This window comes from Sciurus vulgaris (genome assembly GCF_902686455.1).
Source record: "Sciurus vulgaris genome assembly, chromosome: 17".
Lineage (NCBI taxonomy): Eukaryota > Metazoa > Chordata > Mammalia > Rodentia > Sciuridae > Sciurus > Sciurus vulgaris.
The window spans coordinates 1,295,641-1,433,980 of record NC_136478.1 but is presented as its reverse complement, the minus strand read 5'-3'; the positions used below and the strand labels follow the sequence as shown (position 1 = coordinate 1,433,980).

Here is a 138,340-nt window from a genome sequence, read left to right as displayed (position 1 = left end):
AGAAGAAAAGATTTTCTTTGGCTCACAGTTTTAGAAGCCTCAGCCCACAGTCATTTGGCTCTGCTGTTTCTGGGCCCTGGGGGATGGAGGGCATTGTGGTGGGAGGGCATGGACGGTGGGGATGAGATGCCCTCCCAGGGCACACCCAGTGATCTGCTCCTCCAACAAGGCCCCAGCCCTGTGGTGGCCAGCACCCGCAGCACCACCTCTGGGGATCAAGCCCTCAGCACCTGAGCCTCGGGTGTTCCAGGTCCAGCAGTGGCTGAGGTGTGAGGGAAACACCAAGGAAGCCAAGGAGGGCGGAGAAGTCCTGGTGGCTGCCAGCGCCCAGTGCTGGCGACGGGCACACCAGGTCGGGCACGCGCTCGAGCCGACTGCCACTCTCATGGGAATCTGATGTGAGTTCATTTAAAACCTGAAGGACTTCATCCACACGCTGCCCGAGCTGGTCTCCATGGATTGGGAGTCACTTGAGCCACATGGATGGCAGGTCCAGTGAGGAGGGCAGACTGGGCCCGGGTCAGGCCCTGTACTGGCTCTGCCCCACTGCTGTGTGCCCTCAAGCGCTGCCCTCTCTGGGCCTGTGAGCACAGCTGTGAGAGACAGGAGACCAAGTCTCACAGGCCATGAGGGCCCAGGATGCAGCCCGAGGCCCACAAGGCATCTGAGGAGGGGCCCACATGGACGTGCCCTGCTCCCGGAGGTGAGGCTGGGCGGAGCTGGGCCTTCCTCCCGAGCCTCTCCTTGCCCGGCGCCAGGCCAAAGCCCACGGCCTCGCGCCCCGAGCAGAGGTCAGGTCAGGGTCATGTGCTCCTGCACGGCCCATCCACAGCACCTGGACCTCCTGGGGCCAGGCAGGAGCTGAGCACGCAGCCCCGCGTCTGCCGAGACGCCTGCCTTCAGCCCAGCTGGCTCTGCAGAGTCCCGCGCCAGCTCCAGAGGGGCTCTTCTGCCCACCCCGGAGACACGGCAGAGGTGGGGTCCAGGGCACCAAGGCCGCGGGGCAGGCGGTGGCCAACCCTGACCTGGGCAGTATCTCCCCAACGAAAGAATTGCCGTCACAGACCAGCCGCTGCGCCTCCCCACTGGTGACGCGCTCAGGTCCTTGCCAGCCAGCCAGCCCCGAGGGGCCGTTCAGCCTCAGATGAGGCCGAGCAACCAAGGAGCAGAGTCTCATTGCAGCCACTTAACATAGGCAGCCACACGCGGCCCTGCGGCCCCCACACCGGACGGCACAGACACGGTGCCCAATGTGTGCACTCCAGAGACATGAAGACAAGCATCCAGACCCGCCCTGCTCGCCAAGCCCTGGCCACGTGGTCTTGGGCACGTCACTCCCCAGTCTGAGCCCTGTCCTTGCCTCGGCCCAGAGGCTAGGGTTCCAGCCCACAGCTCTGCTGACGGGATAGCCCACAGTCCCTGGGAGCCTCCACTCAGCCTCTGTCTGCAGCCTCCCTTGCCCAGTCCTGAGAGCCTCCACTCAGCCTCTGTCTGCAGCCTCCCTTGCCCAGTCCTGAGAGACTCCACTCAGCCTCTGTCTGCAGCCTCCCTCACCCAGTCCTGAGAGCCTCCGCTCAGCCTCTGTCTGCAGCCTCCCTCGCCCAGTCCTGAGAGCCTCCGCTCAGCCTCTGTCTGCAGCCTCCCTCGCCCAGTCCTGAGAGCCTCCGCTCAGCCTCTGTCTGCAGCCTCCCTCGCCCAGTCCTGAGAGCCTCCGCTCAGCCTCCTGTCTGCAGCCTCCCTCACCCAGTCCTGAGAGCCTCCGCTCAGCCTCTGTCTGCAGCCTCCTCACCCAGTTCTGACTGCAGTCAAGAGCCGTCCAAAACATTAAACAGAAAATTCTGGAAGTAAAGTACTTGTCAGCTTTAAACCACACCCCGTTCTGAGCAGCAGGATGAGACTCTCACTGTCCAGCTCTGTCCTGCTGGGGATGCAAGCCACCCCTTGTCCGAGATGTCCACATGGCAGCTGCCGCCGCCTGCCAATCACCTGGTGGCCTCTCGGTCTCCGGGTTAGCTGTGGGCAGCATGGTGCAGCGGGCAGGGCCTCATCCGCTCAGCCACAGCCTTGGGGCGCAGAGCAGCGATGGGCCACCCAGTCGTGCAGGCCCCACTTCCTCAGTGACAGACGAGGGTCCTCAGCTGGGCAGGGAAGAGCACCTCACAAGGTCATGCCAGAGGCCGGCTGCGTGGCGGGAGTGAGACTTCTGTGGTGGACCGTGAAGAGGGAGCAAGAAACCCTGCTCAGTGTGTCACTGTCTGGAACTGCAGGGGCCACAGAGCCACCAGCACCTCGCTGAGGAGGAACCGGCGTTAGTCTGCACAAGTGTAGGAGCCAGCAGGTGCACCCCTGGGGTCTTGGGATGTCCCGGGGATAGGGATTCACTTACACAGAAGCCCTCCGTGAGCTCCACGGCCCGCTCTCCCCTTATCCACTCCCGTCCTCCTCTCCAGCATCACCAGATTTCAGGCTGCATCAGTCAGCTCCACTGCATGACAAACAGCCCAGAGCCTCCAAGGTGTGTGGCCACAGTGTCTGCCTCTCTCTCAGCAGCAGGCCGTCGGCTCCCAGCTGAGCCAGTGGCAGGCCGCAGGCTCCCCCCGCGCCCACCGACCCCCATGGCCTCATGCTCCTCGGTCCAGGGGATCCCTGGGCTTGCTCTTCTCCAGCAGGCCAGGTGCTCCCAGGGACACACGGAAGCACAACTGCTGGGAGCGCTGGCTCAGACCACAGCACGTCCACCACACTGTCCTCGCCCGCCAACCTCCACCTGCAGGGAAGGCTAGTCCTTGCACAGAGCTTGGGGAGGGAAGAGGGAATCCTTCCCGGGAAAACAAGTCTTCTTGACAGGTTGTGCTGGTGGAGGGCACAGGGTGTCCCCTGTGGGGAGTGGACGGAGCTGGGAGAGAGGGACTGAGCTAAGGCATGGTCACTCACGTGTGATGGACACACCATCCACCCGAGCTCGGTCCCAGGGGAAAGCAGGAGCCGTCCTGGGGGCTGACATCTCAGAACCCCAATCCTGGGTGGGCTGGCCCTGTCCTCCCCGCCCGTGGGGACATTGGCCTTTCACACAATCCCCAGAGCCTCACTGACCCCAGCCGTCGAGGTTCTCTTCCAAAACCCTCTCCCTCTGCTAAACACTGGCCCAGCTTCCTGTGCTGACGAAGCTCCCAAGTCCTGGCAGGCCGGTAGGCTGCAGCAGCATCTGCCAGCCGGTGGGAGGGTGTCCAGCGGCAGGCCTCGGGGCCCCGGTCAGCCCCGCAGACCCCAGCTCCACGGGCTCCCGAGGGGGCCTACGCCACTCCCCTTCCACTGGCCCTCGTCTCCCTGGCCCTTGCCCTGTGCATGACCATCTCCATCGACCTAGTGTCACCAAGGACTCCAAGACAGCAGGCCTGGGAGGAGCCGAGGAAAATGGCGCCACCTGCTCCCGACGCCTGGCAGAGGCCGTGCAGGGGTGGAGCTTTGGCGTGGTGGCCCTGTGAGCTCGCCGCTCAGATTTCTGGCCGAAGTGCTGATCTTAGCAGCCGAAAGCATTAAAAAGGAATTTTTATTCCATTTCTACTCTTTCTTTGTTGGTGCCCACTGACATCCCTGGGGAGGGGAATTCTTGGCCCCATTCCAGGCCCATTTCTCCAGCTGGCCTCGGAGACAGGGAGGGGACTTCTGGAGGTGCGGGATGGAGGCGGCCGCAGGGCGGCAGGAGGCCACGTTGAGGAAGGACCCCGCCACGCTGGCCCACCGGCCTCCATCCCATGCAGGGCTCTGGCGGGGCCCTCGGGGACACCCTGCATCAGCCCTCAGGGCTCTCCCTGTGCCCCTGGCCTGGTCCTCACATAGGGTCACCTCGACACCATGAAGCAGACCCTACACGTGGGGCGTCACCCAGCCCGGAGCCGGCCCTGGACCAGGCCCAGCTAGGCTCTCCTGGCCTCCATCTTGTCTACGAAGCCTAGGCTGCTGTCAAATCACCTGCTGGATGCAGGGTGGACCAGTGGCCCGAGGCACACTCTGAGCGGCTCTGAGAACATCCCGGTGCCTCGAGAGTCCAGGAAGAAATGTTCTGATTCCTGCTGGTTCTGGAAAAAAAGCAAAATATGTTCATAGGGATAAGGCGGAAACACATCGTCCCAAGCAGAGCGAGGCCCAGGGCCTCGGCTAAGGGTCCGTCTTCACAGAGCAGAGCCCTGTCTCTGCCCTCCACAGCCCTGCACCCACTCACAGGGCCAGCCCCCAAAACAGCACCCAGAAGCTGCTGACCCTTCAGCCACAGGGCAGCACCCCAGCCCCATTCCTGTGGGGGGCCCGCTGCAGAAATAGGACCGCACAGATGACGCAGGTGACACGTGGCCATGACCCTCGTCCAGTGACAGGTGTCCTTTAAAAGGGGGAAATTGAACTGAGGCATATGACCATAAGGAGAGAAGCCCATGAAGACGCGATCAAGACCAAGATGGCCGTCCACATGCCCAGAGCTGACTGCCCGGCCCTCAGGGCCCGGGCTGGGTCTGACCTCCAGCTTCCAGAGATGTGGGGGCTCAGTTCCTGCCTCCACCACCAGACTGTGATGCTTTGTTACCACAATCAACAGGAAACCCAATATGCAGAATCCCCGAAAGGCCTGCCCAGCATCAGGTCACAGAGGAAGGACCCAAGGTCACCTGAGGTCACCTCCTCACTCCACAGCCCACTGTGGGCCTTTCAGGTCTTGACTTAGGAGTCCCTCCACAAGGAGGACCCCTGGGACTGAGGCCATGTGACCACCTGCGACTTCTCAGGACCACTGGTTTCTGGGTCCTCCAGGACCAGGCCAGACCAACCCGTGGGAGGATTGCAGGCCAGTGAGCAGGAGCCAGGAGCCTCTCTCGGGGTCTGGCCCTGGGACAGGGGTGGGGAAGGTGGCCTCTGAGACTGGGCAGGGAGCAGGTCTTCCCAGAGGGCTCCAGGGATACAGGTCCTGCCGGCAGCCCAGCCCCAGCCACACATCTGCCCTGACTGCTATGCCTCGGGCACCATGTCCTCAGGGGGGTCTTCCCCAGAGAGCACCGGCAGGCCAGCGCCTGTCTCCTCGGCTGAGCGTGTCCAGAGCCGCCCCAACAGGACCACGACTATGGTGCTCAAAGCAGTAGAGACATATTCTCTCCCCACCGGGGGGCCAGGAAGCCGGGAGACGGAGACCAAGCTTGGCCGGGCGGCTCCTGGGCAGCCCGAGGGGTCTGCACCCGCCCCTGCTGCTCCCTTGGCCCTGGCAGTCCTTGGCAGCCCCCGCGTGGCCACAGCACCACCTCCACCTTCACACGGCCTTCTGCCTGCACCTGGCTCCACCTCTGCCTCCTCTCCTCATGAGGACCCAGTCGCACAGGACCTGGGGCCACCAAAGTCCAGCACAACCTTAGCTTGCCTGGACCTGTTTTGAGATGGGGCTGCACAACCCGTCCTGGAGACAGGATTGGGCACGTCCGTGGGGCCACCATTCCACCCCCACATGATCCTGCCCCTTCACCCCCAGCGCTGGGACAACTGGATGATTTCCCACAGGGTGAGGATCCAGCTGCCTCACTCTGAGAAGAGGGTGGGGGACAAGGCCAGACAGCTGAGGGACAGTGGCCAGGTGCTGGCCATCCCAGCCCTCCCCATACCTGGTCCCTCTCACATGCCTAAGTGGGAGGCACCTGGCAGGCGTCCTGGTGGTGCCGTCTGGGGCCCGGGCTTTGGGATGGAACCGAGTAGACTTCTCCAGCCCTGGGGCTGTCGGGGAAGGCCACACAGGACCCACAGGCGGGGACAGTTTGCACGTTCGCATGCAATCATCTCTGAGCACTCTGCAGAGCTCATCACAGCCCCAGGGACAGCCCTGACCAGAGGACTCGGGAGTCTCCAGCCTTGCCTCCAGTCACCAACCCCAGCAAACTGTGGCCTCTCTGACCCCAGTTTCCATCACTTCACTCGGAAAGATCTGCAGGCCAGCACGACTCTGGCCAGGAGGTGGAGGACGCCAGCGCGTGGAAAGGGAGAGCCGCCCCAGAGTTGCACGGGCCAACGGCTCCAGCCCGGATGCCAGGCCAGCAGGCAGCACCCGCCACCTAGGGCAGGAGTGCAGGAGGCCCGCCCAGCACCCTCCAGGAGCAGACAGCGCACACCACAAGCACACACACGCACTGCTCACAGTGCACACCACACACGTGCACATGCACGCACACACATGTGCATCACTCATGGTGCACACCACACGAGTACACACACTTACCCTGGTCCTGGTGCACACCACACATGCACACACGTGTGCTGCTCATGGTGCACACCACACACAGATGTGCACATGCACACATGGACACATACACACACATGCACTGCTCATGGTGCACATCACACACACGTGCACACACACACAATCACCCACGGTGCACACCACACATGCACACACATACACACACGCACTGCTCATGGGGCATAGCACACATGAAGACACACACATGTACCGCTCATGATGTGCACCACACCCATGTGCATGGACACATGCACACACATACACATGCACTGCTCATGGTGCACACTACACACACATGTGCTCACACACATGCACCACCCACAGTGCATACCACACACACACATGCACACACACGTGTACCACCCACTGTGCACACCACACACAGCATGCATGGACATGAGCACATGCATGCACCACACAGGGTTCACACCACACCGTGCACCACAGGCACATACTACTCATGCCATGCACGATATGTGCCACAATGCTACATGTGTACACATGCTGCACACACATGCCACACACACACCGTTAGCAGCACGCTCCACGTGCTCCGTCCACCTGGGCGGGGCCCACTCAGCCCAGGCGTAGCAGGAGCTCTCTGCGGCCTCGCCACAGCGCACTGCAGAGTGCTCCTCCCCGTCCTCCCCTCAGAGCTGAAGGAAAGACCTCTCCCACATGTAAAGAAGGGAGAGGCAGCAAGCACCTCTCCAGATCTGACTGCCAATTACCTTGCAACCCAGTGGCCTCCCTGCCGGGCCTCTCGCCTGGTCCCAAGGGCAGCATGGCCCCACCCGCCCCATAGTTCCTCCCTGCCTCCCCTACCTTGCCCCAGCACGACATGCAGCTCCAGTCACACAAGGACCTGGACAGGACCCACACTCAACTCCAGTGCCTGCACTCCTGTCCCCACACAGGCCCACGGGCACCTCCCAGGGGCATGAGCCACCCTCTGCCAGGAGCGGTCAGGCATTCCAGCTACCTGCTCAAGCTCCAGCCAAGCCCCCAGCAGCCAGGGCTGGGCAGCTCACTTAGCCTCTGAGCCTGTCTCCTCTTCTGTGAGGTGGCCAGGACCTACCAGCTAGGGAGGCTGAGCTGCCTGCTGAATGCAGAACGGCAACCCCAAAGACCAGGTCCCAATCGCAAGCCCGTGACCTGTCCCCGTCCCTGGCAGAGGGGCCTTGCAGACGGGTCACAGCCAGGATGTTGAGACAGAACAGCTCAGATTGTCCAGGAGCCCAAAGTCATCGCACATCCTTCAAGCTGTCCCCTCAGGTCAGAGAGAGATGTGGGGACAGAAGGAAGTTCCCAGACGCTCGGCTGCCGGCTCGAAGGAGGGAGGAGCCTGAGCCCAGGAGCACATCGGCTGCCAGAAGCCAGGAGCGAGCCCAGAATGCACCGGCCCTGCCCAGCACGGACAGTGGTCACCAGTGGTCACCAGTGGTGAGCGTGACTGGGATGTTGGCTTCAGAACCAAGGAGCGCATCTGTGTGCCCTGAGCGTGTGGCCTCCTGCAGCAGACGGCACACAGCCTTGCAGGGGTGTGTCCTCGTCATCAGCTGGTGGGGGTGGGTGTTCCATGAGGCACTTGCTCTGGGACCTGGGGGCAGGGGACAGGCCCCATGGAGCCCAGCTTGCCCCTGACCTTGGCACACACTGGGGCCACTGGGCGGGCAGCTGAAGCCCTAGGTGACCGCCCCACACTGGCTGCCTGGCAACCACGGGAAGTCCCTGTGTGCCTGGTGCTCCATCCAGGCATCGCAGGGCTTTGGGTGAGGTGGTCCTGAGACCGTCCCCCACCCGCAGGCTTCACGTGGCCCCTCCTGATCTTTGGGGATGGTTGTCTGAGAAAACTTAGCGCACAGGCCTCGGGCAGGCTCTGGCAGGCCCTCGATGCCCCAGTGTCCCCTGAGAATGCTCCCACATGGGAGCCGACTCCGCTCCTGCCTACAGGGCTCAGCGGCTGCCCACAGTGGCCAGTCCAGCTGTGGACTGCAGGCCCAGCGGCCCCTGGGCACACCACCCACTGCACAGAGCAGCCTGGCCAGCAGCGCTCAGCACCGTGGGCCTAGGGCCAGCCTGCCCTGTCCCTCACATGCCACCCACTGCCTCAGCCACTGTGACGTCCAACGTCACGCCCACAGGTGGCTTTCAGAACTGCTGGCCGCAGGTGCCGGCAGGAGCACGATGTGCCCCTGTGCAGTGGTGGGCTCATCCTCCGGTGCAGGTGGAGCCCAGCCCCACGGAGACCCAGCAGGGCCCGAGAACGTGCCGAGTGGAGCAGGCCAGGCGGAGCCCAGCTGGTGGTCCGTCCACCAGAGCAGGAAGGTCAGCAGAGACGGGGGCAGACCTGGGGTTGCCAGGGCCAGGAGCAGCGGAGGCTGTTGCTTGCTGCAAACAGCCTTGGGAGGAGGCGTGCGTGGCAACTGCTCTGAAAACCGACAGGAGGACATCCACCGCCCCGGCCGGCTCCTCTGGGCCGCGGCAGGGGACACCAGGCGCGAACCCCTCACGGTGTGCAGGCTGGAAAGCCAGCCGCGGTCCAGCCAGGCGGCCAGGCTGCAGGGAGCCCCCCGGCCAGCCAGCCCCACTTCCTGAGCATTCAGTGATAATGAGCATAGGCCCATTTTGCGGAGCTGACAGGAGGTATGGTGGCCGGCGGCCACTGAGGAGGTTGCTGTGCGGGAGGTGCCTGAGCATAGCCACTGTGTGGGACAGGCCCGTCACCTCCCCGGCTCGGCAGCCCTGGGGCACAGGAGAGCCAAGGGCCTTCTGGCCCCTTTCCCCCAGGCAACGCCACACCAGGGAGACACCACACCTGATGGCTGCCCCTCCCCGCTGCATGGCCTAGGCCCCTGGGCAATGCCCTCTGCGGTAGAAAGCCCTGGGCACGGGGCCTGAGGGCCAGGCCCAGTTCGAGCAGAGGCTCAGCAGAGGCCCGTCCCCAGGTGTCAGGATCTGCAGCTGCCAAGGCCCCGCAGGCTCACTGAGCCCGGCTGCCTGAGGGAGGGCAGAAGCAGAGCGAAACCAGCCTTGTCCCACAGCCCCAGGGACAGCAGAGCAGAGGGCTCCGCCGGGCGCCAGGGAGAGGGCTGAAACAGGCAGAGGACCCCAGTCCAGCCGACAGCAGGTGCACTGCAGGCCCCAGCCCCACCATAGAGCCTCCCCGGCCCTGCTGTCCCTCAGGGCTGCGGGTCCCAGCAGCACCTCCGGCAGCTAGCGGGACCCTGACCAGAGCATAGGGTAGATATGTCCCTCGGCTCAAAAGCCACCGACACCTCTCCCTCCACACAGGGTGCAGGCCAGCTCCCTCCCTCCTGCGACATGGCAGGAGGTCTGGAGCCCACCTCCTCTCTGAGCTGAGCACCCTGCCCTGCCTTCTTCATGGCACTCACAGCCTTCAGCAGCTCCTGCCTCAGGGCCTTTGCACCACATGCCCTCCTCCTGGCTCACCCTTCATTGCTCAGGCCTTGGTCACTGCACCTTCTTGGATAGGCGTCATCTCTGTTTTTGGAGCACTTCCCCATGTGGTAGACGATAGCATCCTCCAGAGTCTTAAGTCCACCCAGAACTTAGAATGTGACCTTATTTGGGAATCTTTCCAGCTCAAAATGAGATCACACTGGATCAGGGTGGGGCCCAAATCCAATGGCTGGTGTCCTCATAGGAAAAGGAGAAGATGCAGAGACACAGGCAGAAGAGCAGGAAGGAGGCGGGGACTGCAGAGGGGGCCACAGCCGAGGGACACCTACAGCCCCTGGAGCTGGAAGCCTCAGGAGGCAGCAGGGCTGCCGCACTTGACCTCAGAGCCCCAACTTCGGGCGGATTCCCGTCCAGCTGAGCCCGGGGCGTGGGTGGCCCCAGCACCCTGGAGCCCTGCTGGGAGGTGTGCCGCTCACGCTGTTGGGACACAGGCTACAGGTCAGGCCACCATCAGTGATTGGCGCACCGCCCAGCACACAGTGGGCCCTCAGCCAACGTTCAAGCTCGGGTGTCGAATGAATGACCTGGACGCGTCAGGCAAACGCCAGGGCAGCTGCTGAGGTTCCCACCCTCTGTGGGGTGGGCAGGCAGGTCCCTCTGCAAGGAAGGCCAGCATGGCAGCTGCCCACTCGACTCCCCCACGATGCCCATGGGCTGCCCCACAAGAGGCCAGTCTGTGGCAGACACTGATGCCGTGGCCTCCTGGCAGCCAGCAGTCCTGGATGTCCAGGGAAGCTCTGCTGCTGGTCGGAGCAGCCGCAGAGGGTCAGGCTCAGGGTCAGAGCCAGCCGCCTCCTTCCGTCTTACCTCAGGCACACCCCCCAAGCCAGCCCCCTCCGTCTCCCAGCTGTCCAGGGGGCTCACGGAGCTGACCTCAGAGAAGGCCCTGTGGCTCGGGTCAGGGGTTGGGAGCTGGCCTGGCTCCTTGGTACAGGCCAGGAGCGTCTGTCGACCCTGAGTAAAGTCCACAAAATCCTCCTCAGGCCTGACCATCTGCTCAGCCGGTCTCCCCAGGGGACCGTGGGAGACGCGTCCTTGATGCTGGGTATGAACAGGGCCTCCCTTGCCCTCCCTAGAACAACTGGTCAGCTTCAAAGTTGCTGCCGTGTCCTAGGAAGACCCGAGGTGGCCAAGTCTGGGTCTTCCACATGGAGGGCACCAGAGAGGTGCCCAGCTGATCTCGGGGCTCTTATCCCGTCTGGATACAGCGCATGGTGCTCTGCCAGCTGAATACGGGGAACGTGGACCCAGCTGTCAGGTCTACGAGGGCAGGTGGGTACAGAACCAGGCAGAGCAGGGGGCCCTGAGCTGAGCCGCTAGCCTCCTCCGTCCTGCCTAACATTCTCCACTCCAAACAAGACGTGGCGCCGCCCTCAGGGTCCCCAGGCAAACTCCAGGGCTCGGGGCTTCCGGGGACCCACAGAATGGCTTCCCACCCACCTGCAGCAGGGTGATCTTGTGAACCCCTGACCCACCTGGACCTCGGACTCCTTTCTACAAAACAAAGTCATGAAACAAGGACCCTCCTGCACCTCTGCTGGGACCTGCCTGGCCAGGCTTTCTGGAGGACAAAGCTGCCCTGGATCCTTGCCTGGCCAGGAACCGTGAGAAACAGGCCTGGCAACTCCACAGACCCACAAGTAAGGGCCCCCAGCCTGTGGCGGGTCCACCACAAAACTCACCTGGCTGCTGAGGATTCCAGGTGGGGCCCAGACACAGGGGGGCATCGTCCACAAGTGGACAGCATCTCCAGAACCCATGAGAACCTGGCCACCCAGACAGGCCTGCTCTCGGTGCCCAGCACACAGACAGCCCTCAGGTCACCCTGACCCTGCGCGGCGATGACTCACAGCCCGTGGCAGCTGGAGATGCCTGGGAGAGTGTGAGCTGGGCTGACCCAAGGACGTGTGGACAGCCCCAAGTGCAGCACAGCGGGCTCTGGCTGCAAGTGCCCTCCAGCTGCTTCTTGGAGGTCCACCTCAGGGCTGGACACGGCCAGCACAGGCCACATGTCCCATGCAATTCTGTCCCATTAGCTCAGAGTGGCCTTGACCCTGGGGTCTTCCAGGCATGGCCACGTCACATGAGTCCCTCCAAGGAGAGGCCCAAAGCTGGGCCCAGGGTCCTCTCAGTCTCCAAACGGCCCCACAGCCACGTGCCTCACCTCTCCTTCCGGGTCCCTGTGTGCATTTCTGCAAGAAGCAGGTCCGTAAGCCCAGCCCCTGCAGGCCTGTCTTTGCAGGGTGCCAGGGTAGCTGCTTCTGGGAGACTGGGTCTCCAGAGCACTGGGACCTCCACCCTACCCACCCTGCAAGCCTCACGTGGGAGCTGGAGAGCTTGGGGTCCAGCCTCCAGGGTCAACTCCGGCCCCTGCCACTCTCTGCCCCAGCTGCCCTCCTATGGCTGCTGTGTCTGCCCTCAGCCCCACTGGCCCTCTCAGGGTGGTGGGGGCAGCACCATGCCCGTTCCACAGGGCCACGCGGGCCTCAGTGCCTGGCCTCCACCCTTGGCAGGGCTGCTTCTCATTACGTACGTTCAGCGTGTGTGCCTGTGCCCGTGGGAGCATGCCAACCTGTACCTGTGCCCATGTGGGGGCATGCCAGCCTGTACCTGGACAGTGGGGAGTGCATGCACATACAGTCATGCCACCCAATGACGAGACCCCCCAAGAAGCACAATCTTAGGTGCCTATCATAGTGTGCCTACAAGGCCCAAGCTGGCTGCAATATCTCCAGTGCCATCTTGCAGGACCATCACTGTGCCTGTGTCTGTCATTGACCCCTGCATCCCAAATGACCATGCACAGAGCTACCTACATCATCACCTGCCAGCTGCCAGCGATTGAGTTCGGAGCGTGGGCCAGTCTGGCAGGGGTAGGTAGAGAAGGGAGTGTACAGGAAGCACCCCACCACGCAGTCACGTGCAGAGGGCCACCCTGTCCCTGCCGTGAGCTGGGAACCCCTCCAGGCAGGAGCTGCTTCCAGCTCAGGAAGATGGCGGGGAGGTGCCGGCCGGGGTCAGAGAGACTGTGCTGAACCCAGCTCCTGCCGACAGCTGGGCAACCTCGGGGTGGCTCCGGAAGCTGGACTTGCTGAGGTGAGGGCAGACATGGCTGCCCTCAGCAGCACACTGCTTACAGATGCCTCACAACCCCTGCTCTGGGGGAACAGGAAGGGACTCAAAGACCTGGGTTTACACATCATCGCTGTCCCCTCAGGCAGACTGTCCTGGCCTTGGTTTTCTTGCCTGTACATTGGTAACAAAGGCCCCGCATGCAGGTTATGAGGACAGACATCGTAAGGGCTTCAGAGTCCCTGGAGCAGGGCCAGCTGACCCGGCATGAGCACCACCCTCCCGCAGGCCAGGCACAGCCTATGCCTCCTCTGCAGATGGACACGCAGCCCCTGACCCCCAAGCCCTGGGAAGGCTCCTAACAGCCACGGGAAGTTAGGCTCCAGACCTGGGGAACTTCCCTGCTGACCCTGGACCTGGGCGTCCTCAGCAGGGAAGCATCAGCCCCGTGGCCCTTTGCAAACCAGAATCATGGTGCAGGACCACCCTGGCAGTGCAGGGAGGGCTGGCACGGGGGTGCTGGCTGAGGTGGCACAGACACTTGGGGCTTTGGTTTGAGCCGGAGGCCATCCGGCTTCCCTTCCGGCTTCCCATTCAGTTTCCGAGCGGCCCGGTCTATTCTGGGGCTGTGGGAAGTCTTTCACCTCCCATCCGTGCTTGTGGGAGATCCTGATTCAATTTATTCTTTTGTTGCCTTGCAATGAAAAAAAATGTGCAGCATACTTTAAATGCTTCCCAAACTGTGTTAGTTATTAAGAGTGACTCAGGCAGGAGGTGTGGACAGGGTGGCAGAGGGGACAGGAGTGCAGACGTGGAGTCCACGGAGCAGATGAGGCGGAAGCAGGGAGGCTTCTCCCCGGGCCCTCTCCACACTTTGCCGGACGCTCTCCTGGGCCCAGGAGGAGACCAAGGCCTGGGGGTCGGGCCGGCCAGGCCTGGTCATGAGCTGGATCCTTGCAGGGTGCACTCCACTCACTGGGCTGCCCAGCGGGCCACCCGCTCTGTGCCCATAGGTCTGCCCTGTGTTTCCTGGCTGGTGACCTCAGACCCAGGAAGGACAGAGGCAGCATTGTGAGGCCAGCTAAGCAAACAGATGGCCAGAGGCTTGGACTCCCCCGCTCACAGGGGCTCCAGCCTCTGGCCCCCTGAGACCCCCAGCTGGAAGGCGCATACCCTGGCTGGACTAGTCTTCCGCCCAACCTCCGGGGCGACCCAGGCAGGGTCGTGGAGTGAGAACTCTGGGGCTCAGTTTCTCCAACACAAACTTGTGCATTGCGAACCCACCCATCCCGGGAGACGCCGGGGCCAGCAGCAGGGCCGGCCTTCTCCCCGCAAGCCCCGAGGCACCCATTACTCTGCCTGCCCACTCGGCTCAGGTCAGGCTCGTGGTTTTGGATTTTATCTCCATGAAACAGCATTGGATGTGCCTCTGTGTCTGCAGGGTCTTTAACTGACATGCTGCCTGAGCCCCACCCAGTCCTGGAGCGTCCAGTGTCCCCTTGCTAGAATGTCCACCTTCGCTGCTTCCCTCTGCCAGTGCCGCGGGCATTGCGGTGCATCCAGCCCCAGGCCACCTGGCTCCAGTGGGTACACGGTGGTGAAGGGGCCTTTGCTGTGCGTGTCCACTGGCTCCTGGGGCAGCTTCTCTGGAAGGGACGCTCGGTGGCCGGGAAGACGTTCAGGACACAGGGCCAGTCTCGCCCCGTCCTGCACCCACACCGTCTCACTGGCCCCGCACTGACCCGCTCCTCCTTCATATTGGTCGCTGTGGTCAGTGTGGGAAGCAGCTTGGTCATATCTTCTTCACGCTGTGCTGTGTCCTGAAGAAGGCCAGCGGGGCCAGCGGGGCCAGCAGGGCCCTCTTTGGTTCTGCCCCTAGCCTATGACTTCAGAGCATTTAAAATGATTTCTGGGTACCAGGCCTTCGTCAGGAGGAGCACGGGGAGTCCTGAGGCCTGGCTGCTCCCAGCACTGGAGGGTGAGAGGTCGAACATAGAAAGCGTGACGAGCCCCCACCGGCACCGCGCGCTGACACCTGAGTACCTGCGGCACAGCGCAGGCCCACCGCGCGGCTTACATCTGCTGTCACCAGGCCCCTGCCGGACGCCACCAGGGAGCTCCGGCGAGCACGGCCAAGGTTTGCGGGTGCACAGGTGCCACACCCCCCAGGCCCCCCGGGCAGCCTGTGCCCGCTTGTCCCTCTGGCAGACAGCCTAGGGTGCGGGCCCCAGGGGCCCAGCTTGCCTGCTGCTGATGCCCACCCCATGGGGCCCATCAAACCCTTGGTCCACTCAGAAACTCCGGTTGTGTCTTTATTTCGGTGGTGGCTTTGGTTTTTGTACTGAGGATCCGCCTGGGGCTCTGCCACTGAGCCGCCCCAGCCCCATCATTTCATGTTGAGGCCAGGACCTGCCGAGTCCCCCAGGCTGACCTGGGACTTGCCTTCCTCCTGCCCCAGCCTCCGGGGGACAGGATGAAGGCAGGGACCCTGCACCCTCGTGATCTTGCTCTTGTGTGTTGGACACCCACCCCGTCGGACCTCTGGGCAAACGTTCCCCTCAGCTGGTAGCCCCCCTTCACTCTCTTCTCGAAGACCCCCGAGTGCTGGCTTATTTCACGGAAATCCAATTCACAAGTACTTTCTTATGTGTTTTGCTTTCGCATCCTAAGAAACTTCTGCCAGTGCCCACTCGGGGCATTTTAGAGCATTACAGGTTTGGCCTGAGGGCTGTGGCCCATCCTGAGTAAGTTCCGGGGCGTGTGGACACCCAGGGGTGAAGCACCATCTGTTGAAAAGCCAACACGAGGGCTGCTTGGACGCTTTTGTTGGAAGCGTGGAGCCTCTGAAGTGGGAGGCTGCTCACACGGTCGTCTGCCCCCTGAGCTGCTCACGACCCCACCTCAGTGCCTACTGAATGTCCCCCAGAGGCCCAGGTGATAAAGGCTTGGTCCCCAGCATGACACTGCGAGAGGCGGGGCCTGGCAGATGGCCTCAGGTCACTGTGGACGGGCACTTGGTAGGGACAGTGGCACCCTGTGCCTTCCCTTCTCTTTTGCTTCCTGACCAGGCGAGCAGCCTTGCACCACCACACACCTGCTCCTCACCACGATGACCACCGAGGCCTAACGCAACAGCCTGCCCAGTCGTGACAGGACCCCAGCACTGCAAGCAAGCACAGGCCTCTCTGCACGGGCTGCCTCTCCCAGGTACCCGCCACACCCACGGGAAGCTCACACACACACACACACCTCTCGCCTCCGTGACTTAAGACTGAAATCCAGCCTTGAGTGCAACTGGTGTAAACTCTCCAGTCTCACACTTACTTGCCTTCCTTTTGAGGCACTGGAAGTTGACCCCAGAGTCTCATGTATGCTACACAGGCACTCTACCACTGAGCTACGCCCAGCCCCTGTTCTCAGTTTGCATATTCTTGGTCTTTTACATTCTCTATCAATTTTAGAATTAGTTTGTTACAGTCTACCAAAATTCCTGTAAGATTATCATTGGAATTGAATTAACATGACCATCAGCACCACCACTATCATCACCATCATCACCACCATCACCACCACCACCATCACCACCATCACCATCATCACCATCACCACCACCACCATCACCACCACCACCATCATCACCACCACTATCATCACCATCACCATCACCACCATCACCACCACCACTATCATCACCACCATCACCATCATCACCACCACCACCATCATTACCATCATCATCATCACCACCATCACCACCACCACCATCATTACCATCATCATCATCACCACCATCACCATCATCACCACCATCACCATCATCACCACCATCACCACCATCACCATCATCATCATCACCACCATCATCACCATCATCACCATCACCACCATTATCATCTTGTTTTACTTGAAAACAGGATACATGTCATCTCCCTCCTTGCTCCTTCTTGCTGCCTGTCACAGCCTGACTTGTGTGGGTGCTCAGCAGATGTTTGTGAGTAAATGAGATAGAGCCGCATACTACACTGCAGCTGTAGGCACGCTCTTGGTTGTGAAGTGGTGATGTGCAGCATGGGGCTGGATGTAGGGTTCTGTGCTGCCTGATCTCAGTCCTCTGATCAGTCTTCAAGGTGATTGTTCTGAGCATAGTTCAAGAATAAGGACAGTGAGCCCAGCAAAAGTGAGGCATGAGGTCTGGATCCACTAAGTGAGGGGTCTGGAATTGGCAGGTGGGCTTCCTCTCCACCAGATGCCCCAGGAAGAGCGACCTCTGCCTTGCCCCTGATGCAAGGGACTGGGACGCTGGCGGCTGATCTGCCCCAAGAGGCCTGGGAGGACATCAGCAGGAAGCAGGCGTGGTAAACTAGAGCAGGCGTTGAGAGTCAAAGCACAGAGCCACAGAAAGTGAGCTGCGGAGGGGCCCAAGTCCACCCCAGATGCACAGTGACCACCCACTGACTTGTGCCAGTCATTGCAAGTCCAGGGTGCCCTCGTGACACACAGCTGGTCACCAGCCCATCACTGGCTCTGGTCTCTTGGGGGCCAGGGCTCAAGACCCCACCTGGAATTCTGCAACAAGGAGACTAACTTTCCAAGAGACAGACTTATTAAAACACAAAAGCATGGGGCTGGGCTATGGCTCAGTGGTGAGTGCTTGCCTGTCACGTGTGAGGCACTGGGCTCGATCCTCAGCACCACATAAAAATAAATAAGTAAAATAAAGGCATGCCGTCCATCTACCACTAAAAATATATTCCTAAAAAACACAAAAGCAGCTCTCCCACGCAGCCATCCCTGGTGAGCATGGGAGCCTGGCCTGGCTCCCCCTCCAGGCAGACTCGGTCTGACTCTTACTGCCACCCCGAGTCAGCTCGAAGTCTCTGTGCCTGCAGATGAAAGGGTCCCCCGTCCCAGCTTCATTCCGGATGAGCGTCCTCCCTCCAGATTCTGAGAGGAAATTCAATATTATTTTAGGACTTGCCTCCGCACAAAAGCCAAGGAGGGTAGAGAACAATCAGCACTTGTGTCAAACGCAAAGGAACTACTCCCCTCATCTGACCCGCGTCCCCCTGCCGGGCAGGGGACTGGGCAGTGTGGGCTGCACGCCCCAGTCAGACCCAGTCTCTGGACCATGGCCGAGTGGAGGGAAGGAGGCATGGCAAGAGTCCTGTGGCCTGGACGTGCCCCAGACACAGAGGACTGCAGACCCCTCGTGGGCTCTCAGAGACCCTGGGGCCCACTCTGGGGACAGCACTTTCAGGTGGCCATCAACTGGGGTGTCCTTGTGTTCCCAGAGGCAGTGGGGGCGGCAGCCTGCCCAGCCACCACGTCCCCTGCTTCAGGAGGGGGGCAGTGTCCAGCTTCAGGGCAGGGGGACACTGGGGACCCTGCAGGCCAGGGAACCCCTGCTCCTCCTGCTAGTAAACCCCTCCTCAGGCAGGCAGGATATGCGGCATGGCATGCCTGCCTCTGGCCTGGCAAACGAGTGCCAGTGACTCACAGAGCTGCCCGGGAGGAGGACTCTGGGCACGCCTGGGCTTACAGGACGGGGCAGCCCAGCAGGACAGAGGTCTGCCAGGCCCCCGTCCCGCTTCTCCTCAGTAGAAGGCAGCCTGGCCACGTGGGGAGACCATGGCACGGCGGTCAGACGCAGGCTTAATGTCATCCCCGAGCCCGTCACTGTGTGACCTTGAGCCAGTCACAGCCCCTCTGAGCCCGGCACCCTCAGGACGAACCAGGGCTAACGTGATGTCACCAGGCAAGTTAGACAGCAGTCCCTGAGCCTGGGGACATCCACACGGTCCTTCCAAGTCGGCACTGTCCCCAACCGTGATTCTCAGGTGTCAGAGCAGGCTCCCTTCCTGCTGGTGGGAAAGAGCAAAGAGCAAAGCTCCTCATGGCAGCGGCCACCTGACCTGGCCCGACGCCCAGGGACCTCAGCAGGAGCACAGGTGGTCGTGATGACCAGCTCCAGCATAGGACCTCTCGAAGCCACAGCTGCCCGCCCAGCCATGCAGGGCCACGTCCCTGAGCCAAGCTGGCCCCGGCAGCCCGAGCGACCGCCTGGGCTGAGGCCGGTCGTTCACTTGATGCCACCCTCCCATCCATGCCACCTTCCCATCCATGCCACCCTCCCATCCATGCCACCCTCCCATTCATGCCACCCTCCCATCAATGCCACCCTCCCATCCATGCCACCCTCCCATCCATGCCACCCTCCCATCCATGCCACCCTCCCATCCATGCCACCCTCCCTACATGCCACCCTCCCATCCATGCCACCCTCCCTACATGCCACCCTCCCATCCATGCCACCCTCCCATCCATGCCACCCTCCCATCCATGCCACCCTCCCTACATGCCACCCTCCCACCAATGCCACCCTCCCATCCATGCCACCCTCCCTACATGCCACCCTACATGCCACCCTCCCATCCATGCCACCCTCCCTACATGCCCCCCTACATGCCACCCTCCCATCCATGCCACCCTCCCTACATGCCACCCTCCCATCCATGCCACCCTCCCTACATGCCACCCTACATGCCACCCTCCCATCCATGCCACCCTCCCATCCATGCCACCCTCTCATTCATGCCACCCTCCCATCCATGCCACCCTCCCTACATGCCACCCTCCCATCCATGCCACCCTCCCATCCATGCCACCCTCTCATTCATGCCACCCTCCCATCCATGCCACCCTCCCTACATGCCACCCTCCCTACATGCCACCCTCCCATCCATGCCACCCTCCCTACATGCCACCCTCCCTACATGCCACCCTCCCTACATGCCACCCTCCCATTCATGCCACCCTCCCTACATGCCACCCTCCCTACATGCCACCCTCCCTACATGCCACCCTCCCTACATGCCACCCTCCCATCATGGCAGCCTGTCTCCTCACAAAGCCGGGCTCAGGGCAAAACCCCCGCAGGAGTTTCACGGTCGCCCTCCATTCTGGTCCCCACAGTGCCCGCGGCCAACCCCGGGCCGCATGCCCACCGTCCCTACGCGTCGGATTGTCTTGTGTTGTCTTTTGATCAAACTCGTGCAGGGCTGGGGCAGCCAGGCGGTGGAGCCCTCGCCTGGCATGCAGGACCTGGCCTCACCCGGGCCGGGCAGAAGCTCGCCCGGCGATCCCTCAGGCCACTGCGCCGCCACCGTTTCCCGTGGTGGACAAGCCTGGCCGCCCTGGCTGCGCAGCACGAGTACCTTCAGAGCCCTCCCCTGGGCCCGCGGCACAGTCCCCGGCCCACAGGTCCCGCCGCCATGAGGCCGCGTGGTCCTCGGGTGAGCTCAGGAACGAGCTGCGTCCAGGGAGCATCCAGACGGCAGGGTGTGAACCCCTGCCCTGCCGTGCCCGGCGGCCCCGTGGACCCACTTGCTCTCGGCTCGGTTTGCTGACAGAATCATCACGCTGCTCGTCCTGATTCCTCAAGGGAGGGGACGCGCCCTGCAGGAGACATGCCCTGCAGGATCCACTGCTGCCCCTGCTCAGCCACCCGTGCCCCAGGCCATTTCCCAGTTGGGGGTGTGACTCCCACCCCTGCCGAGACCCCTGGGGACCCAGAGAGGCGGTGACGACAGGTTGACACTCTCTGTCTGGAGACTGGAGCGTGAGATCCAGGTGTCACGGGGCCATGCGCCCTCGAGAGGCCCCAGGAAGGGCCTGTCCCCTCCACCGCCTGGCGGCTCCAGTCATGTCTTGGCTGGTGGCAGCGGCACCCGGGTCTCTGCCCCCTCACGTGGCTTCTTCCCGATGTCCAGGTGTCGCTCTTCCCTGGTCACTGGGCTAGTCCAACAGGACCCATCCTCTCACCTGCAAAGACCACTTCCACAGGGTCCCACTCACTGGACCAGGAGGTGGACATGGACAGATCTGTGGGGGCCCCATCCCACCCACCGCACAGGGCTTGTCCTTGGCACGTGGGAAGGGAGGCCTCCACACAGGGAGGCCAGGCCTCCTCAGCCTGCCCTGCACCAGGTCTGAGAAGGCCCCAGAGCCCAGCTCTGAGGTGGCCCCAGGCCCAGGGCCTCGGGGACCTAGCCTTCCGCACCCCCACTTTCCTCCAGGAGAGAAGAAAGGCTGTCCCTGGGAGGACAAGGTGACAGTGGCCCTCTCTCTTGTTGATTCCACGCTGTGCCCAGCAGATCATGTGTTCCCAGACGTGTGCAGAGCCAGCGCGGTGCTCAGCCCACTCTGTCCCACTGTCCCCAGACCAACGGTGAAGCAGGACGGCCCCCTGCAGAGGAGCTAAGGGTCCTGTGGATGCTACCGCTGGGCTCCACAGGGCTCGCCGTGAACACCACGCCACAGCTGACCTACTTCTTCACCTCGCAGGATCAGAGGCTCCCCAGCTGTGGGCCGAGGAGGCCTGGCCCCAGGACTCGAGGCTCGGCTGCTCTGCCTCGCTGCCTCCCTGCCCTAGGGGCTCCCTGCCCTTGTCCCTCCAGAGCCAGGGACCTACACCCGGCAGCAGCAGCAGGTCCCGCTGAAAGCCCGTCCTCCTGATGTCCCAGCCTGGGCAGGACTCGAGGCTGCACTCCGTAGCCAGGAAGCCGAGGGCCGCTCTTCCTGTGCGCAGCCCTGCGGCGGCTCCCGCTGTGCACGTCTGCACACAGAAGGGCATTCAGTTCCCCGCTTGGTAAAAGCTTTCACCTGGGGCCGGAGCCAGCTCAGCACAATGCCCCCTATGTCCAGCCCCAGGAGGCCCCTGTGACAGAGCAGCCCTCTGTGCATCGGGGGCCATGGATGCCCTGCACAGCCCCTGCCGACACGTTCCCCCGTGGGGCCAGCTCCCTCGAGTCCCCAGCCACAGGCTTCTCCGTCCACCCCAGGGAGACGACCAAGACCAGAGCAACCTGCCTGAGGAGGGCCTCAGCGGTGTGCAGCCCCCAGGCCCACGTGCAGAGCTGTCCTTCCAAGCCCAGCCCAGCCCCGAGCACCTGCCCCGGCGGGAACCAGAGCCGTCCTGCCTGCAAAGCAGTGCTGACCTGCTCCAGAAGAGCCAGTTCTTCACTCTGCTACTGCAGCAATGGATGACGGCAAGCACGGACGCAGCTAGGGCACCTGCGGCCTCGTCTACCCTAACATGGCTCTGGGAGGAAGTCCTTTGTCCCCTTTACACAGATCGACAAGCTGAGGGTTTGAGGAGTCGAGAGCCTCCGTGGGTCTTGGCAGCCTGGTCTTCGACCCAGACCTGGCTCCAGAGCTGGGATCCCCGCACGCTACAGCTCTGGAGGGTGGCTGGCAAAGCGACCACAAGCTCCTGCCGACCCCAGGCCAGGTCCCCTGGAAGGTGGCTTTGTGGCCCCTCCCTCCTAGAGTGGAGGTTTCTCTCCACCCCTCGCACAGCTCTGGCTGTGATACAGTGGGGAAGGCTCCTCTGGTGGGGTCTTGCCCTGCAGCCGGGAACCCACGACCCCCCAGCTGAGCAAGCCCTGCTGGCTCTAGGAAGACCAGAGGCACACACTGGCCACTCTGCCACACCGCTGACAAGCCAAGCCCCAGGCCCTCCGAATCGCGGGTCGCTGTCTCAGCTCTGACTCCAAGGTGGATCGGTATGAGGCAAAGGCTGGTGATACAGCAGCCCACAGACAGGGCATCCTCAGCCTGAGAAGCAGCCCGGACTCTCCTGAGGCACCAGGAGGGATCAGTCCACACTGAGCAGGCACAGTGTCCTGAGGAGGAAGGTCCGCCCTGGAGACACGGCCATAGCTGGTGCACTCCAGCTACTCTCTCGCCCACGCGGGGCGTGACAGTTGGTGAAGGTCAGCAACTGAACTGCACATTCACCCCCACGTAACCCGGTGACTGAAGCCGGGCAGGTCTTCTCATCTCAGTGTAGCAGACAAGAAAACCAAATCCCTGTGAGGTGAGGTGATTTGCTCAGTCTCCAGCATGCTTCATGGAGGTCGCGCTCAAAACCGGTCTTCCCTACCTCAGTCAGAAGGTTGAGCTGTGGTGAAGCATGGTCACACTCGTGCGAAGAGCTGGCATTCTTGGTCCCAGGTCTTCTCCAGTTATGTGTTATGTTGAGTGGACCTAGTCAGCCACACAGCTTGCTTGTTTGTTCTCTGTGCTGTTAACACATCTGCTATGCATAACTTGGGGTCCTGGGGGCTGTGGTGCATTACTTTGGGACATACTCACCATTATCACCATATCAGCCTCATCACCACCATCATCTTCATAACCACCACCTCACCATCATCCCCATCAATCACCAACTCCATCATCACCATCACCATCACCACCATCTCCATCACCATCATCACCACCACCTCCATCACCATCACCATCACCATCTCCATCACCATCATCACCATCTTCATCACCATCACCACCACCACCATCTCCATCACCATCACCATCACCACCATCACCACCACCATCTCCATCACCATCATCACCACCACCATCTCCATCACCATCATTACCATCATCACCATCACCACCACCATCTCCATCACCATCATCACCATCTCCATCACCACCACCACCATCTCCATCACCATCTCCATCACCATCATCACCACCACCATCTCCATCACCATCTCCATCACCATCATCACCACCACCATCTCCATCACCATCACCATCACCATCATTACCATCATCACCATCACCACCACCATCTCCATCTCCATCACCATCACCACCATCTCCATCACCATCATCTCCATCACCATCATCACCACCACCATCACCATCACCACCATCACCACCATCTCCATCTCCATCACCATCTCCATCACCATCACCACCATCACCATCTCCATCACCATCACCACCATCTCCATCACCATCACCATCATCACCATCACCATCTGCATCACCACCATCTCCATCACCACCATCTCCATCTCCATCATTACCGTCATCACCATCACCATCACCATCTCCATCACCACCATCTCCATCACCATAACCATCACCACCATCACCACCATCTCCATCTCCATCACCATCTCCATCACCATCACCACCATCACCATCTCCATCACCATCACCACCATCTCCATCACCATCACCATCATCACCATCACCATCTGCATCACCACCATCTCCATCACCACCATCTCCATCTCCATCATTACCATCATCACCATCACCACCACCATCTCCATCTCCATCACCATCACCACCATCTCCATCACCATCATCACCATCACCATCTCCATCACCATCACCACCATCACCATCTCCATCACCACCACCACCATCTCCATCACCACCATCTCCATCACCATCATCTCCATCACCATCACCACCATCACCATCTCCATCACCATCACCACCATCTCCATCACCATCACCATCATCACCATCACCATCTGCATCACCACCATCTCCATCACCACCATCTCCATCTCCATCATTACCGTCATCACCATCACCATCACCATCTCCATCACCACCATCTCCATCACCATCACCACCATCACCACCATCTCCATCTCCATCACCATCTCCATCACCATCACCACCATCACCATCTCCATCACCATCACCACCATCTCCATCACCATCACCATCATCACCATCACCATCTGCATCACCACCATCTCCATCACCACCATCTCCATCTCCATCATTACCATCATCACCATCACCACCACCATCTCCATCTCCATCACCATCACCACCATCTCCATCACCATCACCACCATCACCATCTCCATCACCACCACCACCATCTCCATCACCACCATCTCCATCACCATCATCTCCATCACCATCACCACCACCATCACCATCACCACCATCACCACCATCTCCATCTCCATCACCATCTCCATCACCATCACCACCATCACCATCTCCATCACCATCACCATCTCCATCACCACCATCTCCATCACCATCACCATCACCACCATCACCACCATCTCCATGTCCATCACCATCTCCATCACCATCACCATCATCACCATCACCATCTGCATCACCACCATCTCCATCACCATCACCATCTCCATCACCACCATCTCCATCACCATCACCATCACCATCTCCATCACCACCATCTCCATCACCATCACCATCACCATCTCCATCACCACCATCTCCATCTCCATCACCACCTTCACCATCACTGCCGTCTCCACCTTTGTCATATTGTGATGATAATGGCAGTGCTCTGACTCTGTGTCACTTTTTTTTAGTACTTAATCATTGAGCCACACCCAGCTCATTTTTTATTTTTAATTTTGAGACAGGGTCTTGCTAAGTTGCTGAGGCTGGCCTTGAGCTTGTGATCCTCCTGCTTCAGTCTCCTGAGCCACTGGATCACAGACGTGGCCACCACCCTCAGTCCATGTACTCCTTTAAGCTCTCTGTGCTACTTCATCATGACGACCCCTGAGGTGGTTTGTATGTGTTAACTCTGTTTATCAAGAAAAAACCAGGGGGCTGGGGTGGTGGCTCAGTGGTAAGCACTTGCCAGCACATGTGAGTCACTGGGTTGGATTCTCAGCACTGCTCATAAATAAAAGAATAAAATAAAGGTCCATCAACATCTAAAAAAAAAATTTTTTTTAAAGAGAGAGAGAGAGAAAACCAGGGTTCCAAGAGAAATTGTGACTTGTCCAAAGGCACACAGCTTGCAGTTGGCAGGGCCACCTGCCCCCACTGGCCACTGCCACAAGGAGCAGGGCAGCTCCCTGTGCCCAGATTGCAGTGGTTTCTCACCGTGGCTGGGGGAGGACGGGGGCGGTAAAATAAAGCAGCGAGCCAGCAGATCAGGACGGCTGTCTGTACTGTGGACAGGATGAGGTGGCTGAGCTGCCTACAGGGAAGGCAGGGAGGCCACGCAGGGCCTCACCACAGAACAGGAAGCCCCGCGGGAGAGCTGTCCCCACCCCGTCTGAGCCACTCATGGCTTCCCCTCATCCCCAGGCCACGGTTTCTTCGTCCGTCAGAAGAGCCTGGATCAGGCCAACCCTGAAGCTTGGGGTGCTGGTGTCCCCAGACGTCCCGGATAACGGCCCGCACCCCTTGGCCATGCTGGGTTAAGCACAGAGGGCTCCCTGGAGTTTCAAGTCTCTTGAGCAGGTTTTAAGAGAGAGAAAGGGCTTCCAGGGTCAGAGGCGAGGGAATCCAGGGCAGGGAGCAGGACCGGGGTGGGCCGAGGATGCAGGCCTGCGGGGTCCGGCACGTGGAGGCGGGAGTTCCACCAGGCAAGCAAGACCTGCCACCCCTGCAGAGCTGGTGGAGGGACAGGCACAGGGCACAGGGCCGCCTCAGCCAGGCAGGAGGAGGTGTGCGGGCTCTTAGAGGAGGAGTGGGGGCCTGCTGGACTGGCAGAGCCTGGAGGGGGAGGGCGCCTTCCAGGAGCGAGGCGCATCGGCCTGAGAGACTTAGCGCCTCTGCCTGCTGAGAAGCAGCTCAGTGTGGCTTGGGTTGGGTTGGGGTGCAGGAGGAAGGGGCTGAGCAGGGACACTGCCAGGCCTACCTGGGAAAGGCTGTGGCGTTCCCACGCCAGCCGGGGTCACTGGGGCCACCAGGGCGCCACCCAGGGTGCGAGCAGAGGCATGCACAGCCACGCTTCAGATGCCCAAGCTCCCAGACGCTCTGCAGCCATAGAACACCTCTTTTCTTTTAATTTTTTCAGATATGTTTATAGGGTAATAATGTCTGTCTCAGTCTGTAGTTCTTCCCATCCCCACCGCTCCACCCCACCTCTCCCTCCCCTCTGTACAATCCAAAGTTCTTCATTTTTCCCTACCCACCCCCCACTATGGGTTGGCATCTGCTTATCAGAGAAAATATTCCGGTTTTGGTTTTTTGAGATTGACTTATTTCACTTAGCATGATTATTCTCCAGTTCCATTCACTTACCTGCAAATGCCATAATTTCATTCTTCTTTAAGGCTGAGTAATATTCCATTGTGTATATATACCACATTTTCTTTATCCTTTCGTCTGTGAAGGGCACCTAAGCTGGTTCCATATCTTAGCTATTGTGAGTTGAGCTGCTATAAACATTATGTGGCTGCGTCACTGTAGTGCGCTTTGGGTATAAACCAAGGAGTGGGTCAAATGGTGGGTCCATTCCAAGTTTTCTTAGGAATCTCCACACTGCTTTCCAAAGCGGTTGCACCAATCCACTGTCCCACCAGCAATGTATGAGTGTGCCTTTTTCCCCACATCCTCGCCAGCACTTATTACTGCTTGTGTTCTTGATAATTGCCATTCTGACTGGAGTGAGATGAAATCTTAGAGCAGTTTTGATTTGCATTTTCCTAATTGCTAGAAATGATGGGCACTTTTTCATATGTCTGTTGACTGATTGCATTTCTTCTGTGAAGGGTCTGCTGTTCCTTAGGCCACTTGTTGATTGGGTTATTTGTACAACACCTCTTATTGACTGCAATTGCGACACAGCTATAGTTCTGCCAGGTGATTGGCAGGATGGGCTGCAAAGCCCGCAGCTGCACCAGCCCCGGGAGCCCCCGGCCGCACGGGCAGCCCCTGCAGGGGAGCAGTGTCCTGCTGCCTCCCTGCTCACACACAAGCCTGCCTTCCCAGGAGCGGCTGGCGTGCTCCGTGCCCAGAGGGCACAGGCCCCGCAGAGATGCAGGATTGGCTGTGCTTATGGAAGCGGTGTGTGGGAAAGCACCGGGGTCAGGCACGGGCAGAGGTTGTCCCCATGTGCTCCCACCTGGCGTTAAGGCAGAAGCTGCTGCTGGGGGGACAATACTGCCATTGAGGGTCGTGTGATCACAAAAGGAAATTCACAGCAATGTGGAAACTGGGGAACTGAGGAGGAAACAACCCAGGAAACACGGAGATTGTCCTAATAGTGAGAGCCGATGGCCATCACAGCTCTGCCTGCCCAAGCAGGCTGTCCTGAATCACTCTGGGGACAGGGACAGACAAACCGAGGCACTGGCAAGGCTTGCTGGCGAGACGCCCGCAGAGTCTGGACCTGGCCTCGAGGTGGGCGAGTCACCAGACCAGGAAACAAGCAGAGGCCCACCAGGCGCCACAGGACCCTGACCTCTCGTGCTGCGCTGCCAGCGCCCCAAGGGCTTTCTGCCCCCTGACCCAGGCTGGGGACATCTGAGCACAGAGCAATGCCAGGCCACACTGCCAGCCGGAGGGCCTTCTCAGACTCTCAGAACAGTCGTCCAACTGCTGGACTCTGTCCCCGGGAGTCAGAGGGGACATTGTTGGGCTCCGGCAGCAGGTGGCACGAGCGGAAGCACAGCTCTTCTCAGAGTCTCCAGGGAACCAAGAACAGCTCCCGCTGGGGCTGGACAGACAGGGAAACTATTCGGAGAAAAAGATCCAGGGAAACTTGCCACATTTTTTCTAGAAGAATGTTGGAGGACTTGGTGGCCAGGTATGGAAAAAGAAAACTGGTGTACACTGAGGCCATTCATGGCGGGAGGGGGCAGGCGTCCACAGAGCCCAGGTGGTGGGGGAAGGTGGCGCTGTCCACCCTGTGGACACCCTGTGGCTAAAAGGGTTGGTTGTCCGCCTTCGCCAGGCACCCAGCAGCACAAAGCACACCACGGTCCTCTTGCTGACGGCCTTCCTCACAGACTCAGTACTGCCTGGCCCAGGAGCTGTGACCACAGGAAGCACGACGGTGGCGACTGGGACCCAGGACCGCCAGTCCCTCCCTACAGCCACATTTGGTGTGGGGTGTGTGAGGCACAGGGGCCGCGGCCCAGGCCGCCCAGCAGCCGCCAGCCCTCGCCTCCCTGCCCGGGCTCGCTGTGCCTCGGCCAGCCAGCCCTGGCTCTGCGGCCACCCCGTGAAAGGGCCCATTCATGCGCCGGCCACAGGCTTGGGTTACCGAGACCGGCTGCTCGCTGCCAGCTCTGTTTTCTTTTCATTAGAAGGATTCCCGTCCTGCAGGCCCGCGAGGGGCTGTCAGGGACGCTCCAGCTGAGCGCATCCGGAGGGAGGCGCCTCCGCAGGCGCCAGGGCATTCACTGGGCTCCGAGCAGATGGGGAAACCGAGGCACACACGGGGATGCCAAGCTGGGCTTGGGCCTGGGCCGCCACTGCCCGCTGTGTCTGAGGTCCGGAAGGCACAGCCCCGGCTGAGGAGCATGCTCGGGGCAGCGGGCGCGGCAGCCTCCTGGGGGTGTCCCGAGGCTTGGCCGGGCCCTCCCTGAGTGGCACTCCCCACACTCGTCACGGGAGAGCCGGGACTCGAACCTGGACCCACTCCACTCCTGTTCCCGTGCCTTCCCCGTGCCCTCCGGGAGCCAGGAGCATGCCCTGCAGGTCAGGGAGCACAGGGAGGCCAGGGTGTGCTGGGCAGAGAGGACTTCCTGGAGGAGGAGGCGCCAGCCTAGGGATGCCAGGCGGGAGTGGCTGTCGTTCCTGCAGGCCAGACCCTCTGCCAGCCTATGGCCCAGCCGCCTGCGCATGTGAGGGGCTCCAGGACAGGGACCCTTCCCAACCCTTTTTCTGCTTAGAACCAGGGTCACGTGGAGGCAGGTCAGAAACAGCCTTGCTCAGCGTCGGGTCTGTCTCCCCCCTTCTCTGCACCCCCTCCCCCGCCCCTCCCACTCTCCTGCCTTTCCTGGGGAGCCCCGCCCACCCCACCCAGCAGCCCCTGGACAGGCCGAGCCTCCCTGGAAGGAGTCCTGCTCTGCCCCTGCCACGCCAAAGCCCTCTCTGTGTTCCTGATGCTGGGGGAGCAGCTTCTCAGCCCAGCCACAGGCCTGAGGGCCGGGGAGCCTCCAGGTCAGGGGCTCGAATCACGGGAGCCACATGCTCCTCCTGCCCTGGAAGCCACTGCTGTGCCCAGTTGCTCCAACCCCAGGACCCAGCCCATGGCAGGGAGTGTGAGGACAGTGGCACCAGGGTCAGTTCTGCTTCCTGCCAGTGAGTCTCATGTCTGTGCCTCCCAGAAGAGCAAGCAGAATCAGAGAGGTTGCTGACTTGCCCAAGGACATACAGCCGGCAGGAAGCAGAGGGAACAGAGCTGGAGTTGAGGCCAGTGTCCGTCTCTCTGCAGCCCCAAGTCTGAATCTTTGCACTAATGGACGGAATCCACAGACATTATTGTGTTCCTAGGGGGTTCCTTGGAGCCCACTGCCAAGAAGTGGGCAGCTAGAGCACAGATAACCAGGTCTGCAGGGACCAGGCGCACTCCTGCCAGCGCCTGTCTCACCTCGGGGTGTCCTAGCTCTCTGTCAACCACAGGCTCGGGGAGCACAAGGGTCCACCAGGAGACCTGTCTTTTGAGGTAGAAGCTCGCAGCTTCTCTGCCACCTGGAGTGCTGAGCACACAGCATCCACCTGCCTGCCAGTCCAGGGTGCCAGGCCAGGGCCCAGCTGCCCTCCTCAGCCCTCACCCTGAGCTCAGGGGGCAGGCAGAGCCTCCCAGTGGGCAGTGCCCAGGTGGGCTCTGCCTGCCTCCCATGCTGCTGGGACTGGCCCCCCGCTCTGGCAAATGAGGTCCAAGAGCCCAGGAGCCCAGGAGCACACAGGCGAAACGCCGCAGAAGTGACCAGAGGCACTAAACGCCCACATGCCACAGCCTTGCGCTGGCCACGGTGGTGGTCTGGTCTCTCAGGATGAAGGTCCTGGGGCTGGTCCCCAGCCTGTGCCAGGAGAGGGACATCGCTCTGAGGTGCACGTGTCCCCACACTGAGGCGCCCGGGCGGGCGGAGGGGTTCGTGGCAGGGCGCCCCGGAATGTGCCGAGGCTCCCCTGCCCCCTCCCGGCTCTGGTTGACGGCGCGGTTTCATTTCTACATCAGGCAGAAGTCAAGGCGATGACTCAGGAGGGGGCTGGCTCCCACCCCGCAGGCCGGGAAGCCCCTCCCCAAGGCGGCCAGCCCCGGGCCTCCTGCTCTGGGCGTGGGGGCAGCAGCAGGGTGAGAGGAGTCTCCGCTCTGGCCGGTTGGCAGCCCCGAGTCGTGCGGGGCCGGGCACCCGCGGCTCTTCCCAATCGGGGCCGTCCCAGCCACACTCCCTCCAGAGCACCCCTCCCCGCCCCTCTTGGGCAGCCCCTCCCAGGACGGTGGACGAGCTCTCCTGTCCAGGCCTTGACAGTCTCAGAGGAGAGGAGGAAGCAGCGTCGGGGGGCAAGTCCAGGGCAGCAGTGGCATCCAGAGGCAGCCTGCAGCCTGCACCAGGACAGCCACCACACCAGGGTCCTAGCTTGAAGGAACGGCACGTGGGACCAGAGGACTCCTCTCCGGGGAGCCCACCGTCCCGCGCGCTCTGGGGTCTCCCTCCCCAGCACCACTCACAGCCTCCAGGTGTCTGCAACCAAGTGAATCCAGTCAGAAGTCAGGGGCCGAAGGATCAGAACAGGGGCACAGGGGCCTGTGTGTGCGGCCTCCCAAGCAGGGTCGTCAGAGCCCTGCCCCACACCTGCCCACGCCTAGCCCAGGTGAGCACAGGTGCACCCCATCAGGACTGCGGTAATAGGTGCAGGCCCTGGGGAGGCAGCCACGTCTCCAGCCGCGCAGCGTTTAGAGGCCCAGGACCCGACAGCACGCATGTGCAGGTGAACGCACACAGGGTGCGTTCTGAAGCCGGGACCTTTCAGAGAAGCAGGAATGGACCCAGCAGGGAGGTCAGGAAAGGATGCTCCCAAGTCCCCTCTGAAGTCCCTGGTCCCAGAACTGGGAAATTCGCCCCTAAATGTCAGCTCAGCGTTTCCTAGCCCCTTCCCACACTCCTCCCCTAGAGGGGCACCCCAGGCACCCAGGCCAGACAGATGCTGCAGAAACGAGGCTGGGGGCTGGGCAGGTGGGGGCTCTCAGCCCTCAGCCCCGCTTCCCCCGCACCAGGTCAACCTGCAGGAGTTCCAGGCCTGTTCCCATGGAACACTGAGCCGCCAGGGAGAAACTCCGACTCCCAGGTCCTTTCGGTTTGTGGTAAATTGTGCATGGATTGTTCAGCCAGGGCCTCGGTGCAGACCAGAGGGCCAGGGGGCTGGGCGGGCCCCTGCCAGTTGGCAGCCCTGCCAGGGCTGGCCACCTTGCTGTGCATGATAAGGGTGTTCCCAAGAGGGGGTGAAACCGGAATGTGTAACGGAGGCTCACCAAGCAACTCTCAGGGGGTGTGAGGACTCCCGAAGGCTCCTTTTGTGAGGAGCCCCCACCCACAATGCTGCTTCCTAGAAGCCCACAGGTCTGTGCCTCCGTCCACCTAACATGGGACAGCCAAGGTCACTCTGGGCCGGGGGACATAGGCCTCCCATGTGCTGGGCCTCCTGGTCTGTGAATGAAGCCCTGGGAACAGGACCAAAAGGGGCCCCTGCTCAGGGGCCTGGGAGGTTCCTCCGCCCACCCTGTGTTCCAGAACTCCCTGGCCAGCCTGAAGGGGCCTGAGTGAAGGCCAAAGGGCTTGGGAGAGTGCGAGGTCTCACTTTCCATGAAGTGTCCGTGGGCACTTCCTCCCACTACACCATCGGAGTACCAGCCTGGGGGCCTCAAACGGGAGCTCCCCAAGCAGGTGCCAATTGTGACAGCCCCCTGCCTAGAAGTTCAAGGAAATGTGTAGCCTGCTGGGGGCAGGAAGGGCCAGAGCGAGGGACCAGGAGGGACAGACAGAGCAGCAACGGAAGCCACAGGAACCATGGCAGTTTTTAAAAGCTGTGCTAAATCCAGCCTTTCCCACTCAGCCCTGCCAGCTGGGGGTGGGCTGGCCAGGAGCAAGCGGGTTTGTGGAGGAAGACTTGTCCCGTTGGGGACCACTAGACTAGGGTGGATCCACGAAACCAACACCTAGGAAAAGCGGCACTAAAAATAGCTGAGGGGGGAGGGCCGTGTAACCTAAGCCGGGTCTGAGCTCCGCCGACCCGCGGCTGACGGCCGGCCTGCGGCCTCCGAGCGAGCGCCGGCCGAGGACTTGGCTGCGCGCGCTGGGCCGGCTGCGCGGACCTGGGCAGGGTGGAGCGGCTCTCCTCTCCTCCCACCCCGCCCCAGGCGCAGCGCGGCGGCGGGGCGGCTCGGTGCCCGGCGGGCGGGCGGCCCGTCTGCGCGGCCCGGGCGGGCCTGCGGCCGGGGATGAGCTCTGCGCCTCCGCGCCGCAGAGGCTGGGGTTGCGCGGCCGGGCGCCGGCGCCCCGCGCGTCCCGGGAGCTCGTCTGCCGCCGCCAGCGCGGCAAGCGGCGCGGGCCCCGGAGCGGGAGGTGAGTGCGGGCGGCGCCCGGGGCTCGGCTTGGATGGGGCGGGGGTGTCACCTGGCTGCGCCGTGTCCCGCGCCCTCGGGGGGCGCCCCGGGCAGACCCTCCGCCTCGCTCGCTCGGCCAGGACACGGGGCTGCAGCGCGGGGACGCGCGGGCCGGTGGGGCGGCCTGGCCGCTGTGCTGCCCCAGCCTCGCTCGGCGGTTCCGGGCCAGCTCACCCGGTGCTTTTCGAAGCGCTGCCCGAGTCCGCCGCCCGCGCCGAGCGGGCCTGGGGAGTGGGGCGCTGGGGCTGCGGGGAGCGCACAGGGGCTCATTCATTGCCGGTGGAGCGGTTTGTCCGCAAGCCTGCCGCCACCTCCTCGGCACCCCCGCTGCTGGCCCCAGCCTGGGAGCTGGCCGCAGAGGCAGTGCCTGGCATGCCCAAGGGGTCTTTCTGGTGACCCGAGGGACTGGTTCCTGCCTGGAGGCCCAGGAGGCCACGCTGCACCCCTCCCGCCCAGCCCTGTGCCTCCAGGGCGGCTCCTTGTGCCCAGAGTTGAGCTGGAGGGACCCGTGGGGCCACTGCGCCCCGCGTGGCCACGGCTGGAAGGAAAGACCAGGAGGCCCACAGGGTCTTCTCCAGTTCTTTTCGCGGACACCCAGACCCTGACCCTGCACCCCGGGGAGAGGCATGTGCCCACAGAGTGGATTGGAGGCAGGGGCAGCAGGGTGCCGGTGGCCCAGGCAAGGCTGAACCATTAACTGCTTTGGGGTAGACGCTACTGCTGCGCAGAGTAGGAAGTGTGCCACGTGTGATTGCCTTGAATCTCACCTCATGGGATGGATGGTACCGTGTTCTGGGGGAAGAAACAGAGGGTCAGAGTGGCCACGATGCAGAGCAATTAAGTGGCAGAGTTGCTGACAGCCCCTTTTCATTCTGCCAAGATAGACTTTGGTCCAGTTCTGCTTGTTAGCTGGACAAAGGTGTATTGAGGCCCTGTCTGTGTCCTGCCCTGCCCAGGTGCACCAATACAGCCAAGACCCTGCCCTCCTGAAAATAAACAAGATAACAGGTAAAAGGCCTGGGTGGTGTTGGACAGCCAGGGCTGGGCAGGGCGGTGGGAGGATGGGGCCGTGCTACTGTCTTAGGAAAGGCAGCCTCTGAGAAGGTGGCCAGGGAGGGAATATCCTTCCCAGGCCATGTGCCAGTCACTCTTCCCTGTGAGTGTGAAGGAAGAACAGCATGTCTGAGCCACATAGGAAAGCCCAGCCTTCCTGGGGGGAAGCACAGGGGAGAGATGCGTGGCCACTGTGGCCGGCCCCTGGGCTGGCCATAGCCCTGGGTGGTGTGTAGACCAGCAAGTTCCAGGATTTCAGGGTCCAAGGAAACGTAGAGGTTACGGATGCCCGCTGCTTGCCGGTGCCTCAGGGTCTGCAGACCTTGCCTCCTGGTCTTGCACACCTCCAGAGACGGGGTGCTGGCTCCCTATCGCAACAGCCTGTTCTGGCCGTCCTGCCCTGGATGCGGGGGCGGGGAGGGCGTGCGCCGCGTCAGGCTCAGTGACTCGCGGGCGCCTCTGGAGAACTTAGAGATTCTGTTCCGGCACTCTAGTCCAGGTGCGCACCTTTCCTGCCTCGACTGCCAGGGGCCCTCCTCCCCCACCTCCTGAACCCAGCTGGTCCAGGAGCAGAGGACTGCCCTCTCCTTTCCTCCGCCATCTTGCCGCCAGGGCTCTGAGCTGCACCTCTCGCCAGCTCCGGTCAGATGCTGAGGAAGAAGTCCCTTTCCTTCTGCCTCCTCATCCCCCATGTGGGGCAGAGACTGCCGGGGAGCCTGTGGGCGGCTGCCAGAGCCCAGCTCTGCACAGGGATGTGTGACCTTGGGCAAGTCCCCAGCCTCTCTGAGGCTTGGCCGTCCATCAGGAAGACGGCAGGCTCTCCCAGGGGTCCATGGGATGGGCTTGCAGGCAGCATGCGCAGGCCCACAGGGTGGATTCTGGCCGCCTTGGTCACGGCAGGGACCTGGGGACACCCACAGGTCTGGCAACGGGTCTGAAGAGGCAAAAGACCTCAAGATGCCAGGCTGTGGCTGAAAGTCAGGGGGCACGGTAGCCGGGACCCTGCTGGTGCTGCTTCTCCACCCCCGCACCTTGCTTCCCACTGGAGGTGTGGGGCAGAAGGGAACGGGGAGCAGAGGCCAGCCCAGTTCAGTCCATCCCCTCCCTGGCCAGTCCTCCAGACCCACCTCTGGACACTTGCTCCCTCCCCCTCCCCACCATCCTCTCCCCATCCCCACTAGCCACTACCACAGGTGGCTTTGCCCCCCGGCCTGTCCCACCTGCCCCATCACCTTCCCATGCCCCACCTGTCCTCAGTGGGTCTCACCCCACACTAGACTGTCCCCCTTGAAGGAGAATCCAAGGTCACGTCCCCATCGAGCCAAGCATGGCGGGTGCTCAGCAGACACTGCAGGCTGCTGGTGACACCTGGGCCTCCCTGCCGGGCAGTGCCCTCCAAGGATTCACACCCGGGCTCAGCTGGTTCACATCCAGACTGGACAACCGCGTGGTGCTGCGTCTCCAGGTAGCTGAATGCTCTCAGGTCCCGGGACTGACCCCAGGGCCAGCCTCCTTCTCTGATGGACTTGACACTTCGCAGGGGGCTAAGCTGACTGCAGTGGGGGTTGGGGGCCAGGTGAGGTGGGTTTTCAGTTGCCAGAACTGTTTCTTTGGCCTCCCCTTCCTAGTTCATCCTCTCTGTCCCCATGGTAGCCACAGCTGGGCAGCAAGCTGCCGCTGCGTCCTTGAGAACTGTTATGATCTCATGCTTCAATCCCACCACAAAGTCAGCTAAGGACCTTCGGTTTCCCTGGGTAGAAGGAGAGGTGGACCAGCACCACTAGTCAAGTTGTACACTGCACAAGGGTGCCCAGCCCATAGGCTGCTCCCCAGACCTGCACACACCCCAGGCTGTGCCCACCCAGGGCGTACCTTGTCCTGCACACCCAAAGGTACACAAAGCACCCAGGTGAGATGTGTGTGCTGTACGTGGACTGCCGTCTTTCCTCCCGAGGACTTCACCCGCTACCCATCCCATGTGCAGGCTGGTCACTGTACCCCCCAGAGGCCCAGACAGCTGAGGCATGTCATTTCCAACTTGGGATTCCCTCCTCCCTCCTCAGGTGCTGTCCCTGTCCAGGCCCCCCACATTCTTCTGGGTTAACATCACCCCCCACGACCTCCCCCTGGGCCCAGGTGCGCAAGGCCACCCTGGGAAGGGGTGGAATGCAAGGTGGGCAGGGGCCCAGCCCAGGGTGCCGCAGCCTTGGGCCAGCTGTGGCTAGCACTGTGCGTTCCGCCTCCAGATGTTCCTCAGAGCGCGGCCCCACCCCCTCCAGGGCTGCCACGGCTGCCGGTCGAGTCCCAGCCGCCAGAGTGAGGTCAGCCACGGTGCTGGCAGGAGCGTGGGGGCTGTGACCCTAGCATCACACCAGAGGCTTCCTGCCTTACTCACCAGCCGCGCGGTGAGGTGGTCTCTGGGAACTACCCTGCTGGTTTCAGGAGGAGCCCCAGCAGAAGCTGGGGTTGTGCCCGGGGGTGTCGGCATCCGAAGGTGGAGCTGGTCTGGAGGCTGGGGCTCAGCCTCCCTCAGGCTTCCCCACCACCAGGGCTTGAAGCAGGAGGGGCTGGCAGCTGAGGCCTCCTGCTCTCCCCCAGGTGGGACCCGGTCCCCCAGCTGCCCCTGCCCGTGGGCCAGGTGGGTGAGTTTGGGGCCTCTGTGCCCCGGGCCACGTCCCTCGTAGGCCAGGAGCCCGGCTCCTGTCACCACGTGCCTGGGGAGGCTGCCACCCCCACGCCTTGCGTCCCCAGCATAGCCCAGGTGTGGAGCCCAGGCCACAGAGAGCACAAGCCGGCAGCTGCAGGAGCCAAGACAGGTGAGGGCAGGCAGCGCCGCATGTGGAGGGAGCCGGGAGCGCTGCCCAGGAGCTTCCCTCGCGTCCCTCGCCCCCCTGCGGGCGGCGGCCAGCGGCAGGGCGGGGACATTCCGTCCCTGGCCGCCTCGCAGCGTCTGTCCTGTCTCTGGCTGCTGGGAGCCAGCGTCCCAGCCAGCAGCCAAACAGAGTCCACATTCATGAGTGGCCATCGGGGCCCAACTGCCTGGGCACGCAGCCGCCTGAGAAACGGCCGGGAGGTGTCCCTGAGCAGCACTTCCGCGTTCCTCCCACCCGGGCCAAGGTGGCCGCCTGGGAACAGGCCTGCCCCACAGGCCCTGGACGTGGCCACCGAGGCTGCAGGACAGGCCATCCTGAGGGCAGGAGCGGGGACTGCCGGGACCCCGGCCGGGTGGCCTGGCCTGCAGGGCAGGGTTTGTGTGGGCTGTGCCTGTCTGCCTGGGGGCATCCTCAGACACGGTTCTGCACCTCACGCTCCCTTCACAGTGTGCAGCGGCCCCCAGAGAGCCTGGCCACCCTCCCCGCCTCCAGCTGCCTCCTGCCTCCCGCCCCTGGTCCTTGGCGTTGGTGTCTGGCCTCGTGCTGAGCCTCCACGTCCTGGCTGGGGTCCAAGTGCCGGGCTCCCGTCAGCCTTCTCTGGGTGGCGTGGGGAGCTGCGCCTTTGAGGCCAGGACTCTGCGGGGTGTGAGCTCGTCCCTCTTGGTGGACCCTGGTGAGTGGCCCGGCGGTGTCAGAGGGGTCCTCTGGAGCTGCCTGAGGTCTTCCCTGGTGGCCGCAGCCCTGGTCCTCAGCCTGTGAGTGTGTGGGAATCGCTTCTTTCTCTGGACCAGGCACCAGGCCCAGTGGGTGAGTTCCTGCTGAGGTGGCATGCTGGGGCCAGGGCTGACCGCCCCAGACAGGGAAATGGAGGCAGAGATGGTGGTCCCTAGGCCACGCCCTTGAAGACCGAACCTGTCCACAGGAGGTCCCGCCTGCGCCCTGCCCGGCCTTCCCCCGAAAGCAACCCAGTGCTGCTGGCTGAGCATGTGTCAGGCCCAGCCACGGTCCACCGCTACGAGGGTGCCTTCTGCACTGGTGCAGCTGGCTGGGCAGCCAGGGGCTGGACGGTGGAGGACTCGGAGGCAGATGGACACGGGCCCTGGGCTGGGAGGTCGGAAGGGGCAGAGAAGGTGGTCGAGGTGGAGGGTAGTGGCACGTCCCAGGCCCAGCGGCTGAGCCTAGAGAGAGGCAGGGGAGGCAGCCCGGCCAGGCCTGGTCCTGGGGAGAAGGCCCAGACAGTGCTGCCGGCCTCAGCCCTGACTCAGCCCTTCACCACAGGCTCCAGGGGCCGGTGGACAGCAGCCCAGGTCCCGTGTGAGGGTCTGCCCGGCTGCGAGCCTCCACCCCTGAGGGGCCCTCTCTCCCCGGAAGCGGCCACGGTCACTCTGCTTCACAGACGGGGAACCGGGCACAGAAGGGAGAGGGACTTGCGGGAATTCCTGTGCCCGTCCGGGGCCTGCGCCCCTCACCTGCTCCCAGTAACGGCGTGCCTGCGGGGCACCGGCCAGACCTGGGCTCCGACGGGACGCTGGCCCGTGACGAGGGCCATGCCGTGGCACGGGTTGTCACCCCAAGAGGCCCAGCTGAAGGGACCTCCTGGGCCCCTGCCCCAGGCCACCTGCACCCACCTGAGTGAAAAATGACGCTCCAGCCACCGGCAGGGTGTGGGAGCGAGGCAGGAACAGCCGCATCCCAGGCGGCAGCGCGTGTGCCTCGCTAGCGTCCGCCGTGCTGGCTCCGCATTCGCCCCCGGTGGCGTGCCCTCCGCAGCTGCCCCCCAGCAGCGGCCAGTTCCTCCGGCTTCCATGTGCCACACGTGCCCACAAAGCCACCATGGGCATGAAGTCTGTCTCTGTGCGTGGGGCTGGTGCCAAGTCGCGGCAGCGTCTTGAGACGTGAGCAGAACTGACTGCGCGTCTATGTCCCTGTGACGGCCCACTTCTGTCGAGGAGCAGCCTGGACTGCTGGCCAGGGGCTGCGGTAGTTGGTGTGGACACTGCCCCCACCTTGTCCCTTCGAGAGGCAAACCCACAGAGGAGACTGAGGAGGCAGCCTGGTGCCTGAGGTCCTAAGCAAGGCTCCCTGGAGCAAGGGGTGTCTGAGCTGGGTTTTGAAGGATGACTAGGAGTTCACCAAGCATTCCTGATGGAAGAGATGGCTCCAGGCAAGGGAAGCAGCTTGCACACGGGCGCAGACACGCCCAAGGCTGGACCCGCTCTCTGGTTGTTCCTCATCAAGACCCACGTGCCCCAGGCGGCAGCCAAGCGCAGCCTGTCCTCTGCAGGTGCTGTGGAAGAGGGTGGGAGGCGGCGGGCTGTGCACTCCCGTGCTGTCACTGAGAGTCCGTGCTGAGCCTCGGTCTCCTCGTCTGCACAATGGAGAGTCGAGCAGTAGGGACCTGGCGTGTGCATAGGCCCGAGGAGTAGCCCCCTTGAAGGGCGGGAAGGGCTGAGTGGGCGTGCGGGTGAGCTTGGTGGGCACTTGGTGAGGGCTGTGGACGTGCCCTCATCTTCCAGGTCCTGGTGTCTGGGGTCAGACATGACCTCAGTGAAGTCCTTGGGAGCAGCGGGTCCTGGGTCATCATTTCAGATGGAGGGAGGACTCCAGGGAGTCCATGTCACTGACTCCCAGGCACACATGTCCCTCTCTGGGCCTCCCTGGCCTCTACGGCCAGCAAAGGAGGCCAGGCTCCATGCTCCCCAGGCTGCGAGGCAGTGGTAGCTGTGGGCCCAGGGTGCCACCCGCAAGGGGCAGGCTCAGCATGACCTCCGCTCCCGAACTCTCAGGAGAAGGTGAAAATCTGGACCTTCACATGCAGTCTCCTGTTTTGAAAGGCCAGGACTAACCTGGAAGTTGTAATAGAACGTTCTGGACCCTGTGCAGGCCAGGGTCAGTGCTGCCTAAGAAACTGCCAATGCAGCACGTGCGATGGTCAGGCCACCTGGAAAGCAGACCGTTCCTCTGAGGCTGTGCCTGGCGCAGGGGAGGTGTGACCTCCAGGGCACGCTGCCGCGTGTGGCCACAGCGTCAGCTCACGCCAGAGGCCACGGCCACAGGGCTGCGGACATGGTCCTCAGGGTGCTCACCACAGCGTTCAGAAACAAACAGGCCCAGGTGAAACCAGTGTCGTTGGACGGCAGGCGTTCAGAACACGATTCTGACACGCCATCCGTGTAGACCAAAGAGCTGGCTCCACACGCTGACCCACTGCCTCCCGGCCAGTGCGCGTCCACACCACCACAGTCTCCATTCCAACACGTGCCGTGGCCGCCGCGCTAGCCACTCAGCCTGGTCAGGGTCTCAGGGCCTGTCAGCTTGCACGGACACCAGCCCCAGCACATGCCCTTCACCTGGCCCTCCTCGCCCATCTGTGGTCACTGCTGTCCTCCTGCCTCTCAAAACAGTATCTTACAGCGAGGTCAGTAGCCTGGATCAGACTCCCTCTCTCGGGAGCTGGATAAACCGCAGTCCCTGCCTCTCCGCCCGCTGAGCTGGACTCATGGGGCGGGCTTGGCTGCTCTCAGCAGGCCACCTGTGCACCTGGTAGCTGTGGCCCTGTGAAGTGGTGTCTCCGGGCCTGGCGGTGTGCTGGCAGCGACCGTGCCCAGGCCTCCAGGCTCATGGTCCTGCCCTGGCACACTATGGTCTACTGTGAGTGCACAGCAGACCCCAGCTGTCCTGGGAGCCCACCTCGGCAGGTGCATGGGGGTTCCGTGCTCCTTTGCAGACGGGCTCTCAAGACAATTGCCGTCCTGAGTCCAGGAGCCCCGCCAGGCCCTGGAGCAGAGGCCCTGGGCACGTGGATGTGGGATTGGTCCCGGCATGTGTGGGTGGGCTGCTCTCTCTGCAATCTCAGTAAACATCTGGCCGCAGGGCCTGGCAGGAAGCTGACCTCCGGGCACCCCTCGACTGGCAGCCTGGACAGACTATAAATACTCTCTAACCCCAGACCAGCCCACGGGCATTCCTGCCCCGCCCGCCCCAGAGCGCCCTCCCAGCGGAAGAAAGGCGTCCGGTGGCCCCTGAGCCTGGCCGAGGCAGCCACTCCCAAGGAGTGGGGACAGGCCACTCCAGGGTCAGCTCAGGGCCTGTGGCATCCAAGCCGTCTCTGACACAGGGCCTGCCCAGCCCTTGGAGGCTGCATTTAGCTTTGGGAAGGGCTCCGCATGCCGATAGCCTACTTTTCTTGGCGTCTGGGCTGTATTTATGCCAGGCTGGTGCCTGGGGGATAATGAGAGTCTCCAGAGGGGCCTGCTGGGTCGCATCTCTAGGGCAAGCAGATCCCAAGACCTCGGGAAAGAAGGTGGGCCTGTCTGGGCAGCGTTGCCCCATGTGGCACAGGGGTGGCCTGCGAGCCCAGCGTGGAGTCGCGTGTTCTGCCGAGGCTCTGCCTGCCCTGGGGTCGCCAGGCCTGGCTCCTTGGGTGGGCGAGGACCCATGTGGCTGATGCTTGGTCTGAAAGGGCCACAACCAGCCGTTGCTGTCCCCAGAGGTGGGGAAGGCACTGCTCCACGGCCTCTGGCAACCAGTGTCCAGGCCACTGTGTCTAGGAAAGGCCGTCGGGTCCTGGAGTGCAGAGCAGTGCTGCCCTCAGGATGGGCTCAGGTCTCCACCTGCTCTGGCTGAGTGACCTGGCATGAGCCGGCGTTGTCCCCAATTAGATGGCTGTGAGTGAACACTGGCCAGCAGGTGGCCCAGGGTGCATCTGCTGAACCAGCAAAGCCAAGCTTCATTCCAACCTGTGAGCCGGGTGTTCAGACTCCGTCCGTGGACGTTTCTTGTGCTTCGAATGCCGTCTTTGAGGCCTGGGTGTGTGTGTGTGGTCGGGGCAGCAAGGGGCAGAGCTGTGGGCCCAGGCAGGGTCTCTGTCCTGTGGCTCATTCCCGTGAGTGTCCCTCTGGCTGTCAAGCTGTGCTTTGCTTCTCCCTGTACTTAGTGTCTCTCAAGTCTGAGAACATAAGCTCAGCTCAACACAGAAGCTCAGCTCAACACAGAAGGCAACTTATGGCTGGTGAATGAGCAGGCCTCAGGCAGAGCCATAACCAGGCCCACAAAACTCTGCCCCCTTCATCTGTGGGCTTTGCTTTCCCCCACATCGTCTCTGATCTCAGGAGCCCTTCCTCAGGGGTGGCTAAGAGGCCCAGGGGCTCAGCCTCAATGGCCCCAGAGATGAAAGGATGGATAGCTATGGAGAGGAGAGGCGATAGGGAGACAGAGATAGATATGAAGAGATGGGCAGAGATAGGTGATGGGTCGATGGAGAGATAGGGAAAGCCACATGGAGAGAGAGGCACAGATAGGTATAGAGAGATGACAGGTAATGGAGAGATAGGGACGAACGCAGGAGATACAGAGATGGGTAGATCTCCTCTGTGAGGTTTTTTGTTGTTTGTTTTAGGTTTTTTTGTTTTACTTTTGAACAAAGACTTCGGTGCCTACCAGTGCTGGAGGCCTCCAACTCTCTGTCCCAGATAGGCCGGAGTCTGTGTGTCTGGGAGCGAGTGGTAGGGCTGGGGAGCTCTGATGCTCCCCAGCCTCCACTGAGCACGGGCTCCTGGAGTCGGGGTGCCGAGACTCTGGGGCACGGGGTTCCCTCTGCCCTACCCACAGTCAGGCACAGGGGATAGCAGGGTACCTCCATCACAAAGGAGGCCTGGACAAAGGTAGGCCAGAGGAGACAGAGCAAAATCCTCAGCAAGTGCTTCCTATGCAGATAAGAGGACGTGGAGGGAGCGGCCTCAGACGGGCTCCGATCCCAGCCTCCGAGGTAGGAAGCCCTCGCTCTGTGTGTCTGACTCCTTGGGGTGACTGGCAGGGTGCTGGGTCCTCCCTGTCTGGCCGGTGGCCCCCTGGTGGTAATGGCACCCACATCGTAGAGGAGGGATGGGCAGCGGGAGCCAGGCCGGGCAGCCTTGAGCACAGCCCGCCTGCCAGAGGGCACCTGAGTCAGGATCTGTGGCCAAGGTCAGGGGGCGCCCAGCATCCTTCCCTCAGGCCAACGTCCTTGCGGGCCCAGGAGCACCGCAGGGGGCTTTGGGGCCTATGAGACCACCTGCCTGCACTGGCTGTGCCCAGAGCCTGACCTGCACCAGCCCACGGGCTCCCCCAGCAGCCTGGGGTGCAGCCATCTACTGCCAGGTGCCTGCAGAGCTCAGTGACCAAGCTGCGCCTTGACTGCTCCTGGCTCAGCCATGCAGGGAGCTGGAGGAGCCCCTGGCCGCATGTCCTGTGGGCAGCGGGCTGGGGCCGAGGTACAGAGCCCTCCGCTCTGCGCCGTAGGCGAGGCCTCGATGCACAGGACGCCTGCTGCACCAGACTCTGGGACCAGTGCATCTCGACATTAGGCTGGAGATCAGCCTGGCCTGGGAGTCACAGACGCACATGCACTGGGGCAGCGGGTGGGACCTGGAGGAGCACAGGGACAGGGCGGGCCACCACCCTCTCCAGGCCTGGTCACAGGAGCCCTGGGTGTTTGGACCCCTGGCAGCTGAGCACCAGCCTCTACTGGATGGTAGAGAGCCATGGGGGCAGACAGGGCCACCGTCCCCACTGGAGTCCAGAGGTGACAAATGGGTGCCAGGCCCTGGGGCAGCAGCCAGGGCAGGGCCCAAGCAGCCCCTCCCCAGGGCTCGGTGGACTGAGACCAGGCAGGATGGGGGCCGCACTCGGGGCCCATGTTGGCCTCGGGGTTGAATGAGCATGGCAGCCCTGCTCTGCCGGGCTGAGTGATCCCAGGCCAGTGCTGCCCCTCTCCAGACCAGGCTCCTCGCTGAGGAAGTGGTTTGTGCCATGGGCCCACGGCAGCAGTCAGTGCACGTCAGCCAGGTATGCTGGGGTCGAGGCATGGTGCCCAGGGCAGTGGTGTCCCTCCCCACCGGGACTGAGCTCAGGAAAGAGCCTGGCTTCTGGGCCTTACAGCCTAAGTTCTGCCCCAGACCACAATCCAGGTTCTGCCCCAGACCACAAAGTGACTCCACGCCACCACCCCTGAGTCCAGTGCCCCTGCGGCCCCACCTGCTGAGAGCCCAGAGAAACCCACCACCCGCTCCCTGCCTTTGGTGGCCCAAAGCCTTGCTGCAGAGCCAGCCAGCGGGGCAACGGCTCCTCCCTCCAGAGGGGAGTCTGGCCAGGCCCATGCCCGGCCCTTCTGGGCCCCTCCTGCTGCTCCTGGGCCGAGCAGACTGAGGCACTGGCCCAGGCTGCTGTGGGGCCGGCTTGCTCATTCCTGCTTTCCGGAAGCTCCAAGCCCGGCAGCCTCTGGGGCCAATCACCCAGCTGCGGGGATCAGTCCCTCCCTGTCAGCTGTGAAAACAGAGCAGCAGCAGGAGGCCCGGGGCTGGTCCGTCCCATCCCTGTGGGTCAGGGCCCGCTGGTGGCCCACAGTGCAGGGCCGTCAGAGAGGCTGCAGGGGAGCTGGGAGCACACCCAGGCCGGTCTGCCTCTCGCTGTCCCTAGGTGGGTCACGCCATCCTGAGGGGAATCACCAAATCGGTCTGCTCAGAGGGTCACATGGGAAGGTCTTCAGTGACCTAAGCACGGTGGTTACTACTGCAGGGGACTGAGCAGAGAGCCAGACCAGGTGGCCAGGACTGGGTGCATGGAGGGGCCTGGAAACAGCTTCCATGGAGCACTCCTCCTGGGAATGCAGGAAGGAAGAGTGTCCACTCTAGGGAAAGGAGAGGCCTTGTCCTGGACCATCCCTGCTCCCTCCGCCCTGGCCCCTCATGGACTCATTGGCACCTGAGATCAAGGACCCTCCACAGTTTCAAGCAGAAAGGGGGATCCAGACCTCAGAAGGCTAGACACAGTTCCCGACTCCATAGGAACCAGACTGTCCAGGGAGGAGGAACTTGTCCCTTCCACAACCTTGAGAGAGATGATACTAATGACCACAGTCCTGCAATTCCCTTGCCATCCATCTCCCATGGTGCATGTCCTCTGCCCAAGGCAGGGAACAAACAGGCATTAAGGGGTAGTAGAGCAGTTGCCTACCCAGGTCACCAGTGGACCATGGAGTACAGCTCATGGGGTCCCCACACCCAAATTCTAGACCCAACAACACATGGATGAATGGATGGATGGTGGATGGATGGATGATAGGTGGATGATGTATGGATAAAGGATGATAGATGGATAGATGGTGGGTGGATAGTGGATGGATGGTGCATAGATGGATGGATGGGTGGATGGATGGTGGATGGATGGATGGATGGATGGATGGATGGATGGATGGATGGATGGTGGATGAATGGGCAGTGGGTGGATGGATGGTAGATGGATGGTGTCTGGATAGATGGATGGATGGATGTGGGTAGATGATGGGTGGGTGGTAGATGGATGGTGGCTGGATGGATGGATGGATGAGTGGTGGGTGGATGAATGGTGGGTGAATGGACGGATGGGTAGTAGGTGAATGGACAGTGTCTGGATGGACAGATGTATGGTGGGTGAATGATGAATGGGTGGTGGATGGGTGGATGGATGGGTGGTGGGTGGATGGATGGGGGGTAGAAGAATGCATGGGTGGTGGCTGAAGGGGGTGACTGGTAGGTGGTGACTGCCATCTTCCAGGCACCTGCCAAGCACCATCTCCAGGCATCCTACAAGGAATGCAGTGGTGAACCCGCTAGCCTCTGTCCCAGGAGCTTCCTGTCTAGTGCAGAAAAGAGATTCCCCAGGGTTCATGAGGATCAAGAACTTGGTCCCAGCCATGCTTAGGACTCAGTACCAAGAGCAGGCACCCAGGCAGGATGGAGAGTGCACAGGACAGTCGGGCAGCACGGGCAGAGGAGGTGGTCTGGGTGCTGGTGCAGGAAGAGGGTGTGGAGAGCTGTGCCTGGAGGACCCCATGAGAGGGTGCTGTGCCCCCAGGGGCCTCAGTTTCCCTCTGAGGGAGCGTCCCTGCCCAGCTCTAACTCCTCAGCAGCTGGCCTGGTTCTGTGCCCACCCCGCACCATGCACTGCCTTTCTTTAAGCCTCTTGGGGTGCTGAGCTGGCATCTCCCACTGATGTCCTCACAAAATCCATTTACCATAGGGAAACTGAGGCAGGGCAGGGTTTCTGAGGACCAGCTGGGGCCACTCAGTCAGTTGTGCTGTCCCTGGGCCCTGAGGACTCTTGGCCCACCAGCTGCTGAGAACAGGAAGGGCCCACAGAAAGGCCAGCCTGTCCCGGAAAAAAAAGTGACAGAGGCCTCATGGAGAGGTGGGCAGCTCAGCCTCTGACCTGGGAGAGGGACACAGTCCAGGGCAAAGCCCCCGTCAGGCAGCCCTGAGGCATCTGGCTGGCTGGGGCCCCAGGGTGGTCGACCCCTGTCTGCGGGAAGCCAGGAGCCCTCAGCTGGGAGGGTGAATATCCAGCTTCCTTGCCATCCATGCCTTGCCCTGGACCTTCCCTTCTAACACTGACCACATGAACACTCCTGTCACATACCAGGTGGGTCTGGAGCCTGTGGAGGAGGCACGTGTGGCTCCTGTTCTGACAGTGGTGAAATGTGACAGGCAGGTCTTGGTGTCCCTCTTCCCCAGACACCACAGAACCAGCACCAGTCAGGAACAGGGGCCCTCCGGTCCTGGAGCCACCTGCCCCCGGGTTCCCTCAGAAACCCCCTCCGCAGCGGCACATGGACCAGCCAGCTGCGCCTCCTGTTTATGTCTGCCTAGAAGCGGCTCCTGGGACCTTCAAAGCAGAGGCAGGAGCCCCTGGGGGCTGAGCCACCGCTGCCCCGCTGTATTCTCAGAGCAGGTCCCAGAGGACCGTCCTGCCACTGGCCAGGCTCGGTGAGGGCACCCAGAACATCTTCCCCAGAGGCGTCCGGGGGTGTGCTCGCAGGCCCTCATGGAGGGGAGGGCAGGTGCCACCAGTGAGCAAGGCAGGGACAGCACCTGTGCCCTGGCCACTGGGAAGGATGGAAGGCAGGGACGGTCAGAAGCCTCTACGCAGGGGGCACAAAGACACCATGGGAAGGAGGCACAGGCTGCCAGGAGAGAGGCTCAGAGACCCTCAGTGAGGGCAAAGGAGGGACGGCCACAGGAAGGAGCCGACCCTCATGACGAGGTGCAGATGCACAGCAGACCCGGACAGAATGGCACCCAGCAGGGCTACATGAGGTCATGTGGTCAGATGCCTTTGGACCCTAGGGGCACTCAGCCTAGGGAGGCAGCTTCCGAGAGGAAGCCAATCGGGAGGAGAGGGTGGTCACATGGGGGGATGTTTGCAGGGGTAGAAGTGAGGCAGAGCAGGAAGACCCTCCCCTGAGCCCTGGGGTGGAGCCACAGTGGGCAGAGATGGCAACTGGGCAGCCCAGGGCCAAGCCCACCCAACACGTTTGGTTTGCCCACAGGCTATTTTCAAGCTATTAGAAGTCCACAAGAATATCTAGGCTTCTGTTGGAAGCCAGAGGAAATGGGCCCAGCCTGAGCCACTCCCAGGCAGTGGTTGGACGGGGCCAGGCCAGTCTGGGGTGAACGTAAGTCCCTGTGGCCATAGTCCCTGCCCTCCCTGTGTCCACCTCGTGTCCTCCCCCAGCCGTGTTGGGCACTGGCCTCTGCACCTTAGAGGTCTGAAAGGAGAGGCTGGGGAGGGTGTGCAGAGGGGCCCAGTGAGGCTGGAGGAGATGGTACTGAAGCTCAGTGGGCGAAGCAGAGGGTGCAGCTGGGCCCGCAGACCAGGGTGCTCCCAGCTCCCCGGGAGGGCGCATGGGGCTTGGAGCGGCCAGGCTCCCAGGTCAACCCCTGCTGCCCGGGGCCACAGCCCACCCTGCTGCCCCATGGCACAGGCCAGAACGCTCTGCAGCTCTTGGCCCAGAGCAGAGAGGCCCCTGCAGTCAGCACCGGGACGGTTCCACCGCCCCGACCCCCAGGACCGGCACGCCAGCACTCTGGGCAGCTGGGGACCACACCGTGGCTGCACTGCTCTGGGGACTTTGAAGGAAACTAATTAAGACCAGCTGAGATGAGGGAGTGGACGGTGGGGAGCCAGGGACAGACTTCTGAAGGGTGCAGCCACGGCCATTCGCCACATGCCACCGTCACAGCGCCCGGCTGCACCCTGCCACCCAGGCCAGAGAGGAGACCAGTGGGGACACTGCCCTGCCTGGGGCCCCAACTGTTCAGCAACGAGGTGGGAAGACGGTGGCCTCCGGCGGCCATGCAGGGTGCTATGCACTGTGGCGCTGGGGTGGGTCCTCAGTTCACCCCCACCCAGGGCGCCCTGCAGAGCCTGTGGCCCACGTCCCTCTTCCCCAGGGCTACCCATCCAGCAGGTATCCACGCACAGGGGGGAACAGGGGCCTCGGCGGCCCCTCCTGGCTCCTCCTGCCATGAACGCTGCTCAGGGGCACAGTCTCAAGGGGCCCCTGGATCCACTGTGCTCCTCTCCAGAGGGGCCAGGCCATGCCCAGGGAAGACCAGGCCACTGCCCTCGTGGGCCCGGCCCTGCCCCTCCCCGCAGCCGTGGTGTGCTGGCAGGGCACCAGCTCCCTGGGCCCAGCAATGGAGCTCTCTTTTACTCCCTGCAACCTCTCATACCTAAAACCAGCATGACCACACTATTCAGAACGACAAACAGGCCACGTCCAAGCTATTAGAGACGTGGCGTCGAAGCACCAGCCCCTCCCTGGTACCGCGGCAGCCAGTGGCCTCTGGGCCTTTGCCCACCACCTGCCGTGAACCCCATGGGAGCCCAGCACCCTGTGGCCAGTGTCCCTAGCAGCCGAGGCTGGAAGCAGTGTCTGCCTTTGAGTACTGACTTGGGCCTCGGTGCCCAGGCTGGCCTGGTCTACGTCCACTCATTCCTGGCCATGCACCAGTGCCTGTCTCCTGCTCTGCTAGGTCTGTGCTGGGAGCCAGCGTCTGGCAGTGAGGAGGGGGCTGCACACAGGCACACGTCTGCCGACTCCCGTCTCTGTATAGCCTGCCTGCAGGCGTAGGGCTGGGGACCACCATGGGCCCCAGGATGGGCAGCACCGAGGGTCGATTTGTACGCGCCACGTCCTTATTTCTGACAGGAAAGTGGAGTCCCCGTTCTTAGATATTGGTGTGTCTGTGCCTGCTGGGGCAGTGGGAGGGTAGGCTGGTGCATCCCTGGTGATGTGGAGCAATCGCTGGCACTGAGGCCATCCTGAGCTGACTGCTAATGAGTCCCTGCGAGGTAGGACACTCGCCAGACCATCTACAGTGGGGACAGAAGGCACAGAGGGGCTAAGTCAGTTGTCCGAGGTCACACAGCAAAGTGAAGGGGTTCTTATCCTGTAACCTGGCATCTGCAGGCCTGCCCTATGCAGATCGAAGCCCTTTTAGCAGGAAGCAGGGTCAGCCTGCCTTGAGGGCTTCTACTGACAGGGGTCAGAGCTGAGTGGTGAAGCAGGTCCTGGCGGCCACTGAGAGCCACTGGTGAAGTGCCTCCTGGCTGCTCATCTGTGCTCCAGGCCCGGCAGCCACGGAGACAGGGCAGCTGTGAGAGCGGCGGCCGCCTGGTGCGTGAGTCGTCGTCTTCGGCTCCGGGGCTTGGTCTGGCAGGCCCTCACGTGGCTGGCCCACATGGCCCAGGGAGGGGGCCAGGCTGGCCAGGGCCCGGTCAGCTTCCAGGCTCAGGGCGACTGCAGGGTCTGCTGGGCCCCCCTGAGAGTCGGAAGTGGAGGGAGTGTGGGTGGTGGGCTCGGCCTGGCCGCTCCGGGGGCCTGGGCCATGGTGAGCACTGCACCTCTTGCGACCCCACGGCCCCTGAGGCCAGGGTGGGTGGGAGGCCTTCCTGGAGAGCACTCCCGCCCAGATGCACCCCTTCCCTTCCGCAGAGAAGGGGCCAGGCGCCTGCTCCCTTCACCTTGGGGGCCAGGAGCTAGAGCGGCCTTGAGGTCTAAGTCCTGGCTGTCGGGCTGATGGCTGGTTTCCCCTGGGCCTCCTTCTGCGCCTTTGAAGCGTTGAAGAAATGGAGTTGGGGGGGAAAACACCCAAGGCGAGGGGTGCCGGGGCCACGCCAGGGGGACTAGCCACAGGCCAGGTCTGCTGATCCCACCGGCTCTGGTCCTGGGCACCTCCCTGCACCCTCTCAGGCCATCCTGGTCATTCTGCTGGTGTGGGCTTCTTGGGCTGCCTCTGCACTGCGGCCTGGACCCCTCCCTGCAGATCCACACTGTTGCCCGTCCCAGCCTCCGTGTGCTCCGTGTGCCGCTTGCTTTGCAAGCGGGCCCTGGGTGTTTCCAGTCCTGCAGAGCATTCTGCTTGCTTCCTGTCCAGCTCTCCTCCAGTGGATGGAGGAAACCCCAGGCAGGAGGGAGGGGCTGGCGGCCCTCAGAGGCCCCAGAGCAGAGCAAGCCCGTGGGATGAATGTCAGCTTTATGCAGCCGCGCCCCGGCCCTGCCAGCGCCAGTGGGCCCCTCTGCAATGGCTCTGGGGCCAGGGCTGGGCTGGGCACTTGGCAGCAGCCTGGGTCATATGGCCAAGACCCCTGGGTGTGACCTGGAGCTGGGGGTGCCTGTCCAGAGAGGGTCTGCCAGGTCCCCAGACTCAGTCAGCTGCTGGAAGAGCTAACTCCTGGTCGCACGGGGACTGAGCTGCCTCCTCTGCAAGGCGGCAAGGCCTGTGGAATACCACGGCCAGAGCAGGCACGCGGGTCCCACCTCTGTGCCAAGCGCAGGCAGGGGTGGCGGGCGGAGGAGGCCCCAGGTGGTAGGAGGGGCACGCACACTTCTGCGCCTGTGAGCGTGTCCCTGAGCTCTCTGAGCACAGGTGCCACGTGGAGGTGTGAGGCCTGGAGAGGGAAGAGCTGCAGGGGTCCTGGGGAGGGCAGGGGCGCTGGGCAGGGTGGGGCTGCAGGTCCTCCAGGTGGGTTCTGGGGGCCACGTCGGACCCTGCAGTCGGTGGCTCTGCCCAGCGGCTGACACAGCAATGCAGAAGCAGGAAGCCTCCTTCTCGGGGGTGCTGGGCGTGGCTTCTTGGGGAGGCTGGAGAGGTGGTGCAGAGACCCCTGGGCTGCAGACACGGCGGGACTCCCAGGAAGCCAGGGCAGATGCCAGTGTTGACGCTGGCTCCACGCCCACATCAGGCAGCCCCACGGGCGAGGCCAGCGGCCTGGGCAGGGACGGCAGCTGCCCTGTGCTGGGTGCCCTGGGGCCCCTCCCCTTGCTGGCCTCCCGCCTCAGATCAGGAGGTGTGGGGCCTGTGGCCCATCCTGCCTCTGTGGGGCCACAAGGCTGCCACCCTCCAGCTCAGCCCTCTCCCGCCCCAGGCCCAGCCTGCAGGGCCACAGGGCCACGGGCCTGGGGTGTGCTGGCTGCAGTGCACTCTCCACGGCCTGCTGTGCAGCACCCTCACCCTCTCTGAGCATGGGGAGCTCTCAGGATCCTGTTCTGATGGACTTTCCTGCTCTGATAGTGACCCTGTGGATCTCTGGAACTTTCCTGAGCATGGCCGTCCTTCAGCCAGCATGGGGCAGGTGACCTTGGACATGACCCTGTCAGGGCCTGGGGCTCGTGTGTCCATCCCATCTGCAGCCACTCCCGGGGCTCCATCTGTGTTGCCAGGAGAAGCGAGTGAGCAGCGGTCCTGCCAGAGATCCTGGAGGCCACACGCTGGGACAGGTCACTCGCGGCCCAGGCTGGACCCGGCGGCGGCTCGGCCCGCACAGCAGTTCAGTTCCATGTGAAGCCCCTGCCGGTGTCAGGAAGGGTGGTTTCGCTTTAGAACCTGGATTTCTGGCTTTTCTTGGAAAACCAGGAAGCCTGCTGAGCCAGTTTCCTGGCTGTCACCCTTGGCCAGGGAGGATCTGGCGCCCACTCCCCCAGCACGGCGTGGCCTGTGACCGCGTGGGAAGGAAGCTCCGCGGCTTCCGTGGGCAGCCGCCTGCCGGTCCCCTGTCCAGTGCTGGCACTGCCCCAGTGTGGACGCAGGATGCGAGCTGTAAGCGGTGCCTTTAGCTGGGCAAACTGTGGCTGTCCAGGAGGAAGGGCCAGAGGAGGATGAGCCCCAGGCCGCATCTGTCTGGCCGCAGGACTGGCCCCCACCCTCTGCCCCTGCCCCTGCCCCACCCAGACAACCCTAGGTGGCTCTTGGCAGTGGCAGCCCTGGTGGCCAGGAAGGCCAGTGGGCAGCGGAGGTTCCTTGCTCCCAGGCCGCAGAGCTGCCGTGCAGACAGTAAATTACAGGCCATGGCATGAGCGGCACTGAGGAAGGGCCGTCCCCAGGCTGAGACCTGGCGGCCCTGCCTCCAGCACCATGGCTTTCTGGTACTTTATGGGGCCCACTCAGTCCCAGCAGGAGGGACGCTGATGCCCGCCAGCCCCGTCTGCTGCAGACCCGGCCTCGGAAGAGCAGCACCATGCTGGCATCCGCAAGGTGAGGCGGCTCCAGCCTGTGTCCAATCCACCCTGCTGCGGCCACCGCTGGCCTGGAGCTCGGTTCTTATCCGCAAGTGGGGCCAGAGGGTCCAGAACCAGGGTGCAGCTTGTGTCCATGGCTGAGGGGGCCATGCTGGGATGGTCTGGGGAAGGGAGGGAGCCAGCTGCTGTGTGGTCAGGAAAACACGGGGCCTCAGGGTCCCAGCAGCCCCTGCCTCCTTGGGGTCTCTGGTGGGGAACAGCAAGAAGGGAATACAAGCTCCTCACACCTCCTCAGAAGAGCCCAAGGGCCACAAATGAGTCACCAAAGGCTCAGGAAGGTCATGGGCAGGGGGCAGGAGAGCAGCCACAAGATCTGGGACCTGAGAGGTGCGAGTTCCTGGAGGAGAGCAGCAAGAGCAAAGGCCCTGTGGCCAGCCAGAGGCAATGCCTTGGAGGATCAGGAATGGTGCCCACAACTGAGCCTGAGGGAAGTCAAGAGAGCCAGAGGTGGCAGGCAGGTCGCCCTCTGTCCTCCCAGCAAGGGGTTACTGTCCTAGGGACAGGACAACCCAGCAGGAGGGCAGGCCACACAGGGCCTGCAGAGCCCAGCATGCAGGGCCGCCCCTTGCCAGGGTGCTGCAGCCAGGGGCCCACTCTGAACAGTCCGCCAGATGACCCCCACCACCAAGCCTGGCCTTCCTGAGGGGATGGGATCCCGGCCCACAGGAGAGGGTGCCATTAGACACTCCCAGAGGCCACGAGTTTGCCAGATCAGTGTGGGTCCACAGGAGAACTGGGCCTCTCATCCTACTGCCCAGAGACTGAGGCCACACAGCAACTGAGGACAGGGCCTGCCACCCAGGAACCTTTCAGGAGACCATGGCCACTGGGAAGGTCACAGCCAGAGCTGTCTACAAGGAGGCTCCTATCCCCACATGCCTCTTCCTAGCTCTGTGGCCTTAGAGCAGTCACTTGCCCTCTCTGAGCCCCAGTTTCTCACCTGAGCCATGCAGAGCAACAGAACTCTCCAGAGGATGGGGGTGGTGGTGCTGGCCAGGTGAGACCTGGAGCAGGGCCAGTCAGAGCAGGACAGGGGCCACCGCAGCCTGCAGCACAGGCAGCCTGCAGCACAGGCCTTGGCCCCACCTCCTCCAGAGCCACCCCCACCCTCCTCACACCTCAGCAAGACCCCGGGCCTGTCAAGAAGGTGGCCAGCTCGCTTAGGCATCCGCACAGGAGTGTGCTGGCCTGCGGTGTCAGCAGGAGCCTCACCAGCACAGGGGCTGGGAGTCCTCACCCACACACGCCCTGAGGCCGGGCCCAGCCTCCCGCCCAGCCTCCGCCCAGTCTCTGCATGGCCAGCTAATCCTCTTGTCTTTAGGAAGCAAAATTATCATCACTTTTAATTGAAAAAAGAAGCTGATAGGATTCTGAGCCACAGCAGGAAAGTAATTAGCACAGCCCCAGGCGGAGGGGGCTCCTTGATCTGTCACTCAGGAGAGCTCAGGAGGAAGTCGCCCTCCAACAGGGCCACCGGTCCCTTTGCTCAGGTGGAGGCCACACCTGGGGGAGAGGGCTCGGCTCCCAGAAGCCGGAGAGGCGGCCCTTTCCTCCAGACGGCACAGGGCGCTCTGGGCTCCATTCCAGATCGGTCTTCCACCAGGCGGCCACTGCCTCCTCGTCGGAGGGATGGATGGAGGCTGCCCCAGCTGCAGGTGTAAGAGACCCCCCAGGCCTCCCTCTCCCTGGCTGCCTCCTCATGTGTGCCCCCTGGGTCAAGGTGTGGCACAGGACACGGTGCAGGCCTCCCACAGCACGCAGTGGCCAGTCCAGGCCTCTGGCCCAGAGGGTCTGGGAGCCCCTCACAAGAGCATGCCCGCTTCAGCAGGAGAGGCTGCCTCTCGGACAAGAAGTCATGTGTAGGTGGGGTGGGCAGTCTGTGAGCTTGGGACGGTAGCCGCTGTCCCCACAAAGGCCTCCAAGACCGTACGCCCTCCCAGGCCCTCTCAGTGTGACCCACAGGGCCAGGCCGCCAAGGCTGAAGGGCTGGGGCCAGGGCATTCAGCAGGCCTGTGGAGGACAGGGTCTGATCGCCTGGGCGTCCACTCCAGGTGGAGCCAGGGAGGCCCCCAGTCTGCAGCTGAGCAGAAGGCAAGCTCCAGCCCAAGACAAGGCCAGGACACAGCCGGGGGCTGCTCCCGGGTCTCCAGGCTTCTGCCCCACACATGGCTTGCTCCTCAGTGTGATGGGGGCTCACCACCTGGAGGACATTGTCCATTCTTCTCCAGACCTGTTGTGCAAGCAGACTGGTCTTCCCTTCCCTCCTCGGGAGCCCAGGAGCTGGGCCCCAAACCCTGCCCTCTGCCTCCTCCACTGGCTGCATCAAGCATCGCCTTTGCAGGGAGCTCTGAACCAGGGGCAGCAGAACACCGTCTGCTGCTGTGTGGCCTCAGCCAAGCCCGTCTGAGCCACCGTTCCCATCTGTGACGTGAATGTGCTGGTCTAGCCTTGTTCCAGGACTCCCGGACAGAACCGCCTGACCACTCGTCTCAGGGAAACACCACCCCATCTCTGGTCCTCAACGCAGGTCCACAGAGCCCTGGGGTCGCTATGTGGCTTCCACCACGTGTCCCGACGACCCGCGCAGCCCCAGGACAAGCCATTCCTGGGCTTCGAACAGCCTGGCTCTCGCTGGCTGTGCCTCTAGGACTGGGGCTCCCTGGGGTCACTCCTGCAAGCCAGATGCGTGCGGTGCCCAGGAGGCCGAGGGAGGCGTGGGCTCACGGCTGAGCTGAGGGCCAGGACCAGAAGGCCAGGATGAGCTGCATCCCCCAGGGTGCTGTCCTGGGCCACCTCTGCCTCTGGATGCGGCGGAGGCCAAGGGAGTGGCCTCTGACCCTCCAGGTGCCCTGAGGCAGAGCCAGGACTGACAGGGGCCTGGAGGGGCAGGTTCCGAGTCAGGCAGCGGTGCTGGAGGAGGCTGGAGGAGGCCCGAGGCTGCCCTCGGCGAGGACGTAGGTTGGGTCAGGAGGTCCTGGTGCTCCACTGGAGGGCTGGTGGGAGCGAGGCGCCCAGGTCAGAAACAATATCCAGCCCCCTGAACACTGCCTCTGTGGCACAAAGCGATGGGGAGAGGGTGACCAGCACCTGCCTAGCACCCGGGCCAGCTCCCAGCCAGCTGGAGGGCGGCGGGCTCCATCCTCAAACAGGAACCCTGACCCGACAGCCACGCCCTGGCATCTTGGAAGACAGGCTCTCCACCCGGCTCCAAGGTGCACCGAGGAGGCGGGACAGACCCCTGCCTGCGGGCCTGCTCTCCAGCCTCCACTTCCCGAGCAATTAAGATAAATGCAGCGATAACCTGCAGTGTTCTTGGGCCTACCTCCAGGCCATATCGCAGATATAGCTTTACCTGCAGAGCTTTACCTGAGCGCTCAGGTAACCATTTTTTAAGAAAAGCGGCAGCATTTGAATGAAAGGAAAGGGGAATCTTGTGAAATACTGGCAGCTTGCCCCGGCCCAGGACTGCAAGCTAGCCTGGAGTGTCCCCCTGCATGGCTCTGCTCCCCAGAACGCCCAGCCCTCATGGACAGGGCCAGGATGGGTGTGTGGGGCAGAGGGAGACACCCTGGGTGAGGGCCCAGGTTGAATGTCCTACACAGGGCCCATGGCATGGCCGAGGGCGTCATGGGTGAATAAGAGGAGGCACAACGCCGTGAGGGGCATCTGGCCTCAGCCAGCTTGCCCATTGGAGAGTGGCCACTGGCTGAAGGTCTGTGTCCAGCCAGAGGCCAGTTGCAGTGCGGGCTAGGGAGGCCGGACTTGGGGTTCAGTGCTGAGTAGCATAGCACAGGTGGGATCCGCCAAGGTGGGCGGAGCAGGGAACCAGCCTTCAGAGTTGGTTGGACGGTTGGGCTCTGGACAGAGCCAGTCCCTCCCAGCCCCACCTCTTGACCTGGGCAAGAGATCCCGGCCCCGTGCCTCAGTCTGAGGACAGTGCCGACCTCACAGGACGGGGAGCAGGTGCAGATGAGTGCGAGTGCGTGGCCAGGGCCTCACGGTGGGCAGCGGCCCTGGCTCCGCCTTCATGATGCTGTGGTGTCTCTGGGCACAGGGATGTGGACTCTGCCTGACTTGGCCTTGGCTCTGCCGCTCCCCACACACCTGAGCCTCCCTCTCCGCACCTGGCTAAGACTGACCCTTCGCAACAGCAGACCAGCCAAGGCCACAGTGAGGGAGCCACCAGGGCCCCAAGGCCAGGACTGGGCCAGCAGGGCTAGAGACTGGCCTCAGGTCCTCCCGTGGATGGCTGTCTTCAGGGCAGACTCCACGGGCTCTTGCTGGTCTGCATGAAACACCTTGGTGAGCTCTTCCAGCCACATGCATGAGTGCCCACCCCTGATGTCCCTTTCCACAGGCAAGGGGACTGCCCCAGAGAGGCTGGGTGGCCCCAAACCCACAGCCAGGATCCCCAGAGCCCATCTGTCAGCCCCAAGGCCACTGGGTGCTCTTCCAGGAGCCAGGAGGTCTGTGCAGGGAGCTCTGGGCCAAGGCCTGATGTAGGAGGACGGGCCAGGAGCAGCCTGGAGTGGGGGTCCAGCTCTGCAGTCGGAAGGCCACGGGGGGGACGGGGCAGGTTGGAAGAGGCTGTGAAGGAAGAATGTTGGGAGCAGAGAGGATGGGCAGCTGCAGGGGCCTGCGTCTGTGGGCTTGGCCCACTCCCAGGGGCCAGCGGCCCCTAGGCCCACGGAGCCAGCCAGCTAAGCAACGCTGGTCTTGAGTTACCAGGTGAGCCCGTAGCCCATCCGAGGGGAACTGCTCCCACTGCTGGGGCTCACTGGGCCGCCTGGGACCTGGGATTGGATCTCTGCTCTTCAAAGGGGCCCGGCCTGCTGAAACCCACACCAGCGCAGGGGGCTTTGCCAAGAGCCCAGGCGGGGCTGGAACCCGAGATGGGGCCCACGCTGCCCCTTGCTGCCCCTCATCCTTGGGCTCTGGATGGGAGCTGGCAGCTTCACTCCTGCGCCCCGGGGTGCTGAGGGAAGCGAGGGGCCACCACCCAGGACTGAGGATGGGCAGGGGGGCTGAGTTCTGCCCAACAGCTGGACACGGAGGCGGGGCACCCCCAGAACCTGGACCAGCACAGGTGGGAAGGACAGAACGATGGGGCAGCTGGGCTGGAGCCTCCACCAAAGGCACAAAGTCAGCGTGTGTCAAGCACAGAGGGACGCAGGGACAGCAGGCCTGCCCTGGCACCTGCTGGGCCACGTACCGGCTGTGTGGCCTCACCCAGGCCACAGCACCTCTCTGAGACTCAGCCTCCACATCGGTGGCTATTTGCTGACTCTGTCTTTGTGATGAGAGGTAGGCCATGAATCAGCCACCTAGGGCCATGTGCCCAGTGCCCAGCACAGCATGGTGCAGATGTGACGCTTTGTGAGTGAATGGTGGCCATCTGCCACCTCAGGAGGGCCAGCTTGCTGCTCTGTGGGCTGGACCAGCACACGGTGCAGAGGAGCCTGCAGTTCTAGTGGCACCACGGAGAAGTGGCTGATCGCGCTGCCGCCGCCACCGCCTAATACAACCCTTTCTTGCTGGGGTCTCGGTCAGGGAGGGGTGTAGCCCAGCAGGGGTCAGCAGGTCTCCCAAGGCTGCAGGTGGGAGTCGGCAGGGACACATCCCCATCTGAAGGCTCTCTGGGGCTGCAGATTTGCCTGGGCAGCAGCCTCCGTGGGCCTCCGTGGGCCGAGTCTGGCCACATGGCTGCTGGTGCCCCCTCCCCCAGCACCCGGTGCGTGATTAGAGCAGGAGGGCGGCTGCAGTGGCTCTCTGGTCTGCACAGGCCACGACGCCCTCACCTCCACCAGTCCTGCCGTCAGCGGAGTCGCTGGGCCTGACCCACATTCAAGTGGGAGCAACTGGGTTGCACCTCACCAGGGTCAGGTCACAGAACACCTGGCCACAGTTTAAACCCCACAGGGGTGACCCGACAGCCCCTCTCCAGATTACAAGTGCATCTGCCCATTACCCAGCTAAAGGCCCAGGCCAGAGGGACATGGACCCATCTGCAGCCGCGTGTGGGTGGCCGGGGTGGGGGGTGAGCAGAAGCAGCTTCTCTGTGGCCCGCCCTGGCATGGTCTCCAGGGTACTGAGGGTGGAAGGTGCAGAGCGGCGAGGTGGCAGACGTATCTGGGGAAGGGGAGTGGGGCGTCTGGCCCCGTCTGCTGGCGTTTGCATCTTCCCCCTCGACTCCCTGGCAGGACTGGGGAAGGGTCTGCAGGGAGGACAGCGCCTTCCCACCCCCACCTTCCAATTGCGCCAGCGCATGACCTGCACCCAAGTGAGTGCAGAGAAATGAAGTGACCGCCTGACCCCAGCCTACCGGCCCAGCGGCCAGATCCGCCTCTGGCCTCGTGGGCTCTGCCACCCGCTTCCCCTGGGCAAGCTTCTGCCCCTGGGTGGCGGTGGGCAAGGGGGCTGTGCTGCCTGCTGCCCGGGGCTCTAGGCACAGAGCCCTGCTCCACAGTAACACCAATACCCCTTCCTTTCTTTGCAGCCAAGAAAGGCCCAACCCTCAGGAAGCCGTGCGTCGACCACGTCAAGGGGCCCCAGCTCCCCAGGTACGTAGAAGTCACCAGCTGCCTGGAGGCTGGCACCTGCCACTGTCCGGAGATGCCTTTGTCCCCCAGGACTCCCACACCTGTCCTCTGCCTTCCCACACAGGACATTAGACGGAGCTGCCAGCTGGCTCCCCAGGAGCCCATCTCCCCAGAGCCAGGCATCAGAGCTGGCACAGGCCTGCAACCCAGCCCTGAGCTGGGCAGGTGGCCACATGGCACTGTGATCTGGTGGTCCTTGTGTAGCAGCCAAGATCTGAGGCCTCTCCAGTCTGGCAGCCCTCCCTAGGGATAAGTTCTGTGGGCACATTCCCCTCCCCTGTCCAGCTGGGACTCTGCCTCTGGTGGTCTCCTCAGCTCCCAGCCCAAGGCTCTTGACCTGCAAGACAGGGGAGGGTGTCACCCATGAGACAGGGGTTCTGCCTCAGCCTGGCCCTAGGCGGGTGTCTGGAATGGCCAAGGGGCCAAACCCACTGTGCTGGAAAGAGTCACACCTGAAAGTGCTCAGCAGCTCAGCTCTGTTCTGCTGCCTGGTCACCTGTTCACCCAACAGGCCTGACCCTCACTGAGGACCAGACAGGGAGGGGCCCTCCCCAACTAACAGGACAGGAAGGGGCCCAGCGGTGGCCCTGGAGGAAGGGGTACCTCACCGTCCAGCATATCTCTTCTCTGGGTTCTATGGTGGTGCCCTCTGCTGGGGGGCACTGGTACTGCGCCCAGGGAGAGTCGGGGACCCTCAGGCCCCAAGAAGGGCAGACGCCCCTGCTGGGCAGGGCACTCCAGGGCAACTCTGCACTGCCTGTCCTTGGTTGGATGTGCAGGTTTGGGCCTGGCCCTCGAGCAGCCCTGGGAGCGCATGTGGGGAGCAGGCTCTCTCTGCCTGCTGGCTGTGTGGTGGTGGGCAGGGTCCAGGCCCTTCTGGTGCCATTGCAGGCCCCCCTGAGCCCTTCGTCAGCTTCTCTTCTGGGGCCAATGCCTATGGAGGTGGGGAGGAGCCCCTGCCCCAGCACCCACCACCATGTAACCCTGGGTCCCATCCACGTCCAGAAGAGGGGCCTAAGGACACATGGGACCGGAGTGGAGCTGGCCTGAGTGGGGAAGGGGCCAAGCTCCCTAGGAGCAGGCTGCATGGCCTCAGCCAGCCTTTGAAGCAGGGAGGATAGTGATTTGTGACGGATGGCCCGGGAAGCCCTGGGACCAAGGTTTTGGGGCACATAGATGAAGGCGGAGCTGTGGGGCAGGTGGGAGTGGGCTCAGGGAGGCAGGGGATGCACACAGGCCCTTGGGGCCTCGGCAGACAGAAACTGTGCTTAGGCAGGGGCTTCTCCAGAGCCTGGGCTAGGGTCAAGGGGCTCCGAAAGGGGTCGGCTCCTTCTTGAGGGGGAGACTCCGGAACGGGGGCTGCAGGCCTCCTACGCAGCCCCCAGGGCAGGGGCTCCGGCCGAGCACAGGTGCGGCCAGCAGCAGAGGTCCTCCACAGCCCCAGCAGTCAGGCGTAGCCTCCAAGAGGTCCACACTGCCCCCGTGTCCTGCGGCTGGGGAGTGGGCACCCACCCACCTGCATCTGTGCCTGGTGGGCCACGCCAGGCCTTCCCCTCTCGGCCTGGCAGGTGCCTGGCAGGGCGGGAGAGGAGCCTAGTGGTCTTCCCAGAACCTCCGACCCCAGGCAGGCCCTCTCCCCTCCCCCGCCCCCCTCCTTCCCATTTTTGTCCCCTGCTTTCCTCCCCACTTCCCATCCATCTCTCGCCCACCACCCTCCAGAGTCCCTGGCTCAGGCTGGCACGAAACCCTCTCCTTGGCTCCCCCAGGCACTGAGCTGCACAGCCCCTTCCCTTAGAGCAGGATGTCTGTGATGGCCACACCTGCAGCTCCTGCTTCTGGCCTGGCCACGGCCTCCTGGGAGGCCCAGCATGGCCTCCCTGCCAGGCTGGGGCCGCCCCAGCCCCATGAGCCTCCGTTCACTTCTGCCCTTTCCTTGCAGGCTCCGCTCAGGACCATGAGAGCAGGCTTCCCTGGGGACCCCCAAGGGGTGAGGATGGCCACCCAGCCCACTCCCTGTGGCCCCACTCGGACCACTGCATCCTCCTAGTGCCCAGGACGGTGGGGCCATGCCAGGGGAGCGGCCCCGAAGAGCACCGCCCCCAACCATGACCGGAGACCTGCAGCCCTGCCGAGCTGCCCGTGGCCTGGGGCGTCCCCTCCAGCCCCCCATCGAAGACCACTCCCCAGGCAGCAGGACCACCCAAGGTTCAAGGGAAGCAGCCGGTAGGGCCCAGGCCCGGGAGCCTCCCGAGGCCCAGCCAAGGCAAGCCAGGGAAGTTGAGGCCACGGCCCTGCTCCTGAGTACCCAGGCCCTGCCCAGGAGGCGTGGTCCCCAGGCTCCCGAGTGGGCAGTGGGCAGGGCAGGCCGTAGTCCCACACGGCTCTGCAGTCTGAGCATCACCCGCTCAAGGGCCAAACCCACCCTAGATGCAACCCCTGAGGGCTCCCCGTGCAAGGCCACTCAGGACCCAGAAGCAGAAGGCCCCAGGGGCCCACAGACTGGAGCCCACCCTAGGCCCAGCCTCCTGGGGGCCAAGGCCCTGCCTGCCCCCAAAGGGTGCAACTCCCAAAGGTGCTTCCCGGAGGCCCCCTCCAGCCTTACCTCCACCGACTATACCTCACCCAAGGCCACCCCAGGGCCCCTGCCTCTGAGGGCCCCCCAGAGCAGCAGGGCCAGTCCCCATGGGCCAGCCTCCTACCCTGAGTTCCAGGCCAGAGGGGCCAACACCTGGCCTCCAGCTGCTGCAAATGACTTCCCAGGTGCTGATTTTGGGGTCCCTCCCCCAGAGCCAGAGCCCTTTTCTAAAGGTAGCAAGCCCAGCAGCCCCCAGAGGGGCTCCTTTCAGTTCCCCTTCCCGGCCCAGGGTCCACACGGAGCTGGCCCCAAGCCCTTCCCTGCAGACACAGCCGGGCAGGACTACGCTGGCAGGGGGCTGGTGCTTGCCTTCCACCAGCCCACAGGCACCTGGCAGGAGGCTGGCGTGGGCACAGGTGCCGCCTACCCGCTGCCTGCGGGGCCTGCCCCCCACACCCTCCCCTGCTACCCCAGCCAGCCGGGCGGCCTCGACGACCCCACAGACCCTGGCGGTGCCCTCTCCCCAACTGGTGCTGCTCACCTGGCCCCAAGCCCCCTCCCTGAGAGTTTGCACAAGAGCCTGACCACAGTCCTTCCTGACGGAGCCCCCTCAGCCCATGATGGCATGGGGAGCCCCAGAGGGCCCCCAAACCCTCTGTCCCAAAGGCACTTTCCAGGGCAAGCATACGGAGCCCACGGGGTGGGCACCAGCCCAGAGCCTGCGGACACTGAGCTGACCACCCCGGGGCCCCCGCCCACCCGACTGCCCCAACTGTGGGACCCCACGGCAGCCCCTTACCCAACAGCTGCCGTGGGCCCCCCAGACACCACCAGGACAGCATTCCTCAAAGGCCAGCCTGGCCCAGGCCAGGGGCTCTGCCTCCCTCAAAACTCCCCAGTGCCCTGGTCCCAAGCGCTCCCAACCCCTGGGCCAAGCCCCCACCGAATGGAGATCCTGAGCCAGCTGCCATTCCCCAGGGGCACCCCCGAGTGGCAGGGAGACAGCCATGGAGGCCTCGGTGCTGCCTGCCAAGCAGCTCTGCCCACAGAGGCCCTGGGTGTGAGAGGCAGCTCTCCGGGGCTGTTCCCCTACAGTGGGCCCAGTGACCCTGGGGCCCAGCCCCTGTTCTTTGGGGGAGCCCAGCCCCAGGCATCGCCCCGAGGGACCCCTGGCCTGCCTCCCCCCAGGGTGGTGGGCACCTCCCCCAGCGAGTCCCCGCTGCCCTCGCCTGCCACCACCACTGTGGGCAGCAGCTCCTGCTCCTCCCTGTCTCCTCTCTCCAGCAGCCCTGCCAACCCCAGCCCTGAGGACAGCCAGCTGCCCGGCCCCCTGGGGCCCTCTGCCTTCTTCCACCCGGCCCCCCATCCCCAGGAGACTGGCAGCGCCTTCCCGTCCCCAGAGCCCCCCCACGCCCTCCCCACCCACTACCAGCTGGAGCCGGCCAAGGCCTTCGCCTTCCCCACAGACGGGCGGGGGGCCGAGGGCCCCAGGGCAGGAGAGGAGCTGCTGCAGGGCTTCCCCCAAGAGCCGCCCCCCTACCCCAGCCACCACTTCTCCCTGAGTAGTGCCAGCCTGGACCAGCTGGACGTGCTGCTGACCTGCAGGCAGTGTGACCGCAACTATGGCAGCCTGGCAGCTTTCCTGGCCCACCGGCACTTCTGCAGGCCGGCCCGGGCAGGGGATGGCCCCCAGAAGCCCCCAGGGCCCCCTGCACCCACCACCACCCCCAAGGCCCCCACCCACGTGCACACGGGCCCCCTCAGCCACAGTCAGACTGTCCCCTTCCTGCTGGCCAGGGACGATTCCCTGAGGACCAGCTACCTGCCCAGCCTGGCCAACTCCTTCCCACTCCCTGCCTCAGACCTGGACATGGAGGACGAGGCCAAACTGGACAGCCTCATCACCGAGGCGCTGAACGGCATGGAAGACCAGTCAGACAACCCCGAGATAGACAGCAGCTTCATCGACGTCTTCGCTGACGAAGAGCCTTCTGGCCCCAGAGGACCTGGAGCTGGGCTGCCCACCCACAACCGGCCAGGGGTGGCTCCAGAGCACAGTGCCCAGGACCTGCTCCCAGCCAAAGCCGACACACCAGAGCCCCGAGCCCCCTGCCCTGCGGATGGAAGCTGCCCCCCTGGAAATCGGCCCAAAACCCGTTCCTTGGGCCTGGCACCTGTGAAGGCAGATGCCGCCAGCCCGGTCAGACCACAGCGAAGAGGGAAGCAGTTCAAGCTGCTTCGTAGAGAACTGGACACAGACAGTGGCCCCAAGGGGCCCTGCCTGAGGCCCAGGAAGAGGGGCTGTGGCACGGAGAAGCCCCCGCCCTGCCCCCGGGACCTCAGAACTCAGGCCCAGGGCCACACAGATCCAGATGGCCAGGCCCGGAGAGCCACCTCCCTCGCCACAGAGACCAGGAGCTCCAGGCGCCTGCGACTGCCCCCTAAAAAGGACCCCAGGAAGAGGAGGGTCCGGGGTGGTGCTTGGAGCAAGGAGCTCATCCACAAGATCGTGCAGCAGAAGAACAAGTTCCACAGGCACCAGGCCCAGCACCGCCTCTGTTCACGGGGGCCCCCGCTGAACAGAGCCCTGCCCAGCACCCGGGGCGGCAGGCTGACGGAGTGCGCTTCCGAATCCGAGGAGGAGTATCCCCGGACACAGGGCCCTGGCTCCCGGGGCCGCTCCCACCATGGCCATAAACGGTGGCACCAATGCAGGAAAAGGGAGGACCACTCACCCCAGGGTCCCAGGAAAGGCCTGAGGCACGAAGCCAGCGAGGACAGGGGCTCCCCAGCCCCCATGGGGCCATGCAGCCCACCAGGAGGTGCAGCTGCTGGAGGGACCCCTGTGGGGCTGCGTCGCGAGCATGCTGATGGCCCCACGGCGTCCCCTAAGCATCCCCCACAGGTTCCTGCCAACAGCAAGAGCCCGGAGGAAAGCCACGCACCCGTGGACTTCCCCCAGAAGGCCCAGGAGCCTGAAAAAGCCAAAGAATCAGCCTCCAAACTCAGAGAGGGGTTCATTTCTGCAGCCATCTCTGTGGGAGAAAGCGCCAGGCCCCCAGCCCCAGAACCAACACAGTGCGGCAGACGCAACACTGACAGACCCCAGCCACTGGGAGGCCGAGCCCCCATGCTGGCCGGCCAGAGTACGCCAGCCCCAGGCCCCAGAGAGGACTGTCCTCCTGACCAGCTAGGAGAGGCTCTGAGGCCGGGTGCCACCTACCCTGAGCCCCGCATCCTGTTTGCTACGAACACTGAGGTAGGCTGTGACCCTGCTCGCTCTGACAGAGACCCCAAGGGGGTCCCCCCTGCCGGAAAGGAGCCCCTTCTCAGCAGCAGTGCACCCAGTGAATTACTCCTCGGACCCAGAGACCTCGAGGGCTGTTACCCCGGAAGCCTGTGCTCTGAGCCCTCAGCTCCCCATGTGCAGAGGGCCAGTGGCTCCTGCCTCCGCCAGGACAGCATGGACACCCTTGAGCCCAAATCATTGAAGCATTCACCTGACGCTGCTGACGCAGACCTGGGGAATGTTCCATCACCACTGACCTTGGAGTCCACATCCCTCTTTGCAGGGCTGCCTGAGGACGGATTCAACCAGTCACTCTGCCATGGCCAGTCCACAGATGTGGACACCCACATGCCCCTGGCGCAGGCCAACTCTCCCCCAAAGAAACCTCTGATAGACCCACTGTACTCCTCCTTCTTACTGTTGGCGGAAGTGCCGCCAGTGCTGCCCAGCCAGTTTCCTGACCCCTCAGGGGGAAAGTCCTTGGGTAAGAAGTGTCCCCAAGAGCCGCCAGCACCGCCCAGCCCACCCCACGTGCCTGGGAAGCGAAGTGAATGTAGCCTCAGCAGCCTGTCGGAGGATGAACTGGAAATCAAGAGACTGGTCACCGAGTTGGAAAGCCAGCTGCAGAGGAAGGAGGGCACAGAGAGAGCCCCAGGGGAGCCCGACGCAGTGGCCCCTGCGGGCAGCGTGGGCCCCACCCCAGGCCCAGAACCAGCCTCACCGCCCCAGGACACAGTCTCAACAGCTGACCTCACAGGTCTTGGGGAATCTAATGGACGTGAAGAAGGTATGGAGACGGCTGTAGCCAACATGGAAGGGACTTTGGGGAGCGTCCAGGGAGAGTGGCCTTGCCCAGCCCTTTGCCGCCCAGGAAAAGCAGTGTCTCCCCCAAGCACCCACAAAGAGCCTGATTCTGGGGCTCCTCTCAGCCCTGCAGGAAGCAGCATCAGGTTCCAGGCAGAAAAGGCCAGAGATTCAGAGACAGAAGACGGCAGAGACCCCAGCGGGCAGCTCCTGCTTGCGGTCCAACACTCAGCCAAGTGCAGCCCAAACCAGGAACTTCTATTTCTTAAAAATAATGAGACGGTCAGGACACAGGGGACAGAGGACAACCCTCTGTGGCTTCCTTGTGGACAGGGCGGAGAGTGTTCCCCAGAACCCCCTAAGGCAGAGGGGTGCTGCCAAGGTTCTCCTGCATGGGGCGCACGGGGCAACCCCATTGCCCGTCTGGCTTCTGACCTGGCAATTCGAGGGGATGGAGGTCTGCCTCCAGGTGCCTGTCACAGTGTCACCTCCGAGGGACACTCTGAGGACAGAGCAGGAAGGTCTGAGGAGGCTGGGCTCCTCCCCTTGACAGCGGGGCCTGGCTTTGAGGGCAAGGGGGCCGCCCCAGCAGGGGTCTCTCGGCCGGCGGCACTCCTGGGCGGGGAACCTCGGGACCCCCCCACGCCAAGCCCTGCATGGGCACCTGAGGCTAGCCCCAGCAGGAGGCCGCAGGCCCTGGCCTCCCTCTGCTCCCAGCCACTCCAGGTCCTGGGACCCAGCATGCAGGGCTCAGAGGGGGCACTGCTTGCTGCTGCCTGCAGCCCTCTACACAGGGGCCCCCCAGGCCCCGGAGGGCGCAGTGCGGAAAGTGGCCCCCCAGAGTGCAAGCAGGTAACATCTGTCCCTGCAGCCACTGGACCACAGTTGGGGCCTGAGGCAGATGGACAACTGGGCTTGTCTGGCCAAGCCCAGGAGCCCGAGGACTGTGGTGAGGACCGCCGGCTTCAGCCAGCTAACTGGAGGAACCCAGCGGGCCCAGATAAGCTGGCCAGGCTCAGTGCCCATCCTGGAAAGCCCCTGGCCAGGCCAGCTGGGGGCTCCCCTGAGCTCGAGGGGAGCCAGGCCACCGTGGGCCTTTGGGAGCAGACACAGCCCATTCTGGGCCCTGCCCCCTCTGGTGGGGCTCTCTCAATGCCAGCCCCGATGGTGGCCCTCACCCAAAAGGCACCTGAGGACAGAGCCCCTGAGGTGTCCAGCCCAGGCCTTGGCCCGCAGCTGCTGCTCAGCAGAGAGAGGCCTGCACCCCCCTCCAGGGGCCTGGGCACCCACGACCCCACCTCCACCATCACGACCACCCTGACTCCCTGCAGCCTCGAGCACCTGGCCGGGGCCCAAGCCCAGCCGCGGGGGCTGCTCCCAGCACCTGCCTCCTGTGTCCAGGGTCTGCCATCCCACTCTGCTCGGGGTCAGGGGGGAGGGCCCAGCTGTGTGCAAGCCCCCATAGGTGCTGGAACCATGGGGGACCTGGCAGCTCTTCCATTTTTGACAACAAGCCACGGTGGCCCCCAGGAGATTCCACCGGGCTGCCCTCTTCTGAGGGCCAGCAGCCCCCAAGACCCTCCCCACTTCCAGCCTGGCCTCGGTGCTGCCTCAACCCGCACCTACAAGTGCTATAGCCCCAAAGACAGCACACTGAGAACTCCAGAGGATCCCGAAAGAGAGGGGCTGGGAAGGCCTCCTGCTTGTCACACCCTCCCTCCCCCAGGGGGGGCCATCTCCCCAAGGGTGGTCACCCAGGCTGCTGGCCCCTCCAGCATTCCCGCCGAAGATGGCACAGAGGTAGTCAGAGGGCTTCTGCTCAGGGGGGCCATCTACCCTGACCCTTCCAGTGTGTCCGAAGGTCCCTCCTCAGAGCCCCCCAGCAACACCCCTCTCCTTGGCCATGTGGAAGGGGAGAGCACCTCAGCTGTGCCCACGGACACCACCTCACCAGGGGCCACAGGGCCAGACCCCCACGCCTGCCTAGGAGGTGAGACGGGGGCTGGCAAAGAGGGTGAGGGGGACCCAGGGACCCTGGGGGCCAGGCACCCGGGCACGAGAAAAGTTCCTAGAGGTGGCACCAGTGGCCCGGTCACCACCCCGCCTCCCACGGGACTCCGCAAGGCCCAGGACAGCACCTCAAGCAGCACAGCCCGCAACCTCAGGTCCGATTCCCCTCAGAACCAAACCAGTGTCCTCCACCAGACACCCCAGAAGGACCCCAAGCAGAGACCCCGTGGCTTTAAAAAGAAGCCAGAGCCCACAGCCACAGGCCACCAAAAGAGCCCGCCCCCAGCCAGGCCTGGGCCACCTGTGACCTGTGAGGTCTGCTCTGCCCACTTCCGCTCCAGGCCTGGCCTGAACAGGCACAAAGCCAGGAAGCACCAGCCGGGCCAAACCGCTGCCTCCCAGCGCCGCCCCCAGGTCACGCCCGCACGCCATGCTGCAGAACCCACTGCCCACGCCGGCAGGGGCCCTAGGAAGAGGAGCCACAGGGGACCTGGGGGTGATAGACCGAATGGCCCGCTAAGGAGCCCCGGCTGCACCTCCGGGCCGTCTCCTGTCCAGGGCTCCACGGTGCCTGAGGACACCCTGGGTCCTGAGACTCTGGAGGAGGCGCGGAGCCCTGGGGAGCCCAGGACATCAGGCTGTCCCCTCAACCCAGGCCTGCTGCGGCAGGGGGACAGCACCAGGGCTTCAGCCCCCAAACCCAGAAGACCAGACCCGCCGGAGGTGGGCCAGCCCCCGCCCAAGCAGACAGAGAACAGAGACGGCCGGAGGCAAACTGCAGAGTGCACAGGCTCCCCCGGCAGCCCACAGGGGAAGTTGAGTGAGGACGTGGGGAAACCACAGGCCTGGGAGGACAGCTCTGCCCCAGCCTCTGCTGACCCGGGTCTAGCGGGGCGCGGCTCCAGCCCACTGGTGGCCAACCCCCTGGCCCCTCTGAGCAGCTGCCTTTTGCTGGAGGGAGATCGAGAGGCCAGTGTGGGGCAGACGTCTGGCTCAGCCACTCTGGGGCCGGAGGTGCTGAAGGACACGGCAGACACAGGCCTGGGGGTTCTGTGTGCAGAGGTGGCACCAAAGTCACCCAGAAACCAGAGGCACCATCAGGGGAGGGCGGAGGGGCCAACAGACGGGGTGTTGCCTGGGGAGCTGCCAGTGGGGCGGAGGGGAGCCTCGGCCAGGCGGTCCCGGGGACCAAGAGAACTCGGGGCAGCAGGCGTGTGCAGACAGGTTGCACGGGCTGCTGGAAGCCGGCCTGCAGAGGACAGCAGAGGGGCCCCGGGCAGTTCAGGCAAGGGCACTGCGGAGGGGTCACTGGATGGTCCGGAGGCCTCTGACTCTATAGGGAGCAATTCTATCAGCGGCCGCCCTCGGGGCCTCCCAGGAGCCCGGGGTGAGGGGCAGGGGCCGCAGGGCACTGCTCCTGAAGCCCATGGCCCAGAACTTGGGGACCCTCCAAGCTTGCTTGATGACGATGTGTCCTTTTCCGAGCTCTTCCCTTTGGATGGCCGCTTCACTCGAAAGAAGAATCCCCGAGTCTACGGGAAGCGCTGCAAGAGGCCAAAGCGCCCGCCACCAACCAAGCCCCTCGGTGAGGGAAGTGGCCTGCTGTGCCCCACCCACCTGCCCACAGACCTCAGCGACACTGGCTCCCTCTGCCTCTCCCTGCAGGACCCTTGGGATGATGAGGCCTTGGTGCTGCCTGAGCCCTTCCTCCTGGACGGGCTCCTGGGCGGCAAGGCACCTGGCCTTGACCCCTGGGCCCCCAGCCTCAGCTTGTGGGCCCCGGAGCCGGACAGGGAAGCTGACCCTAGGGAAGAGGCTCCCTCCTGCTGTGTGGAAGAGGCTGGGTCAGAGGCCATCCCAGAGCTGCACCTGGTCCCGGCGGCGTGGCGGGGCCTGGACCTGCGGGCCCCCACCGACGAGACGGCCCTGGGAGACGCGAGCCCAGAGCCCCCAGACCTGGAGAGAGAGCACTTCGACAGCGGTCCTCCCGGGAGCGCCAGTCTCCTGCCACTTCACACCAAAGACTTCGAGATGCTCAGCGCCAAGCTGGAGATGCAAGACCTGTGCTTTCTGGGACCCTGTGAAGACCTCGCAGGCCTCCTCAGCGCCAGCCTCTTAGACTTCAAGGCCGCAGCCAGCTCACAAGGGCCGGCGAGCGAAAGGACAGAGGGGGCAGCTGGGGCGGCACAGGCTGGAGGCCCAGAGCTGCCCCCTCGGGGCAGGAGGGCCTCGTACAAGTGCAGGGTGTGCTTCCAGCGCTTCCGTGGCCTGGGCGAGCTGGACCTGCACAGACTGGCCCACAGCCCCTGCCCGCCACCCACCTGCTACCTGTGCGTGGAGCGCAGGTTCTGCTCACGGGAACGGCTGCGGGAGCACCTGCAGCAGAGGCACCTGCAGGGCAGGGCAGGGCCCTGGGCCTGCGGCATGTGCCTGCAGGAGGTGGCCGACGTCTGGATGTTCAACCAGCACCTGCGTGAGCACGCCGCCCGCTTCGCCCGCAGGGGGCAGGCTCAGCCGTCCTCAGGGGGCCTGCTGGAGCCAGAGAGCACCCACACACCCTCCCTGGACAGCGCCCTGGCGCCGGGCAGACCTCACCGCGGCAGACACACCGTGGACAGGACGGGTGGGAGCGCCAGGGAGATGTCAGAGGGGGAAAGAGAAGCCAAGAGGGACACCGCCAGGGAACGGGCAAAGCCCCAGGCGCAAACCCGGTCCGTGAGCACCGACCGCACCAAGTCACGCCGTGGGCTACCCAGCGGCAGCAGTCCAGCAGCTCCAACCAGCGGCTCTGCCACCGGCTCCGCCACCGGCTCCGCCAAGCTGTGCCCCAGCCTGGCCCCCGACCCTTGGCCCCAGGGCGAGCCGCTCCTGCCAGCCGTGCCGGCGCCCGCGCCCACCGCCTGCAGGGACCCCTCCAGAGACTGCCACCACTGCGGGAAGCACTTCCCCAAGCCCTTCAAGCTGCAGCGCCACCTGGCGGTGCACAGCCCCAGACGCGTCTACCTCTGTCCCCGGTGCCCGGGAGTCTACCCCGAGCCCCAGGAGCTGCGGGCACACCTGGGTGGGGCGCACGGGGTGAGGGAGGAGCGGGAGCTGCCCCACACGCCGCTGTACGCCTGCGAGCTCTGTGCCAACGTCATGCACGTCATCAGGAGGTCCTTCATCTGCAGCTCCTGCAACTACACCTTTGCCAAGAAGGAGCAGTTTGACCGACACATGGACAAGCACCTGAGGGGCGGTCAGCAGCCCTTCGCGCTCCGCAGTGTGAGACGGCCTGGGACCCCCAGGCAGAAGGCCCTGGCCCTGGAGGGCATGCTGCCCAACAAAAGGCGAAAGCTGGCCCTGCCCAGCAGCCCCGCAACACCCGGCGTGGCCGCAACCGGGCCTCTGCCCCTGGGCAGCCCCACCCTGAGCAAGGGTTCCCCTCCTGGCCTGCCCCATCTCTGCCCGGAGGCGGCTCCCAGCACCTCTGAGGGGTGGGCCGACCCAGCCAGCCCCCCAGTCAGGCAGGACGAGCTGCCACCATGCAGTCAGGAGCTTCCACCCCCAGCTCTATCACCTTTCCCCACTGCCTCAGCTAGTGGCAAAGGTGACCAGAGACTGGACCCCACCCTAGAGAGGCCCGAGGATGAGGCTCAGCCCAGCAAGCAGCAGGCTCCCCTGGAGGAAAAGAGGGCTCCTCCCCCGTTCTCAGGAAGACACAAGAGCCTGGGGGCCCGCAGTATGCGTGCCTCTGACGGTTCCCCCGGAGACCCCTCTCAGCTCCAGAAAGAGAGGCCCGTGTCCACACCCCACATGGCACCTGAGAGGGATACAAGGGGTCCTTCCCTTAAGGGTGGCGCCACCAAGCCATTGAAACACAGAACGGCAGCGTCCACTCCCAGCAAGGTGCCCAAGCTCCCTGTGCAACCAAGGAAGCCTGTGGGGGTGGAGAGCCTGGCCCCCAGAGAGCTGACCCAAAGCACCGAGGACAGGGCGAAGTCCACCTCCCCCAAAGCAAAGACAAGAACCAGCTCCCAGGGCAGCAGGGGCCCAGGCCCTGGCATCAAGACAGGGGGTGGCAGCCAGCCCCAACCAGCCAGTGGGCGGCTCCAAAGCGAGACAGCCACCACCCCAGCAGGACCCATACACCCTGGCCCAAACCCCACTTCAGATAAGCCCCCATCTCGAACCCAAGCCAGGGGCTGCACCAAGGGACCAAGAGAGGCTGGAGACCAGGGGTCCCGGGGTCTCCCAGGTCCCAGGGAGATGGATGAGAACAGGGAAAAGAGGAGGCGAGGCCAGGCTACGGAACTGACCCCACATGAAGTTGTGGGGAACTTGGGAAGAGCCCCTCCAGCCCCCAACAAGCCCCTCCGGACCCCCAGAAAGCAGGCTACTCCCAGCCGCGTGCTTCTCGCCAAGCCAAGACCCAGTAGCCAGGATGGTAAGATGAGGTCACAGCCCTCAGAGCAGCCAGAGGGGCACAGCCGTGCCCACAGGAGGGGGGCACTGGGCAGGTATAGCCCCCAGGCCAGACCCCTGCTCAAGTCCCCCAAGAGGGGCAGGGCTGTCGATGGTGCAGAAGCCACTGAGCTCCGGGACCACCGGACCGCAGAGTCCCAGAGCAACCTCCTCAGCCAGCTCTTTGGCCAGAGACTGACCAGCTTCAAGATTCCTTTAAAGAAGTGCACTTCGGAGTAATCCGAGGCTCCGGCGTGGCTTGCTCTGTGGCCACCCTCCTTCAGTGTGACTGACTTTCCCCCAGATGATCGCTAGGAGCCGAGGGTAGTGCTCCAGGCAGGGCTGTGGGACAGCAGCCCCTCGCTCACCCGAAGGCCGCGGGTGAGGGGCGGGCAGCTGCGGCTCCTCAGTACCCAGCACTTGAAGGCAGAGTGGTCCATGCTCCTCCCCAGCCCCGTGCCCTCTTGGCAAGGCACCACCTGCTGTGGAATGTGCTGGAGATTTGCACAGGGACCCTGTCACCTAGGGGAAGTGAGTGGAGGCCGGCGACCCCGAGTCTTGCTGCTGCTGCCACTGCTGAATCCCAGGGGGCGGGGCATTCCACTTGGGCCATTTCTGAGCCACCTGGTCCCCAAAAGCACAATAGGCCTCCTCCCTCTGGCCACAGGGTCAGGCTGGCCACCGGCCACACTGTGGATGCTCCTGCTGCCCCTGGATCCTGGGGACCAACCAGGCTCCCTCGGGAAAGTGCGGAAGGCCGTGCGCAGGGGCTCCACTCAGGCGGAGGCCCCCGCGGAGCTCTCCGCTCTGTCCAGCGGTTCTGCTCTCGTTTCTGGTGCTACTTTCATGTTGTAATGTGAATACAGGACGCCTTGACTTTATTTGGACCAGGTGATTGGGCAGGACTCCAGGTCAGGGAGGCTGGAGAGACCCAGCTGAGGCGGCCTCCCAGCCAGGCTCCAGCCCAAAGTCCCCAGAGCGAGGGACACCCTCAGGGCCGCGGGCGGGGTGTCGTCCTGAGCACTGACCGACCCCACAGGTGCGCACTCTGGGAGCGCGTGGAGTCCGAGGGGCTGGCAGGTGGAGGCTCCGGCTGTGCTTTAGGGCTCAGGCTCCAGGCTGCCTGTGAGTTCTTAGCTGGTGCAACGTGTGTGTCATTTTGACGTTTCACAGAGACCAAATCAGGCCCAAACGGCCTCTCCAGAAGGTGCTGTGGGTCCTTCAGCAAGTTTTTCATGTGGATGGAGACGGTGGGGACTCTGAAGCCATACTGTAAACATCACAGCTGACTCATCTTCTCAAATATATTCCCACTATTTTCACAGAAAACCCTGGCTGCATGGCGTCTCTCCTTTCACCTCCCCACCCACGCTCCAGAGCAGAGCATCTGCTCCACTGTCACCTCTCAGGGCCACTGTGCACACGTGTGCCCAGCCTGTTAGGACACATGCGGACCCAGGGGCACAGCAGGCATAGGGCTGGGCACCAAGCTTGCACCAGGCATCGGTGGCATGCTCAGCACATCCCCATTGAAGGGGACACCAGGCCCAGGCCGTTGGGGTCTTGAGCAAGGTCACCTGGCAGAGCCAGGCCAGCAAGGGCCAGGCAGACAGCTGCCGGGCTTGATCCCTGAGCCACCCCGCTGCCCTGCTCCCCTGGCCTGCCAGGCCTCAGGCTCATTGACGGTGCAGGCCCTGTGGAGGTGCAGTAGGAGGCAGCTGCATCCTCAGCTGGCTCCATATTCCCTGGCCCTTGAGAGTCCCTCGGGAACTGAGGTGAGACAGGGGAGTACCTAGCAAGGCCCTGCTTAGCGGGTGCAGGGGGCCTGAGGGGCAGCACCCTCAGGTCCTCCCACCTGGCTGCAAACCCTGGGGCCTGTCCTTAAAGGCCCCAGTGTCCAGGGACAGGCAGCCACACCCTGATGGGCCGTCTCATCCCAAGCAAAGGAGTGAGGCTTCTCTGGAGTCTGCCGCCGTCCATGCTGGGGGAAGACAGCCCACAGTTCACAGGATGCGATGCGGTCTCAGCACAGAGTCCGAGCCTCGGGAGGCCTCCTCTCCAGGTGACCAATCTTCCCCACAGGCCTACCGTCTGCTGGATGTGGCCATGCCGCCCCTTGCCCACACGGCCCCTCCACAGCAGTGCCCCTTCTACCCCAGTCAGCCAGTGGTCTCCTCTACTCCTCCCATAGCTCAGCCCCTGACCTGCAGCCTCTGCCAGGCCCTGCAGGTGGCTGACTCTACAGAGTGACCTGCCCAAGAGTGGGGTTGTGGTCACCTGTCCTGGCCCAGGCACATGCCAAGGGAGCCAGACCAAGCCCTGCCCTGGGGCTCCAAACAGATTCTGGGGCATGGAGCACACCTGGGGTGATGAGCAGCAGGCTCTGGTCTCCAGGGGTCTCAGACAGGAGGCTGGAGAGCAGGAACAGGGAGGAGGAAGAAAAGGGCCCCAATCACAGGGGCCTGCCTGAGCGTTCGGGGCAGGAACGGTCAGAGGAGTGACCAACTGAACTGTGTCTCAGATAGGGTCTGGTGGGCTTCAGGGTGGAGACCTGGGGTCGGCCAGGTCAGCAGTCCTGCCTGACCCTGTTCAGCTCAGCCCATCCTGGGCAGGGACCTGGCTGGCAGTGTAGGTTGTCTGGTCCCTGGAGGAAGCTGTGCTCAGGTGTCCTTCACGGAAGGGCACTCCGGCCTGTCACACGCCCTGGAGGGGCTGACTCGAGGACCCTTCCCCAACCCTCTAGCCCCACTGGCTTGAGCGAGCCCTTCTCCAGTACACATGCCCTCCACCCCCTACCCCCGTGGCCCCCAGCCCACCCTGTGGCCAAGACCCTCCCAGGGACCTCCCTAGCCTGGCCACCAGGTGGCAGCCTCTGTCTGGCCAGGGAGCCTGGCCTCCTCCTCACACCTACTCCAGGCCTGGGTCCCCGGCACTGGAACACGGACACCTGGGCCCCCACATCACCAACAGGCACGAATGTGCTGGCACACCTGCTCCCACGCAGACCCAGGAGCGAGGACACATGGCCAGCAGTCCTCAGCCTGGAACAGGATAGGTGTCCCCCGGCCAACCAGTGGTTCCAGGTGTGTCTAGGAGGGTCCTGGGCAGGCTCCCCTGAGGGGCCCGAGTTGAGCTGGGAGCCCAGGAGCAGTGCACAGGGGCTGGGAGTCGGGGCTCACCGGGCTCCCTGCAGTGGGCAGCGGGAAGCCCCAGGCCTGGGGGCAGACAGTCAGGACTACTGTGCACACAAAGCCTCCCCACCAGGGGACCTTGTCCTCACAGGACTGCGCCCCACCACAGGAGCTGCAGGGTGGACGGGACAGTGGTGCGTTTACAGAGCCTCCCAGATGGGTCCCCTGGGAGGTCCCACGGTCTGGCCCCAAACCTGCCCAGGGAGGTGGGGTAGGAGAGAAGACAGCCTGGGGGGCAGTGGCAGAGCCCCGGCTTCAGCCCCAGGACAGGACTGCAGAGCCGGAGCAGAGTAGCTGGGCTGGGACCACAGGCAGCCCACAGGCCCGTCAGAGGCATCTCAGGGCCTGCGGCTTATGCTCCTGGGGAGTTGACTCCCTGTCCACTGGAGAATCCATCACTGGAAGCAGCCTTCCTGGGCATGTGGGGCCACGGGCACTTCCAGGACCCACCCCTTTGAGAGCCTGGGAAGTGTGCAGAGAGCCGCCCAGGGCAGCCTGGGCTGGAGTCCTGTGAGGGCTCACGCATCAGCACCTCAGCTCCCTCACCATGGTGGCCCAGACCCAGACACAGGAAGTGGAAGCTGGACAGCCACATCCTGCTGGAGAGGCAGCCACACAGCCCAGACTAGAGAAGAGGCTGGGCCAGGCACAGTGGTCTCACCTATGATCCCAGCTACTCAGGAGGCTGAGGCAGGAGGATTTCAAGTTCAAGGCCAGCCTCAGCAACTTGGTGAGATCCTGTCTCAAAATAAGACATAAAAAGGGCTAGGGTGCAGCTCCATGGTAAAGTGCCCCTGGGTTCAATCCACAGGACACAAAAACAAAACAAGGTGCTGGGCCTCGCCTCCTGGGGGAGGGCCAGCCGAGAGCCAGGGCACCAAGCTTACAGCCATCCTGGCGGCTCTCCTGCCCTGAGGCCTCTCTGGGAACTTCATCAGGGACAGGCCTGGGGTCTGCTGTCCCCATCAGGCCAGGAGTGGGTGAGGCCCCACACCATTCCTTGGGTGCAGCTTCTCCCATGAGACTCAGGACATAGGATAGAGGCCAGTGATGCCCCCACATGGGGGACAGAAGGAGCAGCAGCCCCACGTCCAGAGCAGGATTGACTCCAGCCCGGCCACACTGGGCTCCTGGTACCAGCCCAGCCCTGCCCCTGAGAGTGACTTTGCACGTCTACCTTCACCCTAGGGTCATGGTCCAGACAAGGTGTCCTTTCACACGGACAACTCTCTGCCCCCTGCACTATCCAGCCGCTGGGGGACAGGGCTGCTTGGGCTCCGGGGCCTCTGCACCAGCCTTGGTTCTGGGCTCGCAGCACACCTGACGCAGGTGCTGCTCTGAAGTCAGTCTTCCTTGGAGATCTTTCTGGCTGGAGAGGTGGTTTGCTTTCTCCTGCATCTTCCTCTCGGCTCTGCTTGAAGACAGAGCCCTTCTTTCTGCTGCATCCTTCTCTCTGCACCAAGCCACGCGCAGCATTTCAGCACCCTGCCCAAAACGAGCTGGCCACGGGCCTGAGCTCTCAGCACCGCAGTAGCCTGCCGCCTTCTCAGCTGAGCTCTTGGCTGGTGGCACTGGACCCCATGGGCTGCCATTCCAGCCCCTGCCTGCTGCCCAGGCTCAGAGTGAGTATGGACCCCATGATCCACATACTGGTTCTGTATCAGCTTTCAGCTACTACACAACCAACCAGGACCAGCGGCTGAAAGGCCAGGGTTTAAGATGTGTCGAGCTGGCTGCGCAGGTCCTGCTGCCTCATCTGGGATCACTCAGACAGCTGCTGTCAGTGGACAGGCCAGCTGGGGTGGCTGACAGCTGGACAGGCTTCCTTATGGCGTGGGGTCCAGCAGGTCAATGCCCACTTAACGAGCCTCTCCTTGCAGATGTCTCACTGGCCAAAGCAGGCCAATGGCCTGTGTGTGGTCTGGGAGGGATGGCCTGTTCCACACCCTGAACCACAAACTGCCCTGGCAGCTTTTCCCTCACCTCCTGCAGGTCTCTGCTCACACAACACCTCTCTGGCCTCCTTCGGCCACCCTGCGGGGGATGCTGGTCAGTCAGCTTCATGTTGCCACGACAAAATGCCTGATGCCGCTAGCTTAGGAAGAGAGGCTTGTTCAGCTCCGTTTGGGAGGTTTGAGGACATGGTGTCTGCCTCGGCTTGTTCTGTGAGGGTGGTGATGGCAGGCAGCACACGGGGCAAAGCAGCCTGCAGCAGGAGCAGGCCCCGCCACCTCCCAGGGGCTCCTCCTAAGGACCCGGCCTTCGACTCATAGGCCTTGGGACCCGCAGCATGCAAAGCCTGGCAGGGGGCAGCCCCACCTCCAGCCCCCTGCCCAGCCACATGCCACAGCCTGCCCACTGCCTCTGTTGTCCCCCTCCTGCCGAACCTGCTCCACAGCCACAGGGCGTGTGGGGCCGCCTGGACACCCAGTGCCTAGCCTGGAGCCCCACAGCTATTTCTGGGTGGAGAGAAGGAAGGGAGGCAGAGGAGGGCGGCCAGGAGGGGAGAAAGGCCCAGATCCTGTCTGTGGCGTGGCCCACACGCCGCCACCCAGAGAAGGAAAGTCCAGACGGCACTTCCTGCCTGTGCCGGCACCGCCTGCAGTGAACGGGCAGCTGCATGGACGGGTGAACCTCGGCCGACACCGGGGAGAGACTCCTGACGACAACCCTGCGCCCTGGCCACGGCCCCAGTGCTGGGCTCCACAGAGCGGTGCCCGTTCACAGGACCACCGCGGCCAGGAGGAGGCCCTGTGCAGCAAGACCCAGCCGGCTCTCTGCAGTTCTCAGGCATGGTGAGGTCCCCAGGAGGAGGGCTGCCGGAGCATCACCCCAGAGCTAGACAGGCCCAGCCAGCAGCCCGGAGGCAGCGAGGCCGCAGGCGGCACACCACCCACCCGGGTGCTGGGGCAGCATCGGGCAGCGACGCAGGGCCGGCGGCGGCCTCCCACTTCCAGACTTAATTTACTCTGACATCTCGCTGCCTTTGACCCCCTTATGGAGTCACGTGGTGTTTAAAACTCATTATCCCCCATTGAAACAGGAAGTTAATTAAACCCTTCACAGAGCCAGCGCTGACAAATGTCAGGATGGCCCCGGCACAGCTGCCCCTGACTCCAGCGCCTGCGGTGACTGGCGGAGGGGGACGGGAGGTCAGGCAGGGCCAGGTGACAGGTCTGCCCCTCAGCAGCCCCTAGTGTCCACTCTGAGGCAGCGTGTGCAATTTCTAGGGTGAATCCAGGGCTGCCAGGCCTGCTGCGTGGCTTCAGGCGAGTGGTCGACCTCCCTGAGCCTCAGTGTGTCTGCCTGGCAAATGGCAGTTCTGGCAGCTCCTCCCGAGAGCTGCTGGAGCAGAGGCGGGGCTGCGTTAGTCAGCGCTCTGCACAGGCTTCCAGGAGGAAGCGCTCCTTCCTCTGATGCTACAAGAGGCCCAGTGGAACGTGGAGAGGCAGCTGGGCCCTGCCCTGCAAGCTGGCACAGAGGCCTGCTGCTGTCTGATGGTGCTGAGAGAGTCTCTGGCCAGGCAACAGGAAGGACAGCTCGTGCAAAGCCCTGTGGCCACAGGACTTCTTAAGGCCCTCGGGACGGCAGGCATGTGTGGGATTTCCACAGTGGTGCCCAGAAGTCCCCCTGGCCTCGGCCTGCAGTGGGGGCAGGACAGGGGTGGGGAGATGGTGGCGGAGCAGCGTGGAGAAGGCAGCAGTGTCTCTGGGCATCTCGGAGCCCCGAGGTACAGTCACAGACACTAGGCATGGGCTGACCCCCAAGTGGGTTTGCAAGGGTGGACAGAGACATCTCCATGTGGCCCGGAGTTCGGGAGCCCTGACCTCTGACCTCAGGCCTTTGCTACACCACCTGCTGTTGCCCCTGCGTTCTTGGCCCCATGCTCCTCTCCCATCACTCTTTCCTGAGTATCGTCTTCATCCTTCAAGGTCCAGCTTAAGTTTCTAGAACATTCTGTGAGTCCCTTGATTGTAGCCCAACTGCCTGTGCAGGGCCTGGCACATGGGAGGGGCCCTCTCGGCCACCCACCCGCAGCTAACGCCTGCCCAGAGAGCCTCCTGGGGCAGGCCAGCTAGAAGCAAGCCATCGGAGGAGCAGCCTGCAGGGCAGAAGACAGAAGCAGGCCGAGGCACAAGACCAGAACCACAGGGGCTTGGGCCAGAGGAGCCCCAGGGGTACAGCCCACCTTCCTTGGTTATGAGGAAACAGGACCAAAGAGGTCAAGAACCTGCCCAGGGTCACCCAAAAACAGCAGAGCAGAATCCAAGGCAGTTCTCTGACCTCTAGACCAGAGTGAAGAAGGACTCTTTAGAACCAGGTAGGGAGGCCACACCTGTGATCCCAGCCACTTAGAGGCTGAGGCAGGAGGATCGTAGGTTCAAGGCTGGCCTCCGCAACTTAGTAAGGCCCTGTCTCAAAATAAAAAGTTAAAAGTGCTGGGGACGTGGCTCAGTAGTAAGACCAACCCTGGGCTCAATCTCCAGTAAAAAGGAGGGGCTCTCCGAAGGACGGCCTCCTGGGACGGCCTCCTGGGACGGCCTCCAGCTCTCCCATTTCCAAGCTGCAGGGCTCCTGGAGAGGAACTGGACCCCTTTCTGGGACCATGTGCCCCTGCCCCAGAGAGTTATGCAGCAGTTACACAGAATGTGACGGTGTAGGACGCTGGCCAGCCCCCGACAACACACCTGTCCTGGAAGCAGCCCCACATGCTGATGCGGGTCCAGGGAGGGGAGGGGAGGCCCACTAAGCCATCCGGAGGAGCCGAGGGTAAACGCAGAAGAGACCCTCCCTACACAGCCCAGAACCAGCCCTGGGGCTCAGACAGAGAAGGGTGAGGGCCTGTGCTGACCCCAAACCTCCCCTTCAGGCCGGAGGCCTCTCTGGGCCCTGCCAGTCCAGCGTCCCGCATCCCATATGCACCCTGTCTCCTTCTGCTTGGGAGGCCCTGACGGGCATGACCACCAGAAAGCTGCCCCAGATTCCAAGACAGCATGCTGGAGATGTCACAGGACACCACCTCTAGGGTGGACACCTGGGCAGATGGCCCCTTGGCAGCCCTTCCCGGCTGGCACCCTCCCTGGGCACCTCCCTGTCCTCGGCAGCCCTGGTGAGCAGGAAGAAGTGGGGCCAGGCGGGGCTGATGACTGGAAGCAGAGCCCCCTGCAGGTGTCAAGGTCACTGGGCTCTGGTGAACGTGGCCCTGTCCTCCACTGATGACCTTGACTGGGACACAGGCCAAGTGGAAATGGCTCCCAGTGGGAGCCTGTGGCGGGTGGGCTCCCCCAGCCACCTCAGCACCCTCCACCTGCTCCACCTGTCCCACCTGGGCAGGGGCTGCTCCCCACAAGGCAGAGGAGGGCAGAGTGCAGAGCACTTCGGGGGCGGCCAGGTGGGACAGGGCGCTGGGGCGCGGAGGCCTGCCCGGGTCCAGCACTCTGCTGTCACTGCAGGGGTCAACAGGCTCTGACCCACACCCTGTGCTGGGCAATGTGCACGTGTCCCTCCTCAGGGCTCCAGGGTTTTCATCCATGTGTGGGATGGAAGAAGTACACCAGGCAGGCAAAGAAGGGGCCGCAGGTACACAGGGCACTCTTCTCCTGCAGCCTGGACAGTCATCACTAGCCCACCACCTCGGCTCATCCTCCTCTGAGCCTCAGAACCCACCCCAACAGATCTCTAGCTGCTCCACAGGCTCCAGCTCATGCCTCATGCTGTGCACCCAGCCTCAACCCCAGAACAGGTGCTGGCCTCCCAGCTGCCTCCGCCATACCCCCAGTTCCTAGGTCCCTTCCCTTGGGGAGAAGGCGGGAAGGAGTGCTAGGTGGAGTGCTCTACCTAGCTGGGGGGACCTGGGTTTAGTGAACCAATAGGACATGGCTCCCTCTCCCTACCCACGGGAGGGCAGTCACCCCTGCCCTGCACAGACAGCAAGAAGAGACAGGCTGAGCATCTGTCTGCAGATTTCTGGGCTCCTGACCTCAGTCTGTTTCTGTCTATCCAAGGGGGTGGACCTCAGCCCCTTGTCCCCTGGCAACTCTTCTGCACTCTCCTGCACAGTGTCCTTGGGGTGGTGGTTGGGGCAGGAGGATACCCTCCTCTTGCAGAATAGGGGCCTTCATAACAGAAGCTGGGATGGGATGGGGGCTTCCAGGTAGAGCACCCAGGCCAGGCAAGCCGCTGCACTTGACAATGGTGGAGACTGCTGTACCATGTGATGACTATCTGCCTGGGGGAGGGCGTCAGGGTGACTTCCCTGGAAAAGTCTTCCTGTTAGACCCTGTACCCCCGACCTCCTGACTTATGAGCATGTGGGGAGGGGGCAGGCATCCAATGCAGCCCAAGAATAACAAAAGCAAAGAATGTGGTTTCTCTGGGAGTGGGGGATAACCCTCTAATCTGTTGACGTTCAGAGAGTTCCTGAGATTCAATATCTTCACTGGAAAGCGGGGCCACCTCTGGGACCCCAGAGACATATCCCAAAGAACAAGACAGTGGGTTCCTCATCTGCGAACCTGCCATTCGAATCGGGAAGGCGCTGCTGGGCACCTCCTAGGAGGCAGGCTCTGCTTGTCCAGGGGACAAGCAGGGACAAGGGAGCCTACAGAAGAAGGCCCAAGGGGCAGCGTTCAGGGGTTGCTGGCCTCCGCGACCCTGCCTGCTTTCTGGTCAGGTCTAAACCCAAGGGGGAAGAACCCAGGTTCCTGCTCCCTTTAAGGTAAAGAAGACCTGCACCGCAGGGAGTCACTGCTGCCGCGAGCCGCTTCCAAGGCAGTCTTCCACCGAAGCCCCTACTGGGCCAGAACCCCTCCACACTCCAAGTCTGGCCCAAGACAAACGTGGGTGTCAATGTGTCAGGCTTCCAGACCCGCGCTAGCCGTGCCCACTGCGCAAGTGGACAGGCCCCTGAGTCCCAGATTCAGGACGGGACCAAGGCCATGGGGCGGGGTTACCGAGCGGAGGGGGCGGGGCGGTCTCGACTCTAGGAACCTTCACGTCGGGTCTGGTTTGGGGACGGAGCTGGCGCCGAGGAACGGAATAGGTCGCCAAGTCCCAGCGTGACCTGGGGACATAGTCTTAGAAACCCAGGGGGAGTGGAAAGGCTAGAGATCTACGTAGAACGGGGAACCGACCTCGGGGCGGGGCCCAGGCGCAGAAGGACTGGCCAGGAGGGCGGGACCACGGCTCCAGAGGCGGGGCCAGCGTGGGGAAGGCTGGCCAGGAGGGGGCGGGGCCTTCTGGAGGAAGAACTGACCAAGCAGGGGCGGAGCTGCGGAGCCGGGGGCAGGGCGAGGCGGGGCAAGAGGCCAGCGGCCGGCTACGTGCTGGCCCCGCCCCGCGCCGGCCCGCCCTCCCGCAGCGCCCTCGCGGTGGCCGCCGGTTCGCCGCTCGCTGCCCGCAGGTTCCATTGAGAAAAGCCGGGCGGCGGCGGCGGTGTCTGCGCGGGAGCCAAGGAGCCGGCACCAGCCCGCCGCCCGCCCGCTGGGCAGTCCGCGCGCCCGAGCGCAGGGCCGTGGCCTTCGGCCTCCGCGGCGGCGCCAGCGGCTCCCAGCCGGGCGCGGCGGGCTGGGGGCACGAGCCCGGGCGGCCGTGGAACCCGGGAACCGGGGGCATGAGCGACCCCGCGGCCCCGCCGCGCCCCCGCCGCCCGCCGCCGCCCGTCAGGGGCTAGAGGCGGCCGCCGCGAGGGCGCGCGGCGCCGGAGACATGTCCAGGAGGAAACAGAGCAACCCCCGGCAGATCAAGCGTAAGTCAAACTTTGCTCGCCGTCCCCCTCCGCCCGCAGACCCCCGCCAGAGCCCCGCCACCAAGCGCCACCCCCGCGCGGCCGCCCATCCCGGCACTGCCCGCGAGCGCGGCGACCTTCACCCTGCGCCTCGCCCCCCGCGCTGTGTGCCAAGCGCGCCGTAATCTAATCTCCACTGGCGGGCTGGGCCCCCGCGTCTGGGCTTGGGCACTGGGGGTCCAGCCCAGGAGGGGATGACTGCCCAGAGGACCCGGAGGAGGGTGGTTGGGGGCGCGGCTCGGACACCGCGCGGCCTGCCCCTCCCCCGCATCTCCGAGATGGTGCGGCGATAGGGCGGCCCCGATCTGGGCTCAGATAAAGTTTAAAATATTCCATTCTGCAAGTCCCATCCTGATAAGATCACTCTGTCGGGACGGGCTGAAATTGTGATCTTATCTCTCGCGCTTGACTCTCCCAGGCTTTGTATCTAGAGGGAGAAAGAGAGACCAGGGAGCGAGAGGGGGCACCTGGGGCTGCGAGGAACGGCGTAAAGAAGTGGCGGGGACCAGGCGGCGCCTCCCGCGTGTGCTGGCCGCAGAGCCGCATGGCTGGGGGAGGGGGGTGTGCAGCTGCCGCAGCAGCCTAAGCGCTCGGCTCTAGCTACCCAGACCCCCCCCCCCCCCCCGCGCTGGGGGTTTGAACCCTAGCTCTGCCTGCCTGGGGACAAGTCTGCCCCTACAAGTGTCCCTGCCCAGGCAGCAAACAGTGCCCTTGTATGCCCGTGGGCACCTACACACACCCGGCCTGAGGGGGCTGCCCTGAGTCAATGAAGGAGCTCTGGGGACTTGGGCCTCTGGCGTTGCCCCTGCGCGCGTCCAAGTTTCTCTCAGGTGCGGGGCACCCTCCGGGTTGAGGGGCCACTGCACGTCCACTTTACCCATGGCGGCGTCATAAGGCGTCTTGCGCTCTCTGGACCACTGGGCTGCCGCGGGACCTCTCCGCGGCTCCAGGAGCCAGCCAGCGCACAGGAAGCGCCCCTCCCCACCCCACACCACACCAATAATAACTTCGCGCCTCTGCGGCCAGGGCCCAGGCGCGGAGCGGGGCTTCCTCCCCCAGCGCCTCCCACTGGCCAGACAGCTGGTCATCCCGGCCAGCCGGTGGTGAGAGGAGGGTCCGGCTGGCTGCCCAGCTCCGCGCGCATGGACACTGCCTTCTGTGCCCACAGGACCGCTGCCACCAGGACCCAGTGCCCTAGCCTGTGGGAGCGTCTCCACTGCTGTGGTCTAGGAACGGGGGCCCTCGAGCGCGAATCCGGGTTCCGGTAACCCGACTCCCCAAATGCAAGCGGGACCTGTTTTCCGAAAGTCGCCTTCCATCATGTCAACTCAAGTATTAAACCACCCACGGGTCCCGATCTGCGCTGTTCTCTGGTTTCTTTTTCCCTTCCTCCCCTGAGCCTCTGCTCCTTCGGCGCGAGTGTGTGAGTGCGCCTCAGCGTGATGAGAAACGCAGATAACTCCGGCAGGGAGATCGCAGGCTGGGAACCGATCGCCAGCGCCGATAAGGCCGCGGGAGCAGAGTAGCGCCGGCCCAGCTGGGTCGGCGAGCCGCTCCCGTTGGGGACTGGGACTGCGCGGGTCAGTCCGTGCGACCGACCTCAGCGCGGCCCGGGACTTGGGCAGGGGAAGGGGCCGGACCCGGGAGGCAGGCCCAGGGACCCTCCCTGCAGCTTTCGGCCCAGGGCGCCTCCTCCCCTGGCAGATCTAAGCGCGTTAAGATGAGAACGCTGATTGTCACCAAGCGGCGGCGCCCGCCCGCCCTCTGCCCGCGGCTGTGCGTGCGGCCCTCGCAGCTGCGCGCCCGCTGCCCTGGCCTCACCTGCGGCCCCGCGCAGGGTGTGGAGGGGAGGGGGCCGAGCGCTTCGGGCCGCCGCCCCCCCGTGCCCCCATCAAAGCCTGGGCGCAGCTGCCCGCGCCTCTGTGCGCCTTTTGTTCTGAGCGGAGATAGATGTGCCGCGCTGATAAGGCGCGCAACCGATGGCGGCCGCGATAGGCGCTTCCATTTATTAACTTCAAACGTGGGAGCGGGGGGAGGGCGAGGCAGGAGCGCGGCCTTGGCCGGCCAGATGGCTGACACGATAGGCCCGGCCGCTGGCGGGGTGAGCAGGGCAGGGCGCAGCTCAGGACCCCCGGCGCCCCGGGCCGCACAGCTTTCCTCCCGCCCGGGTCGATGTGAGCTCTGATAAGCGTGGGCCGGTCGGCCCGATGGCGATCGCCAAGAGCGATAAGAGGCCTTATCTAAGGCCACCAGGCCCGGCTGGGTTCGAGGCAACAACAGCGCGGGGGTGTCGCGGCTGGGACAGAGGGGGCCCGGGAGGCTGGACGGGGGTTGGGGAGCAGGCGTCAGGCGTCAGAGCGGGGTCCTTATGGGGAGCTTTTCCCCAAACAGGCTTGATTGCCAAGAAGTTGATCCTCCCCCTGGGCCGGTGGTACAGTCCATCAAAATGAAAGAAAACTGACTTTGCACAGGCCGGAGCTGAGGGAGAGGACACCCCGCCCCTAATTCCTATTAGATGGCGGTAGTGGGCCAGAGGGTTTGTCACCTGCAGAAGAGGGTGGTTTCCCCTGAATCATGTTGGGTTGTTGGTTCCTGGCAAGTTAAGGTGTAACCTGCTAGGAGTTTTCTTAAAGAAAAACTCAAGGTGGTTTCCTTCGACCCACCTGGGGAGGAGCCCAGGGTGCTGCTTGCTGCCTTTCCCAGTCTCCCAGGTCAGGGAATGGTCTGTCCTGATCTGCCTTGACTGGGCAAGTATTTATTGAGCACTTGCTGTGTGTAAGCACTGGGGACCCTCTCATGGGGACTGAATAAGTGAGCCAGGGACCCAAGGAAGGGGTTCAGGGATGCTTCTCAGAAGGGAAAGGAGAGGCCAGCCACAGGGGCCCTTCCAGAGATGAGACTGACCTGTTTGCAGCTCTGGAAAGCGTGCTGACAGTGCCCTGCTCTGTATGGAGTGGAGGGCTGAGGGGCACGCCTGGGGGGAGGGGAGGCCTGTGTGGGGTGGAGGTGGAGGCCAGGAGCCTGGTGGAGTCTAAGACTGGTCTTGAGATCAGAGACCTGGAGAGGCCCTTTCAGTGGGAGGAGTGTGGACCCCCATACCGAATGGACCTGGCCACGGCCAGGGCTTCCTGGAGGTGCAGGGACCTGGGCCTCCCTCCCAGCCTCCCCGCCAGCCCACAGCAGGGGGGTGTTCTCACCCATCAGCAGAGTTTGATTAAACAAATCGCACAGGATGACTGATGCTCTCTGCTTTAAAGCCACCTGCCTGCTCTCCTCAGCAGCACAACGCCCACCACGGCCAGCCGGGTGGGATGGGTGGCGGTGACGTTTTATGAGGCTCAGTGCCAGGCACCCAGGGACCCCCTCGCCAGGCCCAGCGACTTGGGGAGGGGCTTGGTGGCCTGGCTGCACTTGACACCGAGCCACCTCAGGCAGGTCCTTCCCTACCACAGCCCTCACTGCCTTTTTGAGTTTGCTAATCCAGAGTCAGCACATGTAAGTCCTGCCCTCAACTGGCCTTGCCCCTGTTGCCCCCAGCCCGTCACCACCCTGGGGGCAGCAACTGCAGTGTGCCTGCACTGGACGTCCAGGTTGTCCTCTGTCCTGAGGGTGCAGAGCCACTGACTGGCAGAGGAGTTTGAGGTGGGGCAGGACTCTGTCATCCACGCCCTGCACCTGGACTCCTGGACTCCAGTGGACACTGGCGCCCACACCGCCATCCCCTGACACTTGTGGGGCCTGGCCCTGGCTCTTGGCCGTGGACATCCTGCATTCCTGGGCCCGGGAGGACAGACAGCTCACCCTGTCGTCTGAGAGTACCCACGGTGCTAACGATGGCTGCTCGGGTCCCCTTCCTACCTCTGCCGCGCATCTGGGGAAACGGCCCAGAGAAACCAAGTTTCTCTCCCGAGAAAGAGACCAGCCAGACCTGGGTGAAGGTAGCCTGGTCCCCTCTTTCAACCACCATGACCTGAATGGCATGCTGCCCTCTCCACTTCCAGCAGCCCTACGCCTCAGTCTCTGCGTCTGCAAAATGGGCCTGCAGGAGGCGCAGAGGACCTCGGGGGCCTTTTCTGACCCGCCCTCTTGGCTCCACTGTCCCCCTTCCTGAGATGTTACTGCTTGGGACGACCCCTGGGGGGCCTCGCCCAGCCCTGACCGGGGCCTGAGCCTGGGACCCAGTCCCTCTGGCCCAGGGCCCCTCCCTGGAGGTCACCAGGACCCAGCATGGCACCGAGCACTCCGGGATTTAAGTGGGTCAGTTGGGGAAGAAAGGAGGAGGAATGCGATGCCATTAATTGTGCCCCTTATCTCCTGTTTCTATGCCAACCAGACGTTCCCGGGGCTTGACGGGCTCGTGAATAATACTCCCGGCTGGCCTATCTGCCATCGACAGCCCTCCTCCTAGAGGCAGCTGTTGCCTCCCCGATGGGTATCGCCAACCCTGTGGACCTGGGCCTGGGCCTGCCTGGAGGCCATCCTGGAGAAACTCAGGCCCTGGCCGGGCTCCTGCCCACCTGCCCACCATAGCCCTGGTCTCCTAGAGGTTCCAAAGGCTCCTGTCCCCATTTCACAGAAGGGGAGACTGAGGATACAGCTGCGTGTTGTCTCCAGAAATCACAGCTTTCCCCTTCAGGAGGACTGGCCTTGTCCCAAGGGGCTGGCAGCGGGGACAGCACCTGCAGGAGGAGCCTGCTGTGTGACCTTGGCCCCCACCCACTCCACTCATCCCCTGTCCTTGGCTGTATCTTAGGGGGCAGGTGAAGGTGGGGCAGGAGCTCAGCTACCCACAGGTCACAAGCAGCGCTGTGACCCTGTGCACAAGGGGAGCCAGCTTGGGGCTGGGGGTCAAGCCCAGGCCCGGCTGTCTGCTCCCTGCACTCGGCTCCCTCCTGCCTCACGTCTGGCAGGGTGCTCCTCAGCATGGACGTCTGCCGACGACCAATGTGCGTGCCTGCCCAGGTCTCCTGGCTCAAACCCCCACTGCCCACTTGGTCCTGTGAACTCCCTGAGGGCAGGGATGGGACTGTCCCATCCCACATTGCAGGCCTGCTGGGACCAAATAGACGCTCAGCACGAGCCGGCTGTGGGCCCAGGTCCTGGCCTGGCCTGCCAGCAAGGCCTGCAAAGTCTCAGCTTTCCGTCTGTGAAGCAGGGAAGTGGCAGCACCCGTCTCCTCGCGGTCGGGAGAGTCTGTGGGAAGCCCCTGTCCTCCTGCCTCTGCGCCCCTCCTACTCCCCCTCCTCCCCTCCTGTCCTCCTCTCCCTCCTCCTCTTCCTCCCCCTGTGTACCCAGGCCCAGGTGGCAGCAGGGTGGTGGCCCTCCCTGCCCCATGTGCTCTTGGACCAAGGGGCATGCCTCAGTCCAGTCTCCCATTTTTCAAATGAGAACCACCAATGCCCCAGTGCCTAGAGCCAGTGCTGCCCAAGAGCTGGAGGGTCCAGCCGAGGCGGAGCAGAAACACACGGCACAGCCCCTGCACCTGGGGTGGTCTGGCTCCAGTGGACCCTGGGGCTCGCCCCTGCCCCAGCCCGGCTGGGCACATGGCCCTGACTTGAAGACACCAGGGCCAGAACGGGGGGGGGGGGGGGGCCTCCCGGGCCTGCCTCCTGGCCAGGGGCTGGGCTGGCATCACCCCTGCTCCAGCCTGGGCCTCTCACCTGAGCACTGCTCACAGCAGAACCTAGGAAGGGAACCTGGGCCTCGTGCTTCTCCAGCCCTGCAGGCTGAGGAGCTGGAGCTGGTGAGGGGCCTGCGCATCCCAGAGCCTCCGCCCCACCCATTGGCCAGCACAGTCGTGCCTGCGCCCAGGCCTGGGTTGCCCTCCAGAGCCAAGGCAAGCACAGCAGGGCCCTCCCAGGACAGGAGCCCAGCCTGGCCCTGCTGCCACCCTGCGGCCAAGGCTGTCCCCCTGGTGTGTGGCAGGAGCTCCCTGGGAGCACCTCGCACCTGGCACCTGTGGGCGCAGGAGGCCCAGGGTGCAGCCTGCAGCGTCACCAGGCTCCTGTCCTGCCAGAGCCTGAGGGCCAGGTGCTCTGCCCCAGGTCCTCCTCCCATCTGCACCACCGCTGGCCGCCTGCCCCTGCCTGGGCTTTCTCTGCCCAGTGTCCTTGTTGTACAGGTGAGGAAACTGAGGCCCCATCATTCACCCAACGTGGGAGCTGGTCAGGGGCCCGGGGGTTGGGGTGTCTCTGGGTGGAGTACACTCAGCGCCCTGCTAGGTCCCCAGTGTCCCTGGACCTCGGCATCCCCGGCCCCCCTCCCTTCTCCCTCCTCCGCAGTGGTTTGGGAGACGCTGGCCAGGCGGGAATGTGGCGCTGACCTTGGGCAGAGCTGGTGGGGCAGAGAAGCAGCCCCTCCCCCCCCTCCAGGCACTCCTCTGACCTCCCCAGGTGGCCCTGGCCTCTTGGGCCTCAGCTTCCCCACCTGCAGCACAGGGGCCACTGTGTAGACTCTGCGAGCCCTTTGAAGTCAAGGTTTGCCCTGGTACCCCAGGAGTGGGAACAGGGGTCCCAGCTGACACCAGCCCAGCGTGCTGAGTGCTCGTGGCTCGTGTTTGCCATCCCTCCTGTGACTCTTCAGACACCTGTTTAGACTGGGGTTCTTAACCCATTCTGCATTTAAGGAAATGGATCAGAGAGGGTGGTGGCTGCCTCAGACTCACACAGCATAGAGTGGTGTTCCTGCTGTCAAAACAGAGTCAGTGGGGAGCAAGGGCCGGAGTTAGTCTGCATGAGCCCTGTCCCTGCTCCTACACTGGGGGCCCGTGTCCCCAAAACCCAGCACTGGTGGGTGTGCTGCTTCCTGAGAAGCAGCCGCAGTGGGGTTTCTGAATGTGGTGCCTCCTGGAGCTTCCCTGTGAGCGGCCATGTTGGGGACAGGCTCCGCTCTAGAGTTGCAGCTGTCCCACTCTGCCTGTGGGAAGTGACCTTGCTTCTCTGACTCTCCGTCTCTGCAAAATCGGGCTTCCCTGGGGATGGGCTCTGCGGGCTCCTGGTCCTCATGCAGGTCATGGGCTCCCGGTCTCCGTCTCCCTGCTACTGGGTCAGTGGTGTTCTGCTCGCCGGTGGCGAGGGTGGCGGAGGCCACAGCATACACGGCCTGCAGGCTGGGGTGCCGTCTGCCTGTTCACAGCTCAGGGGCCGAGGGGCCACCTCTCCCCCAGACTGCTGGGCCCCGTGGCTCTGCACCTGCCAGCCTCTCGGGCTGGCTTCTCCAGTTCTCCTGGGTCTGACGTGCAGCCTGCGCCTGGGCACTTGGACCCATCACCGTCCATGGCGCTTTTCTCTATCAAGCCTGCGCCCCAAAAGCCAGACCCAGAGAGCAGGAGGGGAGGCGCAGGGCCAGGTGAAGCTCCTCCGCTGGGGAGAGGGAAGGCCTCAGCAGACTCCACCCGCACAAGGAGAGCCTGTGTCTGCCTGGCGGCTGCCCTGGGCTCCTCTGGGGTCCGGCCACCAGGCCCCAGTGACAGCGGGGAAGCCCACACTGACACACCCAGACTCCTCCCGCTCAGCCTGACTCCTGGGCTGCACGGCGCGGGCCCGCTGAGCACGCCGAGCCCAGCCTGTGCCCACGCCATGCCCAGCGCTGCACAGACCTGACCTCGCTCCCGCCTGCTTCGAGAGGAAGGTCCCCAAGGGGAAGGGAAGCCAGGGAGTGTAAAGGTCAGACACACCTGCCTTGGGAGCAGCAGACTGGGGGCTCCCGGGAGAGCTGTCTGTGCCCTGCGCGGCCTGGCGATGCCCCTCGCGGGCTTGGGACACTAAGGCCTCCTGGGGCTCCAGGCCATGGCTGGCTGCGGTCTCAACACTGACCTTGGGCGAGTTCCTTCCCCCACCCTGGGCGGGGGCTGCAGCAGAAAGACCAGAGCTGCAGCTTCATGGGGCACCATGGGGCCAGCCCTGCCTGGGCAGCACCGTGACCCTGGCCAGCGGGTGTCCTGGGATGAGATCCTGTGTTAATCGCCAGGGTGTTGGAACAAGTGGACCTGGGGCTTCCCTCTCCCGGTGGTTAGAGGTGTCCCATTTATAGGCCTTGAATGTCCGTCCCCAGGAGATCACTGTTGGTGGTTCAGCTCCCCAGGCTGGGCCCCGGGGGACAGGGCCCTGCTGCCAAGGCAAGGGGTGGCGTGTCCACAGCCCACTCCACCTGCGGCTCGCTGCCTGGCCTGCCTTCTCCCACCTCCTGGGCCTGGGGCTCCCAGCCACGGGATCCTGAGGTGCCCCCGCCTCAGTTTCCCCTTCTGAGCCGCAGGTCCTCACCCAGCGCCACCGAATGCACACAGCCTCCCAGGGGCAGAGGTGCCCGGCGTTCTCTGTGTTGCCCCTGGTCTGTGGGCACCCGGCCCCTGGCCTGCTGGCCGTTCCCTCTCCCGGTGCGGCTGAAGCCTGGTCCCGCACTGTCTCCCTGTCCGGGCCTCTGGCGGGCGCAGGTTTCAGCTCCTGTGATAACTCGGAAAGTTGAACTGGCCCCATTACTGCGCCGAGATGGTTGGCGAGATACGGCCTCGATAATGGAGGAGATAGGGCGTCTCGGTGGCCAGTGGCCCAGCCTCCCTCCATTAACATTCCCCACCAGCCAGCGGCCTATCTCCTCCATTTCCACTCCTCCCGCAGATAAGAATGGAAATTCTGACTTCATAGCTCACTGATTAAAGTGTCTGGATTTCTTGATAATACACAGATAAATTATGTTTTTGAAAAAGAAGGTAGGGAGAAGGGTGGGGGACGGAACCCCGCAAGGGAGCCCTTGGCCAGCGCTCCCGCCCGGCGGGCAGCCGCCAGTGTCCGGCTGCACCCGTGGGCTCTGTACAGAGGCTGTCCAGGCAAGCTGGCCCACAGCAGGCAGGGCTGGGGTGGCCTGGAGCAGGCACCTGCTCGGAAGGGCAGCAGCTGAGACCACTGCCACTGGACTCGGCACCGTGGCCCAGGCTGCAGGGTCAGCACCGTGGGCTGATGCAGCTGCAGTGCCGCCTGGCAGCCTGGTGGCGGGCAGATGGGATCAGCAGCCAGCTGCCTGGCCTCACCCCCAGGGCCGTCTCAGCCCCAGTCTTCACTGGTCAAGTGGGCACAGTCTTTCAGCAGTGCACTGCACCAGGCAGGGGTTTCGCCTGCTCCAGTCCCTGCAGTCCCCGTCCCTGGGTGGTGGCTGCCCTACAGCAGGTGCTCACTCCACATCAGGGCCCTGGCAGAGCCCTGGCTGCGTTTGGGGCGGAATCTGAACTCCGGCCGCTCCATCTCACCTCATCCCCTTCCCACTCGGAAGCCCACGAGCCCCGGGGCTGCTCCCACCGCCCCCGCCCTCCCCTGGGCGGCTGGGCCTGGCTGCCATCGGTGACAGTCAGCGCCCAGATGGGACTCAGGTACGTCGCGCGTCTGTCTGGATGAAGCCCGTCTCCTTCAGCTGATCCGAGATCCTGCGCTGATGGGGCGATTAGCAGCGATTAGGGCTGGCGTGTGGCTAATCCTCTTGCTGAGGGACAGGCGAGCAGCAGTGGGGCAGGGGCCCAACACCCACCGCGTGGGGGGAGAGACAGGCTGGCAGGGGGACAGCTCCCCGGGCTGGTGGCTGGGCTGAGCCCAGCCCCTATCCACATGAGGCGCTCCCCAGGACCGCTTGGGGCTCCCAGCAGGCCTTTCTGGGTTTGTTTTTTCAGTGACTCTTGGAAAACTAGATTCTCTGGGGTCCTGGGAGCAGGAGGCCTGGATGGGGGCCCACAACATTTCTGGGTGTCTCTAGGACTCCCCAGTTATATAACCCTGATGGTTACCATTATTAATAGCTCCCTTTATTGAGTCCTTGCTGCATGCAAGGCTCACGCTTGACCTGCCTTGTAGAATAAGGGCCTCCCTGTACCCCTGGGAAGAGTGATTATAACCTCATTTCTCCTCTGATGATTCAAGACTCAGAGAAGCTGAGTAACTGACTCAAGGTCACACAGCACTGGAGGAAACAGGAGGGACTCTGACTTAGAGGCTTGTTCCAGACCTGGGTCTCCGTCTGGCTGGAGGTTCTGGGCTATTTGCAGCCATGGGCCCCCACCTATTGGGCCTATCCCCTCCGTTTCAAGGAAAAAGACCCAGGCACAGAGAGGGAAAGTGACTGCTCAAAGCTACACAGCCCTGTCCCAGGAGCAGCAGAAGCTGGGGCTAAGACTGGGCGAGATACGGCCTTAATAATGGAGGAGATATGGCATCTCGGTGTCTCTACTCCTGCCTATTTCTTGGGGCTCTTTTGGTGAGAAAGCTGGTTTCTGCCCTCTCGATTTTGCTTTGTGTCTGTATTCTAAGGGGAGTTCGCTGCTTCCAGTGAGTTGGGGTATGTTTGGGGGAAGGGGATAAATCAGGATGGAGCGGCTAGAGTTCAGATCCCGCCCCTGGGCAAGTGACTTCACACCTCTGGCCTGGGTTCCCTTTGCTGCGCCATGGCCACGCACAGTCCCAGCATGCGCAGCCTTTGAAGCATGATGGGGGGCGGGAGCTGCTGCAGCCCTGTGCCCCTGGCAGCAGAGTGGCACCCTGGGCCCCCGGCAGGGCCGCTCGACCTCCACCCGGCCGCAGTTCTTCCTGCAGTTTCTGGCAAGTGGCTTCATTTGCAGATGACCTCACTAAGCTTTGCAGAGGCCCAGGGCCTCCTCTTGTCCCGTGGTGAACCCTTGTCCACTCCTTGGATGCCCCTTGTCACCAGTGTCTCCAGAGGCACACAGGGAGCCTGAGGTCTCCGGAGTGCTAGCCCAGGAGCCTGGGGTCCCGAGTGCCGGTCACTCTGGCTCTGGAACGCCGAGCTGTTCTGAGCCTGTGTGCACATCCATGAAACAGGGCTGAGGATGCTAAGATCTGCCTGCAGACCTGGGGCCAGGGTCCCTCTGGGCTCTCGCCATCTCCAGTGGCCCCCAGCCCCAGCCCTTCGCTGAGCCTACCCAGGCCTTCTTCCAGGAGTTCAGCCCTGCTCTCCAGACAAGAAGACAAGGCCCAGAGAGGCAGGCTTCCACCCCCTCAGCTGCCCTTGGTGTGTGGCCTGGCCAAGCAAGTCCACTCTCTGGGCCTCACTGCGCTCATCTAGAAGGTGGGCAGTGTCCATGGGTACTTGCCAGCAGGCCAGATGAAACATGGGACTGCTGCTACTGCTCTTGGTGGCCTCGAGACCCTGCCCCCCGGCTGCCTGGGACCCTCTCCCCAGTCAGGAGCTGAGGGCAGGTGCTGGGAGCAGCGGGAAGGAACTGGCTGACCAGTGCCCTTTCTGGCTGGGTCCTAAGGCTAGTCCCCCACCCCAGTTCCACAGCCTCGGGGGTGGGGCGGGGTGTTCCACCCTACCCGGCCCCCAACAAGAAAGAAAGAAAAGGGAACCGATGGGAAGCGCGATAGCGCTGCGGCGCGGAGTCGCTATCGCTTATCTATCTGCCTGCGCCTCTGAGCGGTTCTGTTTCCCCTTATCTCGCCCCACCAAAATGCCAGGAACAAAAGGCGAGCACACACGCGCACACACCCCACGGGCCCACTGCCGCTCGGAGCCGGGGAGATGGTGCCACCGGGTCCGGAGGGAAGGCGCACGTGGGAAGTGTCCTCACCAGCACTGCCACCCTGGCCTGCAGAGGAAGCCTGACCACGGCAGCTGGAGATGCCTAGAAGGCCCTGCTGGGAGGGGAAGGCGAGTCTTGGAATAGGGCCCAGGTCTGGCTGGGCCCAGCTGCCCTGCCCTGCCGTCACCTAGGTCATCTTCCCCTCCACTCATCCAAGTGGAGGAAGCCAAGAGGCCGCTCTAGAACACTGCTCCCCAAGCAACCCTTTCCTGCCTAAGACTGGGACCTGGTCACCCAGGTCCCCAGAACCCAACACTTCCCGGACACACCCCTGGTCAGCCGGAGGCTGACCCCCGAGCCCCGGTTGGATTCCAGTGGCATGCTCCAACCAGCCAGGTGGCCCGGGGCATGGAGCCCCGCCCCCTGCTGCAGCCACGCCCCTCAGGCTAGGACCCCACGGCCCCCACGGCCTCGGTTCTCACCCACCTGCTGGCAGCCAATAGAAATGGTGCATGCAAATGAGCACGAGCGAGGCCCAGTGATTGGCTGAGCTGCTGTGGATGGGATGGGCCTCCATAGAGGACGGGCCCTCCCCTAAAGTTGGGGACACTGTGCCCACCCTAGGCCCGGCTCCTGGAGGGGGTGCCCCCAGACTCGGCTTTTTCAAGGCCTCACTGCCAAGGCCAGCCATTTGCCTGGCACAGTATCAGAACCGCCAGACCCTCACAGCCTGAATTAGGGGGATCAGGACACCGAGGACCCAAGATCAGTGCTGACAACTGACTGCCAGATGGGAGCACTGAGCTCCTCGCCTGGGTAGGGACAGCCAGAGCCAGCCAGCTCCCTTTGCCCACCCTGGTAACTGGACTCCCTACAAACCCCGTGCATGCTGTTCCCCAGAGCCCTCCAACTGTAACTTTCATGCAGAACCTCACTTGGCCCTAGGTCGGGACATGGGCATAGGGTGCCCATTTGCCAAGCCTCAGTTTATGCATCTATAAAATGGGAAGGGGGTCTATTCTGCCTCCCAGAATGGCTTCTGAGTCCCTTCCCTTCGCTGGGCCTTGGTTTCCACTTACACCCGAGGGTGAGCCAACAGGTTCTCCTGGGTTCCTTTCTCTGTGGCCATACTTGAGAAACCTGGGGTCTTCCTGAGTTCCCATTTCCAAAGACTTGCATGTGAGGAGATCATGGCTGTGGAGACTTTACAGGACTCTGCATCCTGTTCTAAGTCCACTCTGACCTCCTTGGTGTGTCTTGTCTCAGAAGCTGGCCCCGTCCTGGCCAGAGACCTCATCGCTCTCCACACCACCCGCGGGCTCCGGCGGTCAGCCGCAGCCATGGGCATTCTTCAGTATACAAAAGTGGAGAATCGTGCTGGAGGGCGGGGCTGAGCCAGGGAGCAGCGGGAGGCGTCAGACCAGACTCGGTGTAACTGGCCGAGGCCCCTCACTTCTGGCCCAGGTCCCCACCAGAGGAGTGGGTGCTCCCGCCAGGCCACAGGGGCCAGCCCCGCTTGGGCTGCTCTGGCTGCCCCAGGACAATGCAGGGCACACAGTTGGCTCCCCAGAAGTTTTCCCCGGTTGACCTCCAGATCATCTCTGTCCCTGTCCCTGGAGGCGAAGTGAACAGATGCAAAAGGAAGCCAGGAGAGCCTCCAAGCCAACCCGAGGCACAGACAGTGTGGTGTGGAGGGACCCAGGCCTTGCAAGGCAGGGCCCAGGCACACCCCACCTGCAGCCTCCGGCTCCCTTCTCAGCCGCCCCTTTCTTTCTCTCTTGCTCAAGCTCAAGCTCATGCCCTGTGTGGCCTCGGCCGCTCCTGCCTGGCCAGTGGCCGGGCCAGCCACATGCTGGTCAGGGCCACACTTCCCCAAGTGCGTCAACAGCCCCGGGCTGCAGCTCCCACGCGGCCGACTAGGCCCGCCCCCCGGCGTCCGTAATCGGTTCTCCGGAGTGAAACAATCTCGTGTAATCTATCAGCGGCTATCAGGCCCATCGGAGGCCGGAGTGGCCAGGCCCAGAGATGGCGCCAACCTCTAGCGTTGATAAAGTTTCCGAGTGCAGCGTGATGAATGTTGAGTAAGCACAGGCCGGCGAGGGGATGTGGACTTGGCAGCCGCAGCTGCGCTGAAGCCCGTCTCCCCTGTCAGCGGCTGGGCTGGGCGTCCTCAGATCCAGCCCTGCCCTCCTCAGCTCGCCTTGCTCAGCCCAGCCCCACCCAGCCACTGGCCCTGGCCTGAGAGAGGGCATGCTCAGGGCAGGGTAGGGTCCTGAAGGGGCTCATGGAGGTGGCCTGGAGCCGGGCTGCCTGGAGGTGCCGCGTGCTGCTGGGAGAATAAACCCTGACTGCCTCCCCGACCCCCCCACGCCTCCCCACCCTACTCTGCTGTTTCTCACCTCAGGGCAGGCCCTGGCCCTGCTCTCTGCCTGGACACCCCTCCTGGGCTCTTCTCAGCCACAGCTTGAATGCCACCTCCTCCGGGAAGCCCCCACACCACCGCTTTTCATCCTGCACACAGCGCTGCCCATGTGGTGCTGAGGTCCATGTCCCCCACCCCATCTGGGCTGGACCCGTCTGCTCACCTCAGCCTGCTGCCCCTGGGAGTGGCCCTGTAGGGCCTTCCTGAGCTCAGGGCCTTGCTGGCCCCTCTGCAGGGCAGGCAGTTCTGCAAGGCTGCTGACCCCATTTGCCAGATGCGTGAGCTACAGCCTGGGCGGGTCTCTGATGGGGTGAGGGAGGACCCCTTCGGGGCAGGGCAGGGCGGGCAGGCTGAGAGGCCTGGAGCAGGTTCCTGCGTTTCCCTGTCTGCAAAGTAGGATGCCCTGGGTGAGTTGCCTAAGAGCCAGAGCCCTGTGGTAGGATGCCCACTCCAGAGCAGGACAGGCCCTGGAGGACAGGCCCACCAGAAACCCTGTGTGGCCTGTCCCAGGGCAGTTAAACCCACTGACCACCACCCTTTAGTTCCAAGCTCATCTCCCAGAAGGAGTTGAAGTGGCATGGAGGGAGTGCCCAGAGAGGAAGGAGAGAGTCCCTGGAACAACTCATGCACAGGCAGGGTGGGAGACCGTGGGCCACCATGTGCACAGGGCACCGTGGGCTTCGGTCAGATCCGGAGCCAGCGAGAATCAGCAAAGAAAGGCAGGAGATGTTTGAAGACTTCCACTGGCTTGCTCGGACTCGGGTGGCTGGCGTGTGCGGCTCTGCATGGGACTGAGCAAGGTGGCACCCTGTGTTCTCCCGGGTTGCCTCTTACTGCCATGCCCGTTCTTCAGCCAGCGGTCATGCCTGCATCTCACTGCAGGTGATTTATATCTCAGTAAAACACTGTGCATGTTTTGAAGGCTGAGGTCCGTCGCAACGGCTCACGATGAGTGGAATGTGGTTCCTGGGGTTCAGAGTCAGGGCCCTGCTTGGATTTGCCTGAGCATTTGAGATCTTGCCAGAGTTGCCCCAGGATGGCCCAGAGCACCCTCCAAGCCTGGCTGATACCCAGGGCTGCACCTCCAGTACCGGCTAAGCTGAGGCCATGCACACCAGTTCTGGCCCTTCCGGAGCTCACCCCCGACAGTAGCTGCCCACTGCACAAGGGGGCCCTAACTACCCGAGAGAACAAGACTCCAGGCAGAAGGGCTCAGGCTCAGACATCTGCCACCCAGATGGAGCAGTGAGCTCCCTGTCGCACAGGGCATGCGAGAACCATCTGCGGGAAGTTCTCTAGAGAGGGTCCAGCTGATTGGCCTTGTCTCCCTTGCCCAGGCACACAGCTCAGGTGTGGCCCTAGCTTGCCAGGGCTGGTTCTGCAATGGGGTTGCCATTCCTCTGTCTTGGGCTTACCTAGCTCTTTGCTGGGCCCAGGGAGGCTGTGCTGGGCTGAGCTGAGCTAGGGCCCTTGAGGACAGACCATGGGGACCCAGCTGGGCCATGGAGCAGATTCTGAGGGAGGACAGCTTTAGCCAGGCAGACGGTGACAGTGGGAAGGAGGTTGGCTGTTATCCTGGGGATGCTGGTTTAGGCAGCAGTGACAGATGCCCCGCGGGAAGGCACGTGGGGTGGGGCACTTGCTGAGAGCCACGTTCGGGGTGATGGGTAGGTGTGAGCAGACCTCACTGAGGAAGCCCAGCCCCTGGGGCGCCTGCCAAGCAAACTTCCTGCTGGGGAATGCGGGCCTGCGAGTGCCCTGAGGCAGCCGGCTGGCCCCGAAGGCTTGCCCAGTGCTCCTGAGTCTGCTCCCGGCCACTTGCTTTGGCCCTGGGTGTCTGCTGAGCTGCCACTGGAGTGGCGTGTGGGCTAGGCATCGGCTCCTGAGGGCCAACTCGCCCTGCAGCACAGGCACCGGCTGCTTTATTTCCTGCCTGTCATCAGAGGCCTCCTTACCAGGTGGGCCTGGGGAGAGGCCACTCTGCCAGACATGTGTCCACCTGCTGGCCAAGAGGTTGCACTTTACACCAACTCCCAGGTTCTTCTTGGGGAGCACAGGGCTCCTGGGATGACTGGTCACAGTCACCAAGCCCAGCTGGGTCCTGGCCACCCTGAGCTCCCAACTGTGCAACCCCTCAGAGGGCAGGGCTGTCCTGTCGCCTTTCTGGCCCCACCATGGCCCAAGCTGCCTGCTGCCCAGCAGTGGGAAAGTCTGGATCTGTTGCTATTTTCTTGCTGTTATCAGGCCTTATCTGACTGCTCTGTGCTGCCCAGAGGCCAGGGTCTCCCTCCTGGCAGTGTCGTGCCCTGCCCGCCCACCTGCCGCCCAGGGCCAGCAGGCAAGGAGCCAGGCCTTGGGCCAGCTGGCGCAGGGTCTTTTCCTCCGCCTCCACTGCCCTCCTCAGTCCACAGCCTCCACCTTGTGCCCGAGCCCCTCCCCCAGCCAGAGGGGAGGCGCCATCCTGAGAGCCCGGAGAGTCCTCTTGGTGCACTGACCTCAGCCCTTGACCACCCACTGATACCGCCCAATTTTCCACAAGGAAGCTGGGCTTGGGGAGGGGTGCCCGATGCCCGGAAGCCTGTCCCCAGCTGCACTGGGGAGCAGGCCCCACCCAGATGGCTCCTCACGGGCCACCTCAGCCAGGAAGCCTCTCCTGGAGCCCGCTCCCTGCTGGCCGTGCCTCACACTCTGGGTTTCTGGGGGCCGGTGTTGGTCAGTGCCAGCTCTCTGGCCGCTGCAGCTCAGGGAGCGTCAAGAGCTAGAATGATGGCCAGGGGCTCTGGGGGGGCAAAGGAAGGGGTGGCTGAGCACAGAGCTAGGGGAGGTTGGCCAGCGTGGGCCACCCCACAGGCTCTGCCCACTCTCCCGGCTCCAGGCTCTGCTACCTCTGTGTCCTGCAGGGTAAGATGAGGATGAGGGGCGCTGGACGCACCTCCCAGGGGGGCTTGGGCCTGGCAGGCACTCCGGGCCCAGGCCATGGGGCCCCAGGCCCCCAGGAGTGCTCCGGACCCTGCCCTGGTTCTCACGACTGCCCGGGCCAATCGTGCAGTTTCCAGGGGGCTTGCCCACCCCTCACAGCCAGGAGGCACTGGGGACTCCCCTGGGAGCCTGGGTCACCCTGTCCAGGCCCTGGCCACAGTCCGGGCACCGGGGGCCCCTCAGTGACCAGCTTCAGCTTCCACCAGGTGTTGCGGAAGGCCCCCAGCACACGGCCCTGGAGGCCAGGAGGGGCTGTGTCTTGGGGCCGGCGTGAGATCTGAGGGGAGTGGAGAGGAGCCGCCGTACGAGCTGTCTCCTTAATTCAGTTTTAAAGCATGAAAACAGGGAGTTGATGAAATTCCGCTATCAGCGCTGAGCCAATATGCAAAATATCTCACCCCAATCAAATAGCTATTATGTTTCCATTTCCATTTCAGCGTCCGGCTTAATGAGCAGGGGACGGATGGGCGCTCGGGCGTCTGCTCACTGTGATAACCGCGGGGCTCCGGGCACCACGGGGGCCGCGCCCAGCCGCCCCAGCTGCTGGTGACTGCTGTCGTGGCCCCTGGGTGCCCCTGGGCAGGTGTGTGGCCTTGGGCCCCAGCCAGGCACTGAGGTCAGCGTCTGCCTTGCTTCGGGTGGCACTTGGGGCAAGGGGGTGTGGCCCCAGGCAGCGCTGAGGATGGGGGTGTTGGGGACAGTCCTGAAGCTGTGCCCCATATTCCCAGCCTCCCCAAGGACCACAAGCATGTCAGTCACCTTGCTGGGCCTCGGATCCCTCGACGTGATATGGGTGTGACAGTTCCCCTCTGGGGCTGGGACGTTCTTGAGGGGCAGGACTGGGTCATGACTGGCTGGGGATCCCGCCCCCCTCCACCCCTCCCTGCCATACCAGGTGTCCCCTGCCACCACTCCTCCGTCACCCTCTCTGACCCTCCACACATTTCCTGCCTCCCCTACATGCCGAGATCTGTCCCACCAAACCACTGCGCCTTGGTTTCCCTACCTGAGGTGGAGACTGGAGGGAGACCTCCCTGGGCTGCAGGGGCCACAGGTTAAGGGAGAGCATTTGGGAAGTGGTGCCGAGTAACAGTGCGTGCCCCTCCCCCAGCCCCAGGCCTGAGGGCCACGGGGGGCAGTGTGCCGCAGTAGTGCCAACTGATGTTCGAGAAGCCCCTACCCTGGGCACCCTGAGCAACATGATGTGCAGGTGACAGCACATTCATCCTGCAAGGTGCAGCTGCAGTGGCTTCCATTTGTAGCCAAGGAGACCAAGGAGACAGAGAGGTGCAGTAACTTGCCCGAGGTCACACAGCAAGGACACAATATGCATCTGTCCACCTGCCTGGCTGTGGGTTAGCCTGGCCCAGCTGTTGGGGTCTCTGGGTAGAGCAGAGGTCCCCAGAGGGACAGGGGCTCTTACCTAGCACAGGGCATCTGGTGAGGCAGCAGTGTCCAGCTGTGGTATGCAGATACCCTGGCCACCTGGAAGCTCTCATGGGCCCCAGGTATGTCTCGGAGGGACCGTGCCAGCTGGGACTCCAGCAGACACAGGTCGCAGGCTCCCAGGAGGCCAAGGCAGCCGTGGGGTGGGATTCGCCACGCCCCAGCCCTCTGTGGGCTCAGCCTGCTGGTGGGCCGTCGTCTCCCGCGTTATCAGCTGTTCTAATTGTGCTGGAACCGAATCAGTGCATCGGGATGAACCCCCCGCGCTGGCCGCCTCTTCACCACGCTCATCTCCTGGCTTTGTGCAGAGCTGGCGCCTTTGTTCTCCCCGAATGGAGACCCTGCATGCTCGGGCCCCCGGCGCCTGAGGCCCACGTGGGTGGGCACCGCGCAGGGCTGCCTTCCTGGGGCTGTGCAGGGCTGGGGGTGACTGGTGCATGCCCCCAGCCGCCCGCCCACTGCTCGGCTCCCCAGCATCCCTGAGGTCCCATGGCCATGCACAGGAGGATCACAGCCCTAGCGGGAACGAGGGGCTTCTGCCAGGGCCTGGGCAAAGGGGCCACCCACTGAGGCCAGGCAAGAGCTGTCTGGCCTCATGAAGGACGTGTCCCTCAGGGCTGGCCTGCTGGCCTCCACTGCAGCACTGCTTGGGGGAGGCCACCGGCGCCAGACCCCCACCTGTTCCAGGGCACAGGTACACCCTTCTGGGGTGTGCCCACAGTCCACCCAGGCATCCTGAGGGCACATTGATGACAGGTTTCCAGTAATAGCTCCAAGATGTCCCCAGAAGCTGAGCCTAGTGGGTCCAGAGGTCTGCATCTGGGACATCAGTCCTGCTGTGCTCTGCCTGAGACCCACCCTGGCTCCCTACTGCCCCAGGATGAGGATGCCCTCCCTCCGTGGCCTCCGTGGTCAGCATGCCAGGACCTGCCCCTCAGCCTGGACCCAGGCAGCTGGCCCGCCCTCCCTCGACACGGGGCCTGCCAGGGGTCTGCCGCAGCAAGCCCCCTCACCCTCTCCTCCCTGCCTTCCCTGTTTGTGTCCCGATGATTGGCTGCTGCTTCCAGCTTGTCTGCATGCCACCTAGAAGTCCCAGGGTGTGTCCCCTCACCCCAGAACATGGCTGACCCTCAGAGGTCAGCAGGACGCAGGAAAGTGGAGACTTGGCTGCCGTCCCTGCGTCTACCTACAATGAGAGTGGACTCCAGACAGCCAGCGCCCACCGCTCCTGGTGAACTGCTGGCCCCAGTGTCCCAGCCCTAGGGGCTTGCTCTGTCCCCCTGACCTGACCAAGCGTCAGGGACCCGCTGGAGGGAGCAGTGCTGGACTCTGGCCAGGCACACGCCGTGTCTGGCTGCGCCCTGCTCCGTGAGCCCCTGCCTCCCCAGGAGGGAGGACCCCAGGCGGGAGGCCTGCGCTGGGGCCGACCGGGGCCACGTGTTTATCGGGGAGGGTGGGTTTCTCATCTCCCGCCCAGAGGGTCAAGCGTGCAAGGGCCGGGAGCCCCTGAGCCACAGGAGTGTAGGTCCGGCGACCAGCGACCCCTGCTCCTTGCTTGTCTCCGGGGGCAGGAGCTGAGCCTCCTGGGCAGCTGCCCTCCCAGGCGCCTTCTGCCCAGGCCCTCCCGCTTCTCCCGCACAGGAGCGCCAGGGCGCTGCATGGGCCTGTGCTCCTGACGCCTTTTCTTTGGTGACGGGCCTGGCTGGTGTGGAGTCTGTGGCCTCTTGCCACTCCAAGTGGGTGTCTGGGGGTCAGGAGACTCCTCCATGACTCACGGGACAAGGATGGACAGGCGTCCAGGGCCAGGCAGGGTTAGGGTCCACTCTCGCCACACAGGCAGTTGACCCTGTGCCCCATGTTGTGGGCTGCATCACCCTCTGCCCTGCTCGCAGGCCTTCTGGGGTCACTGAGGAGGTTGCCCACAGAGCCCTGCCTGTTCTAGGGAAGGGAACCCAGGGCATGGGCGCTGCCTGTGCCCGTCAGTGGTTGGTTGGTCCCCAGGTTCTGAGCATCTCCTTCCCGCAGGACCATGCTGGGTGCTGGGCCCCACCCTCAGGAGCTCCCGGGCCCTGGTGCTTCCTGCAAGAGAGCAGGATGTGGGTGTGTCCCTCCTGGAGACCGTGGGTGGGTGTTGGGGCCCCAGGAGCCCCAGAGGCGTGGGCCTGTGGGATGCAGAGTGCCGCGGCCTCTGTCCAAGCCCAAGGTTCAACCCAGAAGGGGCCCCACGATTGCTCCGCAGCTTCACTCAGGGGGCGGGGGCTGTTGGGTGGGAAGGAGGCACAGGAGGAAGGGACCCTATCCTGGCGAGTGGAGTTCACCTGCCAAAGGAGGCCAGAGGACAACAAGGAGGGGCGGAGGCTTAGGAGTTGTCTGGGGTTCAGGGTGGACACTGGGTGGACAAGCAGAGCGGTCTCAGGGAGCCTCTGACCTCAGTGGCAGCTGCCCCCTGCCCCGCCTGCTGCCCGACTCTCCTAGGCATGGGGCCTGTGCCTGTGCCCAGATGGGTCAGGAGATCAGCGTGGACTTTCCCAGGTCTCCTCACTGATTCCCCCTGGGCCATGTCCACAGGTTCCCTCGGAGACATGGAGGCCAAAGAGGAGGCCCAGGCCATGGACACCAGCCTCATGGAGCAGGAGGCCCCGGCAGCAGAGCCCCAAGCCCCAGAGGAGCCCAGGCCCCCAAGTCCATCCAGCACAGGTGAGATGGCAGTGCCCCGCTGCCCATGTCCACCTGGGGCCTGCACTGCCACAGCCAGATGATGGGTGTCTGTGGCCCAACCAGGCCCAGGGCAGAGAGGCCTCCCCAGGATGGGAGGAGCCAGGTAGCCAGGAGAGGACAGATGTGCCCACTATGAGCACACGCCCGAGTCCAGTCCTTGTGCTACCGGTGGGAAGACCAAGGCCAGAGGGGGAAGATGAAGATTCACACAGACAGCTGAGTGACCTTTGGAAAGCCACACCCCAGCCTCAGTTTACCTCTGTGACATGGGGATCGGAGGGCCCAAGTCTGCTGAGGGGTGGCTCGCTGAGTGCCCCGCTGGGCCTCGCCACACACTGGGCACTCAGTACGCATAGCTCCTCCTGTTAATGCACAGCGTTCCACTTCACAGTGGGAGGAATGAGACCCAGAGGTGAAGTGACTGGTCTGGGGTCTCACAGCCCACATGCACCAAGTGGGTCTTGTTTGCACTCTCCTGGCCTCTACCCCAAGCACCTCGAGACTCTTCTTGGGCCCTCCTGGTAGCAGTTTCCAGGGTTGGGGTAGTTCTGCAGCTGAGGCAGACCTTGGAAGGAGACCCAGACCCTCCTGGGAGTGAACTGACCCGACTGCAGGAGGCCTGCTCGGGTGTCAAGGGCAGCAAGTGAGACTCGAGAGACCCCAGAAAAGGGCCTCGCAGTGGTGAACGTGCCAGGAGTGGGCTCTCCCATCCATGTTCCAGAGGAGGAAGCCGTCCAAGGGGACACGGCAGGCTCGGCCTGGCCTTGAGCCCAGCTCTCCTGCTGCCCGGGGGCAGCCCCCGCCCCTGTGCCATCTTCTACCAGGGCGATGCAGCCACAACTGGCCATGTGGGAGGGTGGTGAGTGGGTGACGTGACCCGGGGGCAGATGGGCTGGAGTGGCCAGAGACTTTGGGGCGCAGCACTGTGTGAGAGGTGGAGGGTTGGCCCAGAGGTGCAGAGGAGGGACGCAGGGAGCCCAGAGGGGCATCGTCCCTGGCCAGCAGGGGGACCTCTGCACTGTGAACCCCAACCCCAGCACTTCCAGGCCGAGGGTCAGGGTACCCAGGACAGCCCCTGGCCAGGAGCCCACCTGCATCAGCCCGGGCAGGTACACGCAGCCGGTGGACCCCAGCTTCACTGGCCAGCAGCAGTGGGGTCACCAGAGCCAGCATCAGGCTCCTCACCCTCAGCTCGCCCAGACACCCCCAGGAGAGCTGGCCAAGGGCTCACATCTGAGCTGCAGCACCAAGTGGCCACCCAGCCACCGCCACCACCTCTGTCACCACTCGGTGCTGATGGAGGGGCTGGGCAAGACCTGCCAAAGGGCATGTGGCAGGTTGCTGTGGACTTTGGCCCCGCCGGCCTTCCGGGGAGCCAGGCCCTTTATCTGATCTGGGAGCTGGGGCTGCACGGGGGGCAGGGGGCGGGGCCGGGAAGGAGCTGGAAAAAACAGCAGGGCTGCACCTGGCACCGGCCCGGTGATAACGCTGCGATGGGCGCGATAAGGCTGCGCGGAGCGTATCTGCCGCTCAGGCGGGCGGCGGCTCCCTCACGGTGGCTGGAGCTCAAATGCCAGCCACTTTGATTTATAGCCAAAAATAATAGGACTTTTATACCGTGTGATTGATTTATTTGATGTTAATCACGGCCCTTATCTCGGGTATTAATAATCAGCCGGGCGCGTGACGTCACCGGGGGGCTTTATGGGAGCTCATCGATTGGGGGCCATGGTGGTTATCAGCCCCGCTGGGAAGGCAAATATGCCCTTTGGGCTGGAATTGGGTGCGGGGCCTGACGGAGGGGCCCCAGCTGCCAGCGGAGACCGGGAGCCAGGGGCTGCGCCGAGCTGCTGGCCGGGCACACCTGCGGCCTCTGCACAGATCGCCAGCAGCTGGACTGACAGTCGTGGCTGCAGCTGGGGTCTCAAAGGGCCAAGAGGGAAATCCACTCCTCTCCAATTAAAGCGAGCCAGGAGGGCGCTGCCGCCCTGGGCCTCAGTTTCCCCGCAGCCACCAGCAGGGGCAGCTCGGTGCCCAGGGCCTCGCTCAGCAGGGATGTGACAGTGTTCTCCTCCCTGCAGACACGAATCCGCCCCCAGCGCCAGCGACCCCCGCGTCCCCAGGAGTCCCCGAGGAGATGGAGGAGCAGGAGCCAGAGACCAGGGCCCAAGAGGCAGCCGAGGCAGCAACCAGCCCCTGGAGTGGGCCAGGTAACGCAGTGCCTCCCAGGGCAGCCGTGGCCCGGCCTGCTGGGAGCTGGGCCCGCGGGCTTTCGAGGTGCTGGAGTCCACGCGGCCCGTGCAGCTGGCTGTGTGGTGGTGGTCTGCATCCCAGCCACTGTGGGCAGAGTTGTCTGGAGGATCGGGAGATGGGGTCTGACCTGGCGGGAATGAGGAGCCAGGTGGTGGCAGGAACGCTGTCCCAGGAAGGGAGTCAAAGGGTGTCTGGAGCCAGCTGGGCCCAGGCTGCACAGCAGAGGGACCAGTTCCAAGCCCAGAGTGTCCTGGGCAGGGCAGAGGAGGACCCCAACCCTGAATGGCCGCAGCCCCACCCAGGACGGGAGTTGGCTGCCATCTGTGGGTCAGGCCTGGACCATGGGAGTCCCCTAGGGCTGGCCACATCACCCCTGCCCTGCGACTTGCTCACAGCCAAGCTCTGACCTCGGGTCATGAACACGGCCCCCATGGCCACCCCTTCCTGGACTGGCAGAGTCCCTCCGCCTGTGACTATAGGGCAGGCCAGATAGCCAAGCTGTTCTGCCCCTAATTAATAAATAATGCGGCCCAGCAGTGAGTCTGGGGTGGCCTGGGGCCTCATGCAGAGCTGGCAGGAGGGGAGGGAGGCAGGGACGGGGTCCTAGGCTGAGGAGTGGGGGTCAGAAGAGGAGCTCGGATCCTGCGCACCCATGCCCATGGCGGGCATTTGCTGAGGACCTGCCCTGTGGAGACCAGGCCATGAAAAGCAGGCGCGTGGCGGGGGCTGGCCCTGCTGGCGGGCCGGGAAGGCTTTGCTGAGGCCCAGGGGCCAGGCGTCAGGCTAGAGAGGGCCAGGGAGGCCTCCGACTGGCCATGTGGGCTTTCAAGAGAGCAGTGATGGCCTGGAGCCAAGGCAGACAGGCTGGCAGGCGTGGCGCAGAGCCTGGCCTGGTGGCCGCACCCAGGTGGGGGCCCACAGCGTATGGAAGCCAGCTCCTGCCCAGCCACTGCCACCCCGCGGGCTGTGGGGCTGCCTGAGAGCAGTGCCTGGCCAGGCCGCCCCGGGGCCCCTCTGCCACCCCAGCACGTCCACCCCAGCACCAGTGAGGGACAGGGCAGGACTGGTGACCTGGCAGGAGCCTTCTCCTGGAGACGCCTGGCGAGGGACCCAGAGCTCAGGGCCTCACAGCCCAGGTCCCATGGGAACCTTCCCACTCACAGGACAGAGCCCTGGGTGAGCAGGAGGCCCCACCCAGACTGCTGGCTTCTGGTCCGTCCCCCGTTCTGGAGTGGGTGGTGAGGTGGGCCCTCTGGCCTCTGCTCTGCAGCCCCCTCAGTGAGCACTGCCTGCCGCGGACCCAGCAAGCCCCTGGGCAGTTGGGGCATAGGGTGGCCTTCACGCCAGCCCTGCATGGCCAGCACAGCGTTGACCGGGGCTCCACAGAGGATACCCCAGCTCAGGGCAGAGGAGGAACGTGTCCATACGAGCCCAGAGCCCGGGCTGCGGCTGGTGGGCCTCAGTGTCAGCCCGCACCTCCCTGTCCCCGCCGCGTGGCATCCTGGCCCTCACCCCTGCACAGACATAGCGGCCTGGGCGCTGCGGCCTGGTTTGGGGCTGGGCACGCCCCGCGCTTCCTGCGCTATTTTGCATCCTCAAGGGCCCCGAGGCGCCCTATCGGCTCCCACAGATACGAATTTCTGTGCAGTGGGCAGTGATGGGCTGATAAGCCGCCGTCGGCCAACCGCTACAGTGGCCACTGCCTATCAGGACCCGCACAGCCTGCGCTTATCGCCTGGTGGGGAGCCGCGGAGCCTCAGCGGGCTCTTATCTCAGGGCTGCCCGTGCCGGCATGGGCATCAGGCTTTGCCTGGGTCAGGCCTGAGGGCAGTGCCCAGCTTGGTGACCAGCCCTGTGGCTGCTGGGCTCTCCATGATGCCCCACCTCTGTCCAAGGCCCCTGCCTCCCCCGTCTCTCTTGACCTCCAACCTGCAGCACAGGCGTGCTGGGGCCTGGCCTCCCCTGGCCTGGGCACCCTCCCTGGGAGGGGCTGGTGGGACTGCAGGGACTACAGTGCACCTTGACCAGCTAGCTGTGGGGACAGCACTGGGCCTGAGCCTGTCCCAGCTGTCCTGCTGAGGTGGGCCTGCCTCACCACAGAGCCGGCGTCCAGGGCTCAGCTCCCAGGGGCTGCTCCCTCCATGCTGCCGCTGGCCCTCCTGGCTGCCCTCTGCTGTCTGGACTGACCCATCACACCCGTCTCAGGGAGGGCACCATGCCCTGGGGCCCAGAAGTGGCCATCGGCCCCCACAGAGCTGGCCAGAGCACCTCCCTGGAGCCCCTGTGGGTGTGTGAGGCTGCCCTTCCTCCTGGTGGTCCTGACTTGGATCAGATGGCCATGAGGACCCCCGGGGCCCACGACACACTGCAGCGCAGCAAGGTCTCGGACGCCAGGGCTTTGCAGACACTGGAGTGCTGCTTCTGGGATAAGAGGTGGCCATCATGGCCCCACTCCTTCCTGCCGCCCAGTGCCTGGTGGCCTCGGTCCAGGGTCTGGCTCTGCTCACTTTCAGGCACTCCACACCTGCCAGCTGCAGGCGATTGCATTTCTGAGTGTTGCCGCTTTGCTGCTTAGAGCCAGAGCAGTGAGCTCTTGGAGGCGGGAGCCCAGGCCCCGGAGCCCAGCTTTGCTGAGTGACCTTAGGCAGGCTGCTGACCTCTCTGACCTTGGTTTCCTTATCTGTGCCGTTGTATTGAGGGGAACCAGTGGGGCCTCAGGCTCCTCATCTGCCTGGGACGCCCCAGCTTCCTTGGGCTTGGGGCCTGGGGTGGGTCTGCGATGCCCTGTGCGGCCAGGAGCACCCTGTTTTCATGCCTGGACCGCTGGACCGCGGGGCAGGGGAAGCCGCCTCTTGCTCCCTACGGCAGCAGTAGTCCCAGCCGCCAGACACCAGCGGTATAAGCAGAGCCAGCACCAGAGCAGCCCGGCCAGGCCCGCGGCACAGCCCCTCCTGTGCCCTGGGCTCTAGGGCTGCCCTTGTCTGGCCCCTGCCTGGTCTCCCCTGACCCCAAGCCTGGATCCTAGCTGGAAGGGAGCTTGTTTGGTGGAGAGATGGCAGATGACCAGGAGCCATCACCCACTCCTGCACCGTGTGGCCCAGCAGCCGGGGTCCTGGGCTGTGGGGACACCCCTGTGTCCTGCGCCCCTGCCCTGCCCAGTTAAGGCCAGCAGAAAGAAGGTGGCCAGGCAGACATGCCAGCCCCTTTCGGTGTAGAGGGTCCACCTGCGCCCACCTTCAGCCCTGCTCCCGCCTGTCTGGAGGCAGTGCCCATAGTCCACAGCCTGTCCAGCAACAAACGAGGGGCTGCCCAGCAGCCAGGCCAGCCTCGGGGAGAGAAGCGACTGGCCACCCGCCTCCTCCACAAGGTTGCGTAGGACCTGAGGAGTGGACTTGGAATAGGCCTGGCCAGAGCCCTGGGTGGTCAGAGACCAGTACTCCCTCCAGCCTCCCAGGCCGGGCCCATGCCCACCTGTGCTGGCCGAGTCCCTGTCTGTGCAGCCTTTCTCCGACTCTGACTCCCGGGGGGGAGGGGCCGGCCGAGGCCTCGGCAGAGCACAGGACCCTCAGCAGGGCAGCCCCCAGGGACCCTGCCTACTCTGCCAGCTGGAGATGTGTGAGGGCCCACGACGGAAGTGGTGGCCAAGGCCTCTGCAAGGGTCCCTGCAACCCACAAGAGCCCAGGGCTGGCCTCCCTCCTGGCAGCCACTGCGCACATTCACAGAACAGTGGGCAGAACGTTGCGGGTGGGCAGGGGACCAGGACGCGTGGGGTACGTGGCAGGGGGCAGGGGTGTGGAGTGCAGTGCAGGCCACGCTGCGGTCACTGTCCAGGCAGTGTGGACACACTGGCAGTGCCACATGCCCACTCCAGGCCGCAGGGTTGGCTCTGGGACGCGTCTTCTGACCCAGGAAGACCCCCTTGGCCATCCCTAGGCAGAGCTCTGGGTGCCAGGCTCTCTGGAGATGAGGGGCAGGCCCTGGGACAGCCGCCCGAGCACCCTGCGGGGGCCTGCAGCCCTGGTCCCCTGGAACAGGCCTAGGGAAGAGTGAGCAGCAGGTGGAGATGGGCTGCCTCCCTGGACAGGGCCCAGCTGGCAGGGCTGGCCGTGACCTGAGCCTCCTGGGGGAGGGTGCACAGAGCGGGGCCTTTGGGGCCCCTGGGTTCCATAGACCTGAGGCAGAGGCGCTCACCGGACTGCATGGGCTTGGTTGGGGTGAGGGGAGGGGACAAGGAACGGGAGGACATGTCCCCGCCACCAGGGACCTCTCGGGGCCTGGGCCACTCCTGGTGGCACTGGGACAAATTGAAAGTCAGCTGGCCTGACCTTAGGAGACGCCTTTTGTCTGACTCCATCCCAACCCTTGATGGGAACCCTTGAGGGCTGGGAAGGCAGCTGTCCCAGGCACTGTGGTCAGCAGAGGGGATGCCTGGGGGTCAGCTCAAGTGGGAGAGGTGGTGGATAATGGCACTGCAGGAGGGCCCCAACCCCGTTGCTAAGCTGAGGCTCCAAGGGCAGACTGGCATGGAGTGAGGCATTTGTGCAAGAGCCAGCATGTGCAAAGGACCTGAGGTTCAAATGGCACAGTGTGGCTGGAGCCACGTGGGGATGGAAGAAACAGGGTAGGATCTGGGCTCAGCATCTCTACTGCAAGGACGAAGCTCACATCCTAATCTTTCTTCATGGTGCTGGGGATGGACCCAGGGCCTTGCACATATTGGCCAGGTGCTCAGCCACAGAGCAGTCCCCAGCTGAGGCCCCACATTCTTAGTCATAAAATGAAGATTCTGAAGGTCTCTGGGCCATTTGGTCAGCTGCCCATGGAGAAGGGGCCAGGGCCAGAGCATCTGAGGTCCAGGGCAGAAGTGCAGTCCTGCGGGCTAGAGGTCTGCTGGCCATTTCCAGCCCAGACCCATGCCTGGCCCCCTTCCAGGGCCCCTGGGGTCTGCCGAGGCTGGGAACCCCCGGGAGCGCGAGCCGCGGCGTCGGGCAGTTATCTGGGCTGTGCCCGCTGACTGATCTCACAGGCCCGGAGCTTCTGTGTGGACCTCAAGTCTCACTATCGGGCGGCGGGCAGCTGAGGCAGGACGGCCTGTCCTGATGGACAGCCCGGGAGATGGGCCGATATGCTGGCCTCGCTCCCCCCGCCGGCCAGCATGTGTGGGTGGGAAAATCATTTCAGCTATTTTGTGTTATCACGGCCTGGCGTTGCTGGCCACAGACCTATTTGTCTTAGATTGATGGGCGGGGGAAGGGCGCTGGCAGATGATGGGTCAGCCTGGGGTCAGCTAGAGACCAGGCCCACAGCTGGATGGGGAACCGCCTCTCCTGGGTACCCAGAGGGTCTCCAGGCCCCCACCCACTCCAAATCCCCCTGGAGAGTCGTGTTCCTGAGACCCTGGGCACCCTGACCCCCCACTTCAGGCCGAGCAGACTGGACAGGCCCTGGAGGGCCTGTGTCCTGCAGCCAGCCCTGCCTCACCCAGAGGTGGGCATACGCCCGGGGGCTGGGGAAACGGAGACGGCCCACCTCCCAGGGTCATGGGAGACACAGGCCAGAGAGCCCAAGGCAGGAGGGCCACGTAGTCACGTGCCACCCCGGGCCAGCTGGCACTGCCCCCAGAGCCCCTGCTCTACACCGGACAGTGAGACCAAGTGGCCCCGCATCCAGCTGAAGAGGCCATCCTGCAAGTCCAAGCACAGGGTCGAGAGGGACCAGCCGCTGAGAACCAGGGCCCCTGGGCCAGTGTGGTCTTAGAGTCAGAGTTCAGAGGTCACAGGCTTTGTGGTCCTCAGGGTCCAGGGCCTGTGGGGAGGGGACCAGGGCTTGCGAGACCCCTGCTGACCCTCACGGCTGCTCAGGGTGCTCACACGGGCACCTCGCTGGTGGAGACCTGCAGGGCAGCCCCATCCAGGGAGCAGTGGCCGCTGCAGCCGCCATCCAAGGAAGAGGCAGGAAGTGTACCTGAGCCGGGGAGGGGCGGTGGCCAGCCCTCTGGGCTGCAGTAGCTCTGCAGGCGGGGTGGGGCCACAGGCATCTGGACAGCCACTCATGTCCAGCTGGTGCCCCTGCCTGACCTGGAGCTGGGTCTGGCCAGCACTGGAGCAGTGGGGACCAAAGGCCAGGCAGGGAGATAAGTGCAGGGCAAGGGAGCTGGACAGGTACACTGACCAGCTGGGAACAGGGAGGCCAGGCGGCGGGCGCTGGGGAGACTGAGCAGGGGGAGGTGGGCAGCCCCCAGCCAGGCCTGCATCAGGGAGCCCCACACTACCCAGCCCCAAGGGGCTCTTGGTGGACATCATGCAGACCGCTGAGTGGACAGCTGGACGCCCAGCAAGGAGCACAGCTGCGGCCAGCACGGCCCCAGCCTGGCTGCCTGCCGCGTGTGGCCCGCTGACCTGCCCACCTTCCGGAGCCACTATCTGTGGCCAGGGCTGCCTATCTTGGCCACAGGCGCTAATCAAGCCGCTTCCTCCTCCGCCCTCCCACCCGGCTTCCTGCCCAGCCGGCTGCCCCCACAGCCGGCCCAGAGGGCGCGCAGGCCCGGCCCTGCCTGGGGAGGCCTTGCCGCCGCTTCCCAGACCCCGTCGGTTCCCGTGCTGCGGCTCCGGTGTCTCTTCACCCTCCGAGCCCATGGCCACAGTAAGATGGCCACAGACATGCGCCCAGACCCGGGACAGCAGGGCAGGAGCTGGGGCCGTCCCTAGCGCGGGGCCGCCCAGCCCCCGCCACGCCCCGTGGCCACCGTAGTGCTGTCGGTGCCATTCGAGCACCAGCTGGTAACCACGGGTCCCCAGGGACAGTACTGTCACTGCGAGTGGCACGTCGCCGTGCCCACACGCGGACCCGCCTCCAGAGGCCCTGGTCTCGCTGTGGACCTGCCTTCTGGGCCAGGCCAGGCCAGGCTCTGTCCTGGTCCCTGAGGGGCCAGCATGGCAAGGCCAGGGGGGCAAGTGGTGCTCCTTCCCCCAGTGGTGTGTGCTGGGCCCGCAGGCCTCTGTCCCCTCCCCAGGGGGCACGGCAGCCACACTGAGCACTGCCCTGGCTCCACCCCTGCCCAGTCAGGGCAGTGTGCCCTCATGCCCAGACACATGCCGTGAGCCACTGGCCCAGGGAGCTGGTTGGTGAGTGGACTGAGCCTGTGAGCTGCCCGCCCGCCCCAGGACTCGGCACGTGATCCAGAGGCTGCCGGCCCCGCTGCGCAGCCAGGACGGCCCTACTTATTTATTTATTACTCCTCTATCTCCACGCGTAACTTCTGATTTCCTCGCCACATTTTTCCATTACGATGGCTGTGGACACCACTGATAAGATCGGTCCCCAGAGATGGGACAAAGGGGCCGCCGTCGGCTGGAGGGCTGGTCATATCCTGCAAGAAAGGGCCGAGCGGGGCCTGAGATGAGGAGATGCTATCGTGGACTCATTGTGTCTTGCGGGGGCCCTGCCCACCCAGGCCCAGCTGGCCATCCCAGGCCCCAGAGCCACAGGGTCTTGGCTGTCCCTCACCTCCTGCAGGTGCCGCGGGATCCTGGGCCCCATCCTGCCCACATGGTCCAGCAAGAGCCTGCACTTGGCAGGTCAGGGCCTCCTGAGCTCAGGACCTGGCCCTAGGCTTCTGGGAGCCTATCCAGGAACACTGTCTAACTGGACAGCGCAGGTGACCTGCCAGCCTATCCAGAGGGAGGGGGAGGCTGCTTCCTTCTTGCCATTGTCAAAACCTCTGGGAGAGGACAGGAAGCAACTCCCTGGGCTGCCATGGGCATCCCTGCACCCGTGGCTGCTCCTTGTGCCTGTGGCTGGTTCTGCCAAAATTCTCCATGCCCAAGGCCCTGGCCCAGCTGGCTGCAGGACGGGCAGTTGCTCTGGCCAGCGCCAGGCTCCTGCCTGCGGGACTAGATGTGAGGCGGAAGCTGCACCGTGCTCCTGTTTCAGGGCCCTGGGCCCTGGGGAGCAGGCCATTGCTTCGGCTCTGCTGGACAACCAGGCAGGGTGCTCAGTTGGGGGGCCATGGGGCCCGAGGTTCCTGAGCAGAGGCACAGCAGCAGAAGGCTGGGCCTGGGGCAGACTGGTCTGTCAGACCTCCAGGCCACCTCCTCTTCCGGACAATGACCCTGCTCACCTCTGGGCACCCTTCTTCCCCAGCTCCCTCTCGAGGGACGTAAGGAAGGGCAGCCCTGTCGGGAGCCTGGGGTGAACTCACAGTCGCCATCTTCCCCAGTGGCCAGGGCCTCTCTGGCCCTCTAGCTCTTCACCCTTGATGGAGTCCACCAAGGCCATGAAAGAAGCCATCTGTGTTCTGTGAGACCAGGAGACTCTTCCAGAGGAGGTGCCCTAACGGTTCCGGGTTGTTCTGTTCCCAGACACACTCCAGCTGGATCCTGCCCCTGGCAGAGCCCAGGGCCCTCCTGAGGCCACAGAGGGGCAGCAGTGTTCATGGACCCTCTGGTCACTGCCCAGACCCTCACCTGCCCTCAGACCCACTCTCCTGCCTACTTAGAGCAGAGACAGTGACCCAGAGGGCAAGTGAACAGAGCAGCAGGGCTGCCCTGAACTGCACAAGCCACGGGTAGGCTGGCCGGGCTGGGCCAAGCAGGTCCAGCTGGAGCCAGAGGTGGGGAAGGGCCATGGTCCCCAGGCCTGTAAGGGCCAGAGAGAGCAAGAAGCTCTTCCTCCCACACCCACCTCTCCAGCCAGGGGCACTGCAAGGGCCCGTGGAGGGGCTCTGGCCCCTGGGCCCTGTGGCCCCCGCCAGTCCGCTGCTCCGGGCTGCACTGCCGGACAGAGGAGGTGTCCAAGACCACATCCCAGCCCAGACAGGGCGACGTTACCGCGAGGCACCTCCCAGCACCACCTGCTGCAGAGCGGCTGAGCCACCCACAGGCTTCATCCTGACGGAGTCAGGTCACCCCACATGGCCCCAGGAGAGGCTGCTGGGCCCACAGGCAGAGAGCCCCACCCTGCACAGCATGCTGGACCCGCACCGCCATTGCCGGGGCAGGGTTCAGCCAGTAATCACAGACTGCTGCTGCGTCAAAAATCAATACCTGCCACCAGAGTCCCAGGGCTCAGGGAGGGTTCACAGGCAGGGCCAGCTGGGGGCCCGGGCTGTAGCATAGGACTGCCCCTGGTCACCTGCCAGCCTGCACCATGATGCCCATGATGGGCAGCTTGACAGAGAACCTGACCACCTGGGCCACCTGAGGAGGAGGCTGCAGCCCCAGGAGAGGCTTGGCCTCTGTGCCTCTCCCCAGGACTGGGGGAGTAAGGTCAGGGCCCAGGGCCTCCCATGCCCAGCCAGCTGCCCAACCTCCAGCATGGACACTGTCATCCAGATGCTGCTGGCCTCCCTCAGGACCAGCAGTCCAGTGAGCAATTAGCAGAGACAGGGCGCCTGGTGCCCCATGGAGGTGCCCACACTTGGAACCCTGAGCCAGCACCCCCCCACCCCGGGCGCAGGAGGCTGCTCAGGCGGAGGTGGGCTGCTGAGGCTCCTGGTCCACACAGCACCTCGGGACCGGCCCTCCCCAGCCGGGCCATGGCAGGCGGCCACCTGGCACCCACCGGCCCCTGCGCCCTACAGCCCCCTCTGCCGGCGGCCTCCTAAAATGTCGCCACCTGCAGGCTCCACCCAGGGCGGTGCCTGGCCCAGATGGCGCAGGCACTGAGCAGACCCAGCAAGGGGTGGGCGGGCGCTCAGCCAGAGCCACAGCTGGTGGGAGTGACCAGGGCGCTGCAGGAGGGCATGGCATTGGGCAGTGGGCTGTCCATGGTCATGACCACAGCACCAGGCTCTTGATAACAGTGTCCAAGACCCACCCCTGGATGGGGCGTGGCCATATGGTGGCCAGGGCGGGCAGGCGAACATGGTATGCACTGTCCTGGGCTCCAGCTCTCTCTCAGCCTGTGGAAGCCTGGTGTCCAGTCTCCCAGCTCAGCCAGGGTCCTGAGTTGCATGCAGATTGGGGTCCCAGTGGACAGCTGGCCCCTAGCTGCAGCATTAGGCCCTCCCCCCACCGCCCCAGACTCAGCCTCCTGCAGGGTCCAGACCCTCTTGGGGACAGGGTGGGAAGTTGGCCTGGCTCTCTGTGGGCCAGTCCCCCGCCCTGGAGGGGCTCTGCCTCCCTGGCCAGCACTCGGGCCCCCATCTTATCCGCCACACAGCAGTCAGGTCAGCCCTTCCGCCTTGGCTATGCCGCCGACGTGGCCTGGGGCTCCCTGGTGGCTCCCTGGGAGCGAAAGCTGGGGTCCAGCTGGCCGTCAGGATCCTTGTCTCAGCTCAGAGAGCTCTGGAGCAGGACCTGAGCGCCCAGCTGCCAGACGAGTGGATTCGCTGAGTGGAGCGGCTCTGCCTGGGTGGGTCAGCGGCCTGGGCTCCACTCTCCTCACCCTTGCTAGCCGAGCGACCTCAGGAAAGTCCTGTGGCCCTTCAGAGGCTTCCAGCAGAGAGCATGAGATGACCAGTGTCCCCCAGAGCTGTCGGCAGCCTGCCCGCCACACTGTGCTGGTCCCCATAGTCACAGGAGTGCTTGTGGCCTGCAGTGGGCAGGGCATGTCCAGAGATGCTGTGACCACAGGGACAAGGACAGGACTGGGATCCAGCAGAGGCGCCTTTTAGATCCTGACGTGGTGCTCAGATGTGGTTTGATCCAGGGAATACTCTGCCCAGCTGATCCCCACCTCCCAGTCTGCTGTGTGGCCTTAGGGAGTGACTGCCCTCTCTGGGCCTTGCTTTCATATGTGTACAGGACGGGGTGGAAGCAGATGTCCTTGGCCTCACACAGTCTGCATGCTCCCTCCCAGGCCTGCCCCACGCTGCCCAAACCCAGAGTCTTCCAGAGCCCAGCCAGCCTGGGCCTTTCCTCCCCACTCCTTTCTCTTCCCTCCTGTCTGACTTCTATCAAAGGTGCCAGCCTGGGCCTTTCCTCCCCACTCCTTTCTCTTCCCTTCTCTCTGACTTCTATCAAAGGCAAACAGTGCGATCCCCAAGTTAGGGCCGCTCCCCAGCTGTCCTGTGAGCCACAGGGTGGGGCGGGCGGAGTGATGGCCGATTAGATAAGTGGGCTCTGGTGACCGGGTGGGCACCCACGTGCCGACCACAGAGCCCACTGTTCAGGGCAGGGGGTTGAGGGTGGCTGTACTCTGCTCGGGAGGCTGTGGCCCGTGGCAGACGGGGCCTGGCAGGTGCAGGAGGAGCCACCAGCCTGCCAGGGGACTCGGGCCTGGCAAGGGTGGGTGCAGGCAGGCAGCCTGAGTGCCGCACACTGGGGAAGGAGGGCCCTAACTGGCCCTCTCCTGGCTCTGTGACCTCGGCGGCTTGTTCGATGGCTCTGGCCTCCTGCAGCCATGCTGCCGTGCCCATGGGAAGAGAGACCGTGTGGGTCTGCGAGCTGTGTGTGGTGGAGGGAGGCCATCAGTCACCCGGAGGCCCAAGGTCACATCTGAGAAGTCCCCGGCTTAGGATGCTACCCAGAGCAGCTTCTCAGTCCACTGGGCGGCTGGGGGAGAGGGGACAGTGCTGGCCACACGGACAAGCATGTCCCCAACCTCACAGCCAGCAGACCATCAGGATGCCAGGCCAGCACCCCTGTACAGGTGGGCGAGTGGAGGCTCCAGCAGGACCGGCTGCGGCCTGCTGGTCCAGGCCTGGCTCTGCCCAGGGGCAGAACAGCTGCCAGGGGGGCTGCTCGCAGTCCGCCGTGGGTGGCATCTGAAGGCTTGAGATCCCAGGACACATGGGTCACACACACGTACAAAGGCCGCAGTTTCTCACTTGGTTCCTCCAAGAGGCTTGGGGGTAGACTGGACCCAGGTGTCAGTTCTGGGGTCCTGAGCGGCCTGCGCACCTGCGTCCACCAGCCCCTGTGCAGATGCTGTCCCTGGACTGGGAGTCCAGACCAGTGGGCTGCACCTCCTCCTAGGAGACCAGTCTGCAGATGGGAAAGCTGAGGCCCAGCAGGAAGAGAGCGCACCGGGCGGCACAGGGCCTGGCAGAGGGTGCAGAGTCCCGGCTCTGAGTGTGGCTGGGCACTGACTCAGAGCCTCACATGCTGGGTACTCTGGAGCTGGTTGCTTGTCCTCTCTGAGCCCCTCTGCCCTGCAAATTGAGCTTGGCAGTCCCTTGCCAGGGATTGTGGCAGGATCCAGCAACAGAGGCACAGCCTGCTCTTCAGCTGGGGTGACAGGTGGACAGGGAACCAGAGGCCCACCACGCCCACAGCAGTGTCCAGCCACTGGCTGTGTCCCAGGAACTCGTGGCCATGGCTGCACAAGCCCTGGGCCCTTCCCGAGCTGCAGTGTGGTGTGGGCACTCCTTGGTCCGCTGGGCCAGGCTCCCGTGGTCAGGACTGAAGTCCTCGTGGCCTGCAGCCACGTCCGGGGCTGTTTGCAAAGCAAGCCATTGTGCCCGCTGCATCTCCCGCCAGCCCCCACCCTCAGCTGGTCTCACTTGTCCTCAGCCTTAGACGAGCCACTGAGGTGCCAGCTGCCAGGAGCAGGTGGCCTCAGCCAGCCCCACCTTCCAGATGCAGCGTGGTCTCCTGCTGGGAACGTGGTCTCCACCTGGTGCTACCTGGGCTTTAACAACTGCTAGACCCTGTTTTGGTCGCATGGGGGGTTGGGGCAGGAATGGGGAGCCAAAGAGGTTATCTGAGCACCCAGACGTTGAACTTCACCAAGGCCTCTCTGGACAGTTGCACAGGTTGTGTCCTTCACAAGGCACTGGGATAAACTGAGACAGACCAAATGTATGCCCCTTACCAATCCAGGTGCCCATGTGGCCATGCATCCACCCACAGGAGGTGATGTGCCAATGCACAGCCCTCTGATGGCCCACCTGGACCCTGGGTCAGGGAGGTGGGTGTCGTGGTGACCACTATAGGTCCCCAGCCCCACATGCTGGGCTCTGCGGGGACCCCTGGCCTGCACTGGCCCCCAGATAGCCCTGAGTGTGGGTTCTGCCCGAGGCACATGGAGCAGCTGCCTTTATCGGCCGCCAGGCACACTGCTATCTGGGAGGCTGCCCATGGCACGACCTCCCATCAGGGTGGGACCATTGCCTGTGGGCATGAGTGGCGGGCATGGGGCACCAGCTCTGCCACCTGCACGTCCCCAGGAGGAAGGGCAGGAACAGCCAAGGACCCTCTCCTAGCCCATGGTGTGGCCAGCAGGGCAGGTGGAGGCTGCCAGCTGGGGAGAGGGGCTGGACAGCCCACACCTCTCCAGCAGTGACCATGCCAGCTGCCTGTCCCCACGGGGCCCTGGCAGGGGAAGCGAGGCCCCCAGCAGGGCCCCAGGGGTGCTGCACAGACTGACGGGCAAGTGGGCACCTGTGAGCTCCCCTTGGGGGCTGACCAGTGGGGACCAGAGACCCAGATGTAGCTGGGACAGGGGAGGCCAGGACCCCAGTCAATGTCACACTCCCATGTCACACTCCCATGTCAACTGCATGGAGGCTCTGGAGTCAGGTGTCCAGGTGTGGGCCACTCAGGGCCTCGGTTTCCTCGTCGGTGCAGGGATAATGTGTTCCCATGAAGCCACACAGACCTGTCCAGCCCTGATGATGGGACCTAGCCCATCAATGTCCACTCTGTGCCAAGTCTGTAGGGGCCGGGAAGAGGGTGGCTGGTGGGCACAGCGCTGGCCAGGCCCCATGCGTCCTGAGTGGGCTGGTGGAGGGTGGCCTGGGCCACAGGGGCAGCAGGGTGGAGCCCGCCTCGGGCCCCTGCGCCCCTGGCGTGTCCCTGCTCAGGTCTCCCCGCCTCCCAGTCCTGGTCTGCTGCCATCGTATCTGCCCTGGGGAAGACAAAGGCCCGCGAGGCGGCCACAGGCCTCCTGGTGCACTCACACCTTATCTCTGCCATTAAGCAGCAGCTATCTGACGATCGCGCCATTAAGGCCTCAGCCTCCGGACGGGGCTCCAGGAAGCGGGGCCGCTCGGCACTTCGGCCAGGGCACTGGGCCGGCCACGTGAGGCCTCCGTGGACCTGGCAGCCCTGCTGGCAGGTGGGGCATGAGGTGGCCGGCCAGGGAGGCACCACCCTCCAAGGGAGTGGCCACCGCAGTCTCTTGTCCAGCCAGGAGGCCAAGGCTCAGGGAGGGCGGGTGGTGGCCAGGCATGTGCGCCTCCTGTGGCCACCCAGCATGTTAGCACAACGCGAGGCGAAGGCAGCGGGCACGCCCCCGCACGCCCCTCACCTCCGTAGCAGGGCTCTGGGAGCCCTGTGCCTCTCCCAGCTCCAGGTGTCCCACGTGGTCACACTAGCGGGTCCCACCGGCCTCCTCTTGAGAGACGCTCACCCTCGGATTCAGGGCCCCTGCTGACCCAGGAGGAGCTCATCTCAAGGCCCCGATCCCGTCACACCTGCAGAGACCTCTTCCCCGCACGGGCTGAGGCCACAGCCCCTCCCAGCGCAGGCAGCGGGTGGCTCCTCGCCATGTATCCGCAGCCGCCATGCCAGGGTCTCCCCACGGGCACCAGCCACTGGCACTGTCACCCAGGCCCACAGGCCACCCTCCTCTCTGCCCCGACCCGGGAGCTCTGTGGGGCTGGGCGTGGCGAGGGGGCACAGCTCCCGCGGGAGTGACGGGCGTCCCCAGGCCGGGCACAGCTGACCCCGCGTCTCTCTGCAGAGGAGTTGGAGCTGGTGCTGCAGGACCGGCAGAGGCACGTGCAGGCCCGGCTGGGCCTCGCCCAGGGCCTGTCCTGGGGCCCCTTCCACGGGAGCATCCAGACCAGAGCCTCTTCCCCCCAGCAGGCAGAACCGGTAAGGAGCCTGCCCCCAGCCCACCAAGCCACTGCCCACCGGGTCCTCGGGGCAGTGTCCAGCCCAGGGTGTGGGTACCTTGGCGCCCTGAACCAGGAGCTCTGGCCACTTTGGGCAGAGCCTGTCGGGAGGCGGGACCTGAGGCGCTGGGACCCACAGGGCAGGAGGACAACCTGCCCTCCCCTGGGAGGTACCAGGGGAGACGGGACCTTGGGGACATCGGGGCAGGGCCAGCTGTCGCAGGGAAGCTGGGAGCGGCACCCGGGTAGGAGCAGGAGCCGTAGCTGGCCTGCTGGGATGCTGGGCCTCAGAGGCCAGTGCTCCCCATGAGCCTGGGGATGGCCGGGCGGCCTGTCATTCCATGGCCCCCAAGGGTCCTCCCAACAGCAGGCACGGGTCCTTCATGCCCTGCTGGTTAGTCTCCTTTGGTCACGGGTGTCCCTGCCTGGATGAAGCCTTCTGCAGTAGCCACCCCCCGTCAGGCCTGAGTCCACCGGGTCATTTGTCCTAGGTATGCTCCTGAGGGCCTCCTCTTCAGCCTCCCTCCACGTTGTACTCGGCTCTCTCTCTCTCTATTTTTTGGGGGGACAAGTACGGGGGATTGAGCTCGGGGGCACTCAACCACTGAGCCACATCCCCAGCCCTGTTGTGTATTTCATTTAGACAGAGGGTCTCAGAGTTGCTTAGGGTCTCACGGTTGCTGAGGCTGGCTTTGAACTCAGGATCCTCCTGCCTCAGCCTCCTGAGCTGCTGGATGACAGGCATGTGCCTCCACGCCTGGCTGATCTCTTGCTGGGCTACAAAGGTCCCTTCTAGATGCACCTCAGTCTCGAGAGGCACCACCTCACTGAGCACCAGTGAGCAGCGGGGGCAGCGCTGGGCAGGACCTGCAGAGGCCTGTGCACATGAGCATCGGGGATTCGTGGCCCAGCCCTGCCAGAGTTCACCTGGGGAGCCCAGGCTGGGTGCCCAGTGTGTATGTGTGGCCATTTCTCGAGCCCTTTTTGTTTCCTGATGTGGTGCTGAGGTGCAGCTGGATCCAGACTACGCGCTGACTGGCCAGTGCCTCACAGTCTGGGCTTCTTGGTCCTGAGGGTCCTAGGTGGCCTTCTTAGCGCTCTCTGCAGGCAAGGATGGGGCTGTGCAGGCTGGGCTTCTCTGGCCCCTGATGGCCAGGACCCGGGCCTGGCTGCTGCACCCTGCTCTCACCTGACCGTGCCGCCGCCTCTCAGCCTTGGGAAGGCTCGAGGATAGGCCTGCGGCAGCGTCTAAGAACAAGTAGCGGGGCCCAGCCCAGGACCCCTGCCCATGGCCCTCTCCAGCTGCAGCCCTGAGGTGCGGGTGCTCGTCCAGGCCCTGCGGTGAGCAGCAGAAGACTGGCCCAGTACCTGGGGTGTCCCAGGAAGGCCCCGCCCAGTCTCAGCCTCCATTTCCTTGGCCTCTGGGACCCTCCTGCCCGCCTGCCGAGGAGACGGGGACAGAGCCACCAGCCCGTCTGTGCAGTGAGGTCGGCTGCATGCCAGGCTGCCAGGGCCCAGGCAGTCAGAGGAGAGAAGCTGGTGGCCCCAACCCTGGCGGGGTTCTGTGGGCCGCCCCTGCACAGGCCTGCCAGTTAGGTTGACAGCAGAGGCTCCCGCCTGGTGGGCCACAGCTCCCCGTGTGAAGGGGCTGGTCCTGCAGGGAGGCCAGCCGGCAGCACTGGCTCTTGCAGGACTTACTTACTGGTGGTAGGAGGCAGGTCCTGGGGGACACAGGACAGGAGCTCTGCAGCTCCCAGTGCGCCCTGCAACCCAAGAACCCGACGCAGAGACCGGGGCAGAGGCAGGAGTGGCCAGGAGCTGGGCTGGGTCTCTGCTGCTGCCCAGTGGCCCGTCACAGGGACCGGGGCAGAGGCAGGAGTGGCCAAGAGCTGGGCTGGGTCTCTGCTGCTGCCCAGTGGCCAGGAGCTGGGCTGGGTCTGGTGGCCTGTGTTCCAGCACGTCACAGGCCGTCCAGCTGCAGTCCTGCCCTGCGAGGCACTGCCACCGCCCCCACTTTACAGATGACAAACTGAGGCACTGGAGGTCAGGCGACTTGCCTGAGTGACAGGATCAAGCAGCAGGGGAGAGCTGGAGCCCACATGCACCCCACCCAGTGAGCCTGGCCCCGCCCAGGGTTGGCCTTGGGCCCAGGGCCAGGTCGGCCTGGGGAGACCCACCGAGGGCAGAAACCCTCCCAGGCCAAGACGCGTCCAGCGCAGTGAGCTGAGCGGAGAAGCTCCAGGGCCCTTGCAGAGGGTTGGAGAGGAAGCGGCTCCCTGCTCTGTCTCCTGCAGAACTAAACCCTGATTAACCCTTATCTCCCCAGCAAGGCTCTATCTCTGCCTTGGCGCCAAGTGTCCAGACACTGCACAGGATGATTGATTTCTGAATGATAGGCCCCCTTTCCGATACTTCGCTTATTGTCTAGATATCTTTGCTACCGTTGCGGTGGCTCCTTAGTGAGCGCCGCTGATGGGGCCCAGCTCCCCGGGGGCCTCCCCAGGAAGACGGCGCCTCCTGCCCCAGATTGTCCTATCAGCCACCAGGCGTTGTCTTCTCAAGAGAGGAGAGAGGAGAGAGGAGGCAGCGGGCCTGGGTTGGATGTGACGACCCTGTCCCCCTGCACCTCTGAGGGCTGGAGTCAGGACTGCTCACGGCAGGCAGGCTTGGGGAGGCTCCCTCAGTGCCCAGCACCAGACACGTCCATCCTGGTGCCTGGGAAGGAGCCCGAGTGGGGTGGGTGGTCCATTTAGCCCTGCCTGGCCATCCCTCCCTGAGCCACTGAGGCACTGCAGAAGAGGGCCTGGGGCCAGCCAGCTCCAGACTTCCTGTTCAGATGCAGAAGGAGCACTCATGATGGACACGTGGGTGGGTGGATGAGTGGAGAGTGGACAAGTGGGTGGACAGTGGATGGATGAGTAGGTGAGTGGACGGGTGGAGGGTGGGTAGACAGTAGGTGGATGGACAGTGGATGGATGGATGGGTGGGTAAGTGGATGAACTGGTAGATGGGTGGATGAGTGGGTGCACAGATTGGCACGCGGGTGGATGGACAGATGAGTGGGTAGGTGGGGGTGAGCAAGTAAGCCAACTCTGTAGCCCGGTCTGTGCTGGCTCTGCCTGCCTGTCTGTCCTGTGGCCCGCAGTTCTCTCACTGTAGCCATGAGCCCACCATGTCTCAGTGAGACCAGCGAAAGACCCAGGGCCACTGAGCAGTGCTGGGCTGTCAGCCAAGCCACGCTGGAGACCCAGGTGGCCACGTGGACCCTCCCTGCCACGTGGCTCTGGCCAGTGTTTGCTCAGATGGGCTGGCGCTCCCTTCCAGTGAGGCCACAGTGGTCTGTGACGCCCTCTCCTAGACTGGGGCTGGGCCTCCGGAGGCACTGCTAGGGCTGAAGGGCCCTCCCGTCATGCCAGGAGCCGACAGCCAGCAGCAGGTCATCACCCAGGCAGAGCCAACTCCCCTCCCCACCTAGGCCCCTGGGCACTACAGCCAGGAGTCTTGGAGTTCCAGCCACAGGAGTCGGGACCAGGGTGTGGGTGGGCAGCCCCTCTGCGACTTCTGGTGGCCCCAGTTGGCGCTCAGCTGTGGACACACCGCCTGGGCTCTGCACAGCCTTCTCCCTGACTCCCCCAGCTGTTCTCCTCTAGGGGCGCAGGAGTTAGGCCCCACCTAATCCAGCATGATCTCTTGAGATCTTTAACATAGCCCCCCCACAGAGACTCCTCTAAATAAGGTTGCGTGCACAGGGCTCCAGGTGGGCGTCCCTGAGAGCCCCATTCAGCCCACTCCCCAGAGCTGGCTCAGCCCCACAGGACCCTGGCCCTCCACAGGACGGCCTGAGGGGCCTGGTCTTGCCGGAGCACCAGGTATGGGGGAGACGGAGGCCTGGCAGGTCTCCAGGTCTCCGTTCCCCTGCCTGTGGCAGCAGGAGCTTGGAAAGTATCCCAGGCTCCAGGACACCTGACCCACCCCCGGAAAGCCCTGAGTGGAGAACTGGGAGCAGCTCTCCTGTCCCTGGGCCCAGGGGCCACCCCAAGAGAAGGGCTGGGAGACAGAGGGAGGGCAGCTGGGACTGGATGGCTGGCAAGAGGGGCATGGGGCACACGCAGCCTCTCAAGACATCCTCCCAGGCCTCACCACCCCAACTGGGGGCCCAGGGCAGCACCTGCTGACCACAACATGCACAGCCCAGTCACACGGCCAAGCCTCAAGCTCGCTGCTCCCTGTCCCGTCCCCTGTGGCCCCAGCACCTGGCACACACTGGCACTCGGGGACTGTCCACCTGGGGAGGGGTGAACGAGGGAAGGATGGACAAGCTGTGGGTGAGGCAGAGCCCTGTGGCCCTGGTTCTGTCCTGCATGGCCGCCTCAGCAGGCCTCGGCCCTCACCTGAGAGCCAGGCTCCTTGCAGGTGGCGTCTGGGGCAGGAGAGGGGCTCAAGATGGGCTGGAGGGCAGTGGACAGAGCCCCATTCCTCCCTGAGTCTGTGCTGGCCCGGGATGGCCCAGCCCCTCCCAGTGGCAAGGTGGTGGGCACAGCAAGGGTTGGGAACAGCCTCAGAGAAAGTTGTCACAGCGGATGTGGCGCAGATAGGGTTTCCGATGTTATCAGCCCGCAGAATGGAGACACTGACCTCTTTGTTGGGGAACAGGAGGGTTCTCAGATCCACTGGGGAATTTAAAGTGGTGACCAGCATCCCAGGCTGGGTGGGGCTGGCCCAGGAGCCGGGAGGGACAGTGACTCTGAGGGGCAGCCAGCAAGCCAGGCCCCAGGCCCTGGACATGCCTGCCAGGCCAAGGGGGCCCAGGCCGGGCATGGAGCCCATGAGGGAGGGAAAGGCCCAGCTCCTGTCTGCAGTGTCCAGGCAGAGGGGCCAGGCCAGGGAGCTAGGAATAGGCCCCCTCAGCTTGTCCCCACAGCCCCTGGTAGGGCAGGACAGGAGGAGCCTCAGCACCAGAGAAGCTTCTGTCTTGGAAGGGAGGTGGAGGAGCCCGGCTGCCACAGTACCGAGTCGGGAGGCCTGTGGCTCTCAGGCTGACCTGGGTCGGCCTTCCTGCCTGGGCGGGAGCTGGCTGGGGCTGGCCTGGGAGTCGTGGCCGCCCCTCCCCTGGTGTCCCACACGGGCGGGGGCCGGGGGCCCTCCCTGCTCAGGCTGACCCCGGGGCGGGCCCAGGCGGGCCCGCGGTGCCCTGGGGCGCTGCTGGGGGTGGCGTTGGTGGGAGCCGGTGCCACGGCACCCGGACCTCCACAGAAGACGAGTTGTGCCGCGTCAGCAGAGCCGCACGTTTTTATCACGCTGCGAACACGCTGCTTCTGAGAGCGATAAGCATTAAAACCGACCGCGAGGCTGTCAGTCTCAGTGTGAGGGTTTAGAAATATTGGGACGAATAATTAGATTTCATATCGTTACCGCAGCACCCATCGCGGGATCAGGCAGATTAATTTTCTCGCCCTCCTCCACTCATTAATATTCATTAGAGACTTGGAAGGCCACCGCAGGGAGGGCCAGCCCAGCGCCCACCCGCCGGAGCCGCCAGCCCAGGCCTGCGCGGCGGGGCACAGGAGCCGCCTGTCCCCAGCCTGCGTGCCGGCCCACCTGCCCACCGCCCTGGGATCTGCCCCCTGGCCTGGCCTCACAGGTGCCCTGCAGAACAGCAGAGACCCACGGGTGGCACCCAGCTCCCACCCCCTGCCCTGCAGCCCTGAGGGTCCCAGGCGCCGCCCTTGGGGCTCCAGCCTGTCTGCAGCGGGTGTGGTGGAAGACACCCAGGAGGACATCGGGGGTCCCTGTGGGGCCTGCCCAACTGCCTGGCCTCACTGCCCAGGGAAAACCGGCAGCAGGGCAGCCCGAGCTCGCGTGTGCTGACCGAGGCAGGCACTGCTGAGGCCTTCACTCAGACCCCCGTGTCCCTGGAGGAAACAGCCAAGATGAGAGGGCAGTGGCCAGCCCCAAGCCCCACAAGGGTCAGCAGCAGGCCAAGGACAGGCCCAGCACGGGCAGGGGCCCAGGGGCCCCCCAGGGCTCCCAGCAGCCCCAGGCGAGGGTGGGGGCATCACCCCATTTGCCAGGGTGCTGGCTCCAGCTGGTTCCCTCCCAGGCCAGGGCTCCCCCAGCCCACTGGCTGCTCATCTCCTCCCGTGCCTCCTCGGACTGCCACGGGGCAGCAGGCAGGTGGCGCGGAAGCCGTCTGGCCCGCCTGCCCGACCTTGGGCCCATCCCCAGGGCCCGCCGAGGCCTGATCTTGCTGGCTCCCTGCCACGGGCCTGGGGCTTGCAGCAGAGGCGGTCCAGAGAGGCCCCTGGGCTGCGCCTGCTGCCCCGCTCCGAAGCAGAGTGGGCAGCCAGGCCCGGGGAGCGGAGCACAGACTGGGCAGGGAGGTCCCAGGGCCTGCCAGGGCCCCGCAGTGCCATCCCACCTCCCGCTGACCCTCCCCACTAGGGGCCGTGGCCAACTGCCCCACAGACGGGTGCCCAGACGAGTCGCGTGTGGAGTGCGCTGCACGGTCCCCACGCCCAGCCAGGGTGGGACCGCTGTGCCCGGAGCGCAGCCCTGGGGCCAGGGAACGGGGCTGAGCCTGACCCTAACCCCAGGGGACGGCAGCCACCGCAAGCTGGGCTCACCCTCCACGCACGACCGGGACCCTCCTTCAACAGCGGCTGGGACTGGCCTGTGCCTCCTCTGCCCGGGGCTGGGGGCCAGCCCAGACCAGCTACGGAGCATGTGGCACAGCTCCAGCTGGAGGTGCCCTTTCCTCGCCTGTGAGGTGGGGAGGACACTGCCGGCTGCCCAGGAGACAGGACAGGTGCACATAGGGCTGCCCCGATGTCACACAGTTGTCTTGGGCCTGAGTGGTTGGCTGGCCTCAGGGACAAAGGTGACCCTGCCTGCCCCCGGCTCTGCAGCAGAGGCAGCCCCACCGTGGGGGACAGTCAGTCTCCAGGAAGCCGTGCTCTGAGCTGGTGTGCTCATCTGGGGAGTGCAGGGGCTATGTGGGGTAGGATGCCCAGGCAGTGGGTATGGTGGAGATACAGATCCGGGTGCAATTCAGGATGTACCACTCATTGGCTGTGTGACCTTGGGTGGACTGCTTGACCACTCTGGGCCTTACTTTCCAAAAGGACCCAGAACCCAACTATAAGTGCTGCTCCCTGCTGTGGCTCTGAGTCCCAGTGGTGGACACAGTGCTGACAGGGATGCAGGCCACAGGTCCATCAGTTGCCAAGCCACTGACAGCCCACAGCACAAAGCACTGTCCTCCTGGTGACAGCAGGCACTGTGGAGCCTGCCTTGTGGAACCCCACGGCTCTTCCTGTGCTGACTGAGCCCACCCACCCCTCCTCTCCCCAGGGCCCGGCCCTGACCCTGCTTCTGGTGGAGGAGGCCTGCTGGCTGAGGACACTGCCCCAGGCCCGGACAGAGGCTGAAGCCAACGCAGAGATCTACAGGAAGGGTTGGTATCATGTGGCGCTTCCCTCCCTCTCAGTGGCCTTCCGGAAGGTGGGGTCGCTTGGCTCTGCCTGGGCTGGCCCTTAAAGGGAAACCAGCTTGTCAGGACTGCGGCTGGGGAGGCAAGCCTCAGCGCACAGCTGCGACCCCTGAGATCCCGCCTGCCCGTGGAGGAGCCCGGGGAGGGCTGGGCTGCAGTCTGGCTCAGCCGCCGTCCTGTCCCCAGCTCCAGCGGTGGCTGCTCACAGGGACTTGGGAGGCCCAGCCTGACTGGCTGTGCTGGCAGGACTGTGTCCAGACCCAGCTGTGCCTGTGCTTGTTGTGGGACCCTGGGCAAGGCCACTCTCCCCACCTGGAGAATGGACAGTGCGTGCTGAGCAGGGGGCTGCAGCAAGGCTGCCCCTACGTCCACCACCCTCCCAGAGCGGGGGCAGGAAGGCTGCTGCGTGCCAGGCTCCTGTGCTGAGACCTCAGAGCACGGACTGGCGGTGGCCTCTACAGCACAGCCCCGTACAGGCAGGTGGAGCCAAAGGCCTGCCCTGCCCTTGGCTCCAGGGGCCTGGGCCAGCACTGCCCCACCACAAGATGCTCTTAGGGCCCAGAGCCAGCAGCTAGAAGGCACCCCGGCCACCAGGGCTGGGTGTGGGCAGTGAGCAGGCAGCTCTGAGTCTGCATGCCTGGCTGGGGCACAGGCCAATCACAACCACCTGGCTTGCTCCTCCTGCAGCCTATGCAACGGGGCTGGCCAGGTGTGGCCACCCAGGAAGGCCAAGGCTCCTCCCAGTGCCAGTGCTAACAAGGTGGCTTACGCTAGGTGGTGCTGTGCCTTGGGAAACCCCCACCAGGCAGTGGTTGGGGACACAACAGTCTCAGAGGTCTCTGGGCCTCGCTGGGTCGGTAGAGCCTGTCCTGAGCACAGGGTGGCTACCACTCCTGAGGCCAGCAGCGCTCCTTCCCCAGCCAGGCTCCCGGGGTCCTGTGCTTCGCTGGCAGAGGCTGCCCCCTACAGGCTTCCGTGGGACTAGCTATACCTGGCCAACTTCCAGAGGAACCATTCTGAGGCCACCCTCCAGCCACTTTCCTGGGGGCCCAAGTGGCTATGCAAGGTCTCCCCTCCAGTTACTTTCCTGGGAATGGGGCAGGTGGGCTGGCCACCCTGAGGGCCTTCCCACGGGGTGGACAGAGGGCAAACAGGCTTTGTGCCTCCTGCTCAGAGAATCACCCAGAGGGAGGACAGCACACCACAGAAACCAGCCAGGTGCAGCTGCAGACCCAGGCACAGCGCCTCCTACTGTGGCCCTGGACCCTGCTCTCCACCCCAGGCAGCATGGGGTCCTCCAGGACTCACTGAGGGGCACAGGGAGGGACGAGTGGCAACGAGCCCCAAGCTACTGCTGCCAGCATCATGGCTGCCTGTGTCCTCCAGATGACACCCTCTGGTGCAGGGTCACCAAGCCAGTGCCTGCAGGGGGACTCCTGCGTGTGTTCCTTGTGGCTGAGCCCTGCAGTCCCGCCGTGAAGGAGGAGCCCGCAGAGCCCGAGTGTCCGGCCCCGGTGCACACTGACATCCAGCTCCTGCCCCAGCAGGCCGGCATGGCGTCCATCCTGGCCTCTGCAGTCATCAACAGTAAGTGCACTGACCCCCACCAGGGCTGGGCTGTGGTGTGCCCAGGAGCTCAGGGACTAAAGATGAGGGCCACAGGAAGCTCAGGGGCGGGACTGTGGTCAGCAAGCACAAGGACCTAGGTTCATTCCCCAAGATGCCCAGAAGGTAAAATGTTACACCCACAGGCAGACCACTGAACTGAGGGACGTTCCACAGCTGAGGCTGGGGACACCCAGGTGCTGGAGAGCACAGAGGGGCTTCCAGGGCAAGGCAACTGAACTTAGGGTTCCACAAGAGGGAGCAGGGCAAGAGGGTGCCAGGGCAGCAGTGGGGGCCAAGCCCCAGGGCAGGGACACCATGGGAAGGGCAGGCAAACTGGCCTGAAGTCCAGACTGGACTCTGTATCCCCCACGCCCAATGGGAAGCCTGTGGCTCTCCGTGGAGCCCAACTGGACACCTGCCTCTGAAGTGAGGACAGCAAGGACGGGATGCCCACATCCCACACGCCACATAACCCAGGACCCAGTGGGACTGGCAGCACGGGCCACCCTGCAGAGCCCTTCCCCTGACCTAGGGCAGACAGGCCCTGGCGCAGCCACCAAGGAGACAAGAGGGCGCTGGGGAAGCTGCTCTGGAGACACAATGGCCAGGCGAGGCCCAGCCTCGGTGCACAGCCCACGAGGCCCCAAGATGGCCACTCCAGGCTGGCAGGAGGCATACCTCGGAGGTGGCTCCAGGCAAGGGGCTCCGACAAGGACTCTACACAGGGCCTTCAGAAAGGATGGGCAGGCGAGAAGGCAGGGCCCGCAGGGGCCAGGAAGTGGCAGGAAGCAAATGGGCAGGAGCGTCTGCTTCTGTCTCTTCCCCAGGAAGGAGAGTTGAGGCTGGAACGGCCTCTGGGAGGCCAGGGAGGACACCTCACCTGGGCCAGGGGTGAGAGTGCCACCCAGCTGGCTCTCGGGGTGCCTAGGAAACCTGACTCCAGGGAGATACAGTGGGTTAGTGAGAGCCCCATGCCCTTCTACAGCCTGCGTAACTATGTCCCCCACCTCCAAGGCCAGCCTTCTGTCTGGCCACTCAGAGGGCTAGCTGCAGAGGGCCCCAGCTTCCTCCTCCAGGGTCTGAGGTCAGGTATCAGTACCTCAGCTCACACAGCACTGTCCAAAGGACATGTCAGCTGAAGGACACCACAGTGGGCTGGGCACCTTGTCATCTGAAACCCTGCCCAGCTCCTCCATGGGCAGTGGGCACAGACCTCTGCGGAGCTGGCGGTCTGAAGAGCTGTACCAAGTCAGTGTTCAGACCCTGGTCCCAGGCCTGTCTCCTCCCGCCACACGGGGGCAGCAGCAGCAGCAGCCCAAGGCTCTGCGGCGGCTGAGCCGCACCTCCCAGGGCTTGGTTTGGGCAGCAGTAGGTGGGCCATCCTGGCTCAGTTCCAGGGCCGCAGCCCCTGCCCCTCACCCAGCCAGCAGCATGGCTCCCAGCGGTGGCCTTCAGAGACAGACAGATCCCCCTCTGGTGACCTCTCGGAGTCCAGACCCGCAGGCCTTAGCAGAGAGAGCAGAGCTACCTGAGACCCCAAATCAGCAAAACCCAAGAACAAAGATAAACAGCACAGCAGAAGCTGGGCTACCAGGAAAACGAGGTACCAGGGAGAAGCCACCTCCCCCAGCCAGGCAGCGCTAGGTCCCCTCAAAGAGGTGGCCTCCTGGAGGAGGGCCAGGGCCAGCACTCCTGTGGCATCTGGGGCTCGGGGTCATCAGTGACATCTCCTCGGGGCTCGCTGCTGGGAGGGGGCTCTGAGGCAGCAGGCATGGAGGGCTGGCCTGGGGATGACCAAGGTCCCACTCCTCAAGGATCTCAAAACCCATCAAACGGGGCCAGGGCTACCAAGGATGGCCAGGAAGTAGCCGCTACAGGGCGAGACAAACACAGCCCCTCGGGCCCAGGCCCCTCTGCTGCCCAGTGCCCACCCTCAGCGGGTGCCACCTTGCCCCACAGAGGACGTCTTCCCCTGCAAGGATTGTGGCATCTGGTACCGGAGCGAGCGCAACCTGCAAGCCCACCTGCTGTACTACTGCGCCAGCCGCCAGAGTGTGGGCTCCCCAGCCACGGCCGCCACGGAGGAGAAGCCCAAGGAGGCCCACCCCAATGAGCGCATCTGCCCCTTCCCCCAGTGCCGCAAAAGCTGCCCCAGCGCCAGCTCCCTGGAGATCCACCTGCGCAGCCACAGTGGTGAGCCCCTCCCGGACCAGAGGGTCCTGAAGGCACAGGCCCCGAGCAGGCGGCCCACCTGTGGCTAGCGGTCAGCCCACGGCAGGGCCCCTGGTCGAGTCCTAGGGGCCAAAGGGTGCTTACAGAGCAATCCACGCTACGCAAGGCCTGGGCTGGGCCCAGCCTCCTAGCCCTCGGGCTGATGGCCAGGCCGCGCCCCAGACTGGCCCCTGACCCCCGTGTGTTCTAGGAGAGCGGCCTTTCGTGTGCCTCATCTGCCTGTCAGCCTTCACCACCAAGGCCAACTGCGAGCGCCATCTCAAGGTGCACACAGACACACTCAGTGGTAGGTGGGCTGGGGGACAGGAGGGGGTTGTGGGCCACCACCTCTGCTACAGGCTCTGACCACCACGGCATGGTCCGCAGGTGTCTGTCACAGCTGTGGCTTCATCTCCACCACAAGGGACATCCTCTACAGCCACTTGGTGACCAACCACATGGTCTGCCAGCCCGGCTCTAAGGGTGAGATCTACTCTCCAGGGGCCGGACATCCAGCTGCCAAGCTGCCCCCAGGTGAGCAGTCCCTGCCACTGCCCCACAGGCCTCAAGGAGGGGGGAAGGGGGCTTGTCCACAGGCTGGGAGGGTCAGCTTCAGCTATGACTATAAACCACTTCTGCCAAGGACACCTCTTCCCCCTCTGGCCCCGCCAGAGCCTGGCCCCAGCCTGAGAAGCCACCCTTGTGGTCACCTTGCAGACAGTCTGGCCAGTATCCAGCAGCACTCAGCTCCACGTGGCCCCCGGGCCTCAACTGACCTAGGCCTGGCACCCACCCCATCACCAGGACAGGACAGGAAGGTTCTGGCTGAGGCCACCAACGGAGAGGCCAGAGTGGCCCCCCAGAATGGCGGCAGCAGTGAGACCCCCGCGGCTCCCAAGAGCATCAAGGTGGAGGCAGTGGAGCCAGAAGCAGCCCGTGCTCCAGCTCCTGGAGAGCCAGGGCCCCAGGCTCTGTCGCGGACGCCATCACCACACAGCCCCGCTGCAACCAGGGTGAAAGCAGAGCTGTCCAGTCCCACACCCGGCTCCAGCCCAGGACCCGGTGAGCTGGGTCTGGCTGGAACACTCTTCCTCCCGCACTACGTGTTCGGGCCAGACGCGGCCGCTCCCTCAGGCGCGCCGCAGGCCTCGGAGATCCTGGCCAAGATGTCCGAGCTGGTGCACAGCCGGCTGCAGCAGGGTGCGGGCGTGGCGGGGACACCAGCCGGCCTCTTCGCTGGGGCCAAGGGCGCCACGTGCTTCGAGTGCGAGATCACCTTCAACAACGTCAACAACTTCTACGTGCACAAGCGGCTCTACTGCTCCGGCCGCCGCCCGCCTGAGGACGCACAGGCCTCGCGCAGGCCCAAGGCGCCCCCGGGTCCACCGCGGGCCACCCCCGGCCCGCCCGCCGAGCCCGACACAACACGCTCGTCGCCAGGCCCCGGGACACGTGAGGACGAAGCGGGCGGCGCCACCACGCCCGAGGCCGAGGCAATCGGCCGGGGCAGCGAGGGCAGTCAGAGCCCGGGCAGCTCGGTGGACGACGCGGAGGACGACCCCAGCCGCACACTGTGCGAGGCCTGCAACATCCGCTTCAGCCGCCACGAGACCTACACGGTGCACAAGCGCTACTACTGCGCTTCGCGTCACGACCCGCCACCCCGCCGGCCGCCAGTGCCGGCGCCTGCGCCCACCCCAGGGACCGGGACGCCCGCGCTGACCGCGCCGCCGGTGCGCACGCGCAGGCGCCGCAAGCTGTACGAGCTGCACGCTGCGGGTCCAGCTCCGCCGGCGACAGGCCCCGCCCCCGCCCCCGCCCCACCCGGTCCCGCGCCCGAGCCGCCCGCCTCGCCGCGGCCCGGAAGTGGAATCGCGGGCCCAGCCCCCGAGCCCGCGGCCGATGGCCCCATTGACCTGAGCAAGCGGCCGCGGCGCCAGCCCCCAGACGGCCCGGTGGCTGCGCTGCCCGCGCTGGCCGACTACCACGAGTGCACCGCGTGCCGCGTGAGCTTCCACAGCCTCGAGGCCTACCTGGCGCACAAGCAGTACTCGTGCCCCGCCGCGCCGCTGCGGCCGGCCGCCGCCTGCCCCTACTGCCCCCCGAGCGCGCGCGCCCGCGGCGACCTGCTGGAGCACCTGCGCCTGGCGCACGGCCTGCGCATGACCCGGCCCGAACCCAGCGCGCCGGACAGCCCGGACGGCCGCGCGCCGCGCTCTCCGTCCCCGCCTGCGCCTCCGGCGGATTCCGCTGACCCGGGCGCAGCGACGCCCGGCAAGGGCCCACCCGCGACCCAGGCGCCCAGCCACCGCTACTGCCGCCTATGCAACATCAGGTTCAGCAGCTTGTCCACCTTCATTGCGCACAAGAAGTACTACTGCTCCTCGCACGCTTCCGAGCACGTGAAGTGAGCCAGCCGCGCAGACCCAGGCCTTGTGGACCCGGGCGCTCAATAAAAAAGACGTTCGCTGTGAGCAGCGCGCTGGCCGCGGGCCTGGTTCTCTGAGCACAGTCCCTGCACCCACCCCCAATGCCCGGAGAAAGAGCTCGAGCCTAACTGGGCATGTGCCACCCTGGGGTTCAGGGTATGGCAGTGCACTGGAAGGCTGCAGCCCGGTGCTTGCCCAGACCCAAAGCGTCAGCCCCTCCAGCACCACCTCCAACCCACTCTGCTTGAGCTCAACCCTGCACAGGCCAAGAGGGGACTCGGCAATGCTGGGCTGAACACGTTCTGGCCACAGCTTTTGCAGCTGGGCAGCCAGGAATGCCCTCCAGCCTGGTGTATCTAGGAAACAAATACACCCCTTCTCTACCAACTCTACTGGTCTCCCTCAGCAGCTTGCAAGGCACAGTCAATACTCAGGGAATGACAATGAGGTGTCACCCAGCAGACCACCCAGGTGGCCTCTCCTACCCAAGGCTTGTTTCCTTCCCACCCAGCCCTCAGGGGCGGGGGGCTATTGGGCTGGGGTGTGTACAAGAGTTAGTGGTCTCGTGGCTCATAGGCCCTGCCCATGGGGACCCACCACAGAGCGTACTGCCAAGGCCACCGGGCATTGGGGGCTGGGGATGTGGTTCTGGATCCCAGGGGAGTTGGCTGGGTAAGGATCCTGGGATCCAGGCTGCCTGTTTGTCTTAGGTGCTTCTTTCATGAAGGCCAGACAGGAAGTGAGGGGCAGAAGGCCCAAGGCAGGCTCCAGATGTGAGCAGGCCTCCCGTGCTGCCCCTCCTGTCCCTCCTACACTCCACTGCTGAGACAGCACACAGAAAATGGCCCAGGGCCACGTAGCTCCCCCAGGCACCTATATGTGCCTCGGTCTCCACACCTGTGAAATGGCAGGAGATGATCATGTGGCTCCTCCAGGAGCCCAGCCCTGGCTGAACTGTGAACTGGGCTGAGCCCTGTGTCACCAGCAGGTCCCTCCAGCAGCGTCACAAACCTCAGGTGCAGTGGATCCCACAGCCTCCACTGCCCCCATGGTGCAGAGCTGGGCATTTGCTGCCCCATCCCCTCCTACACCCAGGACCCTGCTCTGGCATGTGCCCATCCCCTGGGATGGGAGTTTCCACAGGTAGCGCCACAGGTGCCATCAGTCTCCCTGTGTCCCCTGAATCCCCTGCCACCCTCCCCCCGAAATCCTTCTGTGCTCCCAGGACCTGCCATGCTGCCTCTAGCCCATAACTGCCCCAACAGCCATGCACACCAGACTAGCCAGGACTCCTCGCACTCCCCCAGGGAGCCTTCTTCCTGCTCCAAGATGCTGTCCCCCCAACCCCAGGGGCACGGGGATGCCCCTGCATCTGTCCAGTCGGGCCATATCTACTGAACCCCAGAGCTCAGTCCCAGGGCACATCCAGGAGGGGCTTACCTGCACTGTGTCCCCTGCCCTCCCTCTGCCCCCCATGTTGCTGACGGGGTCCGGCCTGCTGTGCTTTGCTCTCAGAGCAACTTGATTCCTCCAGAGCACCATGGTCTGGCAATCCACATCCACATTGCAGAGTCCCAGCCCAGACATTGTCCTCAAGTCCTCTCACCGCTGCTGCTCCAGATCCCCCAACCCCCCCAGCTGGCCTTTTAGGAACAGCTACTGCCACTCCCGCTTCCAGGGCTGCCCTGGCCCCAGTCCAGACCTCCAGGTCGCACTCTGCCCACAGGAGACCCTCCTCCACCACTGGGTCCATGGTCCTTCACAAAGCCCATGGTGCCCTGCTCCCAGGCACACAGGAGGACGCCCTGTGGAGCCCTGTCCTGCCTGCCCACAACACCCTGGCCGTGGTTGGCAGCTCAGGCCAGCACCTCACGGGGCTCCCGGTGCCCGTGTGTGCACCCTCCTTAGTGCCCTCTACCCTCTTCTCTCCTGGTGGGAGCTCGCTCCCTGGGTCACCAGGTTTTCTTCCCCAGTCCTCTTGCCCCTCCCCACTGACTCCTGCCTTCAGCCACACACACCCCCGGCACTGTTCCACCCGTGTTCCCTCTGAGCTAGCCCTGCCGGTGACACCTTGCCACCCCACTAGCTGCACACGTCCACACCCACCATCTCTAACCCCGTCCCAATCCTGTGTGCAGCCAGTGCCCTCGTCCCTGGGAGCCATCTGTAAGCCATCCCCAACATTCCTTCCTCCCTCCACACCCCCTGCCAACTCCTGCTCCCCTCGAAACTGGCCTGAGGCCACCCTGGGCCTGCCCCCTTGCAGAGTGCTCAGACAGGATGGTTCTGCCCATCCTCCTTCTGCCCAAGCCTCTTCTGCTTGACCTGCAGGCTGAAGCCATGCTTCTGTGCTGGCCAGGCCAGCAGCACCCAGGCAGGACTGCGTCCAGCTACCCCTGAACCCCGTACAATGCTTGGCACACAATGTCTGTGAGATAGACACAGGAGACCCTCACTCTTCCAAACCCCTCTCACAGTCAGGTATGGAGCTTCCCTGGCTGCCCTCAGGGGGACCAGCACCTGCCCAGGACGCCCGACTGGTGTAACTGGGCCTTGACCACTCGCTCTCCCTGCTCCCAATGCCCAAGTTCTCAGATGCTGGCCATGCTCTGGAAACCGGCTCCCCAGCCCAGCCAGACTTGCAGTCAGCTGAGCAACTCACACCTGCTACTGCCCAGGGAGTGTGCAAGCAGGGAGTCCCCACGCCGCTGGCAGTCCCCCCAGGACCTCCCCACACAGCAGGACGGCACTGTGGCTCTGGGCTGTGCGTGCCTCCACCTTCATCGTGTGGGTCTGCCGGCCTACTCGCTGTTCCCACAGGCAGTGCCTTTGCCTTGCAGGATGCTCTAGCAAACCAGCCGTCAGGGACTGCAGCCAGTGAAGACAGCAGAGGGCAGCAGCAGGGGGTCTGCCCCAGTTCTCCCTGAGGAGGGAGGAGGGTTGGGAGGGGCAGCCCAACGCCACACCCTTCCCCCTCATCACCTGCCGGACTTGGACCAGCCCTGGGAGAGCCTTGAGCAGGCCCTGGGGCCACTCGGGCTGGAGCGTCCTTGAAGGGCAGGCATCCTGGGGCACTCTCAGGCTGGAACCCTACCTTGGCATCACCTGAGCATGGGCAATATACAGTCCAGGGACAGAGGTGACCTCAGATGCTTCTCTGGCAAGCTCACATCCGTGGCAGGTGCAGGTGTGGTCACCTTCCTCTGTCCCCAGGCTGGACATCAGCCTCACACCTCCCTGAGCCAGGTTGGACAGGGCAGGGAGGGCCATCCCTCCCCCCACAGACGCTCTCCCTTGATCCCACTCTGCAGTCCTGCCCATCAGTGCCTGGGGGCCTCCAGGAGCCTGGAGCACACTGCTCCATGTACGAGGGGGCAGACCGGGGCTGGCCCTGGAAGGACAGGAGCATCTTAGGGGGACAGGGTAGGAGGGGCTCTTGGCCTGGGAGGGGAGGCAGGAAGAGGGTCCTGAATATTTCAGGAGTGTCCTGGGTGTTCCAGT

General features: G+C 64.0%; 2 protein-coding genes across 3 annotated transcripts; both read left to right on the top strand.

The window, feature by feature from the left end:
• The first annotated feature begins 33,145 nt into the window (after positions 1–33,145).
• Positions 33,146–74,774, top strand: ZNF469 (zinc finger protein 469). The gene is made up of 3 exons (XM_079117217.1): positions 33,146–33,992; positions 58,783–58,846; positions 60,825–74,774. Exon 3 carries the CDS (start codon positions 60,952–60,954, stop codon positions 72,244–72,246), a length of 11,295 nt encoding a protein of 3,764 aa, XP_078973343.1. The 5' UTR covers positions 33,146–33,992; positions 58,783–58,846; positions 60,825–60,951; the 3' UTR covers positions 72,247–74,774.
• A 7,768-nt stretch (positions 74,775–82,542) lies between these two features.
• Positions 82,543–135,901, top strand: ZFPM1 (zinc finger protein, FOG family member 1). Of its 2 annotated transcripts, none has more exons than XM_079119593.1 (10): positions 82,543–82,944; positions 103,917–104,045; positions 106,148–106,276; positions 120,949–121,082; positions 128,453–128,555; positions 129,978–130,178; positions 132,159–132,392; positions 132,622–132,717; positions 132,798–132,944; positions 133,083–135,901. In XM_079119593.1, exons 1-10 carry the CDS (start codon positions 82,905–82,907, stop codon positions 134,819–134,821), a joined length of 2,952 nt encoding a protein of 983 aa, XP_078975719.1. In that variant the 5' UTR covers positions 82,543–82,904; the 3' UTR covers positions 134,822–135,901. The 2 variants fall into 2 exon arrangements, with proteins under 2 accessions (XP_078975719.1, XP_078975720.1); XM_079119594.1 differs by having other exon boundaries at positions 82,544–82,944; positions 133,128–135,899.
• Positions 135,902–138,340: the final 2,439 nt, after the last annotated feature.

What these genes read in the sequence shown, in the direction of transcription:
- ZNF469 (XM_079117217.1), top strand. Translation starts at nt 60,952, where the DNA reads ATGCCAGGGGAGCGGCCCCGAAGAGCACCGCCCCCAACCATGACCGGA.
- ZFPM1 (XM_079119593.1), top strand. Translation starts at nt 82,905, where the DNA reads ATGTCCAGGAGGAAACAGAGCAACCCCCGGCAGATCAAGC. An exon ending in CCCCCCAGCAGGCAGAACCG is followed by an intron (nt 121,083 to 128,452) that starts GTAAGGAGCCTG and finishes TCCTCTCCCCAG; the next exon opens with GGCCCGGCCCTGACCCTGCT. An exon ending in GGCCTCTGCAGTCATCAACA is followed by an intron (nt 130,179 to 132,158) that starts GTAAGTGCACTG and finishes CTTGCCCCACAG; the next exon opens with AGGACGTCTTCCCCTGCAAG.